The following is a 135,998-nucleotide window of genomic DNA, read 5'->3' as shown; positions in this document are numbered from 1 at the left end:
AAGACATCACACGCTGTCCACACCGAAATGACAAGGCTCCCGTGTCCCTTCTGGTCCTCAGGGCCACGAGGTGGAGAGGAGCAAACGGGTTGCCATTTTACCTGATGCCACCGGCCACTCCACCAAACACAGGTACGGCCCCGGGACCGCCCTCCATTCCTGGGGCAGCTCGGACAGGCACCCACTGCCTCTGTCTGCCTCCATGGACCCCGGGACCATCCCTAGCCAGCAGCTGGCACCCAGACAACAGCCCAGGTGTTTGCCATGAAGGGAGAGGGGAACAGGTAACCCAACCCTCCCTCAGGAGCCCCACCTAGACCAGGAGGAGAGGCCCCATCTCTTCCCCCATCCCCCAAGTCCAGGCTGGTGCAGTCTGATGGGGCTCGGGAGAATTGGAGCTGCAAGTCCCCAAAGGACCTGTGCAAAGCTCCCCACGTCCAGGCAGGGCTGTCCAACTAGGGTATCCCCCAGAGCCCAGCAGGAGGTGGCCCACATACCACTCAGGGTGTTGATGTTTTAGTTGGAGCCAATTTTATTTAAACACGGAGATTTCACATAAAGACCTGCATTTCCAGCTTCTCTGAAAAATCAGCGGGTCTGCCTCCTGGACCTCCCCCCACCCCAACACACGCACATGCCGTCCAGCCGCCCCCCGCCCACCCCCAAAGGCGCTGCAGGCAGAGTCTGCTCCCAGCTCTCAATGGCTGAGCAGGACGCCTGCGCGTGCAAACCTCCTGGGTGGGCGGCCTGGCCTGGTTGTGTCTGAGTTCCCATTACATGCACTTGACCCCAAGATTTGCCTCCAAAACCAGTTCATATTCCTGCCGACCACCCCCCACACCCCCCGCCACGACACAAGCGCGGGATGCCCATGGGATCCCTGTCATCCTGATTCTGTGCCTGCGGGGAGCATGAGGTCCTCTCCCCTGACGGAGCCCACTCTGTGCTCCGAAGCTGCAGCGTTTCCTCCTTAGCCCACGTTAGCCCAGGTGTGGGTCCGCCTTTCTCCGGAGGTCGGCGGGGCCTGTGTGACGCTCAGGGCGCCGAACTTGATCTGTCTTCCTTGTTGGACTGCAGCTTCTTATCTGTGGCTCTTACTGCCCTTCCCCCACAGGCCGGCTCTCCTGGGGTCTGAGTCCCTTCTCTGTGCTCCGAGGGACTGCGCTGTGCCTTGCCCTCTGGGCTGGGGTGCGCAGCCCTTCGAGGGCCCCCACTCACCCTCGCTGCTCTCTGCAGCGGCGCCTTCACTGCCTCTATTCAGTTTTCTGGAAGCCACTTGCTCAGTTTCCAAATATTTTTATTTTCAAATTCATTGCAACATGTCCTCTAATTTCATTAAAAACTCCTTCTTTTTAAAGTTCCTTCCATAAACCAGCGTCTGAGAGAGCTGCTGCCTGTTCTGATCTTTGGGGGGTGTCCCCTTCTTTGAAAGGCTGATTCACCGGGCCAATGTGGCCACGCCTGCCTGCAGGGGTACCCACAGCAGAGGCCGGCCCAGCGGCCAGGGTCTGCCAAGTGGGGGGCCCTGATGTGAAAGGAAGGGGGCCCCAGCACCAGGCAGGCAAGCCCAGCTTAGTCTCGAGGCTGAGCATGCGAGAGCACTGCTTCTCCAGGAGCCCCGCTTTTTGAGGGGTACAGGGCACATGGCACTGACTTGTGCACCCCACTCCAACCACTGCGCCCCCAAGCAGGGCGTCCCCAGGGCTTTCCCTGCAACAACACCAGGGGAGCCTGCAGGCTGCCCTCTTCTGCGACCATGTCCCACGTGGTCTCCACAGCACCGAGGTCAGCTCCTTCCACCGTGTGTCCCTTCACTGAGCACGCGGAGGGTGGCCAGCCCAGCAGGCCTGCAGCACTGCCCCTCACCAGTGGTCTTGTTGGCAATTTGAACGTTTCTCAGCCTGAAGCCATCCTCTGGTGAAGCCAGAGGAGGGGAGGGGAGCATTCCAGCCCCCAGCCCCCTATCCCCGCTCTGCCTTCAGAGCTGCCAGGGGCACTGCCCCGGCATCTCAGCGACCAGCCCCTGTGCCCATGGCTGGCAGATGTGGGGGGGGGGGGGGGGCGGCTCCGAACGCCACCAGGGACCCCTCCAACCCCCCTGGGCTTGTCCTTCAGACGGGAGGTGTGTCCACTCGTGGTCCCTCTGCTGGGGATCCTGCTGACATGGGGTTAATCATCCCTCACTTTCCTCCGTTGCAAGACTTTCTTTTTTAAATTTTTATTTATTTGTTTGTTTGTTTATTTATTTTTAGAGAGGGGAGAGGAGAAAGAGAGGGAGAGAAACATCACTGTGCAGTTGCCTCTCACGTGCCCCCAACTGGGGACCTGACGTGCAACCTAGTCATGTGCCCTGACTGGGAATCGAACCTGCAACACTTGGTTCGCAGGCAAGACTTTCTTATCCGATGAACAGGTTCACACCCTCACACATCATGTGTGCCTTTTGTCCAAACTTGGGATCCTCACCAAGAGGGTGGGTCACTGGTGACCCTCTTCATAGGGTCTCCCCAGATGGTCAGGCGTCCCACAGGGTGGGGTTTCCCAGTGCCAGAGGCCGGGCCCAGGGCTGCCCAGGTGACGCAGAGCGGGGGGTCTGGTGTCAGATGGACAGGCTACGCCCCCAGGAAGGTGATGTCCTTGGGGGGCTTTGCGGGGAACTGCAGGGAGTACAGGTGGGCCGTGTACTGGAGCTCGGGCATGACTATCCTCTGGCACAGGCGCAGCGTCTCGTTGTCCAGGCCCTGCCTGAGGTTGTAGCCCAGGATGTCGGCCTCGCCCGCCTGGTAGGGGCGCAGCAGCAGGTCAGTGAGCTGCGTCTTGTTCTTGGGCGCGCCGTCCTGCAAGCACAGGGCTGTGAGCTCATGCCGCCGCTGCCGCAGGCGCGCCACCTCCGCGCGCAGCTGCCGCGGGCCCAGCGTGGCGCGCACCGAGGCCCAGAAGGTGCGGTTGAAGTGCTGGTAGAGGCGCCAGTCCAGGGCGCACCAGCGCTTGGCGCGCTCCTGGCCCTCAGGCGTCAGGCTGGTGACGCTGCGCTGGCTGCGTGCGTTGAGCCTGAAGGAGATGACGTCGTCCATCTGCCAGCGCAGCCGGTGGCGCAGGAGCACCATGGACTCGTCGAAGTGGTCGGCGATGAGCACCAGCGGGAAGAGCCGCTCCACGTCCGCTAGGCGCGCGCGCACGTAGCTCTCCTCGGCCGGCGCGTTGGGGTCGAAGCCCAGGTCGAACCACATCAGGTTCCTGGCGTAGGCGTTGCGCAGGCCCAGGCTCTGGTTGTAGTAGGCGTGCGGGGCGGCCAGGAAGGCGTCCAGGCTCGGCGCGGCCCGGAAGGCGGGCGCGTAGTCTCTGTAATAGGTGAAGGAGGACTCCAGCTGGCGGACGGGGTTTCTGAGGATGGTGAAGTAGAAAGTGTCGTTGGGCATAACTTTCTGCACCTGCGTGGGGACACAGCACGGGCTGGTGACCCTCCGGGCTTCTTCCAGAGGCCCAGCGTGCAGGTGGCCTCCACCCCCACACCCCTGCCTGCCGCCTCTCCCGCTGCCTTGCTTCCCTGGCTGGACTTTCCATGAGTGTCCAGAATGATCCTAAAACACCTGAACCTGGCCATGCCCTTCTCCCCAATTCCCTCCACTTTCCCCCTCCTTCCTGGAAGGAGGAGGTGGCCCTAAGCTGAGACTCAAATGACCCAACGGAGGACGTGTGAAGAGCATCGTGCCAAAGGAGGCAGCGCATGCACAGGTCTTGCGGGGAAGACTGGGAGGTTGGGAACCATGAGAAAGCTGGAGAAGGAGGGGCAGCAGGCTCTGGGGGCACCTGGGTCTGATTCCAAGAGCAATTGCAGGTGACTGGAAGAGGGGGGTGGGGGTGGGAGGGACCTCTACCAGCCCCCTCCCCTTTGGCCAGGCCCCTGGACCCTTAGTCCCTCCAGTGGCCAGGCCCTGACACTTGCCTGTGTGCTCACACCCCCCAGGCCTGGGGCTGAGTCCTGCCCCCGCACCGCACCCCGCGGCCCCCTGCAGAGGGCCCACCCGCCGCACCTCGGGCAGGTTGAACCGCAGGTGGTTGCACATGATGTTGAAGTGCTGCTGCGGGCCATCCTGCCCCGCGCCCTCCACGTAGCGCGCCACGAAGCTCCAGGGGTAGCCCAGGTGGAAGCGCGAGCCGGCCGGCAGCGCCACCGACAGGTTGTACGTCTCGGCGAAGCGGAAGAGCATGTTGAGCACCGTGCTGCTGGCTGTCTTGTGCGTTTTGAGAAACATGACGTTGGTGATGGGGGGCCCCTCGGCCTGGTCCCCAAGCAGGCTGGGAGGAGAGCATGCTGCCGTTAGGGAGGGACACCCCACCCCGCACTCCCCACTGGAAACCCCACTTGGAAAGACCTCGACCCAGTGGCCCTCCAACCTGCTCCCCTCAACTGCATGACCCCTAACGCAGCAAACTCCTAAACCCGCACTCCCCATACTGTTGACACCGCAACCCCATACCCCCAGTCCCATCACTGTGGTCCCCTAACCTAGAGAGCCCCCAACACTGTAGGGGTGGGGGCAGGGGAAGGTGGCCTGGGGCCTCCAAACCCTCCCAGCAGCCGGGCGGAACTACTGGGTCCGTGTGGCCACCCACGTGGGCCCCTTCACAGAGGAGCTACCACTGGCAGACAGGGAGTAGGGGTCCTGATCTCCCTAGGCCCACCATGGGCCCCAGTCCTGCCTCCCAGCACCCGGTCACCCTCTGCACACAGCAGCTCTCCCCAAGACCCCCAGCCCGGGCCCAGCCCCCACCTTCCCAGAGCCCTCTTCCCTGCCCACAAGACTCACTGGGCAGGCCTTGGGAAGGTAATGGGTCCCCAAAAGGAAGGACCCACCCCCCTCCCCTTATGGAAGGAAGACAGGCCTAGCCAGGAGGGGTGACCCGCCACGGTCGCAGCCAGTGCTCAGAGGTGAGCAGGCGGGGCCCTTGCACTGGTCTGGGAGGGAGCAGCACCCAGACCACGGAGCACCCAACATATAGCACTCACTGTGTGAGCATTTCCACGTCCACACGCAGGAGGCCGACCAGCAGTAACGTGGGCAGGGTCAGGAGGAGGAGGGTCCAGAAGCACCTGTGGGCAGGGGCACCAGTGAGTCCCCAGGCAGGGGCACGGGGGTGGGGGGCAGTGCCACCCGCTCCAGCCGCCTCAGCTCAGCACGTTCTCCGTGCTGTACTCCACATCCTGTGACTATTCGGTAACCGCCGGTTTGTGTTTCTTAATCCTGTCACCTTTTTCACTCAAGACCGCGGCTGCTTCAATGAACTTCTTCCGACTGCATCCTACTGCTTCCTTTCTTCCATGGGAGAGTGGTCCCAGAGACACAGAGCGCCCGTAGTTACCCCTGCCTCCTGCACACGCAGCACACGGCACACGGCACACTGCGGACATCGCACACATGATGCACACACAAATACACACAGTACACAAGGCACACTGCGGACATTGCACGCACAGTGCACACTCACGCAAATATATTACACACACTGCACACTACAGACATTGTACACACAGTGCATACCACCCACTGAGGACCATGCGCACAACACATACCACGGGTGCTGCATGCACCGCACACATGCTGCACACGGCAGACATTGCACGCACAGTGCACACACAAACACACAACATGCACACTGCAGATGCTGCACACAACGTGGACACTAGATAAGCTTTTGCCACCCTCACCTCACCTTCCTTTTCCAAGTGATTCTCTCCCTGGTCTCCCCCAGTCCTTGTGACAAGTGGGAACCAGCGACAGAGCAGCAATGTGGGGGCTGACGGGGAAGGCGGCCGAGCCGGCCCGCGTCCACGGCGGCCTGCGGGCTGCAGCACAGGCCCCTTGAGATGGCGAAAGAGGAATGACCAGGAGGAGCAGGCTGGGACAGTGGAGGAACGGGGCCCCCGCAGGGTGCACGTTTCCAGGGGCCCAGTCGCCAGTGTGAGGGTGAGAAGGGACACGTTTCCAAACCCCAAAGGTTGGTCTTCTAGAAGGCCACACTGTGGCCACAGGGTCACCAGGTTCAGGTGCTGCAGTCTCCCAGGGAAGTGGTGTGCTGTCCCCTGGCACCGGAGTGGTCCCAGCCCTGCTGGGTTTAACAGCTGGTGCTGCTGTCACACTGTTCTCCATTACCATCCACCGTAAAACCCCTAAAACTCCCTCCCACACACGGGCTCCTTGCAGAGCAGTTGAATGAGATTCTGCCCACACTGACCATCTGTTTGAAACTTACAATAACCCCTTTGGCCTTGAGGCTACGTGAATGCATCTCAGCTCTTCCCAGCTGCCCAGTGAGAACCACGAAGAGAGAAATCCCCATTTCTAAAGGGAGGCTCTTCCTTTGCCAAAACACCCTCTGGTCCCAGTGCCCACCTTTGGGATCAGTAGGGCTGTGGGGGTTGGAGCAACCAAGGAAGGTGGTGGCCGTGTAGGGACTGGTGGTCAGCCCAGTGGGGCCGGTGTGCGTGGTGGCCCCTTGGGTCTGAGGCGGGGCATCCCCCACTTAGGCTTGCTCTGACACCAGCAGTTATTCATGGGCAGTGTTTTTTTTTTTTTTTTTTTCGTTTAATTTTAGAGAGAGAAGAAGGGAGGGAGGAAGAGACAGAGAGAAACATCAATGTGTGGCTGTTTCACACGCCCCAAACTGGGGACCTGGCCCACAACCCAGGCCTGTGCCCTGACTGGGGATCGAACCAGCGACCCTTTGATTCACAGTTGGGCACTGAGTCCACTGAGCCACACCAGCCAGGGCAGGCAGTCTGTCTTTAACAAGAACCCAGAGCTTGTACAAGGTTAAGTGGATGAATTGTTTTTTATGTGAATTACAGGTAGATAAAGCTGTTTTAAACAGTTAACTGTAAATATATTTTAAAAGACTTCAGCTGCTAAAGAAATTTGAAGACCAGTAATTGTGAGAAAAAAATTATGAACTACGGTTGAACAGTATAGACCAGGTAGCCGTGCTTCCAAGAGCTTGTAGCTGGAAGAGGCCATGGCAATCCCCAAGGACCTCGGTGCTCAAACATTTCGTGTGGCGCCCCTTCCCTTTGGGGGTGGCCCACATCACTCAGGAGCCTCAGACCCCCTGCATTTGGAACCAAGATCCGGATGAGGCCTTGGTCCTGCTCCCCTCGCGGCCGCTGGGGAGAGCCTAAGGCCCAGGCCCTGGCAAGCTGTGGGCTGATGGGCAAGTGCCTGCCGGTGAGGCCATTCCCAGGTCATTCAGGAAGAGGTCCTGGCAACAACCAGTGAAAGGTCAAAACCTGAGAGCAATGGAGAGTGAAGACAGCTGCGTGCGGCGTAGGAGTTGCTGGCTTCAGTGAGCAGAACTCCCAGCAGCTTCACGTCCAGGATGACACGCACCACACAGGCCCACTGACCAGCTCATCAGACGTGGACGCACCTTCGCTTCTGCGCGGTTATAAAAGGAGACAGACCCAAAGGTCTGACCCTCACTCAGTGGTCAGCCGGCTTTAGCCGGAATCTAAAAAACAACACTGGGCCTAATCTCTGGAGTTTACAGTCTACCCTGGAAAACCCAGCAGTGCAGGCAGAAGGACCCAGGAGGCCACGGGCCACCCTGGTCACCCACCCCACCCTCTCTCTCCTGCCAGGGTCCCACGGCTGGAGGGAAGCAAAATGGACTGGAAAGGGCTACTGCCCCCCCCCCCCAACACACACGCACAACGGTCAAGCATTACAAGGCTGTCCTCTGGAGTCTGGAGCCAACTACGGGCTTTTTTTAAAAAAAGGTTTTACACCAGGTTTACTGAAGGAAAGGGAGGGAAAGAGGTTAGAGGTTAGGGGAGGCTCCCGGACCAACTCCAGGGCCCGTAGGAGCAAGGGAAGGGGAAGGAAGGGGGAAGGAAGACTCCTGGTCACCCACGTGGGCCCGTAGGAATCGCCTCCCAACTGCAGGCTTTTTTAGAACACATTCTCCCTCAGCTGATGCAGGGCTCCTGCGCAGGACCCTAAATTGTCACATAAAGCCGTCCCTCCAACAGCGGTCACTGCTCTCCCATTGTCTGTTGTCCCTCCCCCTGGTCCTTATTGAGCCCCAGGTGGATTTGGGGGCTCGGGGACATACCACAGGTGTGAGTGCAGAGGGAGCATTTAATCAGCAGGGGCCAAGGAGGGTCTGAACAGTTACTCAGCCCCCCGCCCCATACACACAGCACTGGGCAGGGAAGGCTGCACCCTCAGGAAAAAGCAGCCCAGACCCCTTCCCAACTCAGTGGCCTGAGAAAGCGCATTGAGGAGCGGCCTCTGGTGCCCCCAGACCGACCAGCGTGAGGTTAGATGCAGGTCTGTCTGAGGCAGGGCAGCTCCCAGTATAGCGTGGAGGCCGGGGCAGCATGTGCAGAGCATGGAGCCGTCTGTGTGAAGGCCAGACCGAGCGGAAACAGGGATGGGGGCTGGGCATCCAGATTTAACAACCCCTGAATAACAGAGGGGAGGGGTGTAGGCCGCCCTGCACCAGGGGCTTCTTCCAGAGAAACAAAAGGCCACCTTGTTACCACCTGCAGGATGTGGCAGAAGAGCAGTGTGGCCACGCCTCTCCCACAGCCACCGCCCACCTGCCACCCTCCCATCAACACGCTGTCCAGTTCACTGCCACTGAATCGGGAAGGACAGGGCACAGCCTGGAGCCATAGAAGGTGCTGGCAGTGATGCCGCATAAGTCTGAGCTTGGCCTTAAGATTCCTGACATGTCTGCTTCTGCTCCCCTGAGACATGGCTCAGGACGGCTCCCCAAGGAAACCGTTGTACCTCTGGAGGAGAAAGGTCACATGCCAGGGACTGAGGAGCCGCCGCGGAGAGCCGGTGAGCCATCCACACTGCCATGCAGTCAGTGAGTCCATGGCCTTGCGTGGGGTCCCCAGCAGCAGTGAGAGCCTGAGAAGATGCCCCAAAATGGGGATTGACTAGAACCTTAACGCTGCTGAGGAGGGTTTCTGCCTAAATCCACCACAAAGCAGGGGACTTGCAGAGATGCCAGAGCCTACCCAGCGCAAAGTCTTGGCTCTCCCCAATTCCGCTGACCTCCCAGGGCCACTGGGTCACCTGGCCAGCCCTCGTGCCCAGGTTGTCCCCTCCCTACCCCTCAATAAGTAAGCGTGCTGGGCCAAGCAAGAAAAGCCTACATTCACACAATTCAAGGAAAATCAATAAGAGGCTCTGGGTGGTAAGTGCCAGGGCTGTGGGGACAGGGACTTGGTGTGGTTACAGTTGTTGGCATAGGCAGCTAAAGATATTAAAGAGAGAGAACTTCTGGCCCCAACGGAGGCGCAGGAAGACTCATTTTGCCTCCTTGTGCAACCATGGAAAGACTTACAACCCAGTCTCAGAACTAATAACCCCCAGAACTGTCAGAAAATCGAGCTGTATGGAAGTCTGACAACCAAGGATTTGAAGAAGACACATTCATCCAGATGGGTAGGAGGGGTGGAGTAGTGGAGACAGGTGGAGAGGTGGCATGGTGTGGAGGGGCAGCGGTGGAATGGATGGAGGGATACCTTGGGAGCAAGCAATCCCAGCCCCAGGCTAGACTGTGCAGCCCGGGTTCCAGCACCAGGAAGATAGAGCCCCCATTACCTCTGGCTGTAAAAGGCAGTGGGGGTTTGGGTGGCAGAAGAAACCACCAGATTTTCACCACTTAAAGGGCCACTTATGGTCTTAGAACATACGCAAACCCACCCACACCAGGCTTCACTACTGGGGCAGCAGCTGGAAGGGCGCCAGTCACACACAGGAAGTGGGTAAAGTGGCTGGAAACAGGACGAGCACTGGGCAAACTGCAAGAAGCCAGGTAGCGGCACTGTCCCCTCTCTGAGCCCTCACCGCACAACCACAAAGTGGTAAAGCTGGTGGCCCCACCCTGGCAATTACCTAAGGCTCCACCCTACATAATTTATAGGCCATGCTACTAAGACAGGGAGTAAAAGCAGCTCTACTTTATACACAGAAACAAACACAGGGAGGCTGATAAGTTGAGGAGACAAAGAAATATGTCTCAAATCAAAGAACAGAACAAAACCCAAGAAAAAGAACTAAGCAAAACAGAGACAGCCAACCTATCAGATGTAGAGTTCAAAACACTGGTGATCAGGATGCTCAGAGAACTGAGTATGGCACAAAAATAAGGAAGAAATGCAGATTAGGTTACACTAACTGATATACAGAATAATCTACAGAAAACCAATGGTGAAGGGAAGGAAACTGGGGTTTAGATCAATTATTTGGAACTTAAGGAAGAAATAAACAGTCAACCAGTACAGAATGAGGAAACAAGAATTGAAAAAAATGAGGAGAGGCTTAGGAACCTCTGGGACAACTTTAAATGTGCCAACATTTGAATCATAGGGTGCCAGAAGGAAAAGAGAAAGACCAAGAAATTGAAAACTTATATGAAAAAAATAATGAAGGAAAACTTCCCAAATTTGGCGAAGGAAATAGACATACAAGTCCAGGAGGCACAGAGAGTCCCGGGCAGGCTAGACCCAAAGAGGCCCACACCAAGACACATCCTAATTAATATGCCAAAGGTTAAAGATAAGAGAAAATCTTAAAAGCAACAAGGGAAAGGCAGAGATTTACCTACAAAGGAGTTCCTGTAAGACTATCAGCTGATTTCTCAAAAGAAACTTTGCCAGCAAGAAGGGACTGGCAAGGAGTATTCAATGTGATGAAAAGCAAGGACATACAACAACGATTACTCTATCTAGACTTCCAGTCAAGAAGGAGGCGTAGGTAGACATGCTACGTCTCCCTCCACAATGAAGAAGGAATACAACTACCTCAAAACTAGAGGCAACCAGAAGTTCCAGAAAATCGAGCTGCATGGAAGTCAAACAAACAAAGATATAAAGAAGAAATACTCATCCAGACAGGTAGGAGGGGCGGAGCTGGAGTGGAGAGGTTACGGTGTTGTGGTAGCAGTAGCAGCAGCTGCAGCAGCAGCAACAGACCAGTGGAAAGCACAGTTGCATTTCTTAAAAAGTCAGGAGGGACACTTGGGGAGCGCTCCCAGCACCAGACCAGACCGTGCAGCTATGGTTCCAGCGCCTGGGAAAAATCAAGCCTCATTACTCCTGACTGTGCAAACCAGTGGGGGTTGGGGCGGAGGAAGAAACTGCTGGTCTCTCAGTAGAGTCGGCTTATTTAAAGGGCCCACATGGTTTTAGAACGTCCACAAACCTACCCGCTCTGGGAATGACAGCCAAGGTAACAGCAAGAGGGGCACCCATCCCATATGGAAGTGGGAGAAGTGCCTGGAAAATGAGTGAGTGCTGAGCAAGTTGCATTGTTCCTTCTCAAACCCCTCTCCCACACACAGCACCACAACATGGTGAAACGGGTCGCCCTGTAATGATAAATACCTAAGGCTCCACACCTTACAATGTAACAGGTGCAACAGCTCTACCTAAGACTAACAGGCAAACACAGGAGCCTGTAAAGATAAGGAGACAGAGAGGTATGGCCCAAAAGGAGGAATGGATCAAGGTTCCAGTGGGAGAGCTAAGCGACGAGGAGATAGTTAACCTAAGAGATGAAGAGTTCAAAACACTGGTGATAAAGAAGCTCACAGGCTTGACAGATGTACTTAAGTATGGCAAACACATAAGGGAAGAAGTGAAGGCTGTGCTAAATGAAACAAAGGAAAACCCACACAAAACCAATGGTGAAGGGAAGGAAACCAGGGTTCAAATCAACGATTTGGAACATAATGAAGAAAAAAAACAGTCAACCAGTACAGAATGAGGAAACAAGAATTGAAAAAAATGAGGAGCAGCTTAGGAACCTCTGGGACAACTTTAAACATGCCAACATCCGAATCACGAGGGTGCCAGAAGGAGAAGAGGAAGAGCAAGAAATTGAAAGCTTACGTGAGAAAATAATGAAGGAAAACTTCCCAAATTTGGCAAAGGAAATAATCATACAAGTCCAGGAAGCACAGAGAGTCCCAAACAAGCTAGACCCAAAAAGGACTACACCAAGACACATCATCATTAAAATGCCAAAGGTGAAAAATAAAGAGAGAATCCTAAAAGCAGCAAGAGAAACCTACAAAACAGTGCCTATAAGACTATAAGCTGATTTCTCAAAAGAAACTTTGCAGGCAAGAAGGGACTGGCAAGAAGTATTCAATGTGATGAAAAGCAAGGACCCACAACCAAGATTCCTCTATCCAGCAAAGCTATCATTTAGAATGGAAGGGCAGATGAAGTGCTTCCCAGACAATGTGAAGCTAAAGGAGCTCATCATCACCAAGCCATTATTGTATGAAATGTTAAAGGGACTTACTTAAGAAAAAGAAGATCAAAACTATGAACACTAAAATGACAACACACTCACAACTATCAACAACTGAATCTAAAAAATAAAAACAAAACCCAACTAAGCAAACCAGAACAGGAACAGAATCACAGGTGTGGGGATCATTTGGAGGGTTATCAGCTGGGAGGGGGAGGGGGAGGGGGAGAAATGGGGAAATGGTGCAGGGACTGAGAAGCATAATCAGTTGGTACAAAACAGACAGGGGGAAGTTAAGAATAACATAGGAAAGGGTGAAGCCAAAGAACATATATGCACAACCCATGGACATGAACTAAGGGGGGTGGGATTGCTGGGGGGAAGAGGGGTACTGGGCAGAGGGGAGCAAAGGGAGAAGAAATTGGGACAGCTGTAACAATATAATCCACAAACTATACTTTAAAATATAAATAAATTAATTAATTAATAAACCCCTTCTCCAACCAGCCTCAGGTATGGCTTAACTGGGGCCCTCCCTTCCTTTCTAGGGGAGGCTGTCTTCTCCCTACGAGAAGGCCCGGGGCTCCCTACTTACTGTCCGTGTGAAAGTCGGTGCACCTGATTGAGCAACAGCTGCAGTAAGGCAGTGCCTGTTTGTGAGGCTTCACGCCGGGGGAGTGAGCCCTAACGCAGCCTTAGGGAAGGCTCCTGCCCTTCCCACCCGCCTCATCAGTGTAAGAGTGAGTCTCAGGCCTTGAGGTGCAAGGCCAGCAAGGGAGTCACACGCCGTCCTAGGTTCTGGCGACCTGGGGCGGGGTGACCTGGGGATGCCCGTGACTTCCTTTGCTGACCAATGACCTTCTCCTCCCTACAATGATGGGCAAGGCCACCTCCATCCACAGGGCCTCGAAAGACACCTTCTGGGGTGCATACTCAGTGGAGAGGCTTGGCTAGTTGATGGCACTGTGAATTTTAATGCTATCTTGCTGGTCCCAGACTAAGGGAGAGAGGCTGTAGAGAACTCGCTTTAGGAAACCAAAGTCCTTCTAAGAGGGGCGTGTGTTTCTCCTCAGCACCTTTGAGGTGCACGTATCCAGCCGTCTTCCAGACTCTTGTAAGGGCCACCTTTTAAAATGCAAATTCCTGGGAAGTAATTCTGAAACAGGAATTGCTAGACAAGTATTCAGTTTGCCTGCTTTTGGCTTTTCATTACACAGAAGCTAGAAAATGAATTTGGAGCAGTCAATAAATGTCTTATACCTTATTAGAAGTGTGTCTCTTCAAGGCATAAGTGTGTTTGCCAATCTAAAGAATGATGATTGTTTGCTTTTCATTGTCTAATACAGAGTTGGAGTTTGGTCCTTTTCACTGTGTTAAGTGGACAAGGATTTTCCTCTTGCTTTATATTTTTATTTATATCTGATCCCTGCAGAATTTGGCAATTTTTAACGAGTGAATATTATTTTCATGGCACTATGTTTGTGTGCGTGAATCCAGTAAGAATCTGTTCTCTTTATAACAGGACACATAAGACCAGTTTCCAATTGTGGATTTATTAACCAAGACTGACTGGAATATGTCTGAGAGACATGCCTGGAGTGTGCATGTCAGCAAACAGCTTTAAGGAATAAAGATGGACTTTGGAGCTGGTAAAAGACCCTTGAAGAAATGGCCTGGTACGTTGCTTACTCATGTGGTTCACGGAAGTCTTTCCAGGTAAGGCTGCTTTTCTTGGAGGTGGCAAGAAAGAATTTCAAGGCATTTTGGGGACCTCGAGAACTTGAGGAATTTACCCAAATCTGCAGGTGTTGCAGGCAAAGCCTGATGGCTACTCTGTGGTGTGGCGTCTCTGCCCTGAGAGGCTGATTAAAGCTCAGTCTGGAGAACCCTCAGGAAATTCCAGCAACGCAGAGTTAAGAGAGTCAATCTGATCAGTTGCTATTCCTGCAGATAATCAGGCCAAATTGAGACCAGACTTAATGCAGTAAATAAATTGCTCTTAATTAGCCCTTTGATAAAAATGAGGGTGATTTTAGGGGGAGAAATTGTTACAGAGCAGGGTCCCCAAGGAGAGGGGAGGGGCCTGCGCAAAATTCTACACGTGGCCGCAATTAGTCACCCTGCCTGCAGCGTCACAGGTCGCAGCCAGGGACTTAAAAATAAGGCAGCAACCATTTGCAGGGGAGAACACGCAGCTTTGGACAGGAAAGGAGAACTCCGTGCGGTTTGCAGGGAGGCCGGGAGCCCCTCGTGGCTCTGCACTAAGAGCTGGAGGGCCCCGGGCCTCGGGCAGAACCTCCCCAGTCAGGCTCGAGTGACTGGGAGCTGCCGGGAAAGCTGACTGCCTGGGAAGCAGGAGAACGGAATCCCTGACTTCTCTAAAACCAGCCTGGTTTGGCCGGGGAAGCAGCACTGTGTGTTTGCGGGGGTTCTAAAGAGAATGAGGCTTAACGGCAGAGACCCGTCATTAACCTAAGTCTGCATAACCTTTAAATAAACAAAGCCTTTTCTTTGCACCACGCTCTTCTATTAAGAGCTGCCAGCAGCGGCTGGCGGGTCCCTCATCACCGAGCAGCCCGTGGGCTCCGCTTCAGTCGGGACAGCCTGTGGGCTCTTACAAAATTGTGTTTTAGTAAAAGTCATGATACCCACTTGTGGACATTATGCTCTAGTTTAGGTAATTGTCTTCCAAGTTTTATTTTTCACTCATCACCTGAGCGGGACCCTGACTTCTAGTTTTCTTCAGCCCTCCACACGAACGCTTCACCCTTCTCCCATACTCGAACGGAAACTTTCCTTCCTATGGCTCTGCACACGACGCAGAAGGCCCCTGAGCAAGCACCTGCTCACAGGCTCTCCCTCCAGCAGAAGACCTTCCAGCCTTCCTTCTGGAAGTACCCTTGACTGGCAGTTCTATTTACAGACTCGGAAGCTGGTTTATCGTTTGCTGTAACCAGCAGCCTGTGCTTTCCCTTCTGATTTCACAGGCATGCTCCTTATTAAATCCCCCGTTGCTTGTTTATGCAAGATCGGCCTCCCTCTGGAAGCCCACCTGCATTGCCACGTCCTGAAATGAGACTTAGCACTTGGCTGAACTGACTTCTCATCAGAACTAGATGGTTACGTTGGTGAGGTTTCCTCTGGTGGCATGGTGATTCGGGAGCCCCCTCCTTCAAGGACCTGGGATGCTCAGAGAGACCCCCAGCCTCCTGACAGAACCCCCACCCCATCAGGCAGCCTGTGCCCTGGGGCTCCCATGCTGCCTCCGGCCTGCTATGGGCAGTGGGGCCCCCTGCTGAAGGAGCAGCCCCACCCCCAGCCTTCATGTCTTCTCCTCACAGTGGGGGAGGGGGGGTGGCACCCGGGACGCTCCCCCACCTCTGCTGGCTCCAGGGCCCCCAGGGAGGGGTGGGGACAGGTGGTGGGGAGGGCACCCAGAGACACTGGAATCTACCAAAGACATGTGCGGTGAGACAGAGAAGGAAAATGTGAAGCATTTCCAGACCACACCTGCCTGCCTCCCGATCCCAGTGTGTCGGAGAATCTAATTCCTCTGTTTGGAACGGGAACAGCCACCTGTTGCTCAGAGCTGGGCTCCCTCCCAGTCACTCGGGACCCCCGGCAAGCACCCTGGAGGGCAGATGCAGGGAACTGCCAGCGTGAGAAGCAGCTCGCTGGAGGCGGCCGAGGGTCACTACAAATACAGGGGCCCGGCCCCCGGAAGGTGACAGCTAGATCCGGGCCAGGAGGCCTCAGGCCCCCAGCTGCTGCCCACCCAGGCCTTCATCCCAGACACCAAACCCTCATCTTCTCCTCGACCCTGATCCCTTGTCCCCGGGAGGCTCAGGTCTGGGGGTGAGTTCAGGGAAGTGTTAGTGGGAAAGAGCCCCAGACCCCAGGGACATCCTTTTAAGGACAAGCACAGAACGGCTCCTTTCTGCCAGCTTCTCAGAATATCCAAGGGTTAAAGAAGTGCTTCGTCTCCCCTTGAGAACCAGCGGCCTACCTTACCTCTGCGCCAGGGGCGGCATGCTGGGCCACAGACTGCGGGGCGGGGGGGTTCGAGGCTCCCTGCTGGCTCCCACCCCAGGACACAGGCTGGATGTGGCACCTTGCTGATTAATTCTACTCCCCAAGACGCTCACCTGCCAGATCAGGTATGAGACCACGCCCCCCACCCCCACCCCTAAAGGAAGGGTTTTCGAAAGAGAACCAGAAGGTCCCTGGGTGTGGAGCAGGGCGTGGAGCTGGGTATGGAGCTGGGTACAGAGCTCAGCACCCTCTTGGCTGCCTCTCTGGCCACACCTGCTCACGGGCCCAACCCAGGGTCAATCAGAGCAGAGTGAGCTTGGACTGAGCCGTGGGGAGCCTCCAGGCCTCCGGATCCAAACCCAGGAGGTGCAAATATTTGTGTGGGAACTGGAGAATCAACAGCTCTGAGGAGGAGTAAGGGAACTTGGAGACCAAGGCCAGAAGCTCTTCTGCCTCTCCTTTCTTTCTGAAACGTGTGCTTTGTACGAGGAGGAAATTTACTATTTCTTATATCTTGGGTTGAAAAAAAAACTTTCAATGAGGGTATCATAGGTAAGCAACAAAAATATCAGGGGATTTTGCAGCATGAAAGTTCATTTCTCTCTTCAGGAAATAAACAAATCTGATTAAAAGACAAACGGGACCATGTGTGCAGTGCCTGGCCACATGTAAAGTCCACGGAAAAGAAACAACAGGCTGCAGCCCACGGGCTGCCCCGTGGCGGCCCCTCCCACCCCCCGCTGCCCGGCAGCTGCAGGCTGCCTGCCCCTGGCCCCCTTTCAGCACCCAGATTGGTCTGAGTCCGTTGGTGGCCCCCTGCCCTGGCCGGAGACGGGTGCAGTGGGTGAAGTAGAAATGCAGGGGGTAGCTGAGGGGCTAGGGCAGGAGAGAGGCACCGTGGAAGAGGCCAGGCTTGGGGAGACACCCTCGTGGAGCCTGGCACGAGAGGCCACCCGCCAGTGCTGGGACCTCCGCCTCCTCCACCATGGCGTCTCTCTGCTACACACGCTGCGGCACGAGGCAGGAGTTCCGGTGGCCACAGCTGGGGGGCAAGGAGTCCGAGCTCTGGGGCAGCCGTTGACTAAGGGGGTGGGGAGAAGCAGGGGGCCCTGCCTCCATCCTTGGAGGGGAGCTGGAGCCAAGCACCCTGCGTTTCACCCCTAAAATGGGAGCAGGAGTTGAAAAGAGAAACAGGAATACTGCCAGGAGAGACAGGTGGCGTATGGTCAGCACCTACCCGCCAGGAGTCCGAGAGGCTCGGACGCCAAGCGGGTTCCACTTTGACCAGCAGGCTGGCAAAGTGAAACTGTTTGGATGCTGGTGTATCAGTCAGCAGGCCCCTCGCCGATGCTGCGTGACAAACCGTGGCCCCGGGGCTCAGCAGCAGGCGTCCACCCCGTGGGGCAGCGGTGGCCCCGTGTTCGTCCTGGGCTTGAGCAGCCACCAGGACACACTCTTGTCATGGAGGATGGCAGTGGCGGTGGGGGCAGGTGCACACCTCACTCGGCAGCGCTGCAGCCCCTCCCCTCCCAGAGGCCAAGGGAAAGGCTGAAGCCACGTCCACTCCCCTACAGGGAGCCCTTCGCTGGGGCGTCACATCCTTGTGGAACATTCAGACGCCCACTGAGTAACGGCGGCCACCCCAAGAGGCTGCTGGGTCTGAGCCACTGCCTGAGCCCCCGGCTCCAGCCCTGGTGAGAGACATGGCCCTCAGGGGGAGACAGGGTGCCTGAGACACGGGCCGCCCGTAGCCCCAGGGAGGACGCCACTGACGAGTGGCGGGGAGAGGGGGGCCCCAGGCCCTGGGCAGTCTGTGAGTGGTCTTCCCCTTTGTCTCCAGGTCTCCGTCCAATGTCCAGTCTCAGCCCCGGTGCCCACCTCCCTTGTCCCCTCCCCGAGACAGGAGCCCCATCGTGCAGGGTGCAGGGTTCCCGCTGCTTTATCTGGCCCGGTGCAGGCATCAGCCGGGGGGAGGCACCGAGGGAAATGAGCTGGGAGAAATCGCCATGGTTACGCCTCAAAATGCCGTTTCTCTGAGTCACCGGGCACAGGCCGGGCACTGGGCGGGGGGAGAGGCAGTCATTCTGACCGACTGACCGGCCAGCCGAACGGACTGTGGGCACCCAACTCCGCACACATTCACAGACAGAAAGAAGCCCCTTGTGTAGGGGGAGGGACATTAAGTGCCACGTGTGGGGACGTCACAGGCATCCGCTGGGACTCAGATTTTGTTGTTGCGACAAATGTTTACTTTCTCCCAACTCCGTTGTGTTTCTCCATAACCCCGACCCTAACCAACGCCCCGGTGTGGACGGCGCCCGCGTCGCAGCAGACCGAGTTCTCAGGACACTCGGGAGGGGATCCTGGAGACGGGGCAGCTGTGTGGACACCTGTGAGAAATGTCCGAGGGCCCATCCCAAGGGGACAGGGGAACCTCAGAACTGCCAGCCCTGAAGGTGACCCACGTCCTGAGGTGTGGGCGCAGGCGGTGACGGTGGCGGCAGGGCGTGTGGCCAGAGAAGCAGCTGCGAGCCGGGCCCGGGGCCGGGTCTGGGTGGAGGCCGCAGCCGTGGCCCCTGGTGTGCGGCCCAGGAGCCCCAGGACGTAGGGGGAGGAGCAGGCGGAGGGTGACAGGGGCACCACCCACAGCTGGTCTGTGCGGGAGGAGCCCAGACAGACGATCCGCAGGCAGGGAGGGGACCTGCGTGCCACGGATGGAGGTGGGGACTTTGCCCTTATTTCTCCCAAGCAAATGGCATCCCCATGGTGACCAGGGCTGGGGCGCAGCCACCTGCTGCCCAGTCTGTATCAGGGGGAACACAGCCCTGGATGGTCCATCTCCCCGCCCCCCCCAGGCTGTGCGCCCAGGAGGCCTGGCTCACTCCCTCCAAAGCCCCAGCGGCTGGGCCGTCCCCTGAGGCTCTCCCTGCTGACCCCCTTCCACAGAGCTGGGATGGGGTGCCGAGGAATGGAGAGCCAGGAACCACGTCGGCCCCTCCCCATCCTTCTACCCCCATCAAGAGCCCAACTCAGACACCCTGAACCCCACCTCCATCCCTCCCACCCCAAGGCTGTGGGGCTCCAGTCAGCTCTTACCTATCAATGTCCCTGCTCTGACCCTCCAAGGCCGGGGAGGGGGCCGGGGAGAAGAGGGAGGATGGGGGGTCCTCGGGTGGCCTGGGACCTGGACTCCCCTGCAGAGGCTGCTGGGCTCTGTGAGAGGGCAGGGAACTTCCTGTGCAGGCCCCACATGGGGCACATGTCTCCGTTTCCTCTGCCCTGTGGGGGGCAGGAGGAGGGGTGAGCTTGCAACCGGGGCGGATGGCCACACTAGGCAGGAGGCCCGCTGACACCCGCCTGCGGAGCAGCCCTGGGCCCGGGCATCGTGCAGAGGAGGGGTCTGGACAGATGCACCCACCACTGGGGCCGAGGGGCGCGGGCTCAGGGAGGCACTTGGCGGCGTCCCTGGCCTCTGAGACCCTTGGACTGCACACAGCCCCTCCCGCTCGTCCAGAGCATCTGAGTGTGGTGGGAGGTCGTTGCCCCTGCTGGCCCCCGCCTGCCCCCAGGCCGCGGTGCAGACATGAGCCAGGCAGCTCTCCACCAGACGCTCCCTGCACCCCCGCCTCTGTGAAGGTCAGGGGCCGCCTTGCTCCACCTTTAAAGGGAACGCGCTGTTTCCATCCAGCCGCCCACACCTCGAGTGGCGTCACCACTCAGGTCCCTTGCAAGTGACGGGGCCCAGGGACACGTCACTCCAGTTGGGTCCCAGCTCCTGGGATCCGGGCAGGAAGAGTGTGCCGAGGTGGAGGCCCAGGGCCCTTCGCTGCCACGAGCTGAGACCGGGGCTGGGGGAGCACATGGGACAAGGCCCAGAACGTGGATTTCTGAGGTCAGCTGCCAGGGGACCTGCAGAAGGAGGGAGGGGCCCTCTCTGACCTGTGGGTCTCAGTTGGAGCCCCCGTGAAACCAGGGCCCAAGCATAGATGGAGCACAGAGGAGCCACGAGAGGCGGTCCCCCTGCCGGCAGAGTGAGGTCAGAGGGCGCAGGGTCACCTCCAAGCCCACTCTGCCGTCTGCCTCCTGTGAGGGCCTTGCTGCCTCCACCAGATCAGCCTCCCTTCAGCCCTCGGTGCCTCTGGGGCGGGAGGGGAGGCCTCCTTTCCAGGCTCTGCTCCCCTGAGCCCCCCGAGCAGGGAGGGCGGGTGGGACAGGGAAGGGAGGTGGGGCGCAGAGGTCAGCGACAGCAGGGCACACGGGTAGGAGGGGCCCCCATCCGCAGACTCAGGAGCTCCCCCTGTCTGCCGGGGGAGCGAGCCCGGACCATGGCCTGAGTCAGGAGCAGGGCCAGAGCCCAGCCCCCTGGAGGCCTCAGAGCCCGCGAGCTGGAAAGCGAGTGGGCCCCACGAACCCACCAGTGCCCTCAGCGCGCTGTCCTGAGGCCTGCGGCGGCTGCAGACTCCTCCCAGAAGCCAGGACACATCACCTGCCTTCCCAGACCACGTCCGGCAGAGCACGCACCTGCTCACGTCGGGACCGGGGCCCGCAAGGCCCACAGGGAAGCCCCTCCCTCAAGGAGCCCTGCACCAGGAGCCACTCCAGAAACTTCACAGCGACTGACTCGTCCCCACAGTGAGAGGCGAGACACCCGCACGGGGTTCACCCCAGGGACCCCATGAGGGCGAGGCCACCTGCGGGTGCGGCCAGCGCACCTCCTCGCCACCCGGGAGCAGGCGTGGCCTGCGGGGCCGGCCTGTGCAGGAAGAAGCTGGGAGCAGGGAGGAGGGGAGGTGGGGTCAAGGTCAAGGGGCTGCACATGGCAGTGACCTGTCATCTCCCCTCCTCCACAGCGCAGCATCCTGGGGGCTGTTCTCAGGAGCCCCACGGGCCACACAATCCCCAGACTCTTCCTCTGAGCCCTCTGGGTCCACAATCGCGGGACATCCCCAGTCCCGGGCTTACAGGAAGCCTGCTGTTCCCAGGGGCTGACTGCTCCCTGCAGGCCTGGGTGGGGCTGCCCATCGCCCAGCCACGTCCCCCGCACGTCCCCCACCTGCCCCAGGGGCTGAGACCGCCCTTCCCCTCCCTCACCCCCGGGGCCCCTCTTATGTAACCTCCTCTCACATTGCACAGTCCAGAGACTTTAAAGCAAAAATCATAAGCTTTTCCTCATCCAAACACAATAGCCACCTCTCCCCACCTGGCGGCGGCGGCGGCTTCCGGGGAACTTGTCCCTATTCCCAAAGGCTCGGGGTCCAGACGCAGGTCCGGGGGTTCAGGGTGCATGGCGCGGGCCTTGGGGTTCAGGGCTCAGGGACAGGGAGGCAGGTTTTGCTCTGCTGACGTTCCCGGCTGCTGGCTCCTGTCTTCACGTGACGCTCTGTGTGGGGCACCGGACGGCTGTGGAAGCCGCTGCGCTTTGCTTTGCCGGACGCTCCACGGCGTTGCGGGCCCCGGGCCGCGCAGTGCATCCCCGTGGGTACGAGGGCGTGCAGCCTGGGCCCAGGGGGTCTGCGGTGTTGTCCACACAGCTGCATAGTCAGGTGATTCTGCTGGTTCCCATGGGGCTTTCTGGGTGCGTGGAAACCAAGCTCTCCTCGTCCTCGGGGCACACACTTCATGATCATGAACCTGGTTTGCCGCTCGTTCCGTGTGGCGTCTGCTTTGCCTGGCCAGGTTATGTTTCACTGACTCTGAGCACAGAAGCAACGCAGGGGGACGGGGGTCTAAGAGACTCCCAGCCCCCCTGTGTCGGGTAAATGTCCGGAGAGCAGGGAAAGCAGATCTCGAACCCCTCCCCTCCCCAGCTGTAAGCTCCCAGAGGCCCCCACCCGCTCAGGTCACACTGGCAGGAAATGCCCGGCCCGTGCCTGCGTCCCACGGCCACCTGAAACCCAGCAGCAGCTGGGAAAACGGGGCCTCAGACCTGGCTTCCAAGGGGTCAGATGCAAAGAGCCAGGAGCCATCTGCCCACCTCGGAAGCACAGAGGACAGACAGAGGCCAGCTGCCAGGCTGAGTGTCAGGCGCCACAGGGTCTGTCCTGTGCTGTGGTCGCCCTGGGGCTACCCATGGCACCCAGCAGGGCTGGGGGGGGGCAGCCGCCAGTGGGGCAGGAGGACCCAGGGGGCCGCAGCAGCAGCCCCACCATCACTGTGCCACAGGGAGGGGTCCCTGGCACCCAGTGAGGAGGAGGGGCCCTCGTTTTAAGTCCTGACAGAGAGCAGGAGGGAGAGGAGACAGATTTGGGACAGAGAGGAGGTCAGCCACTCGGCCCAGGAAGGCAGGCACTGATGTCATGAGGCCCCCGCTGCTGGGCCAGGACACCCCCAGGAGGACACACACCTCCGCCAGGGTGTGGCCGGTTCCCAGCCCAGGACCCTGACCAGGTGGGTGGAATGGGGCCAAGCAGGGAGCAGGGGCTCTCAGACAGGACTCCCTAGATAACGGGTAACGGGGCGAGGGGACCATGAAGGCACCTCCCTTAGGCCTTGCCACCAGCCCAGAGGCAGCCGGCTCCCCCAACCGGATCCCTGAATCAACTTGTCGCCTGGTTTGTCCTGGTTTTTAAAAAAGTGTACGTGGCCTTGGCAGAAGAAAGTGCAAGGCAGCCAAAAAATACACAAAATAACAACTTCCTGCCCTGACCGCCAGGCGCCCTCCCAAACGAGCCCAGCTGGTCTCGACACACAGGAGGGGTCTGTGCGGGATGGCTTCCTCGAGCCAGCGTCTGCGCCCCAGAGCAGGTGGCTGCCCCTTCTACTGTCCTCACCGTCCCTCTGAGCGTCTCAGACACGTCACCGCCTTTTCTTCTAAGAGGCCAGCCCCAGCCTGGCCAGCAGCTGACAGCACATGCAGACAGTGCTTTGAGTGTGTCCTGGGAAGAAACCTGCATGTGTGCCTGTGCCCACATGTGTATATGCATGTAGTGTGCCTCATCTATGTGTATGCATGTAGTCCATGTATAGTGCCTGTGCACACATGTAGTCAATGCGTAGTATGCCTGTGCCTGTATTAGTCCATGAGCAGTGTGCATGTGCCTATGTGTATATATGCAGTGTAGTGACTCACGTGTAGTCTGTGCAGTGTGCATATGTATGCATATTCAGTCCATGTGTGGTATACATTAGTCCACGCGTACTACACATGTGCCTTGTGTATATGCAGTGTGTAGTGACTCGTGTAGCCTGTGGGCAGTGTGCCTGTGTACATATATGTAGTCCATGTGTAATGTGCCTCTATGCATGCATGTGTAGCCTATGTATGTATAGTGCACCTGTGTGTATTGTGCCTATGTATGCAGTGTGCCCATGTACTGCCTGTGTGCACTGCATGTCTCTGCATGTATATGTGTGTGCACAGGTGGATTCTATGGGGCGAACCCAGGAGTAAACCGCAGGGCACTTCACATTTTTACCTTTTCGGGACCACTTGGACCCAGAGAAATAGAGGTTCCTCCAACACTTGCTCCCAGAACCCCAATCCTGGGGCCACCTCCTCGGAGCACTGCTGCTATTCTAGCAGAAAACGCCTCAAAATTCTTAGCCTTTTAATATTTCATGTTATTTTAATTCTCCATAATAAACTTGCTTCATCATACAAGTTATTGAAAGTCATTACAAACATGAAATGACCCGCTTCTGACAACTTTGGAAAAGCCCAAGAGAGGGCTCCAAGTCACACAGTGGGGACAGGACAGGGTCTGGGGGGCACGGCCACCCCCCAAGGCAGCCCAGCCCAGTCACCCTGGCAGCCCCAATGCTCGGGTGCTGAGGGAACATGGCAGCACATGGCCACTTCACGGTGGGCTTTTACGAGGTTTTCCTAGTAAGAGATTAGTTGTTTTTACAGGGAGTTCACAACAGCCAGAAAGAGAATGTGTGTCCCACCTCCCAGTCTCAGGAGCCCCAGCAGCTGCCCTAGAGACACAGGACAACAGGAACACAGAGGGCCATGTGCAGTGAGCACGTGTGTGTGCCTGTGGGGGCTTCGCTGGGGCATGTGCCTGATCTGCATGGACTTATCACAGCAAACCGCCAAGTGTGAGAAACAAAACTGGGCTCTGACGGCTGCCAGGGGAGACCATCACTCCAGGGCCCCACCCCCACCCACTCCCCGTCACTGGGGCTCTGACGGTTGGAGCCTGTCTTCTGGGCTGTTCATGAGTTCGTCACTGCTGCCCGGGCGTGGGGCTCACCCTGCCGGGGGGCGGGGGACAGGGGTGCAGAACCACCATACCCCTCCCAGGTGACCACCAGCAAGGCAGATGCCACCTGGTCTATTCCTGAGCGCCCGCAGGACGCCCCGCTCGCCACCTGCAAAAGGACAGGGAACGTCCCCCTAGAGGCCGGGCAGAGCAGCCAGGGCAGCAGGGGCGACTCTGTCCTCTCTGCTCACGGGCCCCTCCAACCAGGTGGCTCCACAGGACAGAGACCCGGGCCCCCACCAGCCCTGTGAGCCTACCCCGACGGGAAAAACCAGGACTGGGCCAGGGCCACTCCTGCTGACCACAAGGCCCCTTCAGGCCTGGGAAGGCAGCATCTTGTAGGGGTTCAGGATGCCCTTGGGGTCCAGGAGGGCCTTGAGCTGCCGCATCAGCCGCAGGGCCTCGGGCGGCTTGCTGTAGCCGAGGGCGCCCCGCTTCCTGAAGCCGACACCGTGCTCAGCGCTGACACTGCCGCGCTGGCCTGCCGTCCACGCGTACACGTAGGGCTCCAGGTCGCCCAGCAGCGACGTGCTGAAGGCCTCTGCCGTCACGTTGAGGTGCAGGTTGCCGTCCCCTGGAGGGACAGGGACTGGGTCAGGCTGGGCAGGGCCCTCAAGAGCTGCTCCTGTCCTCACAGCCCTCTGTCTGGTCCCCGCCCTTCCAGCCGCTGGCCACGGACCTGCAGTCACGGGAGCAGCTGCTTCTGGGGGCTGCAGCCCTGGGCTCTCGCTCGCTTCCCTTTCCATTCTCCCCGCCCCGCGCGCCCCTGCACGGCCCCCACCCCCACCCAGGCCCCATCTGAGGGCTCCTGACTCACAGCCCTGAGGTCTAACCACACTGACGGCTGTCACCAGTCTCACGTCAAGAGTCCACACCCAGGTGCCACCCACAGACACATGGGGGAGCCCCCACTGTGATGGGGTTGGACCACACCAGGCCCACGTGCTGACTGCTCTCCGAATGGGGCCGTTTTCCAGTCCCAGCTCAATGAAGAGCAAGTCAACAATTAAAAGAGCTAGAAAACTCCCATGTGTTTGCAAATTAAAAGAACACATTCCTGCGTAACACAAGGGTCAAAGAAATGACAATGGAGATGAGAAAATACTTAGAACTGAGAGCTAACGCACGCCCATCACGATGGTGGGACTGCACGGAGGTGGGCGCTCTCAGGCACCAGCCCCCCACCCCCAGGGCTCGGGCTTGGCCACCTTGGGGGACAGGGGGCTGAGCCAGGGCTGAGTGAGGCCAGCGGCAGAAAGGCCCGGAGACAGGGGCCCAGCAAGTGGGCTACCAGCACCGCACACAGGGACGCTCTGCCTGCCTGCTGAGGTCCACAGGAAGCCCAGCTCCGTTTACGATGACACAGGCACCCAGGGCCACTGTGACTGCGTGGCAGCTTCTGTCCCCGGGTTCAGGGCCCGTTCCCTACCACACCTTCAGGGCTCCCCACGCCCAATGGCTCTTCCCCAACATACCCAGGACACCCAGGGAAACGGTTAGGAGTCCCTTGACCCCTGGCTTTCCCCACCACTGTTGAGAGTGTGGCCGCGGTTCCCCGTCCCTGCCAGCTCTGCTCACCCAGGTGGCCGTAGCCCACCACGTGCTTGGCCCGTGGGCCAAGGCGGGCACGCAGGTCCACCACGAGGTCGTAGAGCCTGTCCACAGGCAGAGAGATGTCATACTTGTACACGTAGCCATCCCGGCTCAGCGCCTCTGTGATCCTCTCCCGCAGGGCCCACAGCGCCTGGGTGGATGGGAGGACACATGCCAGGTTAGCACCCGCTGGCGACAGGCATTAGGATGGCGGTGGCTTTGGGGGTGACACTGCTGTGTCGTGGTGGGCACGGGCTCCCATCCGAGAGTCCGTACTTGGCGCAGCCCCAAGACAGTGCCGAGTGTCCGAGACAGAGGCACCAAGGGCCTCCTGCTGGAAGAGGGCTGGCAGTGACTGAGGACACTGGGGCATATCCTGCAGGACACGGCGGGGGGGGGGGGGGGGTAACAGGGGCACTGGTGGCTGGAGCACTGACAGTGTGGGGTGAGGGGCCTGCGGATGGGGCTGGGGGTTCTGGCACACAAACCCAGCTGGGGTTTACTTGTTCCGGTTAACCTGTCACTGCGGACATTTGAAGCCCTTGTGAGGGAGCAGAATAGTGTGCTGTGCCATCATTGGGCCCCACGGTCCCCCCTGGGTCTCATCCCCCCTCCCGCCTCACGTACCCCACCATCCCAGGAAATGTCACGGTGAAACCTCTGCAAGGTAAGGACGCTCCTTTTGTTTTTAACGTAAGCACAGTGTCATGAGTATCCCTAAAAATAACGGAGTTCCCTGATTCCCACATTGACTTTCACAGCCCCAGGGGTCACGCAGCACCCCGACCACTACCTACTGGCCCAGCCCCTGCCACCTCTTCCTGTCCCACCAGCTCAGGCCTCCTGGGGCACTCCCTCCATCCTGCTTTAGCTCAGTGCCCCTTGGGGACGCTACCCCTGCCCACCTCCTGTCTGGATGCTCCCCCATTCCTGCCCATCTGGGAGAGAAGCCGGACCCCCATCTTCCTGCCCCGCCCCCTACATTACTGGGCCTCTGGGCACCACCTGCTGAGGACAGGGCTGTGGAGCCAGGATCAGCGCATTCCTGCCCCCACCCAGGCTGCTGTGACCTGCAGACGCCTGTGGCATAGCACATGGTGTCCCCCCCAGCTCGGGCTCTGCCTCGGCGGGGGAGGGGCGAGGGAGGTGGGGACGCTCATGGGCTGAGTGGCGGCTAAGGTGGGCCTGGCCACAGCATTGTGGTAACTCCTTACATGTAATATCTAACTAAAAGCACCAGTAATTGTAGAGAAAGGGGTTTAATAATCAAGCAAAGAAATAGTCAGTAACCGACCACTGAGAGGCAGTGAGACCCCACTGTCCTGCTCCCACCCCCACACTGCAGGGGGGACCACGGGGGAAATGGGACGAAGGCCCCGTGATGGTGACTGCGCTCCTGTCTCAGCCTCCTCCGGCCCCCCCTGCTCCCAGTGACGACCGCTCCCCTGGCCCAGGAACCTCTCCTTCCTTGGCCTGAGACTCCCTGTGGTTCTTGGTGCCAAGTTGTCCTTGGGAAGCTGTCTCACCCACGACGGGCTCAGTGTCGCACTGGCTCCCACAGCCCCCCACAGCCCCCCTAGGCTCCCACAGCCACACAGCTCTCTCTGCCTCTGTGAAACGCTGCCCACGCGACCTGGACACCAGCAGGGCATTTCCAAAGGTGTTCTCCCACCGAAGCCGGGACGGCTGCTCACGTCCAGCCACGCCCACAAGCAGCAGGACAGGAGGCTTCCCACACAGCCCAGAGGCCGAGGGCACCACACTCACTTTGACCTTCCTCTGGTCAGTGGCCAGGGCCCCGTCAGTCACCAGGCCGGAGCCCAGCGCCTGTTCCAGGAAGCTGCTCAGCTTCTCGGCGTCATGCTCCGCTCTGGAGCCTGAGGTCTCGACCAGGACGTAGAACGGACTTTCTGGAGGACAGAGAGTGGCAGGGACAGGGGCGGCCAAGCCAGGTTGGGAGGGCTCTGGGTCAGTGCGGCTGAAGCGTGTCTGACAGCCGTTGTGGTGCCCGCGGGACCCAGGCAGCCCGCCGAGCAGGGCTCCCTGCTGAGGTTTAGACGGGCCTTTCACTGTGACCGACCACACTCACTGCAAACACAGGAACAGCCCAGAGACACCGTGGGTGGGCCAGGGGAGCGGCAGACTGCAGGCGGCCACTCTAACCAACCCCCAGGAGACCTGCCATGTGCCCAGGGACTGCCATCTACCACTGGACATTCACGTTGTTTCCCATTTTACAGTAAAAGTAGCATCTCATTTAAAACTTAGATCTTTCCATACTTATGATTGTTAGAGGCTGTAGTGTGTCCTTCCCCTCCCCCCAAGTCCCCACGGTGACGCCCTAACCCACCTCCAATGTGACCATTTGCAGAGCAGGCCTTTAAGGAAGTGTGGCAGGTTAAGTGAGGTCAGACGGTGGGGCCCCGATCCCGATCTGGGGGTGGGGGGCAGGGGGGGCTGATGCCCTCGTATGGGAGGTGGCAGCGGAGGGGACACAGAGAAGACTCCGTGAGAAGGTGGCTATCAGCACGCCAGGGAGCAGGGCTCACCACAAACCAACCTTGACCTTGGACTTCCAGCCTCCAGAACCGTCATGAATAAACTAATTTTGTTTATAGTCGCCCAGTCTGTGGGGTTCTGCTGGGGCAGCTCAGACAATGACTCTTTCTCCAGGGAGATCTCAGAAGTGAAGCACCAAGACCTCCCGCTGGGCACCTTTAACCTCCAGGCTCCTAATGCAAACTGCCATCTGAGACCCTGCCTGAGTCAGCACCGCAGGGCCCGGAAGGGGGCGCTGCACTCCCTACACGCTCGCTGAGGTCCGAGGGTGAGCGGGTCATGGGACAGCAGGCCTCCAGAAGGGGTTCCGTCCTCCTTCCCACCTCCCCCGTGCACAGGGCGAAGGCCTGCTGGCCCGGGCCACCGGTGCGGCGGGTGGCATAAACAGGGTGGCGGGCGGGCGGGGTCAGTACCTCGCACTGGGCTGGCGAGGAGGAGGTGCTGCCCGACCAGCCGCATACACTCGGCATCCATGAACTCAAACGCCGACAGGATCTCTCCCAGCAGTCCCTTGCAGGTGCTGAACGTCTGCAGAACCTCGCCAAAGCCCGGGCAACCTGCACAGGGCACAGCGCACAGCGTCTCAGGCACATGCCAGGGCGACCCAGGGCCCCGGTGAAGCAGCCTGCCAGCTAGACACCCCGTGGGCGAGCGAGGCGACCGCGCAGTGGCAGAAGCACCACCGAGGGAAGCACCACTGAGCAGCCAGCAAGCACATCGCGGGACTCGGGGATGAATACGGGGGCCCAGGGCAGGGGGAGCTGACTGCCCAGCGGCCAGAGGCAGGAGGGCCCAGGTGGGTTGCTGAAGATGGGAAGGTCCGAGACACCCAGTGGTGGGGAGGGGTCAGGGATCAGAGGTCACAGAGACGTCGGGAAGCGTGTCCCGGACAGAAGAGCCCAGGACAGCAGAGGCCTGAGGGAGCCCGCCGTGCATGTCCGAGGAGCATGCGGCCCTGCAGCCAGAGCTGCACAGAGGGGCTCGGCCGCCCGGGGGAGGGAGCGTCGGTGACTGGGCAGACAGGAAGCCGCACAGACAGCGAAAGGGACGGAAGGGAGGGAGCGGCTGACAGGCGGGAGGGAAGAGGGACCCCGCCGCCCGCTTAGCCGCGGGCCAGGCGAGGAAACGGGCAACGCTGCAGCTGACGAGACACCGGCTGGGGACCCAGGGGAACGGACTGAGAAGCACACAGGACCCAAGGCGAGGAAACCATCTGTAACGGGTCCAAAAAAAGAGACGGACCCTCCAGAGCAGCCATGGGGCTGCCCAAGGGTAGCATCTCCAGCAGGTGGAACCTGCGTGCCCAGCGGGGGCCTCTCGGGAATGAGTGTGAATCGCGGCCCTTCAGGCAAACGGAGGGTGAGAGCTCAGCCCCGTGGACCCGCCCCGCAGGAAGCTCGGGACACGTCTGCAAGGAGACGAGCAGAAGCCTAACGAAGAACGAATGAGGAGGAAGGAAAATGGACGTTTGTCAAACAATAGTAATTATGACCCAGGAGGTTAAGACAAAAAAGGATCAAGATTGACAAGAACAGGCAGGTCGGGAGGGGAAGAAACAGCTCACGTCCCCGCAACCCCGACTGTCCCAGCAGGAAGACACTGGCGGGACTGGCTGGCTGCACTGAGAGTCGGCCCACGGGAGCCTCCAGAAGACCGAGGCGCAAGGGGGGCGTCTGTCTGATCACCCCTCATATGAAGACCCGTGTCCTTGCCCTTATGCCAAATGACACCACTTCCCACAGAACCGTGGGCAAACACTCCTTAAACAACCAAGTGGGTGAGATGAGGTGCCCCGTAGGCTTCACGCAGACCTGCCTGACCACCAAGGCCAGGACCTGGATCCCTTTGGAATGAGCAAGAAGCCTGGAGAAAAAGGCCATCCTGTGGGGGCTCATCCGTCCCCTCCCTCTTCCCCACCCCCTCGCTGTGGCAGGGCAGCCTGGAGGACCGACTGCTGGAGCCACACCTACCAAGGAAGGCCACGTTCACGGCCCTGGGCTTGGGCGGACACAGGATGGACGCAGCGGTAATGACCCCCAGGGTGCCCTCCGACCCGATGAAGAGCTGCTTCAGGTCGTAGCCTGTGTTGTCCTTCCGTAGGGAGGTCAGGCAGTTCAGGATGGTGCCATCGGCAAGCACCTGGCGAGAGAAAAGAAACAGGGCATTTTATGCACCAGCCCACTGGCCAGGAAAGCAGGAGCCCCAAGGTGGGGCTGGGAGTCACCCAATCAGGCTGAAGGAAGGACTTCTCCTCCCCCAGTGGGAGTCCAATCATCTGTGCCGCCTGGGACCGAGGGCAGCGCTGGAAGCACCCCAGTGTCCACACAAGAGGGACGCACCTACCCCAGGGCACAGGGCAGGCCCGACAGCCCAGGCCGACGTGCCCCCTCAGAGGCCTCGTGAGCACCTTGAGGACTGGGAGACGGCGAAGCAGCCCTGCCCCGAGACGGGCAGGACACGGGCCGGGTGTGGTGTCCCGGGAAGCCAGGCCGCAGCTGGACGCTCAGCAGTGGCTCCCGGCTCACCGCTTCCAGGCCCAGCACGGTCCCACGCAGCGAGCCGTATCTCAGCAACCGCAGGCCACCGGCGTTGGTCGCCAGGTTCCCCCCAATGTGGCAGCTGCCCTTCGCTCCCAAATCCAGCGGCACAATGAAGCCCCGCTCCTCCACGTACCGGCTCAGCTCCTCCAGGATGCACCCCGCCTGGCACACCAGGGTCCCTGTCGAGCAAGCAGAGCAGCCACCTTGGACCCGACCAAAAACCCAGAAAAGGAGTGTGTGCCCCACCCCTCCCCAAGGCCACCTCTGTGAGTCCGTGAGACGAAGCACCTGGAAGGCAAAACTGAGAAGAAACAGACACATGTGCACAAACGCATGTACGTGCGTGCTTACGGAAGGGAGCAGGAGAGAGGGCTGCTGTGAAGCAGTGGCCCCCACCTGGCAGTGGCCTCCCCAGGACACATGTGACAAGTCTGGGGATGTTTTTAGTGTTCTGAGTCATGTTGGTGAAGGCCAGGCATTCTGACCGACACCCCATGGGCCCGGTGCTCCCACCACACAGAAGACCCAGCACTATGATGCTGTGCACCCTGAGCAGGAAGCCCTCACACATCCAAGGGGGCCGTGGCCAGAAAGCATCAGCGTCCACAGGGGCCACAGTGGCACCCCGCCCCCTTCACCTCAAGCCCACAGGATAAGCCACTAAGTGACCAACTAAGTAGCACCCCTGTGAGGACATCCCAGGCCCGGGTCCTTGGCCGGGCCCAGCAGCTGGCGAGGGCGGCACCTACAGGCAGCCAGGCTCACCAGACACATCGTGGAAGCTGATGACCTGGTTCATGAGGGTGGTAGACAGGATGATCTCATCAAAGATAGGGATGCTGCCCCCCACCAGGCCCGTGTTGCCCCCCTGCGGGGTCACAGCCAGGTTCCTCTTGTGACAGTACCTGGGACAAGCACAGGAGGGGTGTCAGGCGCTCTTCCCAGGCCCTCGCCACGTCCCTCGAGACACAGCCTAGGCCAATGCCTGGCTACCAGGGCAGCGATGGTGATCAGTCGAGGGCCCCAAAGGGTAAGGATTTGGAGACACGGGCGTGCCCACCCCTGGGAGGCAGTGTGCCATGTGCATCAAGATAACCCGCCCTTCGAGGTGCCAGCCTCCAGCGATGGCCTCTGAGAGCAGATGCCCGTGGAAGCATGCTGTATAATCACGTGAAACTTCGGTATGGTCTTGTAACTTTGGGGGGGGGGGGCTGGAAATTGTAGGGCACTTGTGGGCTGGGCACCTTTCACGGGTCAAAATGGAACAGAAGCCCTGGCCTGTGTGGCTCAGTGGATTGAACACCGGCCAATGAACCAAATGGTTGCAGGTTCGATTCCCAGTCAGGGCACAGGCCTGGGTTGCAGGCCAGGTCCCCAGTGGGGGTGTATGAGAGGCAACCAGTTGATGTTACCTCTCCCTCTCTTTCTTCCTCCTTCCCCCTCTCTCTAAAAATAAATAAAATATTTTTTTTAAATGGCACAGAAAGAAGAATAATTTGCACCAATAAACAAAAAGAGATTTGCCAAATAGGGAAAAAAAAACTATAACATCTTACAATGTGATAACCGTAAAGTCACCCACAGCAAAGACACGAGCTAGCAAACCAAAGGCCATCCATCGTTACCTTTGAGGAGAAAGTAGTGGCTACTTTTGCATTTTCTTCTTTATGGTTTTCTATGTTTTCCAATTTCTCCATAATAAACATGATAGTTCATCAATATAAAAAAATCAGGGAACATGTATTTCAGGGAAAGGTGCATTTCCCTGGGGTCTGCATCTGTGTGTCTTTCCGAGGAAGCCGTTTGCCGACCAGAGGGAGGCAAGGTGGGCGTCTCACCTGAGGATGTGGGACACCTCCTCCGACGTCCGGGGCTTCAGCAGCACCTTGCTACAGCCTGAGATGGAAAAGACTGTTATGTCCGGGGAGGAGACCTCCTGGGTCTGTGCTCAGGGAAAAGAAGGTTCTTGTTCCTCAGTGAGGGGACTGCACAACCAGGGCCACTGCAAAGCTCGAGGACAAGCGCGTCAGTCTATGCACTGGGGGGCGGTGGGGGCGGGCAGAGGGCACCGGCTACAGTAACAGTGAAGGGGGCTGACGCGAGGGAGGGGCGCCTGCCTGGCTCCCCGGCTGCAGGTTTCCATCTCATGCACAGACACTTGACACTAGGTAGACACCCAGTTGCTCCTCCAAGTTCACCCACGAATTTGGTGTCTGTTGCCTTTGCAGCCTGAAGCGGTTCTCAGGACGGTCGCCAAGCGGTGACCCTCACCCGCCCTTCTACACTGATCAGCCGACCTCATACTGTGAGGAGGGGCCTGCCTTCCAGCTCGCAATTCAATAGTATCAGCGCGACTGGCTCTTCTTTTACCCACTGGGTTACAATATTCTTCTGTTGTGATCTCAGTTCCAGATGTGGCTGGTGGGAGCGCCCCAAACTCAGCCGTCGGGGTGCCTTTCTGCCCGTTTGTGTGGCTGAAAGAACCTGGACTGGTGAGCGGAGGCTGCGGGGGCAGGAGCACCGAGCACAAGGTCTCCCTGTCACTGCCCTGTCCTGGACCCGTGAGGCCAGGCTGTAGCTTTCATCTTACTTTTTTGGTTCTGAAAACCATCTTTCATTTGCTCCTCATCAAATAGCCAAGTCTGCCCAGAGGACTGGCTGTCAGGCCCTGTCCAGGGACCTTGGTCACCAGGGAGGTTCCTGCAGTTTCCTCGCTCGCTGCAGGGTTCCCGACACCTGCGCACCCTGCCCCGTGCAGGGCCCTGTCGCAGGCACAGAGAGGAAGGGCGGACAGGACCGCCTGCTCTCCGGAACTTCACCTTCCGAGGACAGCAGGTCAGGCGAGTGACGGGGCCGCTCCGAAAGCTCTGGTATAGTCACAGCGGGAGCCCACAGAGAACAGAGCCCGCCAGCCAGTGAGCAACAGAGAAAAGCCTGCCCCACGGGGACGGGGCACGCCCCGCCCTGTGCTGTCCCCCATGAACATCCTGGCGTGCTCTGGGGACCTGTCCCTGTGGCTGGACTGTCCTCAATTCCTGCACATTCAGCATCCTGCCCACTGCCTGCAGCTGCACCCTCTGGTTTTGGTGACAACCCCGAAATGCAAGCACCCCCCCCCCCCCCACATTTCCAAGTGCCCAACACTGCAGCCGCACCCGGGCACAGGGCCCTCCCCCGGGCGGGTCTGGCTTCCCCACGCCTCACCACCGCCAGGCCCCTGTCCCCTGCAGGCTCACAACCTCCTCCCGCTGCCACCACCAGCCCGAGGGACAGGCTCCTCCCCACTCACAGCCCTCAGGTGGCTCCCCATCAGCGCACAGGGGAAGCCAGGATTCACGCAGCCCTGAGGCCTTGATGGCCCGGCCCCCCCACTCTCTTACCTCCTCCCTCCTCTCCCCACTCCAGCCCCGCAGGGTCTCATGGCTCCTCTCACAGGCCGAGTGCGGCCCTGCTCAGAGGCTTTGTGCTAGCCGTTCCTGCTCCAGCAACACCCTTCCAGGCGGCTTCCCCAGGCTCGGAGACAACGGCCTCCTCAGCGCTCGGGACAACCTGCTGTGCAGCCCACCCTGCTCTCGAACCCCCTGTCCATCTCCCGTCCAGGACCCCGACCTTCCACCCAGGGCAGGTGCACAGTGGGGTGCTCACTAACGTCTGTGCAGTCCACCCATGAGCACATGGTCTAGTTTTTAAGGGAGATGCTTAATAACAGCATCCATTTCAAATAAAACCTCAGTTTAAAAATTATGAGACCCTAATCAGCCTTTACTAGCCTGTATTTTCTATGGAACTCTGAGATAAAGATTTTACACGGTCAGAAGTTTAAGACACGTTTTCTCTCCACAGAAAATCTGGTAAAGGGCCTTTTCTACACAAACCGGCAGCTCATTTCCCAGACAGGCCCTGGGCGGACGCCCTGCACCGAGTCCTGTGGGCTCAGGGCTGACTGAGCCCCAGCGCGGCCCTGGGGCGGCGCCCACACTGGCGCACAGACACGAGAGGCAGCCTGAGCTGGAAGGGCCGCCCACTGCCAGGCTTCCCAGGGAGGGCGCTGCCCAGAGAGAGGTCCCCAGGAGACAGCCAGCCACGCTCAGGTGAGGAGGCAGGCAGCCCCTCCCAGCTACCACTCCAAAGGCTCTGGAAGCCCCCAGGGCAGGAGAACCCACACCTTGAGCACCAGGCGTGCTGGGGTCTTGCCTCATGGTGAGACCCATCCCCACTTTGTGGTCCATCTGCCCAGGGCCACCAGACCACATGAGAAGCCAGGGCTGGGACCTGGCTTGGCTGAGCCCAGGGTGGCGTCATCCGCTCCTGCCTCCAGGGCGCCACACGTGAGCCTGCAGGCCCTGGGCTGCGTGACAGCTCTCAGCAGCGCAGTGGTGCCCCCCGATGGGGCCCTTACAGGGTGGGCAGGGGGGGGGCTCTTGGGCACTGCTGGCACTGAAGAAGAACCCAATGACCCCCAAAGTCACAGCCTCCCCAAAGGGAAGAGCTGCTTCTGTTCCTGAGCCTGCACCCCCATTCCACTTGCTGAGCCTGCGCTCTGGCTGGGAGCCCTGCCGACTGCACAGCGCTCTCTGCGTCCATGGCTAGGCATGCCTCTCGCCTGCTTGCCCGCCTCCCACGTCCATGAACCCTGGGTCCAGGCCCAGCCCACCGTTACAGGCTCACGCACATCACATTGTTGTGACCTGCTCACCTCCCCGCTCTCCTCAGTGTCACAGCAAGAACGTAATGCTGGTTTCTTCAATTGTGTGACTGGATAGGTTATATTATCTCTGAAATCACTTCAGTGGAGACCACTGCATTATACAATCCTTGTTATCAGAAGGGCTTGCCGAGTCCTGGCTGGTGTGGCTAAGTGGATTGGGCACCAGCCTGCAAACCAAAAGGCTGCTGGTTCGATTCCTGGTCAGGGCATGTGCCTGGATTGCAGGACAGGTCCCCAGTTCAGGGCACGAGAGAGGCAACCACACATTGATGTTTCTCTCCCTGTCTTTCTCCCTCCCTTCCTTTCTCCCTAAAACTAAAGGAATAGAATCTTTTAAAAAATTTAAAATACCTAGAAACTGCAAAGGAAAAAGATTGATACACACAAAAAAAGAAGGGCTTGCCGGGCCTAGGAGGCCTTGAGGGTGGGACAGGGGACGGGTGCGGTGAGAGAAGAAGATAGGGGTTAGCCAGGCCAGCAGCCCTGTGCCCCATGCTGCCCTCAGAGCCTGGGAATGTGACCTGATTTGGATAAAGGGTCTTTACAGCAGATCTAAATTCAGGACCTTGAGCTGAGACCCTGCTGGGCTGGGGGGACAGCAAATCCAGTGGAAGAGAAAGGAGCAGGGAGCTGAGACACAGAAAGATGCAGGGAATGGAGACAAAAAAAGAAAGGGGGGGGGGTTCTATGGAACATGACCTGCCAGGTGGTATGATCATAAATCCCTAACTGGGCAGGTCATGGTGGGCCGCCCCCCCGGGGCCTGTAACCTTCTCGCTGAAGGTCTGTCTTTGCCTCAAGCCGCGCCCTTGTTCTTGAGCATCTGTGTTAACACACCTTTGAAAGAGCACAGCCACCCTCAGGTGAGGACGCAGTCTTGTTAGCTGTCCTGTCATCCGACCCCCACCTGGCTCTCTCCCCCGTCCTGTGATCTTCATTATGGTCCCTCCTTAACCTCAAATGCATAAAAGCTGAAAACTGTTCTTTTCTGGAGCATTTGGAATCTTGCTGCCCAGGATTATGTCCTCAGTTTGGCTCAAATAAATGGATAAAAGTTCTCTATTTATTTAGGCATTCCTTGCGTCCCATGTGGCGACGGCCATGTGCTGACTGAGGCAGAGCCCAGGGCGATGCAGCCGTGAGCCCAGGTGCCCCCAGAAGCTGGGGAGGCAGGCAGGAGGCTGCCCGGGGACTCCGCAGGGGGGGCAGCCCTGCAGACGCGGGGCTCCCGGACGTGTCGCCTCCAGAACCCACAGGGTCAGTGTCCGATGCTCCGTCACAGTGGCCCCAGGACCCCACCCAGGAGCTGAGAGGGAGTGAACGGTAAACACACGGGCCCCGGAGCGGCCAGGGACCTCTCCTCCGTGGAATCAAAGGTGTCCAGCACCACGGATACGCTCCTACAACTTGTGCCCGGGAAGCGCTGCACAACCACCTGCGTGCAGCCTTCCGTGGGCACAAGACGGGGGGTACGACACGCTCACCTCGCATGGTTCTCAGCCAGTCCACGTTGGAAGCCTCCAGCTGCTCTGGGTCTGTGACCACCCTCCCGGGGACGAGGCGCTCCAAGGCGGTCAGGTCGTCCTCGGACACCACGGAGAAGGGCAGCCGCCGCACGGGGTAGCGCTGGGAGGTCGGCGGCACCACCTCCGGGGCCTGGGACGAGGGGCCGGAGCTGCCTCTGCGGACCAGGGGCCCGGTGCGCACGGAGCCCCGGGGGCTGCTGCACGGGGCAGTGCCGGACGCCGCGGCCCAGGTCCTCGGCTGCACGGGGGCCCCTCGCCCCCGGAGGAGCCACGCAGGCCACCTGGGCGCCAGGCGGGGCGCCATATTCTTGCCTGCAAAACAGGTGGTGGCACGTGTAACTCGGGGACACTAGCTGTGCGGAAGGAAGTCACGGCCCGGCGCGGCGGACGCGGGGACGGTGGGAAAGGGAGCGTTGCACGCGGGGCAGGCGGGCCGAGAGCGCAGCGGGCAGGAGGCTCTGCCCTGGCACCGCCGGGGGGGGGGGGGGGCGCAGGAACCCCCGCCTGCGCCCTCCCTGCGCTGCCCGCCGGGCTCAGCCGTCCCCGGTTTCAGCCCTTTCTCAGAACAGGACCAGGATTCAAGGCGTTCAAAGGAAAGGGGCGGATGCCACTCAGTTGGACACTTAAAAAATGGTTAAAATGGTAAACTCTGTTTTATGTACGTTACCACAAGTTTAAAGAGCGCAGAACCCGAAAGGGGTGGGGGGTGGGGGAGCGTCTCTGTCCGCTCGCGGGCGTTCGCACGTAGACCCGCACCGGTGAGAGGGGACAGGCGACAGGCGGATACCTCCCCTCACCCGCCGCTCGGACAACCCGAGCAGCACCTGGGCGGCGCTGTCGCCGCGGGGGGACCTCGGGAAACCGCTCGGGACCCCCCGAGCCCGCTGCACCTGTGCGCTGGGGACCGGTGGCCCCGCCGCGGCCCTTCGCGTCAGGACGGACGCGGCGCGCACGGAGAGCTCGGCCAGGACCCCGCCCCAGGCCCCCGCCCGGCGCTGGCACCCGGCCGCGCACATCAGGCCAGCCCACCCGGGACCCGCAGGGAGGGCGCCTCAGGCTTGTCCCCGCGAGAAACGCCGGGCGCGCGCGGCCTGGGCGGTCACGTGACAGACGCCGCAGGACGGGGTCGCACCCGCGGAGGGCGCCTGCGCTCGCTGCCCTCGGCCTCTGCGACCACGGCCGCCGCTCCGCCCCGCAGCCCGTGGCTCCTTCGCTCAAAAACCCGGTGACCGCGCGCGCGCACTCACGTCCGCGTCCCTGTCCCGGCCCCAGCGGCCGTTGTCGTCCTAGAGCGACCAGAGCCAGAGCGGGCGGGGCGGGCAGGACTGAGCCTGCGCACGGCCGCCCTCCCGGCTCCTCCCCGCCCGCCCTCGGGCCCCGCCCTCCTTCCCCTGGGCCCCGCCCTCCACCCCCTTGGCTCCGCCCCTGCCCTCCAGGCCCCGCCTCCATCCCAGAGAACCAGCCCCTAAGCCCTAGTGCGCGGCGCCGTCCGCAACGCCCCACTGCGGGGACCGCCGGCCTCGACCCGCGTTCCGTACCGCCCATCTGGGGCCGTAGCACACACTCCCCCTCCCAAGGGTCGGCCCCATCGTGGTCCGCCCCGACGGGCCTCACAGGGTAACTGCCCACTCCCTCCCACTGCGGGCCCCGGGGGGGGGGGGGCGGGGCGGGCTTTGGCTCCAGGATCCCTGAGACCTGGATCCTGTTCAGGCCAAAAGGGAGACATCCCTGCGGGTCGGGAGTGTTCTGCAGGCAGGACCCGAGCTAGGTCCCAAAGCTGCCTGCCACGCAGCGGGCACATTTTCCTGAACAGAGGCCCTGGCCTGGGACCGGGTTGCTGGAGGCCACAGCAGGGCAGCGGCTTTTTCCAGCACCCCCAGGTGTCCCCCTGCCCCTGACTAGCTGCGCGCTCTGCTCCAGCCCGGCCTCTGCTCTGTGGGGCCTGCTAGGCTCCTCCGGCGGCCCTGGGAGACACAGCGGGGGCGGGGAAGGAACCTCTGGCCTGCTGGACGGTCTGCTGTCATCCCAGGGATGGCCCTCACCTCAGCAGCAACCGTGCCAGGTCCCAGCCTCACCCCGTTCCCCCAGGGTGCCACAGCAGCCGAGGAGCACCCTCACCCCAGACGTCTGAGTCCCAGCTGCACAGGGCACCCCCTCCCAGAGCTCCTGCAGCATCAGCCAGGTCACACCTGCTTCCCAGGTGGCTGAATCCCGGCCGAAAGGCACCTTCCCCACCAGTTGTGGAGTCCTACTCAGTCCCCTCCCGCACGCCGCCAGGTCCAGAAGCTGCAGCTTCCTCCTTGGGCCCCCAGGCTCAGGGGTGGTAGCTGCTTCCTGAGATTACTGTTCCCGGGGCCCTCCAGTACCCTAAGTTAAACTGCTGCAGTAACACGTGACTTCTACCTTCCTGACCGACACAGCTCCTGGCACGGGAGTAGGGTGCAACTCCCACCCTGTGGCACCCGCGGGCCCTACTGAAGCATCTCCAGCTCATCCACTCCGACGATGTCCCAATGAGGAGGGCCTGTGGCCAGATGACTACAGACAGCAACCCTGACTTAAGACTCAGACCCCCTGATGGCTTTGCCAAGTAGAACAGACGGGTCCTTGCCAGACCGCTGGCTGTGTGCCCGGTGCCAAGAGTGCTCCGGTAACAATGCTGCAGCCGAGTCCACTTCTTCGTGAACTGCCTCCCCGCAGGTACATTGGGGGTGTTAGGTACATCCCGCTGCACCTTCCTGTCAAGGATGTGTTTGCCTTGGTTTGGTTTTGTTTTAGATTTTATTTATTTTTAGAGAGGGGAAAGGAGAAAGAGGGAGAGAAACATTGATGTGCAAGAAAAACACTGATCCATTGCCTCCCGTATGCGCCCCACCCAGGGACCAAACCTGCAAACCCAGGCGTGTGCCCTGACGGGGAGTCGAACCAGAGACCCCACACTTTGCAGGACGATGCCCAACAGAGCACACCGCTGTCGTGGCAGGGAGGACAGGATGGCCCAGAGACTTCCACCAGCCCTTCCAGCCTTAATGACCCTGGCTCTACGGGTCGGTCACACAGCAGTCCTGGTGGTCAGGCCCAAGGAAGGCAGCCACTCAGACATGCGTGGCTTCCTACCTGATGCCAGAGGCCAACACTGGCTGGTATTTGACCAGTGGCATCTGGGACCTCTGGGGATAGGCAACAGTCCAGAACCAGTGAGGGTGACCATCCCCATCCCAAAACAAAGGGTGTATCCTTTTCCCAAGCAGTCACCCAAAGAAATGGCTGCAGGTGGCCTTGGAGTGCTTGGAGGGGCCAGCCTTGGGGGACCCCCAGTCTGTGAATGGTTTCCATCTGGAAAACGGGGAGGGCTGTGCCTCTCCATCCTGGTGAGGACACTGGGGTTTTGGACCCTGACCATTAACCCCCAAGGACTGTCCTAAGAACTGGTTAGTCCCAAAGGGGGTCTTGACAGCAAACCTGTTCCAGACAAAGCACTTTAGGTCTCCGTATGGCAACTCAGAGCACCTCCCACACACGTCTTCCTCGTTAGCCTGGGAACCGACTTCTGATGCTGCAACAGAGCGGGGGCCAGCGCTGGCCACGGACCGAGGTGAGGCCCACGGCCCAAAAAACAACCCTCCTCCAGTTTGCCTCACGTCCCCTTTGAAATTCAACGCAAGGTCTACTTGCCACCTCTGGACACAACGATGAAGTTCTATCATTTCCCAAAATGATGCACGCTCCAATGTTTGTTCCAAAAAATACTTCATTTATTAAACAATATATCCATAATCTATGACATGATCCAAAAATACAGATATACATCTTTACATTATTTAATAAAAAGATTTACAATATTATCTTTCTTTTACAAAGGGAACATAGATAGTAACTCCTTGGAAATAAAATGTAACATTCATGTTAAAGCTGCATCATCTTTTTGGATGAAATGTGGTGAAGGTGACCACAAAACACATATGTAGGAAGAGAGAAACTTCACAGGACTGTCTCCTGAATAAGAGCATTTCTTAGACCTCCCATTTTAAATGCCTCTCAGCGTAAGTAATGACGACCACTTACTATTCACTAAACAGAGGACACCTCAACTCGGCAATGCCCATGACAAGTGTCCAAATCCAATGACGGGCAGGCCCTGGCTGTGGCCCACAGACAGCGTCCTTGCTCAAAGCAGCCCCGCCCAAGGGCTGCCAGGGACAGCAGGAGGCGGTGCAGCGTGGCCATCAGGACAGCACCGACACATGGCTGGCTGCTGTCCCCACGCCTCCCAGCACACCCTGCTGTTATGGGTCCACACAGCTGTGCACCTGGCTCCCAGGGCCCTGGCCAGTCCCGGTCACACGTTCACCTGCCCGGGGGCCCAGCCTGCAGAGTAGGGATAGTCACTCAGGCCTCAGCGCAGCCAGATGCGGGGGCTCAGCTTCACAAACTGCTCGCTAGTGCAGGTGTCCTGTCGGAGAATGCGGTTTCGCAAATTGCTGGCTGAGAGCGTGGAAAATAGTTCTGTTTCTCTGAACAAGACACTGCTTCCCTCACCAGGAAGCTCCTAGCCAGGGAGGCCACACCCTCACCCACAGGGCCCAGCCCAGATCCTGCAGCCCGGGGGACGAGGTTGGCTCCACAGCTGTGCCCAGGATCAGATGTGGGCCAGCAGGCACAGACAGGGCTCTGGCTGGAATCACCACCCAGACGAGGGTGGCCAGGCAGTGGGGAGCAAAGCTCTGTGGCACTCCAGCCGTCCCCCCAGGGCCAGAGCTGGGCCAGGTGGCAGGACATTCTTTCCCATCCAGACAGCCACTCTGGTGTCTTTCCGACTCAGACGGTATTAACAGTGGGGAGCAGCATTCAGTCATCATGCAAATGACATTCCAGGGCACCTTCCTATCACGCTCACATTTTCCACTTCCGTCAAAGCTGTATTATTTTGGTGATATTACTGTAACCGGAGAAAGTGAGCACTGGAAACAGATAAGCACAGAAACTTAAGAAAGGTCAACGTAGAGCACGCTGCACAGTGACAAGCGGGACGACAAGTCTAACTTTAAACAGAAGCCGGCTTCCCTGGGAAATGAGCGTGGCCTCGGGAAACCAGCTGACAGTCGGAACTAGCCGGCCATCCACCCGCACCCCCAGGCATGGTGCTCCCACGGCAGCAGCAGGCGTGTTCAGAGATGAAGTGTGCATATGGCATCAGCTTCCAGAGCATCATCATAGGCTTACGGCACTTACCTACCCTCTCCGCAGAAACTGGTCAAGGGCTGGAGGAGAAAACATCCCACAACTGATTCCCCACGATTTTTCAACGCTTGTCATGCGAAGCGAAGCTACTAGACACAGGCGGGCCTCCCGCTCCTGCGCGCCCACCTCTACCCCAGCAGGACCGCTGTACTTCTCAGACGGTGCATCGGGGAGCTGTCCACCCCGCCCCCGACCACCAGCCCAAGGCTGAAAGGGTCGCACAGGCTGAGGTGACCTGCCCACAGTCACTGGGAAGCAAGTCCTGCTCCCTGAGGTCGCTCTAGGAGGACAGTAGTCCGGACACGCCCAGCGCAGGCTAAGACCCACTGAGAACCGCAGATTCCAGCTGGACCCTGGCCGCCCTCTGACGTCCGCTCTAGTCGGCTGAGTGTTAGCTCGTTTGTAGGGAGCGGCCGCTCTAGGACACAGCTTTGCCGGTTCCTCGGCCTTCTCCCTTCTCCCTGGGGAAACACGGGAAGCTAGGAGAGGACGTGGTGAAGAGGCCATGGGAGGGAGCAGGGGCCACTCCAGGGCCCTCCTGACAGAGAGAATGGGAGTCTTCTGACGCTGGGCACTTCACGCCTTGACGCTACCTCCTGGGCTCCTTTTTCTGGCAAGAGGAACCCCGGCTGGTCTGAATTACATGGGAGCGGTCCCAGAGAATCCAGACTCCCAGAAGCCCCACTCCAGGTACCGTTGTAAGTGGCTCTCAGCACCCCAAAGGTCTGGGATATCCCCAACTAGTACCAGAGAGGCATTCAAACTGGTTTGGTGAATGCTGATCAAACAGAAAGTACACAATAGTTTCCTAACTTCATTTCTGAGCTGCTATTGGGCACAAGAAATTCACAAATCACACAACATAGTTGTCGTCCCGGGACACGAGCTGCGGACCCAGAGTGCAACAGAAACAGTTCAGATCGGCTCTCAGTGGACTGGACTCACTTCACACAGACCCACTGACTTCATGCGATTACAACAACTTCATCTTCACAGTAAAAACGTTTCTCTTCCCCGGAGAAACAGAGCATCGGCCAGTCTGCTCTGCTGTCTCTCATCTGCGCTGGTCGTGGGCACCACGACCGCCCGCCGATCGCGCACCGTCTACTCCCAGCAGGGACAGCTCAGGAGGAGCCAGTGGTCCCGAGGAAAAGGCAGCGCACAGCCGAGCAGAGCTGCTGCTGGGAGGAGGTGGCGCGTCCTGTGCAGCTGCGAGCTCCACGCACACCTGAGTCAGGAGGGCGCCTTCCGGCGTTGCCCGTCAGATGTCACCCGTGCGCCCTCAGTGGGAAATGGCAGACCACGCAAGGCTCACACCTCCAGCTGCAAAGTGATGGCGGCGTGTGCTCCCAGCCGGCACGTCCCACCGCACCCAGCACGCTGCACGCGCACCCCGTGGTGTCGCTCGGGCTCCCTGTGGGACGGCCATGCTCTGTGACGGGGTCTGTACAAAAAGTCACGAGAACAAAATCATGTGGCAAGATCCCTCCTCTGTGCAAACAGGGCTCCGGTGGGCTCTTGCTGGTTTTAGGGAACACCCAGAATTACAACTGGCCATTGAGTTATTAAATATCATTCGAAACAAGGTAGTTTTAAGATGAAGATAAAATATTGCAACGTGAATGAAGGAGTGTGTCAACTTGCTCTCCGACCCCAGCACATCCTCCTCCTCACTTCTTCTTCCGCCGCTCCTGGACGCACCGCGGACAGAACCTGTGATGACAGGCACAGCATCAGCCCTGGGCCGCTTCCCCCCAGCATCAGGAGGCCAAGACCCTGCCCCCCGGTGAAATGGCAGAGACACCCACAAACACAGTGCACAGCTCTCCTGCCAGAAAAATCTCCTGAGCAAGTCGCTCTATTTAGCACGTCTGTTTTGCAGTCAATAAATACAAATCTATCAGCAAAACTGCTTTCAGGCACGAGTGTTCCTCCCCATCAAGCTCATGGGTCACCAGTGACCAAAACGGAGACGACACCACCGTCGAGCGGCAGGCGTGGCGTGGGCGCAGGACGGCGCGCACGCTGACCCAGGCCGCCCAGACCCCCGGCCCGCCCTGCAGGCTGCGCAGCCAGTGCCCCTGTGCAACCAAGTTCCGGAGCCTCAGACACTGAGTGCTCTCTTGGCCACTCGAGGACCACGGCAGCCGCAGGGACACGAGGGACATTCCATGCTGCCTCCCTGCCTCCTGGCTCTGCTTGTCCTCCCACGGGCGAAACGGTTTGCCAAGGCCGGCTAGACTCTTCCCCCAAGAGCCCCACAAACAGCTCAGAGCCGGCACACCCAGACTCAGACTCTAACCAACAGCCCCCGCCTCGCACCCCTTCTGCCGGCTCAGGCGCCCCCACCACGGCCGCGCCTGCCCCCTGCTCGGCCGCCTCAGCCCAGCGGGCTGCGCAGATCTGCCAGCGCCCCACCTGTAGCCCCGTCACAGTCCCTTCGCCCACACCAAAGGCCACTGTCAGGGCTGCCGCGCCACTTCTCAGACTCGCCAGCACGTCCCGGGGCGCCGGGAGCTGCCAGGCGGTTGTACAGGCTGCGACACTGTGCCACCTCGCTGTCACTTGCTGAGGCCCCGGGCGAGGCGACCGTTCTCAGGGCTTCTAGTCCCCGTGCCCACACAGGCAAGGAGGGCGACGCCGCGAAGGCTCCAGCACGAGGAACAGACCCGGCGCCGATTTAAAGGACATCATGAGGACAGCTGAACGCCAGGACCAAGGACACGAGGCGCTCAGTCCTGGGCACGGACACCCCTGACCGGGCGGAGCGCCCGCCTGCTCGAGCGGCGCCCCTCACCTCTGGAAACTCCCCCAGCGGAGAAGAGAGCCCACTTCCCACTTTCATTTGGGGCTGTTGCTACCTCACTGGTCAGACCAACAGAAACGCACGTGTGACGCAAAGATAAGAAAGAGTCCCACGTGAGGTGGGCAGCAGGTGGCCGGAGACCGAGGACCAGCGTGTGACCCAGCCAGGTCCGCACAGCCACCCCCACAGCACCCGTGGCCTCCGCGGGGAAGGCAGCACAAGGCCCCCCCTCCCCGACCCCCGCTGTTCTCAGGAAGGAGACAGAGCAGAGCCCCTACTGACCATTTTCCTTTAGGCTTGGTGGTCAGGTCCACGCAGGCGAAGTGAAACCACTCGATGGGGCACTGCGGGGCGGGGGGGGGGGGGGGGGGGGGGGAAGGTGCACGGTGAGCTCGCTGCCCGCCAGACACAGAGGCAGCCCCCCAACCCCGGCCTCTGGCCTCCCAGCTCCAGGCCCCGCACCCTGAGGCAGAGCCCGGCGGCAGCGTCCCCAACACTCACGTCCGGGTTGTCACAGCCAATCATCTCCCCGTAGGACACCTGGTGGCAGAGGCAGTAGGTGGGCTCATTGGGGTCCACGGGCATGTCCAGCACATCAGAGGGGTGCACGGAGAGGATGGTGTCACTGAACTCAGACCTGCAGGGACACAGCAACGCTGAGCAGCAGGTCGGTGGGGCCGCAGGGTCCCCACGGCGTCAGACAAAGGGTGGGGGGCAAAGGCGCAGAGACCTGTGAAGGCAAAAGCACTTACCTCCCAGCCTGGGCCCCACGCACGCTCTTCACCCCGAAGCCCACCAGCTCCCCTCACCCTCTCTGGAGATCTAAATCTCGGGAGCCCCCTCCACCCACCCCGCTGCCCACCCACCTGGGAAGCAGGCCCAGTGCCGTCCACCCCTGCTCCCTCAGGGTCTCCGACCCTCGGCCCAGCCAGCACCCCGCTGCACCCACTCCTGCCTCCAGCCGCCGCCCACAGCTCTGCAGCGGGTGGGGGAGACAGACACCCGCCTGTCACAGGGAAGACCGGGCACTTACTCTGAACGGGTGTCAGTCATTTTGAGATAAAGCGGCAAGCTGCAGGGCACACAGTGTGCCCCCATCAGCGCAGAGCCTGGGACCAGCCATGCGCACCGGCCGCACCTGCGCTGTGTCCCCTGCCCCTCAGAGCAACAGGCCGAGGGCAGGCTAGGTGTCAGCGGCCGGCCAGGACAAGGCCAGCATCACGTGAGGGGACACGAAGAATCTGCTTCCCAAAGGGGGTCGCCCCTCACCTTCTCCTGCCTGGGGAGGTCCTGCGCCTCTGTGGTCACATACCAGGTTCCACAATGTCCCTGGCCACTGCACAGCCCCAGCGCGGGAGGCATCGCCCGCCCCACCCCGCCCTGCATGCCGCCCACGTGGGCTCTGGTCTGGCTGCGTCTCGGCTCTCTGCTGTGTCTCTGGGAAGAGACAGGATCTTCTCTGTCTGAAAACCACAAAGGTAGCAAGGCCCGTCCATGTCAATGCCGCTCCAAGCAGCCCTCACGGCAGTGCTCAGGCTACACCCAAACCTGCGTTTGTCACCAGGGCCATGACACTGTCCCACCCACCTGGGGGCTCCGCCCCGCCCCCAGCTGCTCACCACCCCCTCTGGGGCACTGTCCACACTGCACTGACTTTGTTTTGGCTGCCACCTGGCTCCTGCCTGTTGCCCTGTGTTCCAGGCTGGAGGAGCTTAGGGGACCGCCCAGTAAGGAGGCCTGGGGAGTCCTCCTGAGCCACATTCTCCCCAGTCTCAGCAGAAGGGCCGCAGGGTGGTGAGTGCTCACGCTGCCCCAGAGGGGGGCAACCCGGGCTGCCAAGCATGCCCGTCTGCGGTGCTTGCCCTGGCCTGACAGGGCTCCCTCCTCTGGACACAGAGGACATCCCACCCCAGGCAGTGCGGGGGCCCCTCCTGCTCATCCAAGCTTTGGGGTTCAGGACTGCGGGAGGAACTGTCCCGAGCCCACACGCAGCTCCTGCCAGGAGACAGCATCAACTGGGCAGGTCGCGGGGTGGTGGCCTTCCTTTCCCCACAGATGGGAAAGAAAGGCGTCTGTGAGGTCAGGGAGCATGCCACTCTCGGAATGCCCGCCCGTCCCGTGGGAACCCTACAGGATGCCCCCAACAGGGAAGACAGACCTGTGACAGACCACGGCCGTCTGAAGCCACAGCCCTGCCCAAGAGGAGGCTGCTGAGCCCCTGTGCCCACGAGGACACGGGAAGTGCACCCGAGTGCCAGACACGCAAGGACACAGTGGGCGCCCTCGGAGCCACGACACGCTGCGCCCGCCCTGGGAGCCCTTCACTCGAGACGCCCGCTCTGACCGTGCGTGCGAGCTTGGGGTAAGAGCCGGGTCTCGGGCAGCCCCAGCACCCCCTGCGCCCTCACTTCAGCCGCCTCTTGGGCCTGTTTCGACATCTACAGAGTGAGATGGTAATAGCACCTCCACTCAGGGTGGCGTGGAGAGGAAACGGATGCACACGGGCGCCAGGTCGCTCCGCCAGCGTCTCCGCCTGTCGGCACGGGGGCAGCCAGCCCAGCACAGGCCGAGCTCCCGCCGCCTCAGTGCCACTAGGTGGTGGTCACCATCACACACCCCGTCCCAGCTCTGAAGAAGCGGCTGCATGCCGTGGCCACCTGCGGCACCAGCAGACGTGGGGGCCACCCCTGAGGTCCCTGAGGCACAGTCGGGTGTGCACCCTGGCAGGCCCCATCAAGCAGCTGGGGTCTGGTCCCCGCCGCGGGGCCCTCAGGTGACAAAGAGGCAGACGGGAAAAGCTGCCCTTCCCCAGCAGAGGCACAGGGCGCCTTCAGGGTCTGGGCAGCTGCTGCCACTACAGACTGAAAAACTTGACCAACTTCTAAAACCGCAGTTTAAATCAATGGAAAACTTGAGGGATGACAGGGCCAGATGCCCCAGGGCCGGGGGCCACACGGAGACGCAGGGGCCTCCCCTCACAACCCTGGACACCAGAGGAGACTGGGTCTCCATGCACAGCGTCCCGCCTGCACCCTGCGCAGGTAGCCTGGACCAAAGAGCAAAGGGCCCCCTATCCAGGCTCCTTCATGTCTAAAGTCAGACGGACGAGAGAAAACCGCACGAGGTGAAGGAAGCGGGAAAACATGACCGAGGAGCACAAGGAAAGCTGGCTGCGCGCAGACACACGAGCAGACAGGGTCGTGAAGTAGCTATCAGAGAGAAAATATGAATAAGATGGATGCAGATCTGAAGACTTTTCAAAAAGGAATTAAAATCTACCCCCAAAAAGGAATCAAATGGGTGTTCTAATAAAAAACATGATGTACGAAATTAACGTTATGACCCTACCCCTGTAACTGACGCATGAAGGACAAAAGCACCCACTCCGAGGCAGGGGCGCTTTCATTCCCTCTGACGCAGGTTTTATGGCCCCGTGAACGTCCTGTCAGATCTACAAAAATGTGGCTCCAACCAGAACAGCCACAGGTGGCGTGTTTCCAGCCAAAGGTCAAACTGAAATCCCCGGAGCACCAGGGGAACAAGAGGCCGGAACCTCCTGAAGACGCACTGTTCTCGCACTCCATCTTACCAGCGAGACCCGGACTCTGGGAAACCCTGCCGGTCACAGTCCTCCAAATGGAAAACTGCGAAGAAAAGAGAGGGAAGGGGGAAAACTTACGTACGAAACAGACTTACAGAACTCACCTAAAGCAAGAAGCGAGAAAGACCTCTCCTTCTGACACAGTAACAGGTCCTGACGCTGTTGCCCACTGTGAGCAACCAGAAAACCAGACAAAATATACAGAACCACCGTCTCCAGACCCCGGACAAACGGCGGCACAGCACTGCGCTCCTGAGAGGCGGAGACTGTGCTCATCCCGGCTTCCTGCCTGCGGGTCCTTCCCCGCTCCTGTCCACCAGGAAGAGACCAAAGAGCATGGAATCAAGAAGCTGGGAGGAAAAATCAAAGTTCAGGGAGGGCGAGGCTGCTGGACTTTGGGGTCGGGGTGCTGGAAAGCAGGAGCAAGAGAGGATACACCCCAGAAATCTGCAAAGGAACTGGTTTTGAGTTCTGAGCTATAAACTAAGCTCTCTGTGCACAGGCTGAGAATGCCCGAGGCCAGGCAGAGAGCAGCAGGCTGCTGGGGTCCAGACAATTCCCAGAGCTCACATGCAGGCAGGATGCAGAGGCCTGGAAGCACCAAGGGCATTCAGAAGAGACCTAAGAAGGGTCACACCTCAGCCATAGGGCTTAACCAGCACTAGAGGCAAGGCAACCCTAACCTGGGGGTTAGCAGAACATAGCCTGCAATTGGCTGCCTGTTTCTGTAAGTAAAGCTCCTTGGAAAGACAATTTGCTATAAAACAGCAAGTTGAGTGGTCACAACATAAATATGGCCTGTAGCCTAAAATATTTACTACCTGGCCCCTTAAGAAGAGTTTTACGAAGTTTAAAAACAAGCCAAGATGGAGGTGTAGACAGACACGCTGCGTCTCCCTCCACAGCTAAGAAGGAACACAGCTACCTCAGAACTAGAGACAACCAGAAGTTCCAGAAAGTCAAGCTGCATAGAAGTCCAACAAACAAAAATATAAAGAAGAAATACTCACCCAGACAGGTAGGAGGGGCGGAGCCGGGGCGGAGAGGACACGGCATGGTGGCGGCAGCGCAGTGACTGTGACTGGCTGGCAGAAAGCGCAGTCACACATTATAAAAGTAAGGAGGGACACCTGGGGAGCGCTCCCAGCAGCAGACCAGACCGCGCAGCTCATGGTTCCAATGCCAAGGACAAAAAAGCCTCGTTGCTTCTGTGTGCAAACCAGTGGGGGTTGGGGCGGAGGCAGAAACTGCCAGTCTCTCAGCAGAGTCCGCTTGTTTAAAGAGCCCCCACGGTCCTAGAACATCCACAGACCCATATACTCTGGGAACGATGGCAGGGTAGCAGCTAAAGGGGTGCCAGTCCCATACTAAGTGGGAGAAGTGCCTTCAAAAGGGGCGAGTGCTGAGCAAGCGGCATTGTTCCCTCTGAGACACCTCCCCCCCACACAGCACCACAACGTGGTGAAACGGGTCACCCTATACTGATGAATCCCTAAGGCTCTGCCCCTTTCAATGTAACAGGAGCGACAGCTCTACCTAAGACACAGGGGCAAACACACACAAGAGCCTGTCAAGATGAGGAGACACAGAAGTACAGCCCAAAAGGGAGAACGAATCAAGGTTCCAGTGGGAGAACTAAGTGATGAGGAGAGCCAACCTCACAGACGAGGAGATAGACAACCTAACAGACACAGAATTCAAAACACTGGTGATAAAGATGCTCACAGGCTTGACAGATATGCTTAAGTACACCAAACGCATAAGGGAAGTGAAGACTATGCTAAGTGAAATGAAGGAAAATACACACAAAACCACTGGTGAAGGGAAGGAAACCAGGGTTCAAGTCAATGATTTGAAATATAAGGAAGAAATAAACAGTCAACCAGTACAGAATGAGGAAACAAGAATTGAGAAAAATGAAGAGAGGCTTAGGAACCTCTGGGACAACTTTAAACAACTTTAAACATGTCAACATCTGAACCATTAGGGGTGCCAGAAGGAGAAGAAGAAGAACAAGAAATAGAAAACTCATGTGAAAAAATTAAATAAAGAAAAAATGCTCTAATTTGGAGAAGGAAATAAGACATACAAATGCAGGAAGCACAGAGAGTCCCAAACAAGCTAGACCCAAAGAGGACCACACCAAGACACATCATAATTAAAATGCCAAAGGTGAAAGATAAAGAATTTAAAAAGCAACAAGAGAAAAGAAGATAGTTACCTACAAAGTAGTGTCCATAAGACTGTCAGCTGATTTCTCAAAACAATCTTTGCAGGCAAGAAGAGACTGGCAAGAAGTATTCAATTTGATGAAAAGCAAGGACCTCCAACCAAGATTACTCTATCCAGCAAAGCTCTCATATAGAATGGAAGGGCAGATGGAGTGCTTCCCAGACAAGGTAAAGCTAAAGGAGCTCATCATCACCAAGCCATCATTACATGAAATGTGAAGGGGACTTAATTAAGAAAAAGATCAAAACTGTGAACAATAAAATGGCAAAAAACACATATCTATCAACAACTGAATCTAAAAGACAATCTAAGCAAACAAGAACAGACACAGAATCGTGGATATGGAGAGCATTTTGATCACTGCCAGATGGAAGGGGTGTAGGGGATGGGTGAAGAGGTGAAGGGGTTAAGAAGTACAAATAGGTAGTCACAGACGAGCGACTGGGATGTGAAGTACAGTATGGGAAATGGAGAAGCCAAAGAACTTTTACTCATGACTCTTGGACATGAACAATGGTGGGGAACTGCCTGATGGAGTGGGAGGTGCTGGGTAGAGGGGGCCAAAGGAGGTAAAATCACAACAATTGTAATAGCAGAATCAATAAAATATAATTTAAAAAATAATAATAAGGCAGAGCCCCAGTGATCTGTGGGATAATATCAAGCTAACTGACATGCACGTGACTGGAGCCCCATAAAAAGAAAAAAATAATAATAATTTGAAGAATTGCCTGAAAATTTTCCAAATTTGGTACAAACTGGAAATCAACAGTTCCAAAAAGCTCAATAAGCTCTAAGTAGAATATACACAAAAAGTCCACACCAGGACACGTCATAATTAAGTTGTTAAAAATCCAATTGCTACCTGGCCGGCAGCTCCGTAGGTCCAGGCTGCGGGTCTGGGCCCCAGTCAGGGCACGTGCAAGAATCAACCCCTGTTTGCACAGGTAAGTGGAACAACAAATGTAGGTTTTTCTCTCTCCCACTCCTTCCTCTCTAAAATCAATTAATTTAAAAAATTTTAATCAACCTGCTAAAGAAAAATCTTAGAAGCAGCAAAACCGAATAAAGCCACTTACATAAAAATCAAAGACAAGGATCACCACTAACTTCTTATCACAATCAAGGTGAGATGGAAGACAGAGGACAGCATCCTCAGTGCTTACGGAAAAAAAGTCCACCTAACTCCAGTAGCCTGCAAATATACCCTTCAAAATCAGAGGTAAATAAAGACATTCTCAGGGAAACAAAACCGAGAAAATTCACCTGCACTGTGAAAATGTTAAAGAGAGTTCTCCAGGCCGATGTAAAATGACACCGGATGGGAACTTGCATTGACATAAAGAAGTAAAGGGCCCTACCCTGGCTGGTGTGGCTCAGTGGACTGAGCACCGGCCTGTGAACCACAGCATCACCGGTTCGATTCCCAGTCAGGGCACAGGCCTGGGTTCCAGGCCAGGTCCCTAGTTGGGGGCATGAGAAAGACAATCACACATGGATGTTTCTCTCCCTCTCTTTCCCCCTCCCTTCCCCTCTCTAAAAATAAATAAATAAAATCTTAAAAAAAAAAAAAAAGTAGTAAAAGGCCCTGGAAATGGGAACGATGTGGCCTGACTATAAAGCTCTGTCACATTTAAAAATCCACTTAAGATAATGAACAGTTTAGACCTAAACTAATAACGCTGACCTACTGTGAGGCTCCTCACACGGGGAAGTAAAGCTTCTGACAACGGCCCCGAGGAAGGCGCAGGGAGGAAGAGCACGCATGCGGGCTCCTGCGCTCACCATCGGAACAGTCTAGACACGGAAGGAAAAGGCAGACTGTCGGACGAGATGAAGGCAAGGCTCAAGAAACCCACTCGAAACACAAAGAGATAAGACACGCTGGCGGTGAAGGCACGAAGGAGGACACGTACAAGGACTCTGCGGCGGCGGCGGACGGACTAGACTGGTATCGGACGAGGTAGACTCCAAAACAAAGATTACCACAGGAACAAACAAACAAACGCCACAATGATACAGACAATGACGTTTCCTAAGAAAACTAAGTGCGTGTGTAGAAGCAAATAACAGGGCTCTGAAATGCCGGAAGCAACACCTGATGGAACAGAACAGAGCAACAGGCAGATCCGTCACTCGAGTTGGAGACTGCAACCACCGTCTCTCGACAGCTTCCAGAACTGAACAGAAAACCAGTACGAGTACAGAAGACTGCGTCCTGCCAAGCCAGCCCTCACACTGACATTTCTAGAACACGCCACCCGACAACAGGAAAACACAGACTGCATTCTTTTCGAATGCGTAGGGAACGTTCAGCAGGACAGACCATAAACCAGGTCACAAGTCTTAATCGATTAGAGGATTTCAATTACAGAATATTCTCTGATCTCAACAAAATTAGAATAAAAATTGAAATAAAAAAGTTACACGAAAAACCCAAAATTACTTATATATGTATATTTATGTATAAGCTAAGGGTCTGCCCTGGCTGGTGTGGCTCCGAGGATTGAACGCCAGCCCGTAGACCGAAGGGTCGCCGGTTCGATTCCCAGGCAGGGCACATGCCCGGGCTGTGGGCCGGGTCCCCAGCTGGGGGCAACTGGCCAGTGTTTCACTTGCACATCAATCTCTCCCTCACGCTTCCTCCCTCCCTTCCCCTCTCTCTAAAAAAAAAAACTAATAATAATGACCTATGTGACAAAGAAAAATCACAAAGGAGATTTTAAAATATTCTGAATGGAATAAAAAAGAACATATCAAAGTTTGTAGGATGTAGCTAAAACCGAAAATTAGAAGAACATTTACAGCTTTAAATACCTGTTAGAAAAAGAAGGTATGAAACTTAATGATCTAAGCTACTTCTATCTTAAAAAGCAAGTCAAGTAGTAGGAAGGAAATAATAAAATTAAGAACAGAAATAAATGCAACAGAAAAAAGAGGGGAAAACCAATGAAACCAACAGCTACTTCTCTAAAATAATGAAAACAAATTGAGAGAAGACATAAATTAACAACGTCAGAGCCTGTGCAGATCCTACAACATCCAAAGGATCGTGTGACATTATCAACAACCTGATGTCAACAAATCAGACAACTGACATGAAACAGCAACTCTGAAAGACACGTTACAAAGACTAAGAAAACACAGAAAGCCCGAGTAGTTCCACAACTTTAAAGAAACTGAATACAGCATCACACCATCTACTTAACGTGAGGACATCTTACTGTCTGTAAATTACTCCTTGCTAGAGCCCATCTGAAAGGTTACAGTCCAGGAGGGCCCCAGTGGGAACGGAACCAGGCGTGGGCACACACGTCGTGAGGTGCGGGTCACGCTGGGCAGAGGGCAGAGGTGACATTCCGACAGCAGGTCCAAGGGCTCCTGCGAGGCCCCGGCTACACGGATGTGCCTCTCCCAGCAGCTGACCAAACGGCACGCTTGTCGTGTGGTGTCTGCATCCCTGCACCGCTTTACAACACAAAGGCTGGCATCTGGGTGCTCTTAAAAGATGGAAGTTTAAACACTAGGCTTAATAACCAAAACCTCTCCCTTTCTTGTCAAGGTCCAACTCCCCTGGCCTCTCCCCGTCACTGTCAGAACCATCCCCAAAGAAGCCAGAGGGCCCTTCCCCACGTCCTCTTCTGTCTCCACGTTGCTCCTGAGAAGCAAGGCTGCAGTAGGGGGCGGGGCAGGCGGGAGAGGGCTTTAAATGAATCCTCCAGGTCGAGTTACATGACATGTGTGTTTAATACATGCAGCCACACAATAATAAATATATACAAAATATACTTATATATGAAACAATCAATTGACTCATAGGCAGTGACTAAAGCGTGAATCGAGAGTCACAGTTACGTCACCCGAGAAGCAGACCTGGGCTCAGAGAAGGGGCTGCAGTGCCGCCCGGCCGCCCGGCGGGGTCAGGACCGTCCCTGAGCACCAGCGCCTACCATGCTGCACACCGCCGCTGCCTCCAGGACTGACCGACGGACCCAGGAGAAGCCTGCAGAGCTACAGCCATGGGGCGCAATGAGCACATCCTTGCGACCACTGGCGTTTAGATCTAGCCGCTGCCAACGGCGTTGCTTGGGGAGAAAGAGAAGAGAAAGGCTTCTCACCCTCCTTTGTGCTTCTTCTTCTTGGGAGTGTCTTCTTCTGAGGCCCTCCTGCCCCGGCCCCGGGAGCTTCTCTTCTCCTTCTGGCTTCGACCTTCTGAAAGACAGGGAAGACCCAATTACTGTCGCAGCGGCACTGAAGCAGGACGAGACTTACCCAGATGTGACATTTACCATAAAGGTCCTGACACGTTTATCACAGTCACAAGTAACGGAACACAGAGAAATGGACAGACTTGCTTTTTAACCCTCGTCCTCCAGAGCTCTCGAAGTCGCTGCCCTCCAGCTTGTCCTTCAGGTCTGCCTCGAAGCGCGCCAGGTCCGCGTCAAGCCTCCGAATGTGTTTGTCCACCTGCACAGAAGCACCTCGCACGTCGCGTTTAACATGAAAGGAGTCACAGCCCAGAACCAGTCGGCTGTGCCATGCTGAGCCTCCCACTCACAAAGCTCCCAAAGATGAGGCCACCGTGTCCAAGTGTGTAAGAGGGTCGTCTCTGATACCTCAACCAAGTAAGTCCAGCTCGGGACAAACCATGGGTCAGCAGGACCGAGACAGAGCTGTGAAACGCAATGGCCTGGGGGTCCTAACTTAAAAACCTGAGGAACGGCCCTGGCAGGTGTGGCCCAGTGGATTGAGCGCCAGCCTGAGAACCAAAGGGTTGCGGGGTCGATTCCCAGTCAGGGCACAGGCCTGGGTTGTGGGCCGGGTCCCAGGTGGGGGTGTATGGGAGCGAACCACACATGGATCTGTCTCCCTCTTTCCCTCTCACTTCACCTCTCTCTAAAAATAAATTTTAAAAATCTTTAAAAAACAAAAACAAAACACCTCAGGAACGTATAGGTTCTTAAACAGAAAAATAAGCCCTGGCTGGTGTGGCTCAGTTGGTTGGAGCGTCGTCCCACGGATCCGAGGGTCACGGGTCTGATCTGCGGTCTGGGCACGTTCCTAGGCTTCGGACCCGGTCGGGGGCGCATGAGCGGCAGCTGGTCGGCGTTTCTCTCCCTCTCTCGCTCCCCTCCCATCTCTCTGAGTGTGTCGTTGGGTGAGGATTTAAACAAACAAAAAAAAGGATGCCTCTCCCACCCAGACACATAAGCAAAGAGCAGAGAAAATGGGAGGCAGCCGCGCCCCGGGCGAACGACAGCCCCGCCCACACGGCAGCCCCGCCCACACGGCAGCCCCGCCCACACGGCAGCCCCGCCCACGCCCACAGCGGCCCGCACGGCAGCCCCGCCCACGCCCACAGCGGCCCGCACGGCAGCCCCGCCCACGCCCACAGCCGCCCGCACGGCAGCCCCGCCCACACGGCAGCCCCGCACACGCCCACAGCCGCCCGCAGCGTCCCCGCGCCTCACCATCTCGTAGGTCTGCATCGCCAGCTGCACCTTGTCGTCGCTGTACTCCTTGCACTTGCTGTAGGCGCTCTGGATCTTCTGCAGATGCTGCACCCGCTGCTCCGCGGACAGCGTCTTCACCGTGGCGATGTACTCCGCGGCCAGCATGTCGATCTCCGCCTTCTTATCTGAGAGAGAAACGGTGGAAAGTTAGTCCCTGCACGAGGTGCCAGGACTCGCTCACCGGACCGGCAACAAATGAAGCCTGACAACCCCGAGCGTCGACAAAGTGACTGACACGCAGCCTGAAGCACCGCCGTGGGGACAGGTGGGCACAGCCCCCCTCAGCGGCAGGGCCACGGGCAGTGCGGCGTCCCAGAGCTGGGCAGACGCTCCAGCCCGGGCAGGTGCCCAGGACCGACCACTGTCCCAGGAGCACGCATGGTGCCGCTCTGACTCTCAGGAGCCCGTTTGAACAATGAAGCATGCGCTCACCTCACCCAACACCTGCCATCCCACCCTGGGGTGTCCGCCCTAAGAGTCAGATGCCAAGATGCAGGTAGGAAACACCCGCAACTGCAGGACATGAGAGGCGGCCCACGTATCCAAGCCTCACTCGAACAGATGAATGAGCTGCGGCTTCCCAACAAAAACCACCAAGCGGCCACTACACGGAGCAGCATCTGTTAGTGCACAAAAGGGCACACGAAGACGCCTGTGTGGGTCTTCGACGTCACAGTGGGGCAGACACAGCTTCAGCTCTGGTGCAGAGGTGAGAAGGCGCCTGTGCAGGCGGGCCTCAGGGTGGGGGCCCTGAGGGGGTGGGTCACACAGGCCCCAGAAGCCCCACCTCCCCTGGAGACAGTTTCACCAGCTCATGACTTAATAAATGTTTGTGCTTATTTTTTAATGTAAACCTGTTTTTCATCATAAAAGAAGTCTCTGCCTTAGTGAAAAACCACAACTAAAGCCCTGGCTGCTGTGGCTCAGTGGATTGAGCGTCGGCCTGTGTGCCAAATGTCGCTGGTTTGATTCCCAGTCAGGGCACAGGCCTGGGTTGTGGGCCAGGTCCCCAGTTGGGGGCGCAAGTGAGAGGCAACCACACAGTGATGTTTCTCTCCCTCTCTTTCTCCTTTCCCCTCTCTCTAAAAATAAATAAACAATTTTTTTAAAAAAAGAAAAACCACAACTACTCCAATAAAGAAAACGGAATGAAAACATGAACATCACCCACAACCAAGCTCATCATCACAAAATGTAAAACCTCAGGCATAAAGACAGCCCAGAACTTCAAAACAGGACGAGTAAAAAGATCACATGTAAAAGAATGAAAGATCCAAATAGCCTCAGATTTCTCAACAGCAACAGGGAAGCCAGGAGCCAGTCAGCAACGCCTGTCGTGTCCTGGGGCGATGGCTGTCAACCTGGAAGGCTACACACACCCCAGAAATCAACTGCAAGGCCAGAACAGACACGCTTTTAGACCCACGATGTTAGAAGAAATTGACCATCCTAAGTACCCTTTCCCAGGAGGCTGTTGGGGAAAAGCTCCTCTGAAACAAAGGGAGCAAGTCAAGACAAAGGAATTTTACAACCCAGGAAATGGGGTCCCAACCAAAGAGGAGCAAAGGGAGAGCCCAGAAAAACACAGCGCCTGCCTGTGCAGCAGGCCCGGAAACCAGTGGCCCAGATGGACCTGCAGGGCGGGGGGGTCTGGAGAGTTCTCCACGCAGAGCAGGCAGAGTCAGAAAAGGACCTGGTGCAGCAGACACACCAAAAACACAGAATGTGGAAAAGAGCCAACACACAAAGCTACCAGGAGCTCTAAGAAAAGCTCAGTTATTCAAAACAGGTCATATACGCACAGCGTGTGGGGTGGCAGAGTGGTGGGACGCTGTCACGGGTCCAGCACAGTGCCTGTCCCAGGCCACGCCACCCAGGACACGGGGTGGGGGGTGCATGAGCTGGGTGGGTTGCAACTGGAGAAGCCTCACAGGAACTGAAAGGATAGTCTAAAGCTGAATGGGAGCAAAATAAGAAATAGCAGCAAAATGTGATGCTTAGAAGTAGGGAGTTAAATACTAAGAGATCAAAAAGTACCATCTAACTGTCTATGCATATATAATTTGAAGTTAGAGTCTTTTAAAAGAAAGAAAAGGTAACAAATCACGTGACTGTAAGGAGAGGATGAGGCTTAGAGATGCGATTAGAAGAGGTGCAAGAAGCCAAGGAACTAATTTTGGTGTAAAGTGTCAGCACACTCCCTAAGACACCATCCGAAGCCAGAGCCTAGGGCTGGGCTGTGGCCCCACTGCCCCAGGTCCCCTGGTCACCCAGTGCCATGTCAGGGTCCTGGCACTGCCTCTCCTCGGCCGTACTGAAGGCCTGAGCCCACCTTCCGTCCTCTGGTCCAGCTCTCGCATCAGCTGGAAATTCCTCTGAAGTTCACAAGGAAGGTTCTCGATACCTGAAACACAAGGACATGGGTTTCTTAGTAGGAACCCACAAATCTGCATGCTAGGCTTGAAACCTGAAGTCTAGGGCCACCACCAGCTCTCCAGACCTGCTGGGTTCTTCACACCTTTAAACTTCTATAAACTTCTAAAAAATCCATCTGCCCATGGGATAGTAAGTTCCAGGAAAACGGGGATCGTGTCTGCTTTCTGGAACACAGGAGGTGCTCGAGGAGCAAGCAGGTGCCTCCATTCCAGAGCTTTCACACTCACGGTCCTCAGACCCTCCCACAGGGCCCACTGGGCAGGCGACTGGATGAAGGGCAAACCCCAGTGCTTTCCAGCAGACCCCTGGGTGCAGGCCTCTAAGTGACAGTGGGAAAGGGCTCCCCTCCACGTGGTACTCAGGATGTGCCAGGAGAGCAGAATAAATGGCCAGGATTGGGTGACCCCCTTGCGGGGAGCTGATACCCACTGTCTCCCGCAGAGCAGGACTCACTCCCTACTCAGCAGCCTCAGGAGGGGCGCCCAGGCCCAAGTGGGCGCAGCACAGTGCTCCACGCCCCAGCGGGAGCCACGCCTAAAATGTGCCTGACCTTGACAAGGTCCTCAGCCTCCGAGAAATGCAGAAGAACCATCTGCTCAGGTGTGGTCAGAAGGGTCCACCCTGAGCTACAGCTAGACAGAAAGACGGCTGCTGGGGCAGCCCCTGAGCCCCTGAATCAGCCTCGAAAGTAGCCCCGCGAAAAGGCAGGCACCCTGGGAGAGCCCCCACTCCAGCATCACCTCCCCATCTTCCCGATGCACAGGTTGATGCTCCGCACACAGAAGCGACTCCAGGGACCCCAGGCCCGGAGCCCCCAGGTCTGCCCCAGCGTCCGAGGGGGTTGGGACTGGACCACTTTCTTGGACTTGAGTGGTGGGAGCCGGGCCCAAATCCAATAAGGGCGAGGCCTGAGACCCAGACTGCAGAGGGGCGGGGGGGGGGGGGTGTCGAGCCGGGGTGGGCGGGGCCTAAATAAGGGATGGGCGGGGCCTAACAGGGCGAGGCCTACCGGAGAGGCGGGGCCTGGCTGGTGAGGGGCGGGGTCCACCGGGGAGAGCCCGGCCCAGCCGCGCGCTGGCCCCGCCCCGCCGTGACGCACCTAGAATTGGCGCTGCCGTGACGGCGGGTCCAGTGCCGCTCCCCCCGCGCGCCCCATCCTCGTACCCGCCTCGCCTCGCGCGCGCCCTTGCCACCCCCGGGCCGCCCTGCAGCCCCCACGAACGCCGGGTTCCGCGCGCGGGTCCTGGTGTGCGGGGAGGAAACTGCGGCGAGGGCCCCGCGCGGGCGGCGGCCCGAGGGACACGAGGGGCACTTACTGTCCAGGTAGTGCTCCAAGTACATGGCGGTCGCCATCTTCGTCCGCGGCCGCGCTCTGGGTCTGCGCGGGAGGGCGGAGCGGCGATAGATGGAGGGCGGAGCCGGCGCGTTCACTATTAATAAGCCGCGGGCGTGGATTGGCCAGCAGGCGGGAGCGCCGACGATCGGGTTCGCCCCCTGGCTTCCTGTCGGCTGGGTGTGTTTGCAGTGGCGCGGGAGAGGGCGCTAGGCTGGGCGGCGGTCCCTTTAGGGGTGTGGAGGTGTGGTTCCTAACTGCCTGGACGCTCTCTCGGCCTGAGCGGCGCCGGCACTGGGCCTGGGGTCCCCGCCGCCCGCTCCTGGCGCAGAGCAGGTGCCTGCGAGGAGTGACGAACGTGGTCCAGCGGATAAAAGCGTCCCCGGAGTGCACAGGGTGCGCGCAGAGACACGGGGTGAAGGAGTCAGCACGTGTCTATGGGGATCGGGGAGGTGCTGGGCCCAGCGCTGGTCTCTCCCGGGGCGTCTTGGGAGAGGGCCTCTGCGCGACCTCCGCCCGCCCAGCCTGCCCATGGGACAGCTGACTGCTAGATGGGAGCAGCCTGGGCCCCGAACCGCACTCCTCCTTGTCCCCTGGGATTCAGATGGCTGGTCCACAAATAGTACCCTCTGACAAATGAGCAAGTTTAAAGGTGTACCTCCGTTCCTAAACTCTTCCCTCATCCCCAAATTTTTAAAAATGGAAACGTTTTGGTGCGTTCTTCATGGCTCCATGTAATGCTTGATGAGAAAACACCCGCACGCATACAAAGTACTACCCATCTGTTTATTGTTTTAAGTGGCTAAATTTTTTTAATAGGCTTTTTTATGATCAGTTTTGGGTTCAGAGAAAAATTGATAAGAAAATAGTTCCTGTATACCCCTTCCACACATAAAGTTGCCCCTATTATAAACATGTATTGATTTAGTACATTTATTACAATTTATGAAACTACATTGGAACATTATTTTTTAAAAAGATTTTTCAGAGAGAGGGAAAGGGAGGAAGAAGGAGGGAAACAGATGTGCGAGAAAAACGTTGCTTGGTTACCTCTTGCACATCTCCAACTGGGGACTGGGCCCATAACCCAGGCATGAGCCCTGAGTGGGAATTGAACCTGTGACTTCTTAGTTCATGGGCCAAGGCTCAGCCCACTAAGCCACACCAGCCGGGGCAATACACTGTAATGAACTGAAGTCTGTAGTTTATATTATGGTTCACTCTTGTACAATTATGTTAAGTATCCACCATTACAGTATCAAACAGAATCTAACAGTACCCTCTTCACTTGTTCATCCCTCATTCCCCCACAACCTCTGAGAAACATAGATCTTTCTACTGTCCCTATAGTTTTGCCTTTTCCAGAATGTCATATAGTTGGAATTATACCGTATGGAACCATTTCATATTAGCTTCTTTCACTTGGTAATATGCATTTAAATTTCCTCCGTGCCCTTTCCTGGCTTGATAGCTTCTTTCTTTTTCTTTTTTTCTAATGTATTGATTTTTAGAAAGAGAGAGGAAGGCAGAGAGAGAAAAACATTGGTTTGTTGTTCCACTTATTTATGCATCCATTGGTTGCTTCTTACACATGCCCTGACCAGGGATCGAACTCGCAACCATGGTATATTGGGGAAACACTAACCAACGAGGGCAGCTTTGTTCTTAATGGCCAAATACTACATTTCCCAGTTTATCCATTTACCTACTGAAGGACATATAGGTCGCTTCCAAGTTTTGTCAATTATGAATAAAGCTGCTGTAGTCATTAGTGTTCAGGTTTTTGTTCGGACTTATTTTTCTGTGATGCTGGAAAATACTGTAATATTACACTTAGTTTCATAAGAAACTGAAAACCACCTTTCAAAATGGCTGAACCACTTTGCATTCCCACTAGCCACGAGTGAGTTTCTGCTCCTCCGCATCCTCACCAGCATGTGTCAGTGTTCCGGACTGTCGTTCTAATAGGTGTGTGTAGGTATCTTTCATTTCCAACTCCCTAACAACACGATGACCACCAACCCTTTCACATGAATATTTGCCAGGTGTATTTCCTCTTCGATGAGGCGTCTGTTCAGACCTTTTGCCCACTTTTCAATGGGGCCATTTTTTTTTTTTCTTGGTCACACTATCCACCTTCCCACTATGTACATTTTTCACTTAATATGCCTCATGAGTTCTAGTCACATTTTGCTCACCTCTACATCATCCTGTTTACTAGATGCACTTCATTGTGTTGGTGTGCCACATTTTAACAAGCTCCTTACAGATGTATGATGTTACTATAAATAATGCCCTGGTGAACATTGATTGGTTCATACAGCTGTAGGTGTCTGTTTTTCCATTATCTGCTGTGCATAGGAAACTACCTCAAAACGTAGTGTTTTAAAAGCACCACTTTATTACAGCCCACAATGTTCATGAATCAAGCGTTCCAGCAGAGCTCAGCGGGTGATTCTTCTGCTCTCTGTGGTGCCATAGAGATTACTGGCATGGCTGGAAGGCCTCATTCAACTGGCGCCATGGGTCAGAGCACCCACATGTGGCCTCCCTAGGCCAGGGAGGGGTCCCAGGTAGCAGCTCCACTTTTGAAGAGCTCTGGGAGGCCCCAGTGGAAGTTACAAGACTCTTGGGACCTCATCTTGGTTGTCCCAAGACATCATCTCACGACTTCTATTGGTCAAGCAAGTCTTTGGGGCCAACCTAGATTTGAGGGGAGGGGAAATCAGACCCCACTTCTCAACAGGAGGGGTAGAAAGGGTTGTGGCCATTTTTAATCTCCCACATTGTCTTATTAGTTCTTTAGGATAAATGCTGAGAAATGGTATTGCTGCCCTGGCCGGGCAGCGCCAATTGTTTAGGGCATTGTCCCAGTACACCAAGTTGTGGGTTTGATCCCTGATCAGGGCACATACACGAATCAACCAATGAATGCATCAATAAATGGGACAACATACTGATGTTTCTCTATATCTCTAAAATCAAATAAAATTTAAGAAAACGAAAATATTATTGCTGGCTCAGAGTATTGTACATTCTAAGTACTGATACTTTTAAATGAACTGACACTCCACTGAATATGTTCCTACACTGTTGTTAACCCTTGCTTTCATCAGACTTTATCTGTGCTAACGTGGCAGAAAAATAACCAAAAGACACCTCAGTGTTTTCATTTGTATTTCTTTGATTTCAAGGGAGGCTAAACATATTTTTACACATTGACTATTTGTTCTACCATTTTCTTCTTAAGATTACCTATTTATTTTTAAAGAGACAGGAAGGGCGGAACAAAGAGAAGAGAAACATCATTTGGTTGCCCCTTGCACACCCCCAACGGCGGACCTGGCCTGCAACCCAGGCATGTGCCCTGAGAATCCTTAACTGGTGACCTCAATTTGCAGGACGATGCCCAACCCATGGAGCCACACCACTCAGAGCTGTTCTGTCATTTTCTGTAAGTCCTTTCCCCGTCATCCGTGGGGAAACTGGTCTTCATGCCTTTCATCTAAAAATATAATTTCTTATTATAGAGAATAAATCACATCATGCCCTTCACATATTATATTGAAAACAACTCCTCCCAGATAGTTTTTCACTCACATAAAACAGATGAATTCTCATATTGTTGTAGAAGCTGCCAAAATGAGATGACTCTGTTTTTCTTTTCATTGCTATATACTCTAGAGCAGGCACTACTGATATTTGGGGGCCATACTCTGCTTTGCGGGACTGTCCTGTGCCTTTCAGGCTGTTTAGCAGCACCTCTGGCCGCCACCCAGTAGAGGCTGTGAGAAACCCCACCAAAGTTGTGACAATCAAAATGTCCCCCAACTGAGAACCAGAGCTTTAGGGGAAGGCTAAGCTACTCTTACCAAGAAACCCAGCCAAATCCAGTGGCTTAGAAAAGAGAATTTTATTTCTTATGTAATAGTCCAGGACAGCCAGCCATGCCCATGGGGTCACGGGAACCCAGATACCTTTCCACATGGTACCTGCTCCCATAGGGTCTCACCATTGTCCTGATGGTCAACGCTGGGTTGCAAGGAGGGCAGTGTGGGGAAGAGGGTCAGTGTCCAGTCTGCTGTGTGAAGGCGCTCATGCCGCTTCTCACGCTACACTGGTGACAGCTTAGTCACCCAGCCATATCCAACTGCATGGGAGGCTGGGAAATGGCTTCTGGCAGGGCAGTGATGTGCCCAGCACCATCTCTTCTTCTGAAAGTAGGTGAGTGCCATGGCCTATCCCCCCAAAGTTCACAGGCTGAATCCTAACGCCCAACGTGATTGTATTTGGAGAGGAAATGAAGAGACATCAGAGAGATTTCTTTCTCTCTCCCCACACACCTGTACATGAGGACAGTCTGCGACCCAGAGGGAAAGCTCTGACCAACACCGACCTTCTAGGCTCCAGACTGTCTTGAGTTACATCAGCCCAGCCAAGGGAGTGATGGGCGGATGGCCGCCACGTCCAACAACCCTTGTGAGGTGGAAGGAACAGCACGAGGGCTTGAGTCCTTTCCTTCCTTAAGGGAAGATCTCACACACAGTAGTAGAGAGAACTACTGAACACCAGGTGCCACAGCCAGGTTCAGCGATGATCAACTCAGGGCCGATTTTGTCTCACCTGCCTGCAAGCACTCAGACCCAGCGTCCTGTCATGTCTTCCAGAGTGGGCAGCCTTGTGTCTGCTGGCCTATCAGGATGCAGTGGGAACAGACCCTGACTGTGCTGCATCAGGTCGGACAGGTGTGCAGGCTGCCAGGCACAAAGGAGACAGTCCGGGTGTGAGGGCTCATGCCCACAAGGGCCACAAGGTTGGGCCTGGCGGCCTGCAGACGCTGCAGTCACAGTGACCAGGAAGGGCCAAGAGAACTGCTAAGTTGCTGACGTCACTGAGCAGCAGCAGCCGTTCTCAGCTGCCCCACTTGGACTTTGTGTCCCGTGAGATCATTAACTACCCAGTAGGCTGGTATTGATGTATGCAGGTAAAGGCATCCCGATTTAAAAACAAAAAAACCCTAGCTAGTGTGGCACCAGTCTGTGAACCAGAGGGTGGCTGGTTTGACTCCTGGTCGGGACACAGGCCTGGGTTGCAGACCGGGTCTGTGGTTGACAACCAACCTATCACTGTTTCGCTCACACATTGCTATCTCTCTCCCTCCTTTGCCCTCTCTCTAAAAATAAATAAAAACCTTTTTTTTTTAAAGAGGCATGACATGTTGGAAGAGATGGAAGCAAAGTTGCTTGTTGTAGCTTAGTAACCGTTGCGCTAGTTTAGCAATTTCTGCAAAGGGGCACCCAACCCCCACCCACATGCAAGGCCCCAGCGGACAGGTCCCCTCCGTTTTCATGAGTGACCAGAAAGGCTGTGCATTCAATGTCCCTGTCTGCCCCGTGAGCTGGTCCAACAGATGTGGTACAGGGTGTTGTGGTTCTCTTCTGATCTCAACTAATCCCGTCAATCCCTTTGAAGGCAAGGAGATGGGCGTTTTAGAAGACAGCGACCAGATAAGGGGTCACTGCTCACCCAGAATACATGTGACTCGATTCACAACGGTTTCTTTCCTGCTGGTGCTACTGTGGCCGTGGCTGTATGTCTTTGTCCTAGAACCCAGGTGCAGAAGCAGCCCTAACTGTGCACCTGCTGCTCCCAGGCTGGGGTCGGGAGGGACGAGCCGACCACACAAACGCGGTTACAGCTTCTGGCTGAACCAGTGCGTGGTCACTTCACAGCAGCGTTTGGAAGCTCCGTGGCCAAGGTCAACATCGAGGAAAGGAAGCCAATCATTGGAAACAACAGAACCTATCACCTTCCGAAACTCGGGACCAATCCAGGGAGGGAGTCAATCAGGAAAACATCGTGTCTTGGGTGACACTCGTCAGGAACTTGCACAACCAGTGCGGGAACCGGAGAAGAAGTCGGAAACGCTCCGAGGGCCTGGGCGCACGCAGAGCGGCGGGCAGTCTCGGGCTGGCGGGAAGCCTCTGCCGCCCTCAACCCAAGGCCCTCTCGCCCTGCGGCGGGGAGGCAGGAGGTTCCAACAGCTCACTACGGACCCGCCCGGAATCTCACGTCCACCTCCCCCAGATCAGTAGCCGCCGAAGTCTGTACCTGCGCCTCTCACCGGCGACCTAACCCAGAGCGACACAGAAACTCTGGGAAGCGTAGCGCCTGGCTTGTTCGGGTCTGCTTGTGCCCCCGCAACGGGATGGGATTATCGGGGACGGGCCTGCGGGGGGCTGGGTTCAGGTCGGAAAGCAGGGCTCTCCCGTGGGAACGGCGCCCGTGCTGGGAGAGGAAGTCAGCCCCCCAAGTGCGCCGTGCCACCTGGAAGACGCCCCCGCAGCCTGGTGTCCCCGAGACGAGAAGAGCGGGCACTACTGAGCGCTCTCTAGGGGCCGGGCTCATCCCAGACTGGACGTTTCGCCTCCCCACGACAGTGACCGCCCCCCCCCCCCCGGTCGGTGCCCACATGACAGAGTGGGACACAGACGAAACGACCCCTTCCCTCCTCTCTCCCTGCGGACCTGCACAGCCGTCCTTACAAACGGGAGTCTCGGAACTTTGCAGGCCCGAGCGTTAGGACCGACGGTGACCACGCGTGTTTCGCCAGGGCGGCCGCGTGGCCCCGTGCAGACAGCCCCTGCTCGCGCTGCAGGACGCCGTCGGAGCCGCCGCGGCCCGGCGCGCGCTACAACTACGCGGCCTGCTCGGGAGCTCCGCCGGCGGTCCGCGCCGCCCTTCCAGGGCAACTGGACGCGGACTCGCCGCTAGAATCTCCGGCCCCGGCCTGCAACCCGCGCACCGCCACAGCCGCTCGCCCTCCGCGTGCGAACCAGGACCCAGGCCGGCGCGCGGGTCTGAGCGCCCGACTTCCGGTCCGGGAGGCGGGGATTCCGCCGGAAGAGGCGGTCAGCTCCAGCCAATGCGACCAACGCCTGGAAACGGCCGCCAATCCCAGCGCGCGCCGCAGACGCCCGCCCATTTCAGCCAGTCCCCGCGCGCGCGCGCGCGCCGCCGGCGGCCGCTAATAGGATCTCCGGGCTGCGGCCCCAAGCCTGGCGCCGCGGGGTCGTGGCGGGCTGCGGGCGGCGCGCGATGGCGGGCCGGCGCGGGGCGCTTATCGTGCTGGAAGGCGTGGACCGCGCCGGGAAGACCACGCAGAGCCGCAAGCTCGTGGCCGCGTTGTGCGCCGCCGGCCACCGGGCCGAGCTGCTGCGCTTCCCGGGTGGGTGGGGCGCGCGGGAGGACCTGGCTGGCGGGAAAGTTCGGGCGACGGGGCCCGGGGGAAGCGCGGGAACCCGGGCCGGGGACCGAAGGCGTCTGCCAGGCTCGTCCCGTCCCGCTCGCCGAGCCGGCAGCGTCTGTGGCTGAGGACGGGTCGGGGGGTCGCCTCGTCGGAAGCGGTCTGGGAACGGGGACATCGAGGCTTGCCGGCCTCCTCGGGCCTTCTCGGCCCGGGCGGAGGGGCTTTGGCGGAGGCCCGCGGCCGCCGTCTGGTGTCTGGTCCGTTGCGCCTGTGGTCGCTGTGCCCCGCCGCCAAGCCTCTGCGTCTGTGCCGTCGGGCGCGGGGCGGGAGTGGGGCCGGAGCTGCGGCGGGGCGCCGCGCCTTCGCAGCCTGTCGTCCGTCCCGAGTTCGCCGGCCCCGCTTTGCAGCCCGTGCCTCAGGGTTCGCTTTCGTTTGCCGTTTGCCCCGTGAGGGCTTTTGGGGCGCGCTTTTAGTTTCCCAAGTACAGTATCGGCCTCAGAGTGCTTGCGAACGCCGCTGTTGGGTGATCGAGAGACGGCTTAGTGCGGAGACGCTGTGCCGAGGCCGGCTGGTCTGCAGGCGCTAGTGAGACGCAGCCCCCGCGGCAGCCGCGGCCCTTCCCCGAGGCGTGGCCCCCCGCGCCCGTGCCCCTGTCCGCCTCCGGGGAGCTCCGGGGCTTCAGGGGAAGGTGGGAGCCTGTTAGAGACGCGGAGAGACGTGAGCTGGGCTGGCGTCCCGGACCAGAGGTTCAGCGCAAACTACTCTAATTTAGATGGAAAGCCTCACTCACTTGTGTGTGTTTCTCTTTCTTTTTAGAAAGATCAACTGAAATTGGCAAACTCCTGAATTCCTACTTGGAGAAGAGGAGCGAGGTGGAGGACCACTCAGTGCACCTGCTTTTCTCCGCGAACCGCTGGGAGCACGTGTAAACCCTCGTCCCTCCCCAGGGCTTCGCTCCTTCTCGGCCTTCGCGAGGGGGTGGGCGCAGCTCTCCTCAGTGGTGGTGACAGCGCGGCCTGCGGCGGCGCCTTTGCCAGATTCTCCTTCTCTCCAGTCCCGGGACCTGAGGGCCCTGATGACGCTGTCTCTCCTGCGGGCTAGTTCTCTTTAGATGCTTTAGCTACACAGAGAAGCTGATCAGAAGGAACTCTGGCCCTTGCTCCTGGCCGCACAGCTTCCTTGTTTGTGTCTTCAGGTAGCTGAAGTTGGTACTTCACCCTGTCCGCGCCTTTCTGTTCCGCATCATCTTCGTAGAGTCCTCTCAACACTGAACTCTGCTGAATGGTGTGGTGTGTGTTTCCAGAGGCTCTTGTTTCCACTTACTCGGACGTGGAAGGCACGTCATGGGAGTTGTTCTGAGTGAGCAGGGTCCTACGGTAGAAGGCTTCTTGCAGCTGCCTCCTAATTGCCTCGCAGACTGCTGTCCAGGGGAGGCCGCCCTTCCGCCCTCTTCCCCAGCGCTGGGGCCTGCTCGCCGGAAGGGCGTTCGCAGCAGATGCTGGTGGACAGTCGGGGGTTTTGCGGCATCCCTCTACGGGCAAGCCTGCTCTTCTCTCCTATGCTGAGCTTGCTGTCTTGCTTGGAAAGGCCTTCCCCAATCTAAGACTGAGACCATTTTTATAATTTCACATCTGCAGTTTATAGGCATAATTGTTCGGATTTTGCTTTTCGTGGCTCTGTAAAAAAGCAGTATAGCCCTGAGGTTGAGTGCTGGCCTGTGAACCGAAAGGTGCCTGATGCAAGTCCCAGTCAGGGCACATGCCTATGTTTCAGGCCAGGTCCCTGGTTGGGGGGAGTGCGAGAAGCAGCCAATTGATGTTTCTTTCCCTTCCTCTTTCTCTAAAAATAAATAAAATATTTAAGAATATATATATAAACCCAATTCAAAAATGAGAATTAATGGTAACTACTTCCTAAACAGTGGCCCTGTCCCGGGTGCGAAAGATGGTGGGTTTCTCTCCCTGTTCTGCCACGGTGCCCACAACTCCCCCTACTGTCAGGTTAGTGTTCCTGAAACTTGAAAGTCCTTGGTCAGATGCCCGAATTCACAAGGGGCACCGCTGCCCACCATCTGTGTGACCTTGGTCTTGTGCAGCCCTCAACCACAGCTCTGTCATAGGCACACTGGTGCCCCTCGTCGGTCTGGTGTGGGGTCACGTGCAGTTGGCCAGGTAGGCTGGGAGCAGGTGCTCGTGAGCCTCGGCTGTGTGGAATTCGCCCTGGCACGTGATGCACTTTCTGAGGACACTGGTTCTTTCCTCCAGCCATTTAATCTTTACCCTGAGCTTTGCTGCATCGGAACTGGGCTGGCGGTGGTCCCTGCAGATCTCTCACTCAGGTGGGGGCAGCACCTTCCAGATCCGCGCCCCCTTTTACCAAAACCTGCCCACCCTCTATGGCCCTAACCACCTCTGCGCAGGAACTCGTTCCTAGAAATACGTGATTTCTCTCATTCTACCTATTTTTAAACTCCTTATTTTGAAATAATTTCAGTCAATTGGAAAAGTTGCAAGAATAGTGCCAACAATTCCCATATTCTGTTCACCAGCCTTCACCTGCAATTAACTTTTGCCACATTTATCATTCTCTTACTCAAGAAATTTCAGGGCATTAATTGTAAAGATGTTCCCTTACAAGCAGACTTTGCTTTGCAGTGCTGGCAGGGAGTCCACAGAAGCGAAGGGACTTTACATCCCGAGGGCATATTGGGCAGGAGGGAGGAGAGGCGTCTGGCCGCCACGGGCAGGTCCCCTGGGTCATCTGTGAGGGGGGCCGGCGGGCCCTTCGACCGTCTCTCTGGCTGTACTCGGGAAATGCTACAAAACTGTAAATCCCCTTCCTCAGCAAACTGACCCTCTGCGGAGGGAACCATCGCGAGGGCAAATGGTAACTTTCTGACTCTGTTCTTCACATGTGTGCGCGTCGGCTTTCTGTGTAAGGAAGGGCTTCCCCAGCTTCCTGTCCATTGTCGTCGGTGTGGACACACATTCTTTTTCGCTCACTGGGCCACACGCTGCTTCTGTCACCTGCTGTTGAGGTGCTTCACGTGTGGCTGGTAGAAGCCTCTCCAAACTGGCTTGTGTCCACAGCCCTCATTTCTTAAGAACTTATTTTTGGTGTAACAAGGTGTTCAGCCTTCTTGTGTTTTCTCCCTCAGCCCAGGAACCAGCAGTGGAGAACGGTGTTTAGAAACTACGTGGGTCCCTTGGGCTTGTGTGGACAGACCTACACACATGCATCTCTTGCATCTGTACCTGTGTGGCTACTTTTCACAGTTTCAGTTACCCAGGGTCAACCGTGGTCTGAAAATATTAAATGAAAAATTGCAGAAATAATTCAGAATTTTAAAATTGTGCACTGTTCTGAGTAACAGGATGAAATCCTAAACTGTCCTCTGTCCCTCCTGGGACGTGACTCGCCCTTGGCCCAGCGTCTCCAGGGCACAGATGCCGTCTGCCTGCGAGTCACTCAGGGGCTGTCTCAGCCATCAGACCTGCTGCCGGGTGTCGCGCTTCCTGCGTCCATGTCGCCCTTACCCTGCCTCACAGAGGCCCCAGGGCTCACGAGGGTGATGCCGGCGAATCGGATATGCCAGAGAGAAGCCGGAAAGGGCTTCCTTTAAGGGAAAAGGGAAAGCTCTCCACTCAAGGAAAGGGAATGGTACATGCTGAGGTAAACCTGCGGTAGGAGCAAGGCTGTCCGTGAAATTGCCTGTTATAAATTAAACGTCATTAAGTTAAAAGTATAGGGAAAAAACCCAGCATCTATGGGGGTTGGTACTGTCTGCAATTTCAGGAATCCACTGCGGGTCCTGGGACGTGTCCCCTGTACCTAAGAGGAACAGCTCAGGGGTTTGCACTGACACCTGCCATCCCAGCCCAGCACCCCAAGCTCCTGGCCCCAGTGTCTCGCCTGCAGCCCACAGCTCAGCCTGCGTGGTGGTCGGGGCTGGTGCGCAGCTCTGTCCTTGGCTGGAGGGCACGGCGTACTGTGTTCATGTGGGACAGCAACTGTAGGTTTCTTCCATCCTTTAGTTTGAATACGCAAAACAAATGGTTCTGAAAGGAAACCATATAAAATAGGTCACTGTCCTGCCTGTTCCTTCTTTCTAACACCTGTTCTATCCCGTGGGGAACAGTGTCGCCTCCTGATTTATTTTTACCAAAAAAAAAAGGGCAGATACATACATGTCCCGATTCACTCTTCTTAGGGAAAAGGTCGCTGGCCACATGTGGTTCTTTGTACTTGCTTTATTAGTGACCTGTCAGGAGACTGCCTGACTTCTCTTTACGGACGTCTGTCTCATTCTTTATACAATTGCATCACCTCTGGTGCGCAGGTGCCAAGTGTCCTGTTCGTGGATTAGGTCTTTTTTTTTTTTTTAGATTTTATTTCTTTTTTAGAGAGAGGGGAAGGGAGGGAGAGAAACATCAATGTGCAAGAGATACATTGATCGCTTGCCTCTTGCACACCCCCAGCTGGGGACCTGGCCTGCAGCCCAGGCACGTGCGCTGACTGGGAATCAAACCAGTGACCTTTTGGTTCGCAGGCCGGTGCTCAGTGCACTGAGCCGCACCAGCTGGGGCAGGTCATGTTTTAATGGTTTGATCACACATGAGCTGGGACGAGAACTGCACTGTGCGGTTGCAGGTGGGGCTCCCCTCCTGTACTCGTCTGTGAGCTTCTCCAGGTCGCAGGTGTCAGACGTCCTTTTGATTCCCGAGTGTGGTGTCAGCCCCTGTCTCTGTACATCTTTCTAAGCTGCTGTCACCGGGTGAGAAGGTCTGGCATCCCCTCACCCCTGGCTGTGTCCACCCCTCCACTCTCCTCCCTGGGCCTTCTTGCGAGCGCGATACATCTGTCAGCGACACTGGAGCTTCATTAGGGGACTTGTTTTTTACATTTGGCTTTGCTGGCATCTTCTAAGAGAAGATCCAGAGTTTTTTAAATAAGAATAAACTCACAAGTTACTGGCCCATAATCTCTGGTGACTGGACCGAGTCCTCGCGGGCTGTGGAGCCAGGGCTGTGGCTCAGAAGTGTTTTCTGTTTTTTAGGCCATTAATTAAGGAGAAGCTGCGTCAGGGCGTCACCCTTGTTGTGGACAGATACGCGTTTTCCGGTGTCGCCTTCACCAGCGCCAAAGAGGTGAGTGCTGCCCGGCCCTGCAGGACGTTGCTGGGCATGACTGTGGGGTTTGGCCAGAGCATGCGGGCCGTGAGGCCCAGCACGGGCCCTGTGGTCCCCCACTCGTTCCTGGGCCTCGGAAGGGTGAACATCTGTGCAGCTGCAGCTCGCGTTCCCGTCACATCGCCAGAGGCGGCGCGTCCCAGGCTTCCGCTCCCGGACCTTCCGGTGCAGCGGCAGCAGCTGCGCTGCCCCGTCCTCCTGCTTTCCATTCAGACGGTGTCATGTTCCCGCAGAGAAGAAGGGAAGCCACCCAGCACTGGCCCAGCAGACACATCCTTTCCTTCCCGAGTGTTTTGGTGTGCATCCCCAGAGTAACTTAAAAACTTAACTTCACCCCAGAGGAGCTCCGGTGGTCGTCCCGCGAGGCCCCGTGCAGTCGGTGCTCACGGCCCTTTGTCCCTCGAGGCTGGGGTTGCGCCGCAGTCCCGTGGCAGCCCGTCCTCGAAACGTCCCTCCCGCCTCTTCCCAAAGACAGGTCCTGCATCTGCTTCCTGTCACAGGCCCCTTAGGGAGCATGGTGTCCTCCCGTGTGGACAGCCTGTGATAGTGAAGTCACAGGGGCCGCAAAGTGACAGCCCTGTAATTCTGCCAGCCCTTGCCAGCTGACTGGGATGCTCCTTTCGTGGACAGTTTCCTGTGAAGCACAGGCTGCTCCAATTCTTTTTACCTTAAAAAAGTTTTTTATTATTTTTAGAGAGAGAGGAAGGGAGAGAGATGGGGGGGCATCCACGTCAGAGAGACGCATCGGTCGGTTGCCAGCCTGCAGCCCAGGCCTGTGCTGACCAGAAGTGGAAGCGCCAGCCGTTCGCTCCGTGGGGTGGCGCCCAACCACTGCACCGTGCTGTTGGGTCCCTCACGGCCCTCTGGTGGGCTGCTGCGTACGGGCACGGCACAGGCTGCCCCAGGGTTCTAGCCTAAGGCTTCTGGGCCTGCGGCTGTGAGTCACGGCCTTTTCCTCCGGTGGTGGGACGCTTCAGAGCTGGTGGTAGGAGCAAGGGGACGTGTGCGTGGCAGGTGTCCAGGAGCGCCGCTCTCCCTGCCCGTCTTTGGAAGGGGGACGGCACCCTGGCAGGGGGGAGGACACGACTGAAGGCCTTGTGCCCACTCCTGCCCCCCCGCCCCCGGGGGGCCCCACTCTGGGGCTGGTGGGCCTCAAGGGTCAGTACCACGCGGCCTCGCTGTCTGCCTGGCAGAGGGTGCGGGGCGGCCTGCGCCCGACCGTCTCAGCATGGGCTGCGGGGGTGTGCCGGGGTCACAGCGCTTTCTGTCCACTTCGGCGGGAGCCAGGGGTCGGCCAGAGGGAGGCAGCCTGGGGGCAGCAAAACGCTCGCAACCCTCATCGCTTGGTGTCTCAAAAAATGGTAGCTTATTTTTCCCCTTTTTTAGGCATTTAAAACACACTGTTGATGTACTTATTTACTTTTTAGAGGGAAAAGGAGGGAGAGAGACATCGATGCATGATAGGTACGTCGATAGGTTGCCTTTCACACGCCTTCCTCAAACCGGCCACCTTTCGGTTCGCAGGCCGGCGCTCAGTCCACTGAGCCACACCAGCCGGGGCTCCTTTTCTTGAGAATTTTAAAACCACACGTTAGACGCCACTCGGCTTCTTTCTCTGACTGTTGGCTCCTTTGTTGCAGAATTTCTCCCTGCACTGGTGCAAGCAGCCGGACGTGGGGCTCCCCAAACCGGACCTGGTCGTGTTCCTTCAGCTGCAGCTGGCAGGGGCTGTGGAGCGGGGCGGGTTCGGCCGCGAGCGCTACGAGAACAGGGCCTTCCAGGAGCAGGTGCTGCACCGCTTCCACCAGCTCATGGGAGACACGACCCTGAACTGGAAGGTGAGAGTTCCCACGGAGCCAGAGCTGCATGTGGGAGCGCAGGGCGCCTGGTGCCCAGTGCCAGCAAATCCTAATCCTCGGTGGCTTTTCATGGCATGCAGGTTGGGTGCCATGTGGTTGGGTCGGGACAGTTTGACAAGAGACCAGCCCCACAGCAGCCGTCCCCTGTGGTGGGCCCTGTCTGGAGTTGGCCACCCGTGGGTGCCTGTCTTCTGCTGGGCACTAGCCAAGTGCCCTTGTCGTCCAGAACATGACGTCCCCAAGTCACTGCCCTCTGCCCCTCCACACTTGCTGGAAGAGCGACACTTGAGCCCGTGGTCTGTTGCTTATGGCCTCACGTCAGAGGTCAGGGCTGCCTCCCTCCCGACCCTCGTCCTGCAGTTCTAGCCCAGGGCATCCCTGCATCGCATGGCAGGGGCGCCCGGGTCCACAGGAGCTCCTGGACACGAGACTGCTCCTTACTCTGCCGGTCTGGGCTGGGGGCTCGAGCCCCGACGCCCCCCTGCGGCCCCTCCCCCATCTCAGTGCTCGTCAGCCCGTACCCTGGCCTCAGTCCCAGGCGTCAGCCCCCCTCCTCCCTCCCTGCAGACGCGCCCCGGTCCTGCCAGCGAGGCCAGAGCGGATCCCAGTGCTGCCGTCTGGCACCTGAGCACCCGGGTCAGGCCGTGCTGCGGGCGCCACCCCAGGCTTGAGAAAGCGCGTTTCTCTTCCGTTGACCAGGTCCACTGCCTGTCACATGTGTGCGTGCCGCTCTGCAGAGGGTTAGGCTGTTGTCCCTCTCGCCTGGCGCGTGTGCTTCCCCACTTGCCTGCTCCGAGCCGAGCTGCATGTTCCGTCTGGGGTGGGCAGAGCCCTCCCTCCCCAAGAGGCAGCGCAGCAGTGAGTGTCCCTCACCAAACCCGGAGTCAGGGCCACCAGGCTTCAGTGACTCTCCCTCAGTGCACGTTCCCACACCTGCAAGGAACAAGCCAAGAAAGCTGACAAGTATCCACAGGAGCTTGGGCCCAGACCTAGATTGGTGGCGGGCAGGGGACTCCTGGTGGAGTCCAGGGCCTGGTGGACTGGCTCCCTCCGTACCCCAGGCCCTCGGGCTTCCCGCGTTGGGGCGCGGCACTCAGTGTGGTGGCCGGGGAGGAGCAGGAGTGTGGCTGGGGCAGGCGTGGCCCGCTCCGCCTCCCCAGCCAGACCCGTCTCACCGCCCATGGTGTGGGCACTGCAGGGACCTGGGGTTGCAGGGAGGGGAGGGGTCGGGAGCAGGGTGGGCTGTTGCTCCTGGGCTGCCGCAGGCACGGGGACGGCTCCGTGGCCGGGGCTGCTGGTCAGAGGGTGTGCGGTGAAGGGTCCCGAGGGGCCTGCCCTGTGTCCTCGCTGAGCCGGCCCCGACCGACGTCCCCACACGCACTGAGCGCGGTGAGGAGCACTAACCACCCCCTTTTCCTTCTGACACCTCCATGGGGACAGACAGTGGACGCTTCTAGAAGCATCGAAGACGTCCATAAGGAGATCCGCTCGCTGTCTGAGGACACCATCCAGGCCACTGTGCAGAGGCCGCTGGAGCAGCTGTGGACGTAGACGAGGAGGGACTGTCCCCGCCCCGTGTCCTGAGGCGGGAGCTGTGTGGACCGGGTGTTCGCGCCGCACAGCGCGGGGGGCTGCGCACGAGCCAGTGACAAGCAGAGCAGCCAGTCAGCCTGTGGTCCCCGGGGCCCCCTGCCCGCCTGCGCCCTGGGCACGCTGATAAGTGACTGCACTGCTGACTGAACTCAGCAGTAACCACATCCAAGAGGTTTCAGGGTCGTGGAAGTGGTGATCAGTTTGAAATAGAATTTCTTAGAGGCACAAATAAAAATTAACGGGGAAGTGTATTGTGGAAGGCCTCTGGGCCCCTTCCCTGTCTGGGCTCCTGCTGGGTCTCTGATGGGTCAGCTTGCCCTGGGCCCCGAGTGCCTCGTGCGCTGGCCTCGGGCCCTGGCCAGGTCGGCCATGTCCAAAGGGGGTGACATCTTCTCTCATCTGAAAGTGACTGTCCTTTACATTGCGGCCTTGAACGCCAGGAGTGCGCGGTTGCTCAGTCTCCCCCTCAGTGCCTCAGCAGTGGGCCTGGTGGCGGCAGAAACAGGCCGACTCCCGTGTCACAGCCAATGACACTTTCTTTGAAAAACCCAGCAAATGTCCCAGCCAGGGCTACTACGGTAGGCGTGGCTGAGGGGCTGTGTGCCCCTGAGCACCATAGAGAAGCCAGGTAATGGCCCCCAAAGATACCCATGGCCTTGTCTCCATATCGGCGAATGGCAGCTGCACAGCAAAGGGACCCGAGGTGGGTGGCCGTCCTCAGCTGTCTAGGAAGGGTCTCCAATGGGCAGAGGGGGACAGGAGGAACCTGCTGTGCCCACATCTCAGTTTGACTTCTGCCCTCAGGACCCTGACAGTGTCTTGTTTGAAGCCTCTGGGTGTGGAGGGGTCCCAGTGGTCACTAACAGCACTTTCCAGAGGCCTGGACTTGGGTGCCTGGGCCCCTGGACTTGGGGACCAGCAGAGTGCTTCCTGCTTCCTCGTCTGGCTTGGGCTCCCTCACACCGACACCTGAGGGCAGGCCGGTCACCCCTCAGGTCTGGGGCACAGTGAAGCACCAGCACCTGCCCACGGCCAGCGCTCTCGCTCAGTGGAGGGGCAGCAAACCATGCAGGCCCCTTGTCTTCCTCAACCTGGTTTCCTTGCGCCTTTTGCTTCAGGATCACAGGTCAGCACCACGGGGCAGAGCCGTGCCTGAAGCGGCTGCACCTGTCGGGTGAGGGCGATGGCTTGCCAGGGCCCACGGGTCCTCACCGAGCTCAGAGAACACTCACTCGTCCCATCACAGACGACCGACGCAAGGAAAAGTGAAGACACACAGACAACAGGCTTTTCTAGTGAAACTTATTATTTGCCTCAAAGAACCGCAAACTAGACTAGGACAGACAACACTGTTCAGTGAGCCTTTTCAAACCACTAGGACAAAGCTCCCTTTTGGTCAAGCTGTCACCCATTCCCAGCGTTTGCGCCCCAGCAGGGGCTGCAGCAAGACCTGGCCCAGCAGGCTGGGTGGCACATTTGCAAGACAGCGGAAGGAATGGAGACCACCCAGCCTTCCTCCTTCCCCCAGGGCAGGAGGGAAACGAAGAGAAAAATAACTTAAGGGGCTGGGGTGTCCTCTGCTACCAGGTGGGAGCCACCCGCTGTCCCTACAAGTGCAGACACCAAGGGAGGGAGGGACCTCCACAAGGAAGGTCCCCGGGAAGAAGGTGGACGGCCACCTCTGAGCCCCAGGCCCTGGTTTGCACGTCCCACGGAGGCCACTCTTGGGGACAGAGCCTGTGGGGGAGCCGTGCGCTCTGGGCCCCACACCAGGGTGCAGGGTGGCAGGTGCTGCCGTCAGTCAGTGCTGAGAAGGGTCTGGAAGTGCCTCTCAGTGGCGTGATGAGCGACGGGATGCCTGTCTTGCACCATAAGCAGGGTTTCACCCTGTAGCCCCAAACCATCTGAAGCCTCAGTGACCAGGAGGGCAGTTCTGTGACCCCCCACGTCCCACGTGAGCCGAAGGGCACAGTCCAGGGCAGCTCCCTGCCGGGCCGCTACCACTGCCCACCCAGGGGAAGCCGGCGCGACAAGCAAGCAGCAGCAGGTGGGCATCTCACAATGGCGGGGCCAGGAGGCGGCACGGAAGGCGAACCCACGTGGGCTTTGCCTGCAGCTGTCTTCACGCGTGTGGGGGCACCTCAGCTCTGCACAGGCCCCGCCATTCTGCTGCTTCTCTCGCCAAAGCCCGGAGACGCCCGGTCACCCATCTCCCACTGGGCAGCCCTGGCGGAGCCATGGGCAGGGCGGAGGGTGGAGGGCGTGGAGGGCGCAGAGGCCCAGTCCCAGGGCCGTGCCACGCTCAGTTGCCAGTCGTCTTGGATCCAGGGCAGGCCCAACAGAAATGCGTGTCTGTGGAGTGACTTCAACAGGACTTTAATTCCAAAGCAACCCCAGAACCGAGAGCCTGCAGGAAGCGGGGCGCAGGCGATGCGGATGCCCGGAGCCCAGCGCTGCTTGCTGCCCCCTGCTCTCCTGGGCCCGCGGCCCCGCATCTCTCCTGTAGGGAGGCCTCGAGCGCAGTGCGGTCCCTGCCGGGCACGGGGGTGGCGGGCAGGGTGGGTGGAACACGGGGGCACAGAGTGCCCACAGGCTGGGCTGGGTTCTGAAGGCGCCTCCAGCAAGGGCCCACTGAGCTATCCCCCCCGACTCCAGGACTTTCAAAGGGACAAGATTTCAAAGTCCTCATCTTCTGAGTCAAAGAACCTTTCCAGTCGCTCTACATCAGAAGAATCTGGAAGAAATAAGACGAAACCCCCTCAGATGCCTGCGTGGGTCACCTGGGTGTGGATGGGAAAGGCGGCTGTGTGCGCACCAACTACACCTCTGGCCTGCTCACCCTGGGGCCGACCCTGCCCCTGCGTCCGGAGGGTGAGGGCACTCACTGGGGGTGGCAGGCGGCTGGAGGACACCAGGACTGCCCAGGGGAGGGCGTGGCCTCCAGGTCTGAGCCCGCTGGCAGGGATGGTAGCAGGAGGGGGCGGAGCAGACGCTCCTCTCACCAGAGCCCCGGGGGGCCTCCCATGGCCAAGGGCAAGGCCACCAGTCCCAAAAGCAGTGCTGGCACTGTACCACCTGGGACAGATGGGGCATCTGTGCGGAGTCTCAGCACCAACCCCCGAGCCCCACGGTTTCCGTCAGGCATCGGCCTCAGGAATCTTCACAGACACGGGAGTCAGGGGCTCCCCTGTCATTGTCCTCAGCACACAGGCTCACCCTGGTCCTCACTGTGGTCTCCCCTGCCGGGTGCCACATGCTCAGCTCACTTCAGGGGACCTGAGGGTTCCCTCGAAGAGCCCTGGGCCCAGAGCCACGCAGCAGTGGGGGCGAGGTGTCGCACAGGAAGCCCAGCACATTCTGGGTCACAGAGCCTGGGGGCCTGTGCACGGGGCCAGGTGCCCACACGTGGGGTGAAGAACGAGGCTCGGACTGCTGCCGCCGCGCTCGGGACGACAGAAGGGGGAGGCTCAGCAGCGTCCTGGTCCCACACTGCACACAAACCACCCAGTGTCCGCATCTGGGGCTCATGCACATCTTGAAGGGCAAAAGCAACGGGAGCAGAACGTGGGGGAGCCAGGAGGGGAGGGCAGAAGCGCCGCACAGACACAGCGAGCAGAACAGGCAGCACCATGCCCGCCGGCCCCGCGGCCCCAGGCTCACCTAAGGACAGGTTCAGGACGTCGGGGCAGGCCAGGTGGGAAGGCTGCTGCTCCACCAGCTCAAACATGGGCAGGGCGCCTCCCAGCAGTGACAGCTGTCGGCCGGACAGACAGAGCGTTGGAGGTGGCCTGAGGGGCGCGGCCCCACTCCGCCCAATCGCCACTGTGAGCAGGACAGCGCTGACAAGGGTGGCGGTGCCCTGGGCTGGGGTGGGACCCGGCTCCCGTCCACAGGCCGCCCTGGGGCAGCCCCACCCTCTGCCCCGTCAACTGAAGGCTGATGAACAGAAACCGCACCCTGAAGTCCCTGCACAGTGTCAGGCCCCACACCCACTCCTGCCCACGGGGACAATGAAGCAGCCCGTGTGGGGGCCACAGGACACTGCTGGGCAGTGCACAGGGTGCTGGCGGAGGGACGAGTCGGGGGACAGGTGATGCACCGGAGACCCTGTCCACCCAGGCAGGGGAGTCACCACAAACCTTTCTGACTTGCTGGCACCAGTCATTAAAGTCGTCCTCAGTCTGACAGAAAAACCCCTGAAATGAACCCATGGTGAGCAGGGAGCAGCACGGGGGGCACCAGGCCGCACTCGGCCATGTGGCCGCGTGACCGCCAGGCTGGCCTTTCGTTCCCAGGGCCACTGTAGGGGCCCCAGGGCAGTCCCGCCATCCTCTCTTCTCCAGCCCCTGCCTCTCTCCACTGGCTCTGCCCATAGCTAGGCCCTCGGCCCTCTGACCTCAGTCATGGAGGCTGTGTCCCTGGGGCCAGCCTGCCAGGTTTCAGGTGGCCTTGACCAGCATCTCCCAAAAGCTCAGCAGCAGAGGCTCCCAGGACCAGGTGCCCACAAGCTCCCGCGGTCACGGGACAGGGGACGCACCACTGCGATGGACGGGTCGAGCTCCCCGATGCTCATCCTGCTCGGGGGGTGCTGGCAGTGGAAGCTCTCGTCTGGGATCAGGCCGCTGTCGGTGAGCTCCACGGCCGGCTGCGTCGTGTGGGGGTCCAGATAGATGAGCTCCTCACCTGGGCACGGCAGCGTGGAGTCAGCAGATGGGGTCCCGCCTCAGACCTGCCACGCCGCACCCCAGCCGGCCGGATGAGCCAGGCTGGGAGGCAGCGGGCACGCTGCTTGTCCACCGTGCCCTGGGTCAGGCTGCCTCTAGGCATGAGGGGCCTTCCCTGAAGACCACCGCCCCTCCCTGGGCTTCCAGCGACTGGGGCACCACTGGGGACCCCACTCACCCACGTGGCCGATGAAGTAGTGGGCACTGTTGGGCTTCCCTCCGATCACTCCCAGGGACTGAGGCATCATGAAGCAGCCCTGCGGGCGGGAGGGCTGCTGAGCGCGCGGGAGCAGGGGGCCTGCACCCCAACAGGGGGCCCGAGGAGGAGCCCCCATGAGTTCAGTCAGGAGGGCGGACAAGCAGCACGTACAGGAGGTGGGCTGAGGAAGGGGGGCATGCGGGCCCTGGCGGGGGCAGACGAGTCATCGGGAGTCGAGAAGGGCAGACGGGTGCGTAGGGGAGGCCCGCACACGGAGCAGGGGTTGGTCTGACTCCACAGGCAAGGCCAGTGGAGCCAGGAGCCAGGGAGGAGCACAGGCCCGGCGAGGGGGCAGCCCAGGCGGAGGCCCGGAGGCCACTGGGCAGTCAGAGGGCGAGCCCGGGGCCACGGCGGTGTCAGGGAAGGGTTCTGGCGCAAAGCAGTATTTCGATCCCCACCCCGCTGCACCCCAGAGCCGGCACAGACCCACCTTCAGCGTCTCCACGTAGGCCTCGTTGATGTCCGTGAGCCCCAGGCGCAGGGGGATGAGCAGCACCAGGGGTCTCCACGGAGACGGCCTGTTGGAGGCCTCGGCCCCCGCAGGGAAGCCATTACAGTGCCCGCCGGAATCTGCCGGACACGCAGCGGCCCCCACGCACGGAGGGCTGCCCCTGCACAACCTTCCTGGAAAGGAGGAGGGGCCTCTAAACTCCTGTGACCCACCCCCAGCAACTCCACCAAGGAGTAACTGTCCCCCTTTTACACGTTTAGGTAACTTACTTCTGAGTGCGCTGGGTGATATTCAAAAAGCGCATGAACTGGGGGCTTGGTGGCAGGAAGACAAGACACAACAGGGCCTCAAGCTCCCCCGGCTCCGCCTGATCCCTCAGCCCCGCTGCCCCTGGGAGGGCCAGGCCCGCGGGGAAGGCCACGTCAGGGCGGGGAGGGCAGGTGCCACAAGAGCCAGGATCTCATTACTGCCTGAATGGTGCTGAAGGACCGATCAACAGGGACAGACAGAAGACAGCGCTGGCCCGCAGGGGTGCCCCCTGGCCAGACCTGGGGCAGTGAGTAATGACTATGAGGCAGCACGTTGCCCCCCAGTCTGCAGGAAGGGCTGCCTTAAAGAAACCGCAGACAAGTGTGACCCCTCAGACCACCCAGACTGCCCCGGGGGCGGAGCGCCGCCCTCACTAGGGACCGGGAGCGACCTCCCGCTGCACAGCCCGGGACGCAGCTAGCAGGGTGAGGATGTTTAGTCTGGATGCAGCGTGAGGAACGATGGGCGCAGGACCCTCTACGGCGCTGGCCTGGGCGCCTCCCATGTGCCAATGCTGCGAAGAACCAGGGAACAGACAGCACTTCCCGGGCCAAAGAAGACTACAGGGCCCGGCCCCTGGTCACGGCGGTTCTGGGGGCGATGGCAGGAGCAGCTCAGCCTGTGACTTGGGCTGGTGGCCTTGGGGTTTGCACAAAGCGCCTACAGCCGGTGAGCCCTCGCTGGACTCTGTGGAAGACTGGAACCCCAGCGCGGACGCCTGGGCAGAGCAGGAGCTGGGAGCGAGACCTGACTGCTCAAACATCTCTGGCTACTTCATCTTTCTGTGATATTGAGATTTACAAGAAATACATATTGGTCCGCCTCCCACTGCTGCAGAGCTCTGGCCTTTGGAATTTCCTAAGCGACAGGAGCATAAAGTGTCTTCTGTTCACGAGATGCTGGGAAACCCCAAGGGTGGGAGCTGCCACAGGAACCAACCCCCCTAATGGGGCGAGACCTCCCAGCCCCACCCAGCCCGGGGAGGAGCTGACGGAGCTCAACCATCGGTGACTCCATCCATTGCATCCATGTAGCCCGGCCTCAATGAACCCCAAGGAACCTCTGGGTGGGTGGACATGTGGAGACCCTGGGAGTGTGGCGCCTGGTGAGTGCAGGGAGGCTCCTCTATCCGGCGGCTCCTGCACTGGATCCTGCATAATAACCCTGTCACCTCGTAACACCTGTTTTGTGGGGTGGGACCTTCCGATCCACAGCCTCGGGGGAGGAGCATGGGTGACATCTGGACTTGGTATCAGCTTCATCTGAGGTGGGGGAGCGGGTGCAACCTGCTGAGGCTGAGCCCTTCACCAGGAGGTCAGTGGTGTCCATGGGGTAGACCCACACGTCCAAACGGGCGTCAGCGCCTCCCCTTCCAATTTCTGAACAGGTGGCTGCGCCTCTTCCCCTCGCCCTGCGACCGGCGCTCTGCCTGCCGTTGCCCCGAAGAGCCCGTCTGGGGTTTTTCTACCACCTCTTCCCTCGGATCGCCGTCTCTGCACCTGCCGCCCCCGCTGCGCCCTTGGGGGTCTCTGCCCACTTTGTGGTCCCCTTCCTAAAGTCGCCAGTGCACGCTCGTTCCCTTCACCGCACGCTGCCCAACCGCGGCCGTGCAGGGGCAGGCTTTCCTCGGAGCAGCAGGCGTCAGTTCTCAGAGGCGGTCCATTAGCCTGCCTTCCTTTAACCCAAATCCAAGGTTTGACACTCTGAGTCAGCAGTTTCACCCTTTTTCCTGCTCACTCAGCATCAGCTCACTTATGTGTTCTCTGGGCACTTTAAGGGGTCCGTTCTGCCACCAAGCTAAGCTCGGACATGCATTAAACTCTCCTTACATTACTTTGTTTCTCCGTAACTGACATTTTATCCATTTGATCTGTCAGGGTCTATATTTACGCAGGTTTGGCTTCCCGGCGTCCAAGGCTGTGCTTTGGGAGAACATCCTCTTGGTGACTCGATTTCCACTCGGGAGTCAAACCAGACTCCTGGATCGGCTCAAAGCAGGCGAGGCCACAGGTCCTTTGTCCCAGGGACCTGGCTGTAATTTCCTAGGGCTCCCTTAACACTTTTAACTTGTTTAAATTCTCTGTTTTTCTTTCAATGACAACTAAGCAATATGTGTGCCTTCCTGACCTTCTGCATAGAGGTCTCTCTCAGAAATCTGAGCATTTCCGGTGGCTGGTGGCTGGAAGGTGAGGCTGCAGAGCAGGGAACGGCCTTCCTTCACAGGCAGGTTACTGTCACCACTAGCATTCAGACGCTTGTAACAGTCTCTTTAGTTTTGCAATCTAGAAGCGTCGCCAGGAACACGCACATTTTACAGATTCTTGATTTCTAAACTTTGGGGTCTTCAGCTCTAAAGACCCAACTCTCCTTCGACCTCCGGCTCCTTCACTGCCCCGTGTCTCCGGCTGCTGTCCGCCCACACCATCACCGCTACTTCGCTCCGCTTTTATTTCCGCGGTCGGGCTCCCCGTCCACACCGTTTCTGATTAGGCTTGTGTTCTCTCTGCGTTCACCCATGTCACCTGTGCGCACCGCCAGACTATCTTCTTCAACCTGCCCTTTCTCCCCGGACCCGGTGACTCCCACCAGCTACTGTGCTCATGCACGCGCTGACCTGGTCAACACTCGGCGCTGCCGGGGCCTGTTCGGGACGTCCCAGAGGCTGGAAGGGCGGGTGCACAGGGACACACGCAAGCGGCCAAGCGGCCCCTTGCCTGGCACGCTTCCCGTACATTCTGAGGAGCATTTAAGCCACCTCTTCCCTGGAGGGGCTTCGCGGGGTTTCTGACACCAGCTGCTTCGCTCAGAAACCGGGCACTGCTTCTCCGCCTCCTGCTGTGCGGACGGACCCTGTGCCTCCGCGCCAGCCCGCTGCCCTGGGGGACTCTGAGCTGTGCACTAGGCAGCAGCGGCCCGTCTTCACCGCAGCCTGCGCGCTCCTCTCCTGGAGTCCTGACGCCAGCAGCACTCAGCACAGGCCATTCCGAATCACCTCTGCTCACACCGACCTCAGTAAGTCATCCTCATGTCCCTGCCAGTCATGTGCTGACGCTACTCTCTAAATTCAGGGACTGAACGTCCTCCCCCTGTCCCTGTGATGTGCATGCCTAACTTCTGACCCAAGGGAGGGCAGCTGATGCAGAGACTAGGCCCTCCTTAACTGTGGCTGGACGGCCACACACATCCCACTCGGGAGCCTGTTAAAAATGCAGGGTCAGCACCCTGGCTGGTGTGGGTCAGTGGATTGAGCGCCAGCCTGTGAACCAGAGGGTCACCGGTTCAATTCCCAGTCAGGGCACAGGCCTGGGTTGTGGGCCAGGTTCCCAGTTGGGGACATGGGAGAGGCAACCACACATTGATGTTTCTCTCCCTCTCTTTCTCCCTCCCCTCCCCTCTCTCTAAAAATAAGTAAAAAAAAATTTTTTTTTAAAGCAGGGTCAGACCCCTCCCCAGAGCCAGACCCACAAGCTCCTGGAACAAACGCGGTTCACGTCTCGTTCCAGTTCCAGCATTGCCGGCCTCAACAGCCGAGACCCCAGGAGAGACTGGGAAGGGCCCCCGCCAGCACCACCCGATAAGGGGTGGAGGGTCTGGAAAGCTGCGTGTCCCCTGCCCCTTCCGGGCCACTGCCCTGGAGCCACCAGCCTGTTGTCTGAGGCCAGAGGTTGGACTAGGCCCCGAAGAGGGTGAAGGATGACCCCCCAATACTGGGGAAAAAGAAATCAAGGTGTCAGGGAGCCTTGTGCAGCCAGAGAGTAAGGCAGTTTCCAGAGACAGGAGAAAAACGCTGATGATACTATGTGTTGTTTTGGAAAACAAAAACAAATACACTGGAAGGACATGTGTCTAAACAACTGTTTCTGAGCAATAAGATCAAGTGATTTCCCCCCTTCTTTGCATCTCCTAACTTCCCAACGTTTCAGAAAAAATTCAGGAGCCAGAGCGAGGAGAAAGGGCAGGAGGAAGGCAGACCCCACGGGCATCAAAACTGCGAAGGGACCAGGGCTCTGCCGGAGCCTTCAGGGCTGCAGAAACCAGCACTGCTTCTTATTTTCATTTTTTTGAAGATTTTATTTATTTATTTTTAGAGTGAGGAGAACGGAGGGAGAGAGAAGAACATCAGTGTGTGGTTGCCTCTTGCGCGCCCCCCAACCGGGGACCCGGTCCATAACCCAGGCTGTGCTCTGACCGGGAACAGAACTGGCGACCCTTTGGTGCGCAGGCGGGTGCTCACTCCACGGAGCCACACCAGCCTGGGCAGCACTGCTTCTAACTAAGAAGTGCCATCCCCAGCTCCCCAGTCCTGACAGTGTCCCCGGCCTGGGGCCTAGGGGCCTGGCGGGGAAGCAATGCTCCTGTGAGCCACCACACGCACTTGCGGCCGCACGCCACGCCGCAGTCGCACGGGCAAGGCCTGCTTCTAAACGTCCACGTGTGCCCGATTCCTTCAGGGAAGGGGCAGAGCTGTGTCCCTGCTTCCTGTTACACCTCGGCCTGGGGGTGCAGCTGCAACGCCGCTCCCATCCCTCAGAGCTGCATCGCGCACAGGTGAGCAGCAGGCCAGGTACGAGAACCACGTGCGGCCCCAGGTGACCCTGCCCTGGAGGGAATGCAGGCCCCTTCCCTTGGCTGGGTCGTCTTTGTCAGGAAAGGTGGGGTCCCCGGCCGCTGCTCGGGGTGCCCAGCTGCTGTGCAGAACTCACAGGCGCCCCCTCCAGGCGAGGCCCTGTGAGCCTGGCGGGGATGAGGGCTCAGTGGCTGCTCCCCGCCCCCTGCCCCCCCCTCGCACTTACTGACGTCATCCATCACCACGGTGTTGTCCATGGCAACGTGGACGGCCACAGCACTCCACGCGTCGAAGACGGCGAGTTTCCTGCCACAAAGGGGGGACATGGGGTGAGCAGGCGCACCCAGGAAACAGCGTTTCTCAGGGAGGAAAACTGAGACTCTAAGACGCCAGTGCCGCAGGCAGGAATAAGGCCTAGGCTGGAACCCGCCCCTTCCCCAGGCCCAGAGCCCCTCCCAGGACCCCCAGCTGCCGTCTCAGAGAGGAGCCTCTCGTGGCACCGCATCCTGAGGGTGCGTGGAGGGGGGAGTCACACGAGCAGGGCTGGAGACCACAGGCTTGCGAGCGGCACCGGGCCCAGCCCCACCTCACTCACCCCAGCACCTCCTCCCTGCCCCCACCCCCCACGACACACTGAGCTGAGGTTCCCGGCTGTAAGTGACTGAGCGGTGGCCCCAGGATTCTGGGTCCAGGAGGAGAGCAGGTTCTGCCACCGGAAGTGTAACGGGAAGGGAGGCCTGTGAGCTTCTCCAGGGCACAGGGGAGGTGGCTCCCACACTGGGTCATGGGGCGCAGGGAGGGGTGTCAGGTGATCACGCAGAGCCCCTTTGGGGGGAAGGCCAGATGGGCACCAGGAGAGCGGCGCCACCCGCCGCCTGCCACCCACGCTGAGGACCAGGCGCCGAGCCATGGACACGCCAGCACATTAGACAGCGTGCGGGAGGCCTGTGTTCCGGGGGTGGGCAGGCAGGAACGAAGTAGCCGTGCGAGGCGGTCAGCGCCCCACCTATCAGAACGGGGGCAGGCGGGCGTGACCGGGGCAGGGGGCCGAGGTGGAAGCAAAGGTGCCACGTGCCGGGGTGCGCAGGGCAGACGGGCCGCACCTGCAGCCTCCCCGCCGAGCCTGGGGAACCCGGGTGTTTGGAGCAGAAGGGAGATGGGGGGCTGACTCCTCACTCTGAAGACAGCGCCGGCTGCTGTTAGAAAAGCCCCAGGATGGCAGCGAGAAGGAAGCCCAGCAGGGGCAGGATGGGCCTGGGCCGGGGCGGCCGCGAGGCAGGCAGGTGGCCAGGAGGACCCGACGGCTGGGCTGGTGTGGAGAGTCCAGCAGGACCCCCGCGTGCGGCTCCCCACTGTGGGGGACAGGCTGGGTGGGGCAGGGGCCACGGTGGGTTCTGGCTGTCAGGTGCCAGGTGACCGTCCTGACGTGACCAGTCAGCCCTGGGATATGACTCTGGGAGCTGAGAGAGAGCAGGTGACAGCGAAAGCCGGGCGTGGACAGCGCAAAGAGAAGGGGCACAGGCCCAGGACAAGGCGCGCAGTGTCCACAGGTGGGAAGGAGGGCCAGCAGCAGAGGCCGAGGTGGCCAGAGCGACACAAGGGCTGGAGAGCATGGCTCTGTGGCCCAGGCTCCCGAAGGCAGCACATGCCTGTGCCAAGGGTTGCCTCCCAGAGGGCTGGGGGGGGGGGGGGGCAGGAACGCAGCCCTTGGATGTGACAGGCTTGACAGTGACCGTGTGACAAAGGCCTCACGCAGACCACACAGAGGGACACGCACACGGCCTGGGCTCTATAGGGCACATGGGGCCCCGAGTCATCAAGGGGCCAGCAAAGAGACAGAGACAGTGGCAGGCTGGGGACCCACCAGACGTGGGACACATTAAGAGGAGGGGTGTCCTGAATGATCCCAAAGAACAGGACAAGGCAGGTGGGTGGAGAGGGCGGCCACCCACAAGGAAGGGCGAGAAGGGTAACCCCAGGAAGGCCGCCCAGGGGTGCCTGTGGCAGCGTCCCTGGGGACCGGGGGCAGGCAGGGCGGCAGAGGGGAGGCCAGGGCAGAGGCAGAGGTTCCAGGGAAGGGGGAACTGGGCCAGAATAGAGGCGGAGCCCCACGGCACCTGCATGGAGGGCCGCCCTCCCCACCAGACCAGCTTCGGCCTCCCTGACCAGCAGACCAACAGACTCCTGTGATGACCAAGAATTAAGGCTCCCGCTGCTGGGCACAACCCAGATGAAAGGAATCATCCTATCAAAAAACTAAGTTCCAATTCACAAAACCACACAGGTGGGTTACCGCAGAGGACCCTCCTGAAGGCCCCGAATGTCCTTCAGCTACAGACCTCCGAGCCCCCCAGGTATACCTGTCCCACCCTGCTCCCCACAGACAGGAGGCATGAGCTGGGCACGTACTTGAGAACCTGGGCGACCGTGTTGGGCCCGTACCACTGGCCGATGGACTTGCCCTCGCCCACTCCCATTTGCGCTGCAGGAAAACAGAGCCGGTTAGCGACACGCACATCCCGACCCCAACAGCCCTCCACCCCTCAGAAGAGGCCGGTCCTGGCCGCCTGCGGCAGGAGGAGCCCGTTCTAGGGAGCAGGACAGGCCCGCCCCAGCCTGTGCTGACAGGCGGACACGTGGGGCCTCTGGGGTCTGTGCTTCGCTACGAGCCAGGATGCAGCCCTTCAATGGCCCACTGGACTCTGCTCTTACTTCCTCCTACGAGTGCGAGCAGGATGCTCCTGGGGTGACTTCCTGAATGAAGGAGCGTTCCGCTTCCCACCTTGAGTCCGCTCCCCAGAGGCTGGAACAAGCAGCCGGGTCCACCCCTGGCCGCCTGCGTGGGGACAGGCTTCCCGCGGCCCACAGCACAGCACGGCGGAGCAATCGGGACACCCTGGGCGTGACCTGCCGCCCACGGCACCCGCCCCCGCCCACCTATCTGGTGGATGGAGTAGTAACTGTCCTTCCTGTCGATGAACGCGTTCAGAACATGGAAATAGCTGTCCGGTTGCCTCCTCCGCTGCGTCCACCTCCAATCTAGCAGAGACGGGGGCAGAAGTGCAAGCTTTGCCCGATGTGACAGAGCCCCCCGCGCACTGCCAAACACCCAAGGCTGAATAGCACCCCAGCTGCTCTGAACCTGGCTCAGGTTAAAATTCAGGCTCCCCCGGATTCCAAAGATGCCAACCCCATCAACACAAATCCATGCAGAAAGCAGACAATGGCCTCGGGTTTAAAGAGAGTTTCTGACAAACATTGATCAGCCTTCTTTAAAGTCACTCTTTAAGTCGAAGAAAGCCAGTGGGTGTCTCTGAAGAAGCCCAACTCCTCACTCACACTGTCCCGGTGTGACTCACCTCGGCCCAGGTGCCGGCACAGCAGGGCCTGGGCGAAGATCATCTGCCCGCAGCGGAGCATGCAGCCCCAGCCCGTGTCGGAGGTGGGGCCGGTCCCCCCTGTGGTGGCGGCAGAGAGCAGACTCACTGTCAGGTGGCAGCAATCAGACCACGCCGGTTGCCCCACGCAGCAGGCCGCAGCGTTGTCTCGGCAACAACCCTCACCCAGGACCCGGTTGCACAGGGAACCCCCTGCTGGGACGCGAAATGTCCTCACAACCCTCTGAAATAGCACACCACATGGGCAGGTCACAGAGAAGCACAGTGTCCGGGAAACCAGGGCAGACCCTGCGCCCGTGCAGCAGGGCCAGCAGTGAAGGCGCCCTCAGCCCGCCCTCGGCCCGTCGTGGCCCATCCATAGACTCTGACTCCAGACACGTGCTATCGCCTGTAAGGTGACACAGGCCCAGTCACACAAGCAATGCCCTGACGTCCTGGCCAGCAGCAAGGTCCAGGCTCGCTGGCAGTGACCCAGCAGACGCAGGGCCGGACCGCAGGGGCTGGTCTCGTCTTCAGCCCCGGGACCCAGCCCAGCTCTTGAGGCAGGTGCTCAGCACGTGCCTGTCAGCCCCACCCAACCTCCCACAGCAACCAGCCATGTCCTGGGCTCAGGGAGGACACACCGCACTGGCCTTCAGACCCAGAAGCCCCCCCACCCCCCCTGCCCCACGACCGGATTAGACAACACAAGGCTCCTCGGCAGCCCGTCCCCCTTTCCTGCGTCCAGTCGGCTAACCTGCGGGACAGTGCTGTCCCTCCTGGCCCCACATAGCACCTCAACTCTGCCCCTGCCCCCAGGGCCCAGTGCAGCAGCATCAGAGCAGGTGCACACCCAGAGCAGAGCGCACCTGACAGACCACGTCAGTAAACACTGTCCCGTGGGGACACCGGGCGCGCCTCCCCACGTTTCAGTGTCCCAAACGTCAGACACTATAGCTACTTCACGCCCACCTCACTACTGGAGAAAAGGAAACTACATCTTGGAGGCGAACCGAACAGAGACCAGGTGCTGAGGCGGTGGAGCCTCCCGGCCCCGGACCTCTGGTCTCTGGTCTCCTGACTGGCGAAGGCCAGGCCACGCTGGTCCCCAACCTCTGTCTGCCTCCGGGCACAACGATGAAGAATCACTTTTAATGGAAAGTACTTGAGTGCCATGGAGAGACACTTGAGTTCCACCCGCCCCGTCTGCAGCTCTGCCATTACTCAGCCGGGACACCGGAGAAGACGGTGGCAGAGCTATGGCCTCCAGCCGCCCTGACCAGGACGGTTCACACACACTCCAGTGGCAGCCTCTGTGATACCAAGGCACCCCGTGGCCATGTCTCCCACGTGTCCTTGCCAGTTGTGGCCCCTGACCCCGACCTCAGGCCGCAGTGAGGGATGGCGACTGGCGGATGGAGAGGCGCTGCCAGGAGCCTAGGTGTGAAATCGGGCTCTGCATGGCGTGGGGCAGGGCGGGGGCGAGGGGCGGGGGGAGTTGCATGCTTCCCGGGCACGTGAACACATAGGGACAAGTACTGGGTGTGTCCAAGTCACCCACCTCGTCAGTCTGTTGTCCTCCTTCTAAAACGTGTCATGCGTGGGAACAAACTACTCACCAATGGCAGGGAAGTTCTTTCTGTACGTAAACCAAAGTCTAGATGCCACATCGGACAAGATCTCGTCCTTTTCTAGAGAATGTTTGAAAGAAGAAAACACACACACAGCCTTTAGTACCACGTCGTGCGCTACAGAAAGCGAGCGGGTGACTATGATCCCCGCAGGACAGTTCTGGGGCCCGGGCGCGAGAGGACGGTCGGCACCTGTGAAAACGCTGTACTTCCTGCCTAGTATCCAGACTGGCTCCGAGGTCTCCGGAAAATCTTCAAACTCGGCAAATCGGAGGGTGTCATAGGTCAGGGTAGCTATTGAAACCAAAGACACACACTGATCAAATTGTTATAATTTAATAAAACAGTATCAGGATCACTTACTGCGTTTCTGGATAAAAGACCCGCGGGGAGTCTGCGTCTCAGGGCCGCCCAACAACCACCGCTGCCGGAGCAGATGCGGGTGCCCGAGCGGTGCTTTGTGGCGTGCGGAGACAAGGCAGCGAGCCTGTCACCCGCTGCCGGCGCCTTTCGGGTTCCAAGCCAGAGCCAGGGCCCGAGGAAACGAGGGCGGGAGACCAACCCAGGCCAGGCCCGGGGAGAAAGTGAAAACAAACAGAAAACAAAGCCACCCCATTTAAACGCCTGTTCACACTTTAATGGGCAGAAGGGCAGCAAAGCCCCTCCTCCCCTCTGTGTGCAGGACTCAGACGGGCGGCAGCAGGGTCAGCCTCCCCTGCATCCCTGTCCCCCAGACCTCACCTGGGAGCACATGCCCAGAGCTGGGCTGAAGGCAGATGCTTCAGGGGCAAGAAACCCTAACCCCCCACCCCCAATGACGGGGGGCTCCAGGCCACCCTGGATTTCCTGGTGAGGCGCAGTTAGCAGCAGGGGCGGGGGCGGAACTGGGCTCCAGGAGTGGAGGGGTAAATCCCTGAAACCCTGGGGGCCCAGGGGCCTGGAGTCAAGGCCCGGAGCCTGCTGTCACCTGGGCGATGCCACCAGCTGCCACAGAGCACCCCACTTTCAAAGGAAGCGTGCGGAGCACCAGGTCTATCTACCACACTGGCGAGACCTGAACCCCACCAGTTCTGCACTGCTTCCAGGGTCCCTCCTGTCTGAGGGAACGCAGCCTTGCGTCCGGCCCCCAAGCAGCGCGGTCTGGGCGCCCCGGCGCTGCAGCTCAGGGAACCCCAACACCCACCCCTCCCTGCTGCCCCTCCAGCGCCCACCAGGCCCAGCCATCGCATCCTCCACCTGCAGCTTCACACACGTCTTGGGAAATCAATGTATTAGATAAGTTACTCCTACGTCTTACTTTACCTTTTCATAATAGCTTCACCTTTTCATAAAAATAACATATGCTATTATTTTTTTTAAAAAAGAGAAAAAAAGAAACCTATAAAAATACTGTAAGAAGTCATCTGCAGCCTCACAGCCAGCAATGACTGTCCTCCCAGATGTCCTCCCGCACAGACCCGTGAATGGGGCCACAGCACACCTCACCTATTCTCCTCAATGGGAAGGCCAGTTCTGAGCCACAGCTCTGTCGCTGTCTCATGTCTCACCAGTTCTGCGGCATGGGCGCCCACGCCACAGGGGACTCGAGGCCCTGGTGGGCCCACCTGTCTCCTGCCAGCACCTCGCCTGTCTTTCTGTGCTGTGCACAGCCCCAGCGGGAGGCAGGACAGAGCGCTGGCTTGGGCCCTGGCAGCCGGGCGCTCGCAGGCTACAGCTTCCTGAGCCACTTACGGATACCTTGGGGTGGCGATTCCCTTGCCCATAAAATGGGGACAATAATAGGACGCCCTCACTGCACACCCCCGCAGGGACCCTCCCCAGGCACCGCAGACAGAACTGCTCCCAGGTCGGCGGGGTCAGCAAGGATGGGGACTAGGGGCTCAAAGGCAAGCACTTTGCTCCACCACAACTGGACCAACGCACAGCTGAGTCCCCATCACAGGGCTGGGGGAGCCGCGTGCTGACCATCAGGTCCACGGCCACAAAGGGCGGTGTGCACAACGTGAGTTCTCCGGCCGTCGGGACCCCAGGCCCAGCTCTGCCTGCTCAGGGCCCCAGGAGTCCTGTGCTTCCAGAGCAAGGCCGGCGGCCCAGGGGGCCCGGCACGACGGCAGGCGCAGGCCTCACAGCCCCGCGCTCGCCTGCCTCCGGTGTCTGTGTCCACGGGCAGCGTCAGCCAGGCTCAATGACAGGAACGCACAGCTAACATCATGCTCACTCCTCTCTTCCTACCTAAGACTGCTCGTTCCTGTGTGTGATCGCAAACACTGAGATGCGAGGAATGCAAAGTCCGTCTTCTCGAGGAGCTGACAACACCCAAGTCTGTGCTGTCGCTAGGCACCTCCGCCTCCGTGTGGCCAGCCATCGCAGTCTTCTGTGGCCTCGGGCCTTCCCCGCAGGCCTGTCTGCTCTCAGGGAGGACGCTCACAACACCCGTCTGATCTCCACTGACTGCCATGCCCACCCTGCTGGGACTGGGGCCTCCCCGGTGGGGCACGTCCAGGGATCGCGGCCTCTCAACGAGTGGGCAGCGTCACTCTAGACACTGAGACCCTCCTCAGATCTCTGGCTTCCCACATGAAGAAAACGACAGTACGGAAGGGAAAGGTTTGTTCTGGAAGGGGGCATGACAGGAGACAAGGCCTGGGCAGTTTTTATCACAGGAGGGACAAAATGCAAGGCAGACACTTCTCCCAGGTTTATTAGCGAACCTTATAGGCGACCAAGCCAACTTCAGAGGGAGGGCAGCGAGAGGCGTCCTATTAAGTTAAAACACGTCACCAGGTGTCCTGCCACAACTAAGACAATTACAGGCTGCGGGGCCTCGATTCTTTACTGAGGGAGCCAGATGCCAGCAGGGAGAGGAGCGCTGGCAGCGCGTCAGCGGCCAGGAGGCAACGCCGGCTCTCGCCGGCCGGGCAGGGGCCACGCGGCAGGAACACACACACCTGGGTGTCCCTCTGCCCACCCCAAGCACGCGGCCCACGTCCGCCTCTAGAACTGGACGTGCCCATGAACCCTGCAGGCAGCCTCCACACAACGGGGCCACTGCTGCCCCTGTGCCCTGAGGATCCACATGCAGGGAGTGTCCAATATCGCCCCTGTGGACTGTGGGCTTCCGGTGCGGGGCCCCCCTCCCAGTCCTGTGACGCCGCCAGCAAGTGGCCTTTCTGCGCCTCAGTTTTCTCACTGGCACAAGGGGGACAGCTGTGCTCCTCAAGGCTGGCGTGAGGAGAGACAAGTTAAGACACGTGAAAACCTGTGCCCTGTGCTGGGCGACAGGAAGCACGCTCCACGTGGACCGCCGGGACTCCGTGAATGGGGGGACAAGTGAGACACTCTCCACGCCTTGTGACCAAACTGAGCTGCAACGCCTCCTACGACAACAGGAAACCCACCAAGCCCACGGCACCACACTGCCGCGCACACGCAGGACGGCCCCGGGAGCAGAGGGCAGCAGCCCGTGCCGCCCCACGGGTATTGTAGCCTCTGCGAGCCTTCACCCTGGAAAAGAAGCACGAGGAGCCCAAGCACCTGCAGCAGCTCCGACCAAAAAGCACATGAAGCTCTCCCCACCACGGCGCAGGAATCAAACCGGCAACTCCTCGCTTCGCGGGACAAGGCTCCAACCCCCTGAGCAAACCTGTCAGGGTCAGGAAACACTTGTTTAAGGTAACAGGTTCGCAAGCAGCTGTTTTTTTAACCCAAATTCTTTATGTGAAGATGCTGGTGGTTGAGTTCTGAATGAAAAGAAAAAGGAAGGGAGGGAGGGAGGAAGGAGGGATGACAAAGAACAGAACTTGGAACTTAAGTGACACCAGGAAACTGGAAAACATGCCTCAAGTGAACACAGGGGACAGACGTCCGCTTGAACACACGGCCCGGCCCGAGCAGTGCTTCTCACTTGCCGACACCGACACTAGCAGACGGCTGTGTCCCGGACACAAACTCTACGAAGCTCTTCCGGTCCAGGATCGCACACGTTGCCAGCTCCAGTGCTGCTCCTTCAGTCACCAGCCGCGTCCACGCCAGACACAACGAGAAGCACCGGAGATGCAAGCATAGGACACCCTCTGCCTTCAGGGCATGGAGGACGTGGCCGCTGAAGGCTGGGCCTGCCAGGGCCTGGAACCAGGGGTGTGTTCCGATGGACAGCCGGCCTGCAGTCGGCACTTACGGGGCCTGGACACGCCGGAGGCCCGGGCCACCCCCTTCCTGGCGCCTTCTCTTTCCTCCCACACTCAGACCCTCAGTGGCCTCACCCAAGTGGCCTTCTGCAAACCTGTACCTCCGGACCAGACCTACTCCTGCGGCTCCAGGCCTCTGGGCTCAGGGCTCTCCAGACATCACAGCACGAGTGTCTGGCAGACACCTCACTGTCAGCATGTACAAAACCAGCTCCCCAGCAATGAGGGCATCCCCCAGTGCTCCCCCTGTAGCTTCTGAGCTCAGGCCACACACCCCGGCACCAACTTAACCCCTTCCTCTCCAGCCGCACACTCACCACTCCGCATCTGTTCAAAGTCCTTTTGTCTCAGCCTTCAGCGCAGCCGGCACTCGGCCTCCTCTCCCGACCCCGACCCGCCTCCCACGCTCTCGCCTGGCTTACTCCATCAGCCTCCTCAGTGGCCTCCTGCTGCAGCACAGACTCAGCTGGGCAGCCAGAGCGAGGCTGCCACACACACCATCTCTTCCAGGATGAACATGCGCCCAAGCCCTCAGCCTGACACGGGAACGCCCCATGCGCGGCCTGAGATGCCTCCCTGCCTCCAGCTCGGGCTTCTCCCGGCCCACCCACGCACCCTGGCCACACGGCCTGCTGGCTGCTGCTGGTACGACACCTGCTCCTCCTTCTGAACTGCTTCTGGGTCTTGCTCAAACTTACCTTTGCAGTGACACCTTCCCTGGACATCCTGGCTCCAGGCCCCCCACACCGGCCGGCTTAGCCCACATCACTTTCATAGGAGCCACGCCGCCGGTGTCCCGTCTGGAACGCAGAGCAGGGTTTTTGTCTCTTTTGCTTGCTTCTCTAGTCCCAGGGTCTAGAACAATGCCCAACATAAACCTCCCGCACAGTAACAAATGTAGTTCACTGGATGGAGACAAGAAAAACAACCAGGAATCTCACACTTGGCCAAGGAAGCAGACTTGGTAAAGACCGCAGGGATCAGGGCCAGATGGGTTGCAAATCATCCCTAAAAAGATGTGTCAGGCCAGAAGAAAACTCCCCACCACACCCTACAAACACTGCCTGTGCTTTTATCAGCATCAACACAGGCCTGCAGAGCAAACACCTCCTCTACTTGGAAGCAGCCTTGAGTGTCCCATTAGAGTATCATCAGGTAGCTGCTCCTAAGGACAATCGTCACATCCAAGGTAACAGGACGGACCTTAAACTGTTTTCCCCCTTAACCGAGTCTCACAAATGATCGACTTTAGGTATCATACAGTAATAACTTAAAAGGAAGTGGAAAAAAGTAAAAGTGGACCCGCAAATAATTCTATTCCTTCACCACCCCATGCCCCAGCAAACAGTGCAACAGTGTCTGACACTTCTTATTTTTTAAAGGAACTTCCCAAAAAATACATGTGGCTCACAGGTTGCGAGTCAGGCCTCGTTTCCTCCAGCCACCCAACATGTAAGTGAAGAAACGCCACAAATCATAGAAATACGTCCACTTGTCGGTTTCCAGACCGAGATTTCAGTAAGTACATGTTGCGGGTGCCAGGAAAAGGAAAACGAAGCAGAAACGCTGTGACAGGCGGCAGTAACCCAGGTGAAGCCTTCCCTTATGGGGGGCGGGGGGGGGCGGTACTGGAAGGCCGAGCACGAACGCACCGGAACCGCTGTGGGGTGGGAGAGCGCCGCGGCAGAAACGCTGTCAAGGCTACCCTGCCAACAAAAATTACGGGACAGAAGCACGATGAGCTGGGCGGAAACACACGCACGTATGTTCCAGTATGTACATGGGTGCACACCCGCACTCTGTATCAGAACCCCCGAACGAGACGATGGGGCACGGCTTCAGCTTCTGTTCTCCATCACAAAGTCACCTATCGGCTGCTGGACTGAAAACCGAAACAAGGCGCGCGCCGCGAGTGCGGAGGGCTGCTTCCCGCGCCCGACCTCCCGATGTCACTCGAAAAAGTTCCAACAGCTCCCACTTCGTAACTCCTAGCGGGGCGGAGGCAACAGCTTCCCACCGCCGATGTCTCCGGACCCAGCTCCGCACCAGCCCCCTCCCTCCCGCCGCGCGGCCCCTTCTCGTCCAGCCGGCCTTGGGCCTGCCGGGGCGGTGACCCGGGCGCTGCAGTGGGCTGGACAAGCGCCGAGACCCGCAAACGCGGGGCTGTCAGACCCAGGGCGGCCTCCCCGCGGACACCGCCCCTGCCCGCTCCGCCCGGGGCCGCACCCCGCCCACCCTCCGCCCCGCGCCCCGGCCGCTCCAGGAGAATCCCCAGGCCCAAGGAGCCAGGCGAGCACCGTCCGCGGGTCCCCGGCGCGCCGGCAGGCCCTTACCTGCGTCCATCTTCCCTCTCCGGCCGTCCACTGAGCGCCGCGTCGCTCCGACGGGGGCCGCAGCACGACGCGACGGGCCGCCGTCAGGGCCAATCCGGGGCGCCGGCGGGGCCGGAAGTGCGCGCGGAAGTGCGCCGGGCGCCATCTTGACGTACGGCGGGGCCAGGCACGGAGGATCTGACTTGCGCGCTCGGCATCCCGGCGACCTCCGGCGCGCGCCCCGAGGACCCCAGCAGCGACCCGCCGGGGCGGCAGAAACCGACGCAGGCGGGCAGCGAAGCCTCGGGGCGAGCGCGTCAGCCAGCCGCGCACCTGCGCTCGCAGGGGCGGCCATCTTGCCGTACGGACGGGCTCGGCGCGCCATGTCGCCGTACGGAGCGGCCAGTCTGGGCGCCCCTGCCCACCCCCGACGCCGCGAGCGGCGGACAGCGGCCCGCCAGGTGCCTGCGACCACGGGCGCGCCGAGGCCCGACGGCTGCGACGGGCGGCGGGGAGGCGGGCGCCGCCATCTTGCCGTACGGCGCCGCGGGGGCCGGCTCCCACGTCCCGCAGCCGTGTCGCCGCGCACCTCCCCTCGGGGCGGTCCCGCTCCGGGCTCGGCGCGACGAGGCAAGGGCCGGAGCCTGGCGGCGGCGCGGCGGCCCGAGGCCCGAGATGGTGATCTGCTGCGCGGCCGCGAACTGCTCCAACCGGCAGGGCAAAGGGGAGAAGCGCGCCGTCTCCTTCCACAGGTAACCGGGCCCGGCCCTCCGCCCGCTCGGCCCGGCCACGCCCCCGTCCGGCCCGGTCCCGCGCCGGGGAAACTGAGGCCGCGCGGCCCGGCCCGAGGGGGCACCTAACGCGCCGGGCCTCAGGGCCTGTCCTGCGACTGAGTCAGCGCCGGGCGCTGTGTGACCTTGGCCGGGGCCGCCGTCTCTGAACCGGACGGCCCGGCCCCCGCGGCCAGCGGTGTTCTCTTCGCGGCCACCGCACGGCCACCAGCGCCCGCCGCGCACCGCTCGTCGGCCAGCGGCGCCCATCGCTCGCGCACCCTCCGGGCCCTGGGAGGCCACCCCGCGGCCTCACTCTCGTCGCCCGTGCCCTGCGGCCGCCGCGCTCCATTGATTCGGGGTGGCGCCGCCGGGTCCCAGCAGCGGCGCACTCTGGAAGCCTCTTCCTCGGGTCAGCTGCCCTTCGCGGCGGCTGCGACTTCGCTCCCGCGTTGGTCGCGGGGGAGGCTGCCTTGAGCTCTGCCATCGCGAGTGTGGCGGAGCTAACGCGCTCGCGCCTCGTGGAGGAACACGCGCCCCGGGCGCTGTTTCGGGGAGGGTCCCGGGTCCCGCGGGCGGAAGGGTAGTGGTGCGCCGGCGGGCAGGTGAGTCCCCGGAGGGGCCGGACCGCCTCCCGCCCCGGAGGCTCCCCCTGGAGGCTGCGGTGGCGCGTGGCCCTGCCGAGGGTCCCGGCCCGGAGGCCTGCGGAGCCCGCGTAGACGCGGGAGGCCGGCCACAGCGAACCGAAGGGCGTCAGCGTTTGATTCTCAAAGACCCGAGGGACGACGTTATCTGTGGTCGTAGCGGGGTGCGCTGGGGTGCTCGCCGCCTTCAGCTGTCCCGACCCTGGACGGCCTGGGAGCCCCCTTCGGAGCGTTTGTCCCCCGAGCGAGAGCGGGGCGCAGCGCTGCCGCCTCCGTCCGGGCCTGCCCCGGTGTGGGCGCGGGGAGCGGGGAGTGCGGGTCTTCAGGGGCCTTGGGAGCCCGGCCTGCACCCGCGGGCCCGCACCTCGGCGCCGCAGGGGCTCCCGGCCGACCTCGAGGCGGCACACGGCCCCTTGCGCCCAGTTGGGTCGGGGTCCTGTAAGTGCAGGTCTTGCCTTAACGAGCAGGAAGGAGCCTTAAGGGCCGTGCTCAGTGTCTCCCAGGGGCCGGGAGTGTAGCGGTGACAGAACGGCACCTTTGCGTCCGCCCTCCGCCCTCACGTCGCTGGAGTCCCCGCCAGCCTGGGGATGCTCCCGTCTCTGCTGGCCGACCGGACCCCTGGCCTGGCTTCTAAACGGGGCGGCGCCATCTCGATTCCAACCCCGGGTCACGCATCCCAGACACCCTGGGGGGGCGGTGCGCGGCCGTGACCTTCTAGGGACTATTTCCGGGGCTTCCTGGAGCTCTTCCTGCTGTCCGGACGCCAGCCGTGCTTCTCGAACTTTCTGGGAGGAGTGACCTGCCTTCACCCCTGTCCGCCCCGCGACTGTAAGCCCCTTCCGGGCGAACAGCAGGCCTTCCGCCTTCCCACTCCAGAACTGACTTGCGATAGACTTCTGTTCAGTGTTTATCAAATGTTTAAATGGGCCAAGTCAATCCAGGTTTGGGTGTTTGCAGAAACACTTGTTTTCCTTTTATGACTGATCATTTTAGGGGCAGACATGTAGTTATTTCTTCCCAACTGCTTTGCCATTTGTCCTGCAGGTTTCCTCTAAAGGACTCAAAGCGTCTGATCCAGTGGTTGAAAGCTGTTCAGAGGGATAACTGGACGCCCACCAAGTATTCCTTCCTTTGTAGTGAACATTTCACCAAAGACAGCTTCTCCAAAAGGCTGGAGGATCAGCACCGCCTGCTCAAGCCCACGGCCGTGCCCTCCATCTTCCACCTGCCTGAGAAGAAGAGGGGGCCTGGGGGCCATGGCCGCAGCAGGAGAAAGGACACCAGAAAGGCCTCGGGGGGCCTGAGGGGACACGCAGGTGAAGCCGATGGGAAAGGAATGGCAGGTTCCCCGTCATCCTCGAGCGAGAACCTGATGGCCAAGTCAGAGTCCCGCAAGTTGAAGCGGGCGCGGCAGGCTACGCAGGGACCTCCGGGCGACGCTCTGGCCACAACGGCGTCTGGCAGCCGGGCAGGAGCCAACGGGCCTGCATGTGACGCTGGCGAAGAGAGCGGTGCCGCCCCCGGCGAGGGCCTGGTGGATAAGAGCGGCATCTCCGTGGATGACTTTACGCCCCCCGGATCCGGGGCCTGCAAGTTCATTGGCTCGCTTCACTCTTACAGCTTCTCCTCCAGGCACAGTCGGGAGCGGCCGTCTGTCCCCCGCGAGCCTGTGGACCGGAAGAGGCCGAAGAGAGACATGGAGCCTGGCTGCAGCGGGACCAGCTTGGGGCCCGACAAGGGCCTGGCCCAGAGCCCCCCAAGTTCATCTCTGACAGCAACACCACAGAAGCCCTCCCAGAGCCCCTCTGCCCCCCCGGCAGACGTCACCCCAAAGCCAGCTGCAGAGGCTGTGCAGAGCGAGCACAGCGACGCCAGCCCCATGTCCATCAACGAGGTCATCCTGTCGGCGTCAGGGGCCTGCAGGCTCATCGACTCGCTGCACTCCTACTGCTTCTCGGCGCGGCAGAACCGGAGCCGGGCGTGCTGCCTGCGGGAGCAGGTGGAGAAGAAGAACGGGGAGCTCAGGAGCCTGCGCCAGCGTGTCAGCCGCTCCGACAGCCAGGTGCGCAAGCTGCAGGAGAAGCTGGACGAGCTGCAGAGAGGGAGTGCGCCGCGCCCCAGCAGCCTGCCGGCCCCCGGCCGCGGTCAGTACCTGCCTCGGGCTCCCGCTGCCTGTTCCTTAGGGGTCTTGCTCCGCCGAGGCTGGGGTAGTAGCTGGACCCCATAGGTGGGGCCCAGGTCAGAGAGCTTCCCCCCCAGCAGCCGGAAGGCCTCTTGCTGTGGGGTCAGCTATTCAGTGAATGGGGCCCCAACACTTAGTTTGCCCCTTAGACGGGGCAGGGTCAGTGTCTGCGGCAAACCTCACAGACGCAGGTTCCAGACGGGTTAGGCTCTGCATGCAAAATCAAGAAGACATAGAAAACTAGGGAGGTGACGGGAGACTCAGTCAGGGGGAGGTTCCTTCAAGTCACGTTTTCATAAATGTACTTGGCGTTAACTCACTGTGAACATGAACAATAACGAGATTTTAGACATCTCGTCAAGTAGAATCTATTCTTTTCTGTAGAAATTAAAACACTACAGAAATATATAGGTGAAAACTCTTTTCACTAGCCTCCCAACTTTTATTCCTCTTGATACTAAAATTTGGAGTGTGATCTTTCAGATTATTTTCTGGGCTTTATCCTGCACATCTTCGCACCTGTGCAGATAGGCTGGGTGTGTTTGACACTCACAGAAACTGGTGTCTAGGTCGTCTTTACGTATTGAGGATGGGGCCTTTTGTTTCTTTCTTGATGATAAAGGGAAGGAGTCTTCATTCAAAAGCAGTCACTTAAGCCTGTGAAGTCACAGCTTTAATCATTTAAGCCTGTCAGTGAAGGCTAAACTCTAACTCCTGGGTTCTTCTAGCTTTTCTCTTGTTAGTTTCTATAAGGTTAGTTTACAAACCAAAACTATAATACAGAAAAGTTACACAATTCCAGAACAACGGCTGGCTTCTGCCTCAAAGCCTGTTCCTTCTAGAACACCCAAATAATACACCTGCCACCCTCTGCCATCCCAGCCTGATCCTAGGCTGTGCCCAGAGTTCCTTCCTATCCAAAATAGCATCCACTGGGAAGCGCAAGCAGCTGCAGCCCCATCACCCAGGCGTCCTCAAGGAAGAAGACACTCAGAGCTGGAGCCAGAGCTAGAGAGAGAGAGCCAGCTCAGAAGCCAGAACCCCCCCCCCCCTTTTTTAAAGCCTCACCTGAGGACATTTTTTCGTTGTTTTTAGAGAGAAGAAGGGAGAGAGAGAAAAATCGGTGTGAGAGAGAAACATTGATTAGTTCCCTCCCATACACGCCTGGACTGGGGATCGAACCCACAACCTTTCGGTTCTGGGACGACCCTTCAACCAGCTGAGCCACCAGGCCAGGGCGAGGATAGGATGTTTTGCCTGTTATAGATACATGGAAAACATTTTCCGGCCACATTGTTCATTTAATCTGGATCCGTTTGTCTTTGGGGATGTAGCTAAGACTTCAGGAGGGAGAGGCTCCCGTGTGCCAGGCTGCTCAGGGCTTCCTGGGCCCCGGACGGCGGCCACCGTGGTGTTGCAGGTGCGCTCTGGAGGGGCCTGCGCTCTGGGAGCGGGCAGGCGTCCTGGGCAGCAGGACCGCTGCGTCTCCCGTCATTTTTAAGCTGTGTTTTATAGTTTCTCCAAGTACCTTTTAGTCACTTTTTCTGTTCCTCTTGGTCAGATGTCCCAAGTTGGTCACCATCGCCACTCTTCCCAAACAGCCTCCCCTCTGTGGACGGGTCTGCGTTGTTTCTGCCTCGTTAACCCTCACTTCTTCCTCCTTTTTTCAGTTTCAGTTTTGTCTTCAGTTTCATTTTGCGGGAGTTCTGGCTCCTGGAGGGAGTGGCTCAGTTTGTCCTTGTACGTGTCTGTTTCCTGGTGCGCCCACCTGAGCCCCTGAGCCCCTCAGCGTGGGAACTCTCGGGCCGCCCCGCTCCCGCGGCTGCGCACCCCTGCGCCGCTCCTGCCCCGGCCTGGAGGCCTCTGCCCTGGGTCGGTCCTAAGGGGGTGACAGTTTTTCAAGTGGGCAGATTGGAGGAGAGAAGCTAATTTACTTGTAATTGTTCACAATTTTTATTGCTTTAAAGTTCTAGTTACATGGCCTCTTGATCCTAAAGGGAGCTGCTTTTTCGGATCTTCAGAGATTTCTCTGTGGCTTAATCCAGTGTTTTTTCGTTTCATTGTGGTTTGAGAAGAATGTATCCTTGTATTAGTCAGCAGATCTGTTTCTTTCTCTGCCCACTTTTGCTTTTTATTTCAAGACCACGTTGTTAGAGGTGCATGTCTCTGTTACCAACCCAGAAAACCCCTTTTTGCCTCATTTAAAGTCTTAATTCTTTATCTCCTTATTTTCAACCCTTTTATGTTGTTTTATAATATAGTTATGTTTTAACTCAGCCTGAGAGCCTTTGTCATTTTATAAAGTTATTAGTAAGTTGGAATCTGGGCCTGATGCTCTATTTTACTTCTTAACTTAGAGTGAGCTTCCTCGTTCCCTTGTTCTGGTGGGTGTCTCTCTGCTTTTAGATGCCTCCATGGAGCCTCTCCCCGTAGGCTCCCCAGGGCAGGTGCTCCGGGGTCTTGGTGCCTATCCCCATCGCCCCTCCAGGCAGCCGTAATTGGTTGTAAGTGGACATTTTACTGGTTATTTTAGTCACCACTACTTATCGTATCCAAATGTTTCCCTTTTGGGGGGAGACACTGAATGGTTTTCACGGAACACATGTGACAGGACAGTTTTGAGAGGAACTGAGGACCAGGCCCCCCTGAGGTGCTGGTGCCAGGCAGCCGCAGCCAGCCCGAGTCCGTGTGTCTGCTGTGGCTGTGAGGGCAGAGGTGTTCACAGCCACGGAATTGAGGGGGGTGCCCTGGAGCAACCATGGCTGAAGAGGGGGCCGGGCACCCCCGGAGCAGGCCGTGTTTATAGGCGTGCAGTCAGAGGATCTGGGAAAGGGGGAGCATGCGGCCACAGGCGGCGGGGGGGCGTGTTCCAGACAGGAGGGTGCTCGGGGGCAGGGGAGCCATGGGAAGATGGCGTCCAGACAGCAGGTGCGCTGGGCTGGGCTGGGTGTAGCTTCAATCAGACACGAAAAAGATGGCTGTGCTCAGCCACATGGGGTCACTGGTGACCGCAGTCTCCTTGGGGTGATGGGAATGGAGCTGAAGGGGGGCAGGGACAAGGCACTTTTAAGAGGTTTAGCCATGAAGGGGAGTTGCAAAAGTGGACGGTGGCCAACAGGGAGCGTGGCTGCAGTGGCGGATTGTATCTTAACGTGGAGAAAGCCGGCAGGTGTCTGTGCTGTGGGGTGTGGGATGGACGGGGAGGCCAGGCAGGAGCGTGCTGGGCCCCAAGGCAGCGGGTGGGCGAGGCGCCGGCTGGAGAGCAGGGGAGGTGCGGGTGGCAGTGGTGGGAGGGGGCGCCCAGCGTGGTCGCTGCGGCCAGCCCAGGGCTCCCCCTGGATCTCTGGCCACCACCTGCTGTCTGTCTTTGTTTCCTCAAAACGTCTGCTCTCTTGGTGCTCCCAGTGCTGTTAGGACTTTGTTATCATGAGGGAATCTTTTGATCTTTGTGTACAGGTTTCATGGCGAAGGGGTCATGCGTGCGTGTATTCAGGGATCCCTAGCCAGTCCCTTTGTGTTTGAACAGAGCAGCGGGGCCAGTGGGCCCCGGGTTCTGCGGTTCAGGGGTTGGTCCCACCTGCCCTCTGGAAAGCTGGGGCTGATTGTTGTTCTCGTAGGACGTGGCGATCTGTCCTCTAGGGTGCGCTACCCCCGGGCGTCACGATATTGTACAGCCTGGGACAGTTGCATCAGGGTACGCCGGTATTTCTAACCCGCTGAGGCTGAGTGTATTTCCCTCTCCGCTATTTCTTCGTCCCGTCCCCGCCTGCGCCACCGCCCACCTTGCTGACCGCGGGACGGGCGCTCTGAGGTGACCGTCGTACTCACCTGTGGACTGTGGGCCAGCCATTCCTTCCGATTAGTAATCTCCCACTTGCTTCCAAAAGAATCTGTTTATTTCTCTTGTTTTATACATACCATCCTTTTTTTTTAAATCTTCACCCAAGGATTTTTTGTTGTTGTTGCTTTTTAGGGAGAGGAAAGGAGAGAGAGAGACACACGTCCATCGGTGTATAATAATAAGAAACATCTACTGATTGCCTTCCCCTACACACCCAGTCCCCGGTCTGTGGGCGGACACTCCAGCCAACTGAGCCACACCAGCCAGGGCCGTGTAATTCTTGAATTAATCTGGAGTTTTAAAACTTCATTGTGGAAAGTCTTAAACTTAAACAGAAAAGTATAATAACCCCAAGTTTCAACATATATCACTATTTGATATTCTTGTTTTGTCTGTATTTCTACTTAATCTCTACTTTCCATTTTCCTACAAATGTTTTCCTAGGAAAATTTTAGATCTCCAGAAAAATTCAGCAAACAGTGCAGAGCACACCCCAGAGTCTGCCCTGTTGTTCACACCTCACTCACCGCCTGGGCTGGGGGTTCATTCGTTACGGGTGTGAACCGATGTGGGTACCTTGTCACTACCTGAGCCCGTTGTGTACGGTAAGGGCCACTGTCTCGTACTTGTGCTTTGGCAGGTGCGTCCCTTACGTGTCCACCATTCCTACTGGGTCAACAGGACAGTTGGCTCGCCCCCCAAGTCCCTGTGCCCCACCCAGGCATCTCGCCCTCCACACCCAGGGACCGTCCCACTGTTCCTACAGTCGTGCCCTCCCTCGAAGGTCATGCAGTGGGAGCCCACACACAAGGTGGACCTGAGCGTGCAGCTTTCCAGGTTGGCCCCTTTCGCTGAGCGACACGTATTTAAGGCTCCTCTGTCTGTTTTTGTGAGGTGATAGCTCATTGCATTTTTCTTCTTGTTTTATATTCAGTGAAAATACATATAACGAGAAGTTGACTATCTTCACCCTTTTCAAGGGTCCGCCTCAGCCGTCTTTAACGCGTTCACAGTGCTGTGCGCCGTCACCACCGCTCCCTGCCCCCCCCCCCCAACCTCTTGCAAATCGGAGACTGTGTCTGACAGACCCTGGCTGGCCCTGCTCCCCGCCCCCCCCGCCCCTCCGCCTCCCAGCCCCCGGCTCCCTGCCATCTCTGGTTCTGACGGCCCCTGTGCCTCACAGAAGCGGGCCCTACAGTACGTGTCTGCTGCGGCCTGGCTCATTTTACGTAGCGTGATGTCCTCAAGGGCCACCCGTGCTCTGTAGTCTGTGTCGGAGCTTCTCCTCGTCCAGGTGAGTCGCGCTCCCTCCCGGGGACGGACCACACTGTCCCCGTCCATCGGCCCGCAGACACCTGGCTCCTCGAGCTTTAGCTGTTGTTTCTGATGCTGCTGTGAACTCGGGTGAGCAGCCGTCTCTTCCAGACCCTGGTTTTAATTCTTTTGGGGGTAGACCCAGAAGTGGAATTGCTGAATCAGTTGAGAATTTTATGTTTAATTTTTTGAGGAATCTCCATCCTGTTTTCCATGGTGGCCACACCACCTTCTACTCCCGTCACTGCACAGGGTCCGGTTTCCCACCCAGCGTCCTCGCCCTCATGCGTTTTCTGGTGTTTCGAAAGAGCTGTCGCCGTGAGTGTGAGGTGCTGCCTCCCCGTGGCTGTGATGTGCATTTCCCTGATCCGCGCTGTAGGGCACCTGCTCTTCGGGGAAATGTCTGTTTCAAGTTCTTTGCCAATTTTTGAATCACGTTTGTTTTTCTCTTAGTTTTATGAGTTTTCTTTACATTCTAGATATCAGTCTATTATCAGAAATATGACTATGCCATTCTGTGGGTTGTCTTTTGTCTGTGGATAGTGCCTTTTGATGTAAAACTTTATAAAACTATATTTTATTGATTATGCTGTTACAGTTGCATTTTTTGTCATTTTATTGTCCATAACTCTGATCTTCTTTTTTTAAAATAAATCCCTTTAACATTTCATATAATAAGGACTTGGAGACGATGAACTCCTTTAGCTTTACCTTGTCTGGGAAGCACTTTTATCTGCCCTTTCATTCTAAATGAGAGCTTTGCCAGATAGAGTAATCTTGGTTGTAGGTCCTTGCCTTTCATCACCTTGAATACTTCTTGCCAGTCCCTTCTTGCCTGCAAAGTATCTTTTGAGAAATCAGCTGATAGTCTCGTAGGCACCCCTTTGTAGGTAACTCTCTGCTTTTCTCTTGCTGCTTTTAGGATTCTCTTTATCTTGAATCTTTGGCATTTTAATTATGTGTCTTTGTGTGGTCCTCTTTGGGTCTGGCTTATTTGGGACTCTGTGCTTCCTGGACTTGTATGATTATTTCCTTCACCAAATTTGGGAAGTTTTCCTTCATTATTGTTCCACATAAGTTTTTGATTTCTTGGTCTTCCTCTTCTCCTTCTGGCACCCCTAAGACTGGGATGTTGGCATGTTTAAAGTTGTCCCAGAGGTTCCTAAGCCTCTCCTCATTTTTTTCAATTCTTGTTTCCTCATTTTGTACTGGTTGACTTGTTTTTTTCTTCCTTATGTTCTAAATCATTGATTTGAACCCCGGTTTCCTTCCCTTCACCATTGGTTTTGTGTGGATTTTCCTTTGTTTCACTTAGCATAGCCTTCACTTCTTCCCTTATGGTTTGCCATACTCAAGCATATCTGTCAAATCTGTGAGAATATTTATCACCAGTGTTTTGAACTCTGCATCTGTGAGGTTGGCTATCTCCTTATCACTTATTTCTCCCACTGGAACCTTGATCCATTCCCCCTTCTGGGCCATACTTCTCTGTCTCCTCATCTTGACAGGCTCTTATATGTGTTTGCCTCTGTGTCTTAGGCAGAGCTGTCACACCTGTTACGTTGTAAGGGGCGGAGCCTTAGGGATTGTCAGTACAGGGCCACCCGTTTCACCACATTGTGGTGCTGGGGCGGGGGAGGGGACTGAGGGAACAGTGCTGCCTGCTCAGCACTCACCCCTTTTCCAGGCAGTTCTCCCACTTCCAAATGGGACTAGCACCCCTCTAGCTGTTGCCCTGGTGTGGTCCCCAGGGTGGGTGGGTCTATGGATGTTCTAGGACCATGGGGGCCTCTAAACAGACTCTGCTGAGAGACTGGCAGTTTCTGCCTCCGCCCCAGCCCCCGCTGGTTTTCACACTCAGAAGCGATGAGGCTTTCTTTTCCCCGGCGCTGGAACCGTGAGCTGCGGGTCTGGCCTGGGACTGGTATTACACCTCAGGTGTCCCTCCCGACTTCTGTAATGTGTGACTGCTGTCTACAGTGGCCAGCCACTGCCACTGCCTAGCTGCTACCCCCACTGCCACCACACCCCGTCCTCTCCAAACCGCCTACCTGCCTGGATGAGTATTTGTTCATTATGTCTTTGTTTGTTGGACTTCCATGCAGTTTGATTTTCTGGAACTTCTGGTTATTTTTGGTTTTGAGGTAGTTGTGTTCCTTCTTATGGTTGTGGAGGGAGGCGAAGCATGTCTGCCTAAGCCTCCATCTTGGCAGGAAGTCCTCTAGTTTCTTTAAGAAGTTTTGTGCTGTTTTTTGACAGGACTTTTCTTCCAGTCCAAATCTGTATACTTTTTACACCCTTTAACGAGGACCCCAGCACACCGCCAGGCGTGAGTGGCATCGGTGCCTTGGTCGTGTTCTTCATCAGTTGAGGGGTTCCCCTTTACTCCTAATTTATTGAGACCTTTTATCATAAATGGTGTTGGATTTTGTTAAAAACGTTTTCTCCATCTGTTGAGGTGATCGTGAGAATTTTCTCCTGTGGCCTTTTGACACGGTGCATTGAATTAGTTGACTGCAGAGCGCCGAAGTAGCCTTGCAGACCTGGAGTGCACCCACCTGGTCACGGTGTAGAATTAATTCTCTTTTCCACGTTGTTGGGTTCACTTTGCTGATGCTTGTTGGGGATTTTTGCATCTGTGCTCATGAGAAGTTTCTGAGTGTGCCGCTCTCCTCTCCTGGATGGCCTCTGTCTGGTTTTGGCATTAGGACAATGCTGGCCTCACAGACGAGGTGGGACGTATTCTCTGCTGCTACCTCCTGGAAGAGAGTGTGGAGAACTGGGAATTGGTTCCACTCCTTCCATACGGGAGGCCTGTCCTTCCTTCGAGCCAGGACACGGATGACAGCCCTCTGGGTCGGGACCAGGGCCTCCCCAGACACCAGACACCTGGCACCCCGACCTGGAACCTCAGCCTGCAGACTGGCCCCACCCCCACCCCACACAGACGCCTGCCTGTCAAGGAATTAGTCACTTTAACCTAAATTATCGAATTTGTGGGCAGTTGTTCATCGGGTCCCTTTATTAACCTTTTATCATCCACAGAATTAGTGGTAACCCTCTTTTATTTATAATATTGGTGATCTTTTTTTTTTTTTTACTTAGTTAACTAGGCTAGAGGTTTATCAATTTTATTGATCTTTTGCCCTCAGAAAACCAACTTTTAATTTCGTTGATTTTCTTCAGTTTCCTGTTTTCAGTTTCATTGGTTTCTAATCTAATTTTTCTTTATTCTGTTTGCTTTCAACTTAATTATTCTTCTTTGTCTACTGTCCTAAGGTGAAAACTTAGATTATTAATTTTAGGTATTTCTTTTTTTATTTCTCTTGAGATTTCCTCCTCGACTCACTTGTTACTTTGAAGTGTCATGTTCAATCTCCACATACTTGGGTGTTTTTGTCACCTGTCTGGCTGTTAGGTGTTTCTAGTTTAATTCCATTGTGGTCTGAGCGCGCACTTTGTATGGTTCGTAGTCTGTTAAATGCGTGAGAGCATGTTTGAGGGCCCAGAATGCGGTCTGTCTGGGTGAATGTTCCATGCGAGCTTGAGAAGTTGTGTGCTTCTGCTGTTGGAGGGAAGTAGCTGTCGGGGGTCTCCAGGGAAACAGCCGACGGGACACATGTGTCTGTGCCGAGAGACTTACACGTAAGAAGAAGAGATTTGCTGTAGGAGCTGGCTCTTGCGATTATGGATGGCAAGCTAGAGAGCTGTGGATCAGTTTACCCCTCGCCAGAGGCCTGAGGACTAGAGTGGGGGCAGGTCCTGGTCTGAGTCCGAAGGCCCGAGAGCCACAAGGACGGCTGTCCTAACAGAGAGCAGGTTCTCCCTCCCTCGTTCTGTGCCGGCCCTCAGTGCCCACCCACGCACAGGGGAGCCGCTGCTCTGCGCGCGCCTCCAGGTCAGATCCTGACGCCCCTGGAAGCACCCCCACGGGCACACACCCAGAAACAGTGTTTTGCCAGCTGTCTGGGCAGCCTCTTCGCCCAGTCAGGTTGAACGTGAAATTAACCGCAGCATCTGCGGGAGTCAGTTACATCCATTTGACTGACGGTGCTGCAGAGCTCAGCCGTGTCCTGGCGGCTGCCCCGCCCCCTGGCCCCGTCTGCGCTCGTAGCCGTGCTGTGCCGTCCCCCCTGTGGCAGCAGACGGGTCTGCTCCTCCTGGAGTCCTCTCAGTTGCATCTCCCGTGTTTTGATGCCCTGTGTTCGGTACATGGACGTCAAGGATCATGTGTCTTCTTGGAAAATTGACACCTTTGTTTCTTGTCCTGATAGTTGCTTCCTCTGAGACTAACCTGGCTCCTCCAGCTTCTTTCTTCAAGTTCGCAGGGAAACTTCTTTCTCTGTACTTTACTTCACTCTGTGTCTGTATAGCTGCAATGGGTTTCTTACAGACAGCGGAGGGACGGGTCTTGTTTCCTGATCTTCTCTGGCAGCCTCCGTCCTCCCGCCGGTGCACTTGGACCGTCCACTTTAAAGTGGTCACTGCCGCAGCGGGATTCGTGTCTGTCGTGCTGGTAACTGCTTTCTGTTTGCTTTTGCTTTTTCCCTGTCCTGTCTGCCTTCTCTGGTTTTAATTGAGCATTTTATTTGATTTTGTTTTTCCCCTTAGCATATTAATTACTCTTTTTAAAACTTCTTGTGGTTGTCTTAGAGTTTGCACTAAACATTTACAACTAATCTGAGTCCACTTTCTTTTTTATTTATTTTTATTTTTTTTATTTTTAGAGAGAGAGGAAGGGAGGGAGAAAGAAAGGGAGAGAAACATCGATCAGTTGCGTCTCACACACCCCCCAACCGGGGACCTGGTCCGCAACCCACAACCCAGGGGAGTAGAACCCGCGACCTTTTGGTTCACAGGACCATGCGCAACCCACTGAGCCACACCACCAGCCAGGGCTCTCTGAGTCCACGGTCACTGTGCCGCTTTGTTTGTAGTGACAGTCTGTTATAACAGTATTTCCAGTTCCTCCCTCTTGTCCATTGTGAAATTGCGGTCATTCATTTCCCTTACACACAAGCTATAAGCCCACCGTTACTATTATTAATCTGAACAAACATTGATTAGGTCAATTAAGAATCAGAAAAAGAAAAGATTTTATTGTAACTTCAGTTTTTCTTCTCTGATGCTCTTCATGTGGATTTGCATTTCTGACCTGTGTCATCTTCCTTCTCCCTGAAGAACCTCTTCCAATATTTGTTGCTGGTCCTATCTACTGGCAGTGAATTCCCTCCGTTTTTGTGTGAAAGAGCCTTAACTTCGGCGTTCGAAGGGTAGGGTCACTGGATACAGAATTCCACTCTTTCCCCGCGCATGTGTCTCCCAAGGAGAGGCCCACTGCAGTTCTGAGCGTTTGCGCCTTGGTAGGCTGTTTCTCTCCTCCGCTCCTTCCTTTTTGTCTCGGGTTTTCTGCAGTTCGAATACAAATGCTCAGGGGGAGACTTTTCGGTCTTTGTTGTGCAGAGTGTTTTCTGAGCTTCCTAGATGTGTCCTTTGGTGTCTGTCATCATTTTGAAAACCTCTCAGCTATCATCGCTTCACATCTCCCCTCCTCCCTGTCGCTCCGTGGTGCGTGGCTTTTGTAGGTGCCCTGCGATTCTCAGGTATTGGGGTTGTCACTCTCTCTGCATTTCCGTGGGGGGGTTTTCTGTGGACAGACCTTCAAGTCCGCCAGTTCTCCCCTCGGCCCTGCCCGCCAGGCCTTCCTCGCTGCTGCTGCCGTGTGTCCCCTGTGGTGTCCCACCCCCACCCCCGACACTGCTCACCTGTCCTTGTGTGACGTCCGCTGCTCCCGGCAGCTGTAGTTATTTTAGGCTCCAGCTCTGATCCTTTCAGAGTCTGCGGGTCTGAGTCAGGTTCTGATGCTTGCTCTGTCTCTTCAGACCACTTTTCTTGCCTAATTTTAGCTTCATAATATTTTGGAAAGATGTGCTTGATTATCTGATAACAGAAACGCTCAGGTCAGTGGGCCTCTAGCTTGAGGTAACACGTTAACTGGGCCAGCTGCTGGCTGTGGCTGTAGCTCAGTTGCCAGGGGCTTCAGACCCGCCAAGGCCCCTTTTTCGCTCTCCCCATTCTTTCGGTTTTCTGTGTCTGTGCTCTGCACCTGGGGCTTTTCTGCTGTAACCTCCTGTGCTGGACGCTGAGGAGTGGTGTGGGGGTGGGGAGGGCTCTGTAATCTTAGGATTAAGCTTTGGCCTCTTATTGGCCAGTGTTCCTAGGCTGCGACTTTGGCAAGTATTTCTTTCCTTTCTCTTCCCCCCTGGGGGGAGACAAGAAAACGAGAGGAGCAGGAGTGGGGGGCTGCCCTCGCCTGGAGGAGATGCAGCTCTGGTGGCCTCTTCTCTGCAGAGCGGCCCTTTGTTTTGGAGAATGCTGTGGGCTGGTTTCAAAATGCCCTCTTCCCCTCCCCCTGCAGAAGCAGGGGCTGATTTCTCATCGGCTTCCCCGTGGGCTCCTGGAGTCCCCGGACTGTGGTCCCCAGGAGTCTCACTCCTCTGGTCTACGCTCAGCCACTTTGCCATCAGGAGTTCTAACCTGTTTGTGTGTCCAGAAATTTCTGCTCTGAGGGAGCACGTCCTGGCCGGTTCTGCGTTAGCATGTCTCCCCAGATTTCAGGGAGATGTCTGTGACCCCATTTTTCAGAATCATTGATTTCCAGTTTTCTCAGTGTTTTTCTTGTAAAGGCAGGGTTATGGCTTGTATGCTCTTTACATGTCAGCATGGAAACTGGGAGCCCCTCCCTGTTTTTTAATTTGATCATTGGTATCAATTTTAGTAACTAACCATCTTACCAAGTTCACTGAATTCTGATAGTTTTCAGCTAGACTTCAGGACTCACTAGGTGATCAACCATAGTGTCTGCAGTAAAGATCACTGGGTTGGTCTCCTTTTGTGTTTGCTGTTTTCTGCGGTCTCACTGTCCCGTGTGTGCGTGATGCCCTCTTCCACGGGTGACACAGCGGGGGCCTTGCCATCTCTGAAAGAACAGCTTCCCCGGTGTGCCAGTGGGACTCAGACAGACCGCCAGTGCCGGCCCGTGTCCGCCTCGCCTGGGACAGCCAGCACCGGGCGGGCGGGCAGCCGGCTCTGCCTCCCCTGCTGTGCTGTGCTGTCAGCGTCATTTCCAGTGTGCCGCGCGGGGACACTTGTCACTAACACAGAGCGATGTGAGGGTGGGAGGTGCCAGGAAGGCGTCTGTCTCTAGGTCCCAGCAAGTGTTTCCTGTCATTTGGGGTCCAGGGCCCACCTGCTGACACGTTTGCCAAGAGACCAGCGCAGTCTCTGAGCGTTGGCGTCTAAAGCCAGGAGGAGGGGGCGGCTAGTGCTCTGGGAGACGGTTGCAAAGGGACGAGTTTCCAGAGCGACTGTCGGGAAAGGAGCAGCTTTGCTGGGTGGTGCCTGGCTGTTCTGCCTGTCGGTGGAAGCAGCTGAGGGGGCAGTCCCCCACCTTGCGCCCCGCGAGACATGTGACCTCTCTCTGGCCTGATGGGCCTCATAAAATTCAACTTGCTCTCTCCTCCCACCGCTAAGACTCGTCAGCTCCAGGTCTGTCTTTGTCTCCTACTTTTCTCCGAGGCGTCTTTTGTAGGGAACTACAGGTCCCAGAATGCATTCTGCAGGTTTGGCATTCACTTCCTGCCCAGCTCTTAGCAGCCAGGTGCAAACATTTCCCGTCAATTGGCAGAAAACAACCTTGAAGAACCTTGACGGTGCCGGAGTTTAGAAAATTTAGGGATGGGTAAGCCTTCTTTTGCTGTCTTGGGCCAAAAAATGAAAATTTAAATTTCCTGCAAAAAATTTATTGTTTTTGCATTTTGGTTAAGGTTTTAATAAAAGAAAAATGAAATCGGAAAAAATGCATGAAAAAGCCTGTCAGACTTACTTGAAGAGATTGAAAGTGGCAAATAAGCTTGATCCCTTATTATTATACTTTTTATTTGTTCGACTTTTAAGTTCACTTTATTTTTATTTTCCTAATGAAGTACAATTTACGTAGAGTAAAACGCACAGACCTTAAGGATTTCGTTTAGTGAGCCTGGACGGCTCCCGTGACCTGACGGGCGATTTCAGAATTACCTTGCGGGGCCTCCTCCCACCCAAGGGTTCAGTGAGACCGCGGAGCCGGCAGCCGGGCAGGCTGGTCAGTGGGGGAACTGGGGGCGCTGCCGGCTGGGCGCATGGAACCCGCCCGCCCGCCCGGGAGTCCTGCCCAGATGAGAAGTCCTTGCTGCCCAGAGCAGCCGGGGCCCCGGTGCGGACCTGGCACCTGTGTGCCGGTTGTTACCCACGGCCGCGCGGCGTCTCCCGACCTGCGTTTCCAGTCAGGCGCCTGTCTTTCTGCACACAGAGTCTCTCCTGGCCTTTAAAGGGAGTCACTTCAGGGCCTCCTAGTCTGTGATAACTTACCGCCTAGTAAACACTGCTTCTTGCCTTTCTTTTTTTCCCTTTATTTCTTCCGTGTAACATGGCAGGGTGTGTGCAGGGTCCAGCCGGTGCGCGCTGTGGCCTCAGAGGCAGACGGCACCTAACGGCGGCCCCGCGTCCGGAGGCGCGGGCTGCACTTGCTGCCGTCCGTTCACAGGCCCGCGTGTGACTAAGTGGGCTCCGGACGGATGTGTCGGGGGCAGGAGACCAGGCCCCCAGCCGCGCCCCGCCTGTTCTTCTGCAAACACCCGCCCGCCCCTGCTCAGGCGCCTCTCGGGCCGCTCGCCCGTCCGTGATGCTGCAGCTCTCCCCGCTCCCCCCACCCTCCTTCTGCCCGCGTGCACCCCTCACCCACAGTGTTTCCTGGGCCTCACGCCCCGTGTTCCAGTCCCGGTCACTGTCCTCTGGGGCCCGTCCCCGGCCTGGTGGTGTCGCAGCCCAGGCGGCCTGGGTGTGGTCCGCACACACAGCTACTGCAGCCAGCCCTGCTCTGCCCCGCCGAGCCGCCCACAGAGCAGTGCCCGTTGGGTGGGCCTTCGCTCAGACGGGGCTGGCGCCATGGTCACGGAACAAAGAAGGGACAGGTGTGACCAGTGCTAGCAGACCGCAGGCCAGCCCTGCTGTCCCGCCCCGGGACCCTGCGTGAGCCCTGCTGCGGTGTAAGAGGTGCGGACCAGGCCGCCCCAGACCCACGGCTCGGCGCTCCCGCGGTGGCCCTGCCCTCGTCAGGCCCGGCTCTGCCGCAGCCCCCGTGCCGTCCCACTCATTCTCCAGGGGCCGCGGCACCTGTCCCCGCAAACCCTCCCTGAGCGCCGCCTCCGTCCTGCACCGCCTCGCTTCTCTCTGCCCTGTGACATCGTTTGGGGGCATTGTACAAACGTCTCTCGCTGACTTGCAGGCGAAGGCCAGGGTGGAAGCCCCTCGGGGCTGTCTTCGGTGAAGGAGTTCCCGTGCGTCCCTGGGTCCCCGGAGGTGGGGCTCAGTCCGGCAGACTTTACCCTGACTCCCTCCTGGAAGCCCAGTCCTCGGGCCCTTCTCCGCAGACGCTAAAGCCTCGTTCCACCAGCTGCTCGTGGGCTACTGATTTCCCGTGGACGGCGGTGGCCAGCCCCCCGTCTGCACGCCACACGCAGGTGTCCCTGTGTGCCTCGGACAGACAGACACTTGCTCACTGCACACAGCTAGTTCCTCTCAACGTGCTGGGAGCCACTGGTCCAAAACATGGGGGCTTTACTGGGGGCACCTGCCCTCTCTCCCGGCTCTGAGAGTGTTGGCCGGGGGCAGGGAGCAGAGCACAGGCCGGACCAGATGAAGGACCAGAGTGCACGGGGCCACATGGGGGCCCCTAGCCCCCGCCAGGCCCTCCGGACGGCCTGTGCTGTGAGGCCAAGGCTGTGGCAGCTCCGGGGCAGGAGAGCTGGGGACGGGGGTGGGCCTCGCCCTGCAGGCTGCCGCTGCTCCCATTGAACGCACCCACAGGAATTGGGGGGTTGGCCCCAAATCAGGGTTTCTGGCTTTTCTTAAAACACCAGAGGACCGGCCGCAGAGGGCCCTCGTCCCTGCGGGGCTCTGTTGGCTGGGGCTGGGCCGCTCCCTGACGTGCCCACTGAGGGGCCGGTGGCACCCGGCCCCTGTGACCCCATACGGTGGGGCAGAGCACACAGGCCCAGGGAAAGGGCATTTCAGGCGCTGGCTGGGTTGGGTTGGGTTTGGTTTTGACATTGGTTGGTTGGTTTTGTGGGAGTTTTGCCTCTTAACGTTTTTACTGAGCCGTGATTTACGTAGGTGAAACATCCTGCCCGTGGGTGCGCACACACTACCCTGCAGTTCTGCGGGTCCCCACGGCGGCGTCCCTGTTCTCAGGTCTCATCCCAGTGGGATTGGAACACGTACGTTTTTGGGCGGCTTCTTTTTCACACCATAGCGCTTCCAAGGGACGTAATCGTCGTCGGCAGCCGTCCGTCTCGAGAGACGATGGTGTAGCTTCTTAAGCGTCTATCTGCACCGCCGAGAATGGCTGTGCAGTCCGACTCGGGAGTGACACGGTATCTGTCTCCTCCTGTGTTGAATCGACATCTTGCGATGACGCTGGAGTGTCCTCTCCAGTGAAGCTGAAGCTACAGAGCCTGGGCAGGGTGATATGGAGGGTCTGCTGTTGCCCATGCAGCAGACCCCCCCCTCTCTTCGCAGCTGAAGGGTCCAAGGGAAAGACGGAGTCAATACAGCTTGGCTTCAGGTGCGCCGCAGGAGTTGCCGGTGTTGACTACAACGTCAAACCGCCTTAGGGACTCCGGCTCCGGATTTTCTGTCGGGGTTTACTCCCTTAGCCTTTCCCCTGAAGAGGTATGCCGCAAGGCAGCGGAGGTTTTTTGGAGTCAGAGTTTTCCTTCTCTGATGTGCCCTGACTGGAAGATCGAACCAGCGACACTTAGCTCGCAGGCCGACGCTCAATCCACTGAGCTAAACCAGCCAGGGCAGAAGGGACGTAATAGTGTTTGCTTTTTAATATAAAGACTTTATTTATTTATTTGTAGAGAGAGGGAAAGGGAGGGAGAAAGAGACGGAGAGAAACACCCATGGTTGCCTCTCACATGCCCTCAACTAGGGACCTGGCCTGCAACCCAGGCCTGTGCCATGACTGGGAATCGAACCCATGACCCTTTGGTTCGCAGCTGGTGTTCAATCCACTGAGCCGCACCAGCCAGGGCTGCTGGGGTTTTAATTGCTACTCTTGTTGCAGTGGGTCCTCTGCTCTGGAACTTACAGGCTTCCTTTGACCATTTAAACATTTAAGGTCCGTTTTCATGAGTCTTCTGGAGGAACCTGAAAAGGAGGAGGGTCCTGTAATATTCAGCTACGAGGTTCAGTGTGTCTCAGTCAGAAGCGCCTCGTTTACCACGTTGTCTGTTCCGTCGTTTGTGTTTCATTCGCTCGGACAGAGAGACACGCGTTGATACTGCCTGTAGGTTCTTTCTACGAACATCTGTGTCTCTACAGCAGTGATTTCTGCTTCATGGGCATTGCTGCTGTGTCGGGCGGGAGCATTCCCGTCACGGTCCCTTCGTTGTGACTTGCGCCTTTGCCTCTAAGGGGCGGTTCTGTGAGTGGTCAGTGCATTTTGGTTTGAACTTCATTTTACCTGATAGCGGGGGCCTGACCCTGCTTTCTTCCTAGTGCGTCGGCCCCGCTTTCTGAAACGCCCTCCTGAGTCGCTCTCTGGTGCCTCTCGTTCATAGCAGAGGAGCTGAGGGTCTTGCTCAGCGACCCCCCTGAAAGCTCTCTCTCACTGTGCGTTCAGGTGTGGCCGGTCCTCGTTCTGCCTTTTTATTTACGTGGTGCCTGCTGTGTTTGTTTGCAAAGTGAGGTCTCCGCTGTGCGTTGTTTCTTGGCTTGTCGGCCTTGGCGACGTGACTCGTGACGGGCCACGAGCCTGCTGCTCCCCGCCCCGCTCCCCATGGCCGACGCGGCCCCTGCACAGTCGGGGAGTCCACCCCCCGGGAACCAGGCCCACGTGTGTGTTGCTGAGGATTGTGCTCAGTACCTACTGTGGTTCCTTCTGCCCGCGAAGCCTGCCTTCTACTCACACCCTGGGGACAGTTCACAGGACCACTGTTCCCTAAGGGCTGAGGCCGTGCAGGACGGAGCTCACATAACCTAGCCGCATCAGAAAGGTAGCGAGAAGCAGGCCAAGCTAACGTTAGTAATATCCTTCCTTTAGCCCAGTAGGATCTAAAACATCATTTCCACACGCACCCCAGCAACACCTAGGGTCGCTAAGGTACTTGGAGTTTTTTCTTTGAAACGCCGCGTGCCACACACGAAAGCCCACCCCAGCGGACCTGCCACGTTGCCAGGGCTCACGTGTGTCCACCAGCTGCCGTGTCGGGCCGCACCGCTCGGTGGCCTGCCTGTCCGAGGAAGCTCTGCTGGCCCTGGAGTCTGTGGCTCGCTCCCTGTCCTCCCGCTGCTGAAGTCGCTGCGGAGAAGGCCCCCTTCCTGCCTCTGCGCCTCGGCCCGGGCCGGCCTGTCACAGCGTGGCCTCCCTCCCTGAGCAGGGCGCCTCGGAGCTCACCCACGTGGCGGTGAGCGTCTGTGGCCGAGGAGCACCTGCTCTGGACGGCCCCGTGGGTTCCTCCTTCCAGGGAAGGGCTGTGGGTGGTTCCCATGTCTTGGCTACTGGGATGCTGCTGTGAACACGCATGTGCAGTGCTGTGTGTGGACGTGTGTTTTTGGGTCTCTTGGGCTTGCTGTGGGGTCCTGGCGGGTGTGAGAGAGTCTCATCTTTGCTTTGTTTTCATGTCTTTTACCTTCTTTCCTCTTGGACTCGCTTCCGCCCTGTGTCCGTGAGGTGCTGCTCGGGGCCCCTGTGCCGCTGCCCCTGCGGCCCCCCTTTGGTGGTGCTGCCATCACTGCTTTTTCCTCCACTTCTTGGGGGGTCCTGCAGCTGCTCCCGCTTCCGGCACTCGTGACTGGGGTCTGCCAGGGGCGGCTCGGCTCAGGGGAGAGCACACGCACCCTCAGGCACCCTCGAGGGAATGAAGGAGGCAGGGTGGACGCGGCACCCTGGGGACAGGAGGACTTTTTTCGGAGCGGTCACAGACCCTCGGGCCCGGATGGCCATCCCCACCCTGAGACCTAGAGACAGGAGATCCGTGTAGCCACCCCACCTGCTTGTGACGCCCCTTCCCTTACTACCCTGGACCCAGGGACGGGGCCCTGGATGTTCTCTGCAAGGGGCCCTCTCAGAGGGAGCAGCTCTAACGAGGGCCCCGAAGGGCGAGGGTGTGTGTGTCGAAGCTCAAGGGGGGTTCGCATCGCAGCTGCATGTGCAGCCACAGGTGGGATTCGGGGCCCTCCGCGTCATCCCCCGTCCCCCGGGTGCTGAGCTGGCCTGGCTCGTGCCGGCCCCGCCCTGGCTGAGCTCCCACCCGAGCTGCAGGTCAGCTCGAAGGACCTGCTGCTGGGCTGGGGTCTGGGGCTGCCCCGCGCCTGGCTCCTGGCTCCTGGTCACAGACCAGGCCGGGCTCCCTGTGTGGAGGCCAGGACCCAGCGTCAGCAACAGTGCACTGCACGCACCCTCAGCGGGCCTGACCCCGGAGAGCCCGAGGATTGCAGAGAGCGCTGCCCTACGCCTGACAGACGTCTGCCGGGTGGGAGGCTTGGAGGCTGTCGCTGTCTGTCTGCACAACGGTGGTCTCTGTTTACCCTGAGAAGCGTGGGGCTCGGCTGTCCTGCTGCAGACCACTGAGCTCCTCTGTCTCGCACATCGGTCGGTGGCAGCCTCTTTCCCAGTCATTCAGGCCGTAAACCTCCCTGTCACCTCCCTCCCTCCCTCCCACGTCCCCCGCCTCCTGCCTGCTGCCCTCCTCCACCACCAGGTGCTTCCTGCAGCGGCGCCCTCTCTGCGCGGCCAGATCTCAGCCCCACTCAGGCCGCTCCAGGGCTCTGTGTGCTCAGAGTCAAGGCCAGAGCCCTCCCCAGCCAGGCCCGCCTGCCCAGCACCCTTGTGCCGCGGCTCTCCTGCCGGGTCTGCGCTCCTCCAGCGCGGCCTTGCCGGCTGCCCTGCTTCCCTTGCTGCCTTATCGCCTGGTGCACCACAGATTCTGCCTCTTCTCCTTCCTTCTTTGCGTGCTGTGTGTCTCCCCTCACGGGAGCGGACGCCGCAGGGTGGGCAGGGACGTTTGCCTCCTGGGCAGGAGTGGATGGAGTCAAGGGGAGAGACGGCCGGCAGCTCACAGACAAGGGCAGCAGCTTCTTCTAGTTCAGACTCGATTCTGAGGCTTCTGTTCTTACCTGAATCAGACTGTGAGTGACACCCTGATTTACGTTTCTGTTGTCTGACAGGGACCACGTCTGCTGCCGCCGCCTCACTCCCTCTGCAGGCGAGTTGAAAAGGCAGCACTGAAAGGGCGGGGAGGGCCCCTCGCCCCACTCCTGCCCAGGCTGCCAGCTTGCCCGTGCGGGCCTGCCGTCTGCCTGGGCCTTCTCACCGTGGCCCGGGGCTGTCGCCGGCCTAGCCGCCCGGCTTCCTCCTTGTCCCCGCCGTCTCAGCCCAGGTCGGACACTGCGCCACCTCCAGAGGCCCTTGACTTCCCCTCCTCCCGGGCGCTATTCTCCCAGACTGCTTCCTGTTTACAGCCGAAGGTTGTGTCATTTCAGAGGCCAAGACGCCTCCAGAACTCATGCTCTTTGGTGTGTCTCGTTCTCCCTTCTGCACAGGAGCTGCCGCGTTCTCACGCTCCATCTGCAGGACGGCGTGTGCTCATCGTTTGGCCTCCTCCTCCTCCTCCTCCCGACAGGTGGCTGGTGGCGTGTTCATGGACTGCGGGATCGGCTGTAATGATGCGGCCTGTGCCGACAGTGTGTTTTCACACACAGCTCAGCAGGGCCCTGTCAGAAGACCGGTGACCACGGGGCCACTGACCGCCTCTCCCGTTTGTCCTCAGAGCCCCCCAAGATGAGCCCGGTGGTGGAGCCGCTGTCCTGGATGCTGGGCACCTGGCTGTCAGACCCGCCGGGGGCTGGGACCTTCCCGACGCTGCAGCCCTTCCAGTACCTGGAGGAGGTGCACATCTCCCACGTGGGCCAGCCTGTGCTCAACTTCTCGTAAGTGCGCCGAGTCTCGGGAGGACACCTGGTGGGGAGGCTGCGTCCCAGAGGCGCCCCGCCCTCCTCCCCCGCACCCGCAGTGACACGCAGAGGGCCAACAGGGCGCCCCAGCTCTCCTGTGTGTGGGCCTGTACCCCAAACACAGAAATCAGTGCTCGGGCTCCGCTTCATGCTTCTCCCCAGCGTCACTGAAAGTGAGAGGGCTTGGCTGTTGCAGACTCACCCCGAGCTAGTCGAAGTCTCAAGGAGCTGTTAGTGTGTGGGTCTCCGATTCTCCCCAGTCAGCGAAGCCGAAGTCCCCTGAGGCCCACAGGGGTGTGCGTGTCACCCCCGGCCCCTCGCAGGCAAGCAGTGCAGCCTTTAGGAGGCGGGGTGCGAGGTAGGGGCTGAGAGTACTTTCGTTTTTATTTATTTTTATTGTTCATATTTTTAAAGATTTTATTTATTTTTGAAGGGAGGGGGAGGGAGGGAGAAAGAGGGAGAGAAACATCCATGTCTGGTCACCTCTTGTGCCCCTAAAACTGGGGACCTGGCCCACAACCCAGGCCTGTGCCCTGACTGGGGATTGGACCAGAGACACTTTGGTTCACATGCTGGCACTCAGACCACTGAGCCGCACCAGCCAAGGCTATTTGGCTGAGTATTTTTATTTTAAATTACAGAATTAACACAGTTTTCAGTTCAAAGCATAAAGAAATACATAAAATGAAAAGTAAAACTCTCCCTAATCTCCCTAATCTCCATTTTACGATTAATTACATATTTAGGATCTCATTAAATTAACTTGATACTATTTGTGTCGTGCCTAGCAACTTCAGAAGGATTTAGAAGATCTTGTTTTTAAAAATATTATCTTGCTCTGGCCTAGTAGCTCAGCTGGTTGGAGTGTCGTCCCAGACACCAAAGGGTGCAGGTTCGATTCCCGGCCGGGGCACGTGTGGGAGGCAACTGACCAGTGTCTCTGTCTCACGTCAGTGTTTCCCTCCCCCAGCCCCAAAATCAATAAACAAATTCTCAGGTGAGGATATTTTTTTTAAATTAAAATATTATCTCATACCTCTTTATATTTTTTATTTTTTAAATCATCACCTGAAGATATGTTTATTGATTTTAGAGATGGGGAAAGAGGGAGAGAGACGGAGAGACATCGATTGGCTGCCTCTTACAGGGATCGAACCCTCAACCTTTTGGTGCCCAGGACAACTCTCCAACCAGCCGAGCCACTCTGCCAGGGCTTTTGTATTATTGTTTTCCGTTTTTGTTTGTTTTTTTTTACGATTTTATTCATTTACTGTTAGAGAGAGGGGAACGGAGGAGGAAAAGGAAAGAAACATCAAAGTGTGGTTGCCTCTTATGTGCCCCCAACCGGGGACCTGGCCTGCAACCTAGTCATGTGCCCTGACTGGGAATCGAACCAGCGACCCTTTGGTTTGCAGGCTGATGCTCAGTCCACTGAGCCACACCAGCCAGGCTGTATTCTTTACTGAATGCATGAAGACAAAGTAATATTCTGCACATAATGCCAAAGAAGGAAATTCTGGATAGCACAAACAACCCACAATGTAAAGCAGTCTTTTAACAGTGGGTACAACACATTGGGGAATTGTGTGGCTAGCCTTAAAAAATAGACTGTAGTAGGAAATATGTATTTTGGTAAATATAATGGGGGTGGGGGGGTGTGAGGTTATGGTCTAGAGTGTATTTCTCACCAGGGACCATGGGAGACAGGGCGTGTGCTGCCGCTGAGCCATCAGGAGCTCCCTGGTTAGGGATGGGCTCCGGTGGCCACGTGTGCTGGGGGCCCTGTGAGAGGCTGGGCCCTGCTGGTGCAGCTCTCTGTCACTCACCACTGCACGCTGGCGTCACGACGTGGGTGGGCTGATGAGAAGCTGGTCCTGATTGGGGCCTGTTCTGCTCCCCACCCTGGGGAGGAGTGGGGGTCCGAGGCAAGACGGGAGCTCACAGGAGGGCAGGCCTGGGGTCGGGGTAGGATTTTACCCGCTGGTGCTGAGGCCTGAAGCCTGTCGGGCAGGGGCTAGCAGGGGCCGTGAGCTGTAAGGGACAAGCCGCTCTCCTGGAGGTGCAGTCGAGCACAGCGGGGTGGCCGGGGGCGGGAGGGCGGGCTCCAGGGCAGGCGGAAGCCCTGACACCTCTACAGCAGCTGCAGCCCAGGTGTCTGTCGTGTCCTTCGTACGCTGTTTCCACAGCGTGAGAGCGTGTTCCCCTGTGCTCGGTGGGGCCTTATAAAGTGAGGGCGCAGCCACGAGGCCTGCGCTCACCTCTGCCCACCCTGCCCTCACCCCCCGGTCCCCGTGCAGGTTCAACGCCTTCCACCCGGACACGCGGAAGCCCATGCACAGGGAGTGCGGCTTCATCCGGCTGGAGCCTGACACCAACAAGGTGGCCTTCATCAGTGCCCAGAACACAGGTACGTCCTGCCAGCGGCCCGCTGGCCCCTGGGTGAGGCTGCCTTTGCCCTGTGCTCCCGGTCACTCAGTGTCCACGCTCACTGGTCCTCAGGCTGCCTTTCACGGTGGGAGCCGTCAGGTCAGTGCAGTGGGGCCAGCAGGGGGGGCCCTGTCTGCAGTCTCTGGGGGTCTCCAGGAGGTAAGGGTGCTGTGGGAGCATCCTGTGAGGGCGGGCTGCTTGTTTTGGCCTGAGTTCCTGCAGTGACAGTGGCCCCTGGCTCCCTCCCCCATGCTGCGTGCAGGTGTGTCCCGTGGGGGCAGAGCTAGAGGCACACTGTCCCGCTCACAGTTCTGTCTGGAAGTGCTCTGTCCCCAGAGGGAGGTCATCCCAAAGTAGCTTCCCAAGTTGGTCGGTTAGAAATTACTCAGACCCACCTGTTGACCTTCACCTGCTCACTGGCCCAGGTGAGTCTCACTTCCTGGAAGTAGGTGGATGGTTAGGACCAGCCCCATCTGGAGTGGGGCTGCCCAGGGCATTGGTGGGCTGGGAGTCAAAGGGTAGCCAGAGGGGTGTCCATTCCCCTGACCACTTCTCCCTCCTCTCAGACCTCAGGGGACATGCTGGATGGGGGGCAGGGGTTTGGAGTGAGAGCTCACCTGCCGCAGCTGTAAGAGGGGTGTGTCTTTTCCCTTTTGACACCTAGGAGGCTCATTGCAGGCAAGGGGGCACCCTGATGGCTGTAGAGGTCAGCTCTGTTGAGTCCATGGGTGCAAAGGTAGTAGGAGCTGGGCGGCCGAGAGCCCAGGGCGGGCTGCTGCGGACTGACGGGCCCCCCTGCCTTGCAGGCATCGTGGAGGTGGAGGAGGGCGAGGTGAACGGGCAGGAGCTGTGCATCGCGTCCCACTCCATTGCCAGGATCTCCTTCGCCAAGGAGCCCCACGTGGAGCAGGTGAGCCCCCACGCAGCCGTCCCCCACAGGCGCCGTGTTGGGGGGCTGGTGACTCCCCACGCCGGCACATCATTCCGGAGTCCCCCCGCACCGTGGGGGGCTGCCTCTGGCACGTCGCTCCCCTCACTTCTTTCACCTGCCTGGCTGGTTCCTGGTCGCTCTTCTGTCGCACACACCCTTTTACGTGCGTGTCGTCCGCCTTTGCAGATACACCCGTGTCTGCTGGGTAGGTTTCTCCCAGTGGACTTGCTGGATCTAAGGGCAGGTACATTCTAATGCTGATCGATACCGGGAAGTTCCTCTTCTCAGCCGAGGCGTTCCCGCCGGCGCTGCGCGAGTGCCTGGCTCCCGGCGCCCTTGCCGGCGTGTGTTCTCGCGGGCCCCGTGGTGCTGTCGGGTCTGACAGATGAGGGAGGCGTCTTGTTCGTGTTTCAAATCTAACTCGTGAGTGAGAGGGACCCCTGGCATTCCTTGTTCTGCGTACTTGACGTTCAAGGCCATAGCCTGTTTCCCTGTGGTTTTCATTTTCTTACTGGTGTCTGGGAGCTTTTCTGTGCTGTGGGTATTCATCTGTTGTCTGCTGGACGTGGGACAGCTGTTTCCCCGTTTGGTCAGCTGTTCGGTGGCTGCCTCAGGGGTCTTTTCCTTTGTGGCGTGTGGGGTTGGGTTCCCGCTCGGAAAGGCGTGTTCTCGGACAGGATAAAATGTTCTTCCACTTTCTTGTGTTCTTGGAGCTTTTCTTTTCACACCCAGACCTTTAGATTTGTTTTTACAGGATGCCACGTACATGTCTGACTCCCCAGAAGGTGACCAGGGGCCCCACAGATCTGAAATGTCATGCCCGGGTCAAGGCACGTCCCCAGAAATAGGGGGAGGGGCCTGTTCCTGTTCGTCTGTCTGCGTCGTTAGCGATTTAAAACCATCTAACAGCGGGAGGTCGTCTTAGCATTACCTTGTATGTTAACGTCTAGGGAGGTTCTTGATTCTTTTCTCTAAACTTTCTTGGTTGATTCTTAAGTGTTTCCTCATCTAGATGAACTGTCCTTTGAACTTGTCCAGGTGCCTAAAATGTACGCCAGGATTGCGAGAACACGCGAGCCGATGGGGGAGAATCGGCATCTTTCCGTTGGCGGTGGGATCCGCACGTGGTGGAGTGTCCAGCGAGGTCACGCTCGGGTCTGGTCAGGGGAAGCCGTGAGTGCTGCAGCTTTTGTTGCTCCGCGCGCACAACGTTTCCATCTCATCTTCTAATTGGCTGGTGGCGGTGATGGGGAGACTTCCGGTTCCTGTGTGCGTCTGCCGCCTGGGCTGGGTCAGCCTGTTCCTGTCCCCTGCGTCTCGGCACGGTCTCGGCACGGTGCCGGCGGGCTGCGGGGTCTCGGCGCTGCGGGGCGCTCGCCGTAGGCGGCCACCGTGCTGCCAGGTCAAGAGGATCCTGTTTCTCAGGCGCCAAGAACTGTTTTCTGGGAAGCGTTTTGAGTTTCATCAAATGCCCTTGCTGCCTCTCTGGGGAGGGCTCTGTTTTCTCCGCTTGAAGCTGCCCCACGCTGAACTGTGTTCATAACCAGACCCCGAGTCGTGTTTGTTTTCTGAAGGTCACGGCTGTTGTCCACCTTGTGGTCAGAGAAGTGTCTTCTGATGTCCTTTGGGGTCAGCTGTGCACAGAATGAGCTGGGAGCCCTTTAGCTGCACCTGCCTCCTGGCTCAGGGCCCCCACAGGACGCAGTGGGGGACGCCTCAGGACGGCGCCCGGGCCTGGGCTCTGCTGCTGCCTCCACGCCTGCTCGGCTCTGGCCCCAGCCTCCCCTCGCTTCCCGGGACTTCAGAGTCAGGAAGAAGCGACACACGTGCCTTTCTTTCTTGTTCACACTTGCCAGGGGCTGCCTGTTTCATCAGGGTTTGTTTGGGTGATGATTGTTTTTGTTTGCCAGAGAACTAACGGTGTTAATAAGCGAAAAGTGCCTCTTCCACCAAAAGACGGAGTAGGCAGAGGTGAGGCCGGCAGAGGGGGTGTAGGGGCTGTAGGGGAGGGCCTGCGCTCTGCAGTGACCTGGCTGACCAACGGCTGGAGTCCCACGTCTGCTTGACCTTCCCCCGGGTTGACCTTTACTATGTGCTCTTGGGTTAATTAAATATATTAGCTTTCTGTTTTTATTTCTTTTATTAGCTTTATAACTGTATCTCTTTTCTTAATGGTTGCTTTAAGACTGACCGCATCCTAAACTCAGTGTGGCACAATTACAGTCCCACCTCTGCCCGGCTTTGGGTAATTCGGGGTTCGCTTCACAGCTGAACGTGGCCCACCTCTGCTGCGTCCTGACCTCACAGCTCTGGGACTCCAGCCCCGTCCTGTGCCCCGGTCCCCACAGCTCGTCCAGGGAAGGGGGCGCACACGCCACGGACACTAGAGGCCTCCCGAGGGCTGTCGCTTCTGCTCTGCATCGTTGGCTTCCGGAGTTTTCACTGCGGGGAAGGTGATCTGGTCCCTTGCGTTCTGTCCATACTTGTGTCTCCTTCCTGGCAGTTGGAGCTTCCGGTGGCAGCCCTGCCCCCGTCCTGAACGCCGGCCCGCCGGTCGTCTTCGTGGGACAGGTCTGCGGGCAACAGCGCCCTTGACTTTGTTTCACCCCCAACTTTTCTTCTTTTCATATTCAGTGAAAATACATATAACAAGCGATTGACTATCTTCACCCTTTCCAAGGGTCCGCCTCAGTGTTTTTTAACCCGTTCACAGTGCTGTGAACGCCCCCCTCCACCGCCACCCCCCTCCCCCCGAGCTCTGGCAAATCGGAGACTGTGTCTGACAGACCCTGGCGGGCCCTGCTCTCCGCCCCCCCCCACCCCCCCAGCCCCCGGCTCCCTGCCATCTCTGGTTCTGACGGCCCCTGTGCCTCACAGAAGCGGGCCCTACAGTACGTGTCTGCTGCGGCCTGGCTCATTTTACGTAGCGTGATGTCCTCAAGGGCCACCCATGCTCTGTAGTCTGTGTCGGAGCTTCTCCTCGTCCAGGTGAGTCGCGCTCCCTCCCGGGGACGGACCACACCGTCCCGTCCATCCGCCCGCAGACGCCTGGGTCCTCGAGCTTTAGCTGTTGTTTCTGATGCTGCTGTGAACTCGGGTGAGCAGCCGTCTCTTCCAGACCCTGGTGTTGGTTCTTTCGGCCTGTATCCGGGAGCAGAAATGTTGGGTCACAAGGTAGTTCTTCATTTAATTTTTGAGGAACCTCTATCCTGTTTTCCGCAGACATTGCCCCATTTTCCATCCCGTCACTGTGCACAGGGCCCGTTTCTCAGCGTCCCCGCCAGCACTGGGTGTTTTCTGGGGAGCTGACAGCAGCCATCCTGGCGGGGGAGGTGGCCTCCCCAGATGGGATGTGCGTGTCCCTGGTGGTCAGGGCTGTTAGCATCGTGTCGGGGGCTGCGGCCACGCATGGGTCCTCTTTGGAGAAATGTCTGTTCCAGCCCTTGGGCCGTGCTTGAAAGGGGTTGTTTGGTTTTTGCTGTTGGGTTGTAAGAGTTCTTGATGTGTTGTGGACGTTGATTCTCCGATCGGCAAATGTGCCTTTTCACTTTGTGGGTCATGTCTTTGGATGTACAAATTTTAAAAATATTCATGAGGTCCAGTTTGTCTCTTTTTTTCTTTTGTTGGCTGTGTGTTTGGTGTTATAGCCAAGAAATCGTCACCAAGTCCAATGTCATGAAGCTTTTGCCCCATGTTTTCTTCTAAGAGCTTTTACATTTATGTCTCTGATCTATTTTTAGTTATTGTTTTGTGTCTGCTGTAGAGTCCAGCTTCATTCCTCTGCGTGTTCCCAGCACCGTTAGTTGAAAGACTGTCCTCTCCCCATTGAATGGTCTTGGCAACCGCGGTGAAAACCAGTTAGGTCAGCCAGGAACGCCTGCGTGTCATTACCCAGCAGCGCCCACCTGGGGTCTGGAGCGCACAGTTAGAGCCGAAGGGCCGAGGGCTCCCAGCCTTGAATTGCTTTGCCCTCTTGCCCCCCGTGAGCTTCCACACTCCATGTGTCACAGAGAACTGCCCGCCGGCCTCGGCGGTACCGGCCACACCCACACTGCCGGCCTCGGCCAGGGTCCTGCGGCCACAGCCTCCGTCTCTCGCCTGACGCAGTTTTTAGACACCGTTTTCATTGCTCCTCCCAGGGACCTACAGACGCGCCCTTTGGCTTGTGTATTGAAAGCCACACTTTAAGCAAACTGACTGCTCGTCACTCGTACCAGACCTCGCACTTGAGCGTGCCGGCGAATCCCGTGTATTGTGGGGGTGTGGCTGCCCCTCCAGGCAGCGGCCCGGAGCCGCGTGGGCCTGGGGAGTGGAGCCCCGCCGAGGGGGCCTCTCCAGAGCATGGGCTAGCCGTGCCGGAGCGAGCCCCGCTTTGCCGTGGGCCCGGCCAGCGCTGGCTTCCAGCACCCCTCATTGAAACGAGGACCAGCCTGTGGCTCAGGTGGGTCTCTGGCAGCCGCGGACGCCCACAGTTGCTGTTGGGGGCCCCACAGGGTCGCTAGTTGCCCCAGAGGCTGCTGGCACCGGGGACGTCTGCTGAGCCTGAGCCGCGGCGCCCTCTGCCCCAGCCCGAAGCCTTTCCACACACAGGGCCGACCCCCGGGCAGGAGATCAGCGCGGAAGCGTCCGCGGGGGCGGCCCCAGGGAGCCGTGCACAGCGCCGCCCTCGCCCGGGGCGGTGGCACAGGGCAGCCCTCCCCTGCTCTTCCCGGCCGGGGCCTCCGGGTCCCAGCTGTGTTGCCCTCTCCCCGGCCGTCTCCCTGCGCCCTTCTCGCCTGCTCCTTGCTGCCAAGTCGCTTGTTCTGGGGCAAGACGGCTGCCTTGCTGTGTGCACAGGTTTTGGCCCAGTGGGCGGGGCTGAAGGCTGAGGGGCAGGCGCACAGGGGTCCCTGAGCCGTGAAGGGCTGCGAGCGCATGGGGCGTGTCCAGGAGCCACTCCAGCAGGGCAGGCAGGGCTGTGACGGGCAGCTGATGAGCCCCATCAGGTTTCTCTCTGGGACCTTGGTCCTTGCAGCCTTGGTGACTCTGATGCCTCTAAGCAGACTCTTGAAATCCGGCCTTTCTGGCTTTGTCTCTGCAAGGGGCTGGTCAGTTACAAAGCAGGTGGCTGTGGCCCGAAGCACCACTCCTATTTCAGGTGCTTCTGGAGCCCCCAGAATGTTCTGCAACACTAGAAAGGATGCCGGGCTGAGGCCCCTCAGCCCTTGTCGTGCTTCCTCGCCCCCTTTGCAGACGTCCCCGGCGCCTGCTGCAAGGGCCCCTGTGGCCGGCCGCCGCCATTGTTCGTTCCCACAGACACTCCACGGACCCGTGTGACACCAGGTCTGGCTTAGAGTGACGTGGGACCGTCCGATTGGTCTGCTAAGTGTGTAATTTACAGGCAGAAAGAAGAAGGTGGCCTCTAAATGCCCTGCGACGGGAGCACAGAGTTGCTGTCTGTCTGCTGGTCTGGGGCCGGCTCAGGGGCAGCGAGAGGCGCCGGCCACCGGGCCCCTGGACCTTGGCACTGCCACAGCTCTGTGCACAGGGTGTCTGTCATCAGGCTCGCTGCTAGGGTGACATGTTGTTACCTCTGCAGGAACACTTGGCCTGGGGCAGGACCTCAGGCCTTTGCTGAATCTTTAAAAGATAAAACTAAGGTGTTCGTATTTGTTTTGTTCTGCTCAGATTACCCGAAAATTCAGGCTGAATTCTGAAGGCAAACTTGAACAGACAGTCTCCATGGCAACCACTACCCAGCCCATGACTCAGCATCTTCACATCACCTACAAGAAGGTGACCCCGTGACCCAGAGCAGAGCTTCCTCCCAGCCGTGTGTGTGGGTGTGTGTGGGTGTGTGTGTCGTGGCGTGGCCCTCGGCTCCTCCCAGACACCGCAGCAGCGGGTCTGGGTGAGGCTGCAGGTCCCATGCGCTGTGTTCCTGTAACGGCATAGAAAAACCAAATAAAAGGCCTTTATTTTTACGGCTGAGCATTTGACATTATCATGTGTGCAGACTGTGCGTCTCCTCATCTGCTGGTGACTGTTCTAGTTTTTTCCCTAAAAATCTGAGAAGGAGTGACTTTCTCTCCTTCTTCCTGCATTTTTGACAAGATCTGAAATATTTATAACCCTTAAGTGGAATGGTCACTAATAAGCTGGCGACAAAGACAGGACAGAAACGGTTGTGATTTCTAACTGAAGGAGACCGAGGACCCCGTTCCTGTTGACAAAGGACGTTGCCGAGGCGAGAGGGTGGTTGTGAGGCGGTGTCCTGACAGCTTCTGTTTGCTGCTGTGACCACTCTGGTCTCTCTCTTGGCTAAGAGTTTGCGGACCTGCACCCCTGCCAGCCACCTTTAACCCCTGCAGCATTTCTGGCCCAGTTCTTCCCCCTTCTTTTCCTTGGAGTGTTTTTAAGCGAATTCCACACCTAATGTCATTTACCCCTAAACGCTTCTGTCTGCATTGAAAAACAAGGACACCACACAGCGGGGGGCGGGCACCTGCAGGAGCAGCTGCTCCATCTGTCCCGGGGGCAGGGGGGCACCTGGGAGCTCCAAGGGGCACTTGGCTGGTGGCGCTGGTGCCAGGCACCCCGAGTAGATCAGAGACAGGAGAGACTGGGGGACAGCTGGTCCTGAGCCACAGCCCCCCAGCTGTGAGCCTCCAAAACCAGGTGAGGATGCGCCTCCAGAACCCGATGGTGGGACAGGCAGGAAGTGACAGGTCCTGAGCAAGACCCAGACCGTAGGCTGCAGAACAACCCTCTGGGATCGAGGGCCCTCCCGGCCACACTCACGCACCAGGGCCTCCACCCGCCTGGGGTCGCCCTAGTGGGGGCTCTGGGTCATGCGCCCCCACGGCTCATGGGCGCACGCCACTGTGCATGCCTGTGGCCCCCAGTGGGGTGGCTCAGGCTGTTGCTCTGGGCTGTGGGGGAAAGCGGTCGTGCTCAAAAATGCCTGTCACCTCCTGGTCTCGGGTGGCCCCCGCTGCCCTGAGATGGCCAGCCAGTACTGACCTGTCAGGACAAGCTTTCTCGCTGCCTTCAAAGTGGGTAGGCTGAGCATTTTCCAGATTTTTAAGGTCTGCTTCCTGTGCGGTGAAGGGTTCCGTGGGCCGCTTCTCGCTGTGTTGCTCTGTGAGCGTCTGCAACACTGGGCTGCTCCTTCGGCACTGGCCCTCGGCTTGGAGACTTCCTGCCCAATCCTCAGCTCCCGCCTCCCAGGTTCCACCTGCCACACGGGGCTGGTGGACGCGGACACGGCCCAGCGAGCGCCGCCCCTCCGGCTCCCGGCGGAGGCGTCCTGGGCATGGCCCCGACCGACCGTCCTCTGTATAACACGCTCGTGGTGGCTGAGGTTTCTCTGAGAACAGCGGGCTTTCTCCCCACGGCCTCCTTCCTCTCTGAGGCCCTGGAGTCGCCCTGAACAGTCCATTCCCACACTGGGGGCTCTTGCCGGCATGGACCTCAACACTCCCAACCCGAATTCCCACCCATCGTCAGTGCCAAAGCCGCATCCACGTGGTCGCCACACGCGACAGCAGCACCCGCTTCCCAGTAACAACTTCTGTTGTCGTCGGGCCACTACAGCAGAAACACCGCAGACGGGCGGGGTCTTATGAGCAGCAAATTATCTCTCAGTCCGCAGGCTGGAAGCCCCAGCCCCCAGCCCCCGGTGCCCGGGTCTGGTGAGCGCCCCTTCCTCCCAGCCTGTCTTCGTGCAGCCTTGCTGCCGGTGCAGCGGGCAGCCCTCTGGGGTCTCTGGTGCCATTTGTCCTGACCCCGCCAAAGGCCCCACCTCTTCATACCATCTGGGGGCTGGGGTCAACATGAATGTGGAAGACAGACATTCAGACCACAGCACCGAGGGAGCCTGGAGGCTGGTGTTCGCTGCCTCTGCAGCCAGAGCCCCTGGGAGGAGCCGGGAACAGCAAGGAAGCCCCTCCCCTGCCCCCACATCCCGCCTGCGCTGAGCTGGAAGGGGCACTGGGAAGGCAGCCCCCAGAGCAGAGCCAACAGCTGACCAGTCACCTGGCCGTCTCGCCCCCCAGCACCTGTCACTGACTTGCCAGGAAGCTGGTCCCTACTGCTGGAGGGCACCCCGGGTTCACTGAGTTTCCTGTCCGTCTGACTAGCCCCTTTCCTGTGGTCTGGAGGCTGAATGGAAAGTCCTAGTTGGACACGGTCCCTTGCAGCTGCCCATCCTCGCAGGCTGCTTTGCTGATACTAAAGGTGACAGGCTCAGACGGTGACAGCCTTTCACGTGATAGCGTTGCCCGCTGCGGTGACGCTGCCTGCGTGGCTCCCCTGGACAGCGGTGGCTGCGCTGTCGTCCCCGGGGGCGGGGACCCTCGGAAGAACATCCTTGCGCCCGTCAGGCTGAGTTTGGTTTCCCTGAAACGTTTGCACAAGAAAGCCGGCGTAAAAGCATCACTTTAAATTGCTGATGAAAGAAATATTCAAACCTGCAAAAAGCCTTAATGAGGATGTATTTGAACCAGGACCGTGAGGACACGCCCGGAAGTAAGATCTCAGTGCACTGAGACCAGGCTCCAGGGAACACGCGCTTCCGCAGTTCTGCTCATGTATTTGGCTTCAAAGGGGAGACCTAAGAAAGGTCACCTGAGCGGAGGCGGGGTGTGTGCGGGGAAGGGAGACGAAGCCTGGTTTTTCTTGGGGCTGCGGGATGGGTAGCACTGAGCGCAGGCTGAAGGCCGGCCACACAGGGAGCCTCCACATGGGCCGGTCCTGAGGGTCTGGAAGTGAACGTTATATTCCAGAGACGTCCCCCTAGACGCACCAAAACGGGTCAGGGCTCGCTCAGGGAGCAGACCTGTCACTGAGGAAGCCGTGGGCCTGCGGTGCAGCCACCACCACGACCTGCCAGGCAGGGGACCCTCCTGGGTGGCTCCTTTCACTCGCGAGGCTTGTTAGGTCCCCACGGCCCCCTCTGCACTGATGTCCTGACCCTGGGGCTGGCTTTGCACACCCACACCGCCCTTCAGTTCCCCCTGCTCCTCTTAGGACCTGGGACCTGTGCTCATTTGGTGCATTCTGGTCCCATGCAGCCTTTTCCTCTTTCACAGACAGGAGGGGCTCCAAGGAGCCCACAGTTGGCTTGACGGAGCCCCGTCAGTCATCCCAAGTCCCAATGGCTCGGAGGTCCAGCAACGCCACTGCCTGTCTCCTACCCTGAGCCGCTCTTTACTGGGGATGGGACTCAGTGACTGCAGGCAGCTGCGCTGCTGGCTGCCAGGCCTTTTCCACGGGCAGAGCCGGGAAGTTGTGTTAGCGACTTATTTCCCTCAGGTGTGAGGTCACGGCCCCTCCTCTGGCTGCTTCACACGGGGAAAGCACATTTCTGAAGGGGGAAAGGTTTGTGTCCGCACTGTTTCCAATTTGAATTTTAAGGTTATACGTTTTTTTACTTAGCCCTGGCTGGTGTGGCTCTGTGGATTGAGCACCAGCCTGCAAATGAAGATGTCACCGGTTCGATTCCCGGTCAGGGCACAGGCCTGGGTTGAGGGCCAGGCCCCCAGCTGGGGGCGTGTGAGAGGCAACCACACATGGATGTTTCTCCCTCTCTTTCTCCCTCCCTCCCTCTACAAGTAAATAAATAAAACCTTTTAGAAAAGGAAAGATGTGGTTAAAATATTCCCGGAATAACCAGCTCCTGCGTTTGCTTCTGTCGCCAGCTCAATGTCCAGGCTCATTGATTTCAGCTTCTGCAAACGGGATGTTGTTTCAGGTCAGCTGAGCTCCCTGCAGAGCTGCAAGTGGAGGCAGATTCTGCCCCGGCAGGTGCACAGCTCAGCGGCCGGTGCCCCCCGTGAAGCCCCCGTCGCGCGTTTACCCAGCGGTCCCCTCCTGCGGGCACGCGCGCCGTTCCCATGCCTGTGCTCCCAGCACGTCACGGTGAAGAGGCTGGTTCGGCAGCTTTGCCAGTGTGCCTGTGGGATAGACTTCCAGAAGCGGGACGGCCCGTCGCAGGGTAAAAGCGTATCTGACGTGGCCCGCGGGATGTGGGGGGGTCGCCGGCTCCCCAGCCTAGCAGTCTGTGCCGGGCCAGTCTTGTGAGATACGGCGCCTTGGGTTAATTTTGGTTTCCATTCCTTTTCTTTCATCTGTTTCTTCTTGGTTTTTGGAGCTCTGAGCTCTTTAGAATTAGAAATATCAACCCTAATATGCCTAACTTAAATTGTAGTTTTTATTGAGAAAAAATGCAGTTATAACGAAGTTTGTCATGTCAACCGTTTTGAAGTATCCACAACAGTTCAGGGTCATTGGCAGGTTCACTGTGTTGTACTGCCACTGCCTACGTCCATCACATCCTGTCACCCAAAGCAAACCCCGCGCCCTCACCTTGGCTGGGTGCTCAGTGGGTTGGAGCACCATCCCTTAAACAAAAGGGTCATTGGTTCGAGTCCCAGTCAGGGCAGATGCCTAGGTTGCGTGTTCCGTGCCCGGTCAGGGATCGTACAGCGATCAGTGCTTCTCATACTGATGCTTCTCTCCCCCTCCCTCCCCCTCTCTAAGCCTCT

The 135,998-nt window shown here is 58.3% G+C and overlaps 6 protein-coding genes across 9 annotated transcripts; 2 read left to right on the top strand and 4 right to left on the bottom strand.

Annotated features, from left to right (window-relative positions):
* Positions 1 to 2,238: 2,238 nt before the first annotated feature.
* On the bottom strand, positions 2,239 to 21,593 carry GAL3ST2 (galactose-3-O-sulfotransferase 2). Its single transcript, XM_090288556.1, has 7 exons — positions 21,508 to 21,593; positions 20,021 to 20,155; positions 18,773 to 19,008; positions 18,603 to 18,670; positions 5,012 to 5,169; positions 4,035 to 4,299; positions 2,239 to 3,431 (listed from the first exon to the last, which is right to left on the bottom strand). The coding sequence occupies exons 1-7, from the start codon at positions 21,591 to 21,593 to the stop codon at positions 2,613 to 2,615; spliced, it is 1,767 nt and encodes a 588-aa protein (XP_090144682.1). The 3' UTR covers positions 2,239 to 2,612.
* Positions 21,594 to 24,521: 2,928 nt separating this feature from the next.
* On the bottom strand, positions 24,522 to 38,743 carry D2HGDH (D-2-hydroxyglutarate dehydrogenase). The gene is made up of 10 exons (XM_090285621.1): positions 38,685 to 38,743; positions 37,396 to 37,749; positions 33,042 to 33,099; positions 31,969 to 32,108; positions 31,189 to 31,382; positions 30,634 to 30,802; positions 29,077 to 29,220; positions 27,872 to 28,014; positions 26,090 to 26,255; positions 24,522 to 25,085 (listed from the first exon to the last, which is right to left on the bottom strand). The coding sequence occupies exons 2-10, from the start codon at positions 37,739 to 37,741 to the stop codon at positions 24,826 to 24,828; spliced, it is 1,620 nt and encodes a 539-aa protein (XP_090141747.1). The 5' UTR covers positions 37,742 to 37,749; positions 38,685 to 38,743; the 3' UTR covers positions 24,522 to 24,825.
* A 4,812-nt stretch (positions 38,744 to 43,555) lies between these two features.
* Positions 43,556 to 60,687, bottom strand: ING5 (inhibitor of growth family member 5). Its single transcript, XM_090285605.1, has 8 exons — positions 60,583 to 60,687; positions 59,163 to 59,234; positions 56,789 to 56,955; positions 55,673 to 55,784; positions 55,436 to 55,529; positions 45,986 to 46,121; positions 45,767 to 45,828; positions 43,556 to 44,391 (listed from the first exon to the last, which is right to left on the bottom strand). The coding sequence occupies exons 1-8, from the start codon at positions 60,617 to 60,619 to the stop codon at positions 44,349 to 44,351; spliced, it is 723 nt and encodes a 240-aa protein (XP_090141731.1). The 5' UTR covers positions 60,620 to 60,687; the 3' UTR covers positions 43,556 to 44,348.
* Positions 60,688 to 67,620: 6,933 nt separating this feature from the next.
* On the top strand, positions 67,621 to 76,588 carry DTYMK (deoxythymidylate kinase). Its single transcript, XM_090285589.1, has 5 exons — positions 67,621 to 67,827; positions 68,665 to 68,773; positions 72,905 to 72,995; positions 74,678 to 74,875; positions 76,337 to 76,588. Exons 1-5 carry the CDS (start codon positions 67,698 to 67,700, stop codon positions 76,445 to 76,447), a joined length of 639 nt encoding a protein of 212 aa, XP_090141715.1. The 5' UTR covers positions 67,621 to 67,697; the 3' UTR covers positions 76,448 to 76,588.
* Positions 76,589 to 78,743: 2,155 nt separating this feature from the next.
* Positions 78,744 to 98,409, bottom strand: ATG4B (autophagy related 4B cysteine peptidase). Of its 2 annotated transcripts, none has more exons than XM_090285566.1 (13): positions 98,328 to 98,409; positions 92,000 to 92,101; positions 91,796 to 91,867; positions 90,159 to 90,257; positions 89,737 to 89,838; positions 89,209 to 89,281; positions 87,026 to 87,105; positions 81,903 to 82,096; positions 81,392 to 81,470; positions 81,027 to 81,172; positions 80,629 to 80,685; positions 80,150 to 80,243; positions 78,744 to 79,223 (listed from the first exon to the last, which is right to left on the bottom strand). In XM_090285566.1, the coding sequence occupies exons 1-13, from the start codon at positions 98,335 to 98,337 to the stop codon at positions 79,150 to 79,152; spliced, it is 1,182 nt and encodes a 393-aa protein (XP_090141692.1). In that variant the 5' UTR covers positions 98,338 to 98,409; the 3' UTR covers positions 78,744 to 79,149. The 2 variants fall into 2 exon arrangements, with proteins under 2 accessions (XP_090141692.1, XP_090141700.1); XM_090285574.1 differs by lacking the exon at positions 98,328 to 98,409 and adding an exon at positions 96,693 to 96,739.
* A 483-nt stretch (positions 98,410 to 98,892) lies between these two features.
* Positions 98,893 to 131,435, top strand: THAP4 (THAP domain containing 4). 3 transcript variants are annotated; one of them, XM_090285534.1, is made up of 6 exons: positions 98,893 to 99,058; positions 100,765 to 101,864; positions 121,931 to 122,090; positions 124,412 to 124,521; positions 125,348 to 125,451; positions 131,140 to 131,435. In XM_090285534.1, the coding sequence occupies exons 1-6, from the start codon at positions 98,982 to 98,984 to the stop codon at positions 131,257 to 131,259; spliced, it is 1,671 nt and encodes a 556-aa protein (XP_090141660.1). In that variant the 5' UTR covers positions 98,893 to 98,981; the 3' UTR covers positions 131,260 to 131,435. The 3 variants fall into 3 exon arrangements, with proteins under 3 accessions (XP_090141660.1, XP_090141669.1, XP_090141678.1); XM_090285543.1 differs by lacking the exons at positions 98,893 to 99,058; positions 100,765 to 101,864 and adding an exon at positions 114,714 to 114,798; XM_090285552.1 differs by lacking the exons at positions 98,893 to 99,058; positions 100,765 to 101,864 and adding an exon at positions 121,760 to 121,783.
* Positions 131,436 to 135,998: the final 4,563 nt, after the last annotated feature.

The sequence above is a fragment of the Furipterus horrens genome, unplaced genomic scaffold, assembly GCF_987537825.1.
Source record: "Furipterus horrens unplaced genomic scaffold, mFurHor1.1.pri manual_scaffold_1, whole genome shotgun sequence".
In the NCBI taxonomy this organism is placed as follows: Eukaryota; Metazoa; Chordata; class Mammalia; order Chiroptera; family Furipteridae; genus Furipterus; species Furipterus horrens.
This window is presented reverse-complemented; position numbering and strand designations above follow the sequence as displayed.

What these genes read in the sequence shown, in the direction of transcription:
- THAP4 (XM_090285534.1), top strand. Translation starts at nt 98,982, where the DNA reads ATGGTGATCTGCTGCGCGGCCGCGAACTGCTCCAACCGGCAGGGCAAA. An exon ending in CGCGCCGTCTCCTTCCACAG is followed by an intron (nt 99,059 to 100,764) that starts GTAACCGGGCCC and finishes TTTGTCCTGCAG; the next exon opens with GTTTCCTCTAAAGGACTCAA. An exon ending in CAGCCTGTGCTCAACTTCTC is followed by an intron (nt 122,091 to 124,411) that starts GTAAGTGCGCCG and finishes GTCCCCGTGCAG; the next exon opens with GTTCAACGCCTTCCACCCGG.
- GAL3ST2 (XM_090288556.1), bottom strand. Translation starts at nt 21,593, where the DNA reads ATGCACCCTGAACCCCCGGACCTGCGTCTGGACCCCGAGCCTTTGGGA. An exon ending in ACTTGCAAGGGACCTGAGTG is followed by an intron (nt 19,009 to 20,020) that starts GTGACGCCACTC and finishes CGTGGCACGCAG; the next exon opens with GTCCCCTCCCTGCCTGCGGA. An exon ending in CTGCGCCCACACCTCAGGAC is followed by an intron (nt 18,671 to 18,772) that starts GTGGGTCACCTT and finishes CCCCGTCTCCAG; the next exon opens with GATCCCCTCCCGAGTGTCCT.
- ATG4B (XM_090285566.1), bottom strand. An exon ending in GAAGTACAGCGTTTTCACAG is followed by an intron (nt 91,868 to 91,999) that starts GTGCCGACCGTC and finishes AACATTCTCTAG; the next exon opens with AAAAGGACGAGATCTTGTCC. An exon ending in CTACTCCATCCACCAGATAG is followed by an intron (nt 89,282 to 89,736) that starts GTGGGCGGGGGC and finishes GTTTTCCTGCAG; the next exon opens with CGCAAATGGGAGTGGGCGAG.
- DTYMK (XM_090285589.1), top strand. Translation starts at nt 67,698, where the DNA reads ATGGCGGGCCGGCGCGGGGCGCTTATCGTGCTGGAAGGCGTGGACCGC. An exon ending in GCGAACCGCTGGGAGCACGT is followed by an intron (nt 68,774 to 72,904) that starts GTAAACCCTCGT and finishes TCTGTTTTTTAG; the next exon opens with GCCATTAATTAAGGAGAAGC. An exon ending in ACACGACCCTGAACTGGAAG is followed by an intron (nt 74,876 to 76,336) that starts GTGAGAGTTCCC and finishes CCATGGGGACAG; the next exon opens with ACAGTGGACGCTTCTAGAAG.
- D2HGDH (XM_090285621.1), bottom strand. Translation starts at nt 37,741, where the DNA reads ATGGCGCCCCGCCTGGCGCCCAGGTGGCCTGCGTGGCTCCTCCGGGGG. An exon ending in CCTCGCCAGCCCAGTGCGAG is followed by an intron (nt 28,015 to 29,076) that starts GTACTGACCCCG and finishes TCTGTCCTCCAG; the next exon opens with AAAGTCCGTTCTACGTCCTG. An exon ending in GGTGGGCTACGGCCACCTGG is followed by an intron (nt 25,086 to 26,089) that starts GTGAGCAGAGCT and finishes CTGTCCCTCCAG; the next exon opens with GGGACGGCAACCTGCACCTC.
- ING5 (XM_090285605.1), bottom strand. Translation starts at nt 60,619, where the DNA reads ATGGCGACCGCCATGTACTTGGAGCACTACCTGGACA. An exon ending in CTTGGAGCACTACCTGGACA is followed by an intron (nt 59,235 to 60,582) that starts GTAAGTGCCCCT and finishes CTTGTGTTTCAG; the next exon opens with GTATCGAGAACCTTCCTTGT. An exon ending in GCTGGACCAGAGGACGGAAG is followed by an intron (nt 56,956 to 59,162) that starts GTGGGCTCAGGC and finishes TTTCTCTCTCAG; the next exon opens with ATAAGAAGGCGGAGATCGAC.